Source organism: Pseudorasbora parva, chromosome 19 (assembly GCF_024679245.1).
Source record: "Pseudorasbora parva isolate DD20220531a chromosome 19, ASM2467924v1, whole genome shotgun sequence".
In the NCBI taxonomy this organism is placed as follows: Eukaryota; Metazoa; Chordata; class Actinopteri; order Cypriniformes; family Gobionidae; genus Pseudorasbora; species Pseudorasbora parva.
Window position 1 is genome coordinate 35842102 of NC_090190.1, and position 126602 is coordinate 35968703.

General features: G+C 39.0%; 5 protein-coding genes across 6 annotated transcripts; 1 reads left to right on the forward strand and 4 right to left on the reverse strand.

The window, feature by feature from the left end:
• Positions 1-3175: 3175 nt before the first annotated feature.
• Positions 3176-9815, reverse strand: pdk2b (pyruvate dehydrogenase kinase 2b). The gene is made up of 11 exons (XM_067424947.1): positions 9534-9815; positions 8839-8980; positions 7374-7445; positions 7080-7264; positions 6784-6873; positions 6620-6697; positions 6432-6508; positions 6231-6329; positions 5371-5481; positions 5172-5285; positions 3176-3983 (listed from the first exon to the last, which is right to left on the reverse strand). The coding sequence occupies exons 1-11, from the start codon at positions 9649-9651 to the stop codon at positions 3840-3842; spliced, it is 1230 nt and encodes a 409-aa protein (XP_067281048.1). The 5' UTR covers positions 9652-9815; the 3' UTR covers positions 3176-3839.
• Positions 9816-22162: 12347 nt separating this feature from the next.
• ft1 (alpha(1,3)fucosyltransferase gene 1) lies at positions 22163-27622 on the reverse strand. The gene is made up of 2 exons (XM_067425032.1): positions 27576-27622; positions 22163-23054 (listed from the first exon to the last, which is right to left on the reverse strand). Exons 1-2 carry the CDS (start codon positions 27620-27622, stop codon positions 22163-22165), a joined length of 939 nt encoding a protein of 312 aa, XP_067281133.1.
• An 8783-nt stretch (positions 27623-36405) lies between these two features.
• Positions 36406-44964, forward strand: si:ch211-264f5.2 (uncharacterized protein LOC570749 homolog). Its single transcript, XM_067425891.1, has 7 exons — positions 36406-36524; positions 39917-40234; positions 40321-40653; positions 43198-43543; positions 43655-43746; positions 43921-43970; positions 44164-44964. Exons 1-7 carry the CDS (start codon positions 36479-36481, stop codon positions 44254-44256), a joined length of 1278 nt encoding a protein of 425 aa, XP_067281992.1. The 5' UTR covers positions 36406-36478; the 3' UTR covers positions 44257-44964.
• A 6016-nt stretch (positions 44965-50980) lies between these two features.
• Positions 50981-107089, reverse strand: LOC137047958 (4-galactosyl-N-acetylglucosaminide 3-alpha-L-fucosyltransferase 9-like). Its single transcript, XM_067425899.1, has 4 exons — positions 107044-107089; positions 84237-86546; positions 81191-81361; positions 50981-51087 (listed from the first exon to the last, which is right to left on the reverse strand). The coding sequence occupies exon 2, from the start codon at positions 86541-86543 to the stop codon at positions 85350-85352; it is 1194 nt and encodes a 397-aa protein (XP_067282000.1). The 5' UTR covers positions 86544-86546; positions 107044-107089; the 3' UTR covers positions 50981-51087; positions 81191-81361; positions 84237-85349.
• LOC137047960 (4-galactosyl-N-acetylglucosaminide 3-alpha-L-fucosyltransferase 9-like) lies at positions 50988-65797 on the reverse strand. 2 transcript variants are annotated; one of them, XM_067425901.1, is made up of 3 exons: positions 61160-61741; positions 59758-60887; positions 50988-51087 (listed from the first exon to the last, which is right to left on the reverse strand). In XM_067425901.1, exon 2 carries the CDS (start codon positions 60882-60884, stop codon positions 59778-59780), a length of 1107 nt encoding a protein of 368 aa, XP_067282002.1. In that variant the 5' UTR covers positions 60885-60887; positions 61160-61741; the 3' UTR covers positions 50988-51087; positions 59758-59777. The 2 variants fall into 2 exon arrangements, with proteins under 2 accessions (XP_067282002.1, XP_067282003.1); XM_067425902.1 differs by lacking the exons at positions 50988-51087; positions 61160-61741 and adding an exon at positions 65746-65797 and having other exon boundaries at positions 59599-60887.
• Positions 107090-126602: the final 19513 nt, after the last annotated feature.

Consider the following 126602-nt stretch of genomic DNA (forward strand, 5'->3'; position numbering starts at 1 on the left):
TGTATTCGCCAAACTGAAAAGCCGCTTTGTTTCGGCTCCCATCTTAGTCGCCCCTGATTCCACACGTCAGTTCGTGGTAGAGGTCGACGCGTCAGAGGTGGGGGTAGGAGCGGTTCTTTCACAGCGCTCTCCCTCAGATGACAAGATGCACCCGTGCGCGTTTTTCTCCCATCGTCTTTCTCCTGCCGAACGCAATTATGACATTGGTAACAGAGAGTTGTTGGCCGTCAAGTTAGCGTTGGAGGAGTGGCGTCATTGGCTTGAAGGGTCGGGGGTACCTTTTATTGTATGGACGGATCATAAGAACCTTGAATATATTAGATCTGCTAAAAGACTCAACTCCAGGCAGGCTCGGTGGGCACTTTTTTTCGGACGTTTTGACTTTGTTCTCTCGTACCGCCCCGGGTCTAAAAACATCAAACCCGACTCTTTATCTCGTATTTTTGATGCTTCCGAACGCCCGGTTACTCCCGAGTGTATTTTGCCAGAGAAGATAGTTATCTCTACACTCACATGGGAGATCGAATCGAAGGTCAAGGTGGCCTTAGAAGGGGTAATGCCCCCGCCCGGCGGCCCACCGAGTTGTTTGTTTGTTCCGGAGGGGTTAAGATCCGAGGTCCTCAAATGGGGTCACTGCTCCAACATTGCTTGTCATCCAGGGGTAAACCGCACTGGCAGTTTAATAAAGCAACGATTTTGGTGGCCACTTATGGCTCGCGACATTCGCAGTTTTGTTTTGGCTTGCTCTGTCTGTGCGGTTGGTAAGACATCTAACCAACCTCCCCATGGGTTACTTCAGCCGTTGTCTGTTCCTTCGAGACCCTGGTCCCACATCGCTCTAGATTTTGTTACCGCCCTCCCGCCCTCCCAGGGCAAGACGGTCGTTTTGACCGTCGTGGACCGATTCTCGAAGGCAGCACATTTCATTCCCTTGCCCAAATTACCCTCAGCCAAGGAGACAGCGGTATCTGTAGTAGACCACGTCTTTCGGTTACATGGCCTCCCGATGGACGTGGTCTCCGACAGAGGTTCCCAATTTGTGTCCAAATTTTGGCAGGAGTTTTGTAAATTACTAGGAGCCACGGTTAGTCTGTCTTCGGGTTATCACCCCCAAAGCAACGGTCAGACCGAGAGAGCCAATCAGGATCTGGAAAGAGTGTTGCGATGTTTGGTATCCAAGAATCCTTCATCCTGGAGCCAGCAACTCTCTATGGTTGAGTACGCTCATAACTCGTTACCAGTGTCATCTACGGGCCTTTCGCCATTTGAGTGTAGTATAGGTTACCAGCCACCTATTTTTCCTAGTCTGGATTCCGAGGTCGCGGTCCCCTCTGTTCACGCCTTTATCCAGAGGTGTCATCGCACATGGACCAGAGCCCGTGAGACTCTGCTCCAGGTGGGAGCGCGCACCAAGGCTAAAGCCGATCGCCACCGGTCTAAGCCTCCCGTTTACGTCGTCGGTCAAAAAGTGTGGCTTTCTACCAAGAACATTCCTCTCCGCTCCGTATCTAATAAACTTGCTCCCAAATTTATCGGCCCGTTCACTGTCACCAAGATCATTAGTCCGGTGACAGTCCGCCTCAAACTCCCTCCGGCGTACAGGAGGATTCATCCCGCCTTCCATGTATCCAAAATCAAACCTGTTTTTCACTCCCACCTTAATCCGCCAGTCCCGGTTCCCCCACCGCCGCGACTCGTAGATGGGGAACCAACTTATTCGGTTAATCGCATTCTGGATTCTAGACGGAGGGGACGCGGTTTCCAGTACTTGGTGGACTGGGAAGGTTACGGTCCGGAGGAGAGAAGTTGGGTTCCTGCTAGGGACATTCTGGATCACTCCCTTATTGATGATTACAATCAACAGGTAAGGTCGGCTGGGAGCGTCAGGGGACGCTCCTAGGGGGAGGGGTACTGTCACGGTTCATGGATTCCCTGTCTCACTCTTGGGTGCGTGTTGAATGTAGGTGAGGGCGGAGCCTGGGATTGGCTCATCACGCACCTGTGGCTGATCACCTGCACCAGCTGCAACTCATCACCTTCACCCTATTTAGTCTCTCTGTTTCTCTCTTGTCTTTGTCAGAGCGTTGTTGGATGTTTCCCCTTGTGTCTCCGTGTTGGTTGTCGTTTCCCCGTTCCGTGAAACGCTGGATCCCTTCCCGGATTACCTGTACCGACCTCCCGAGTCACAGCTGCTCACAGCCTGCCCGTGTTGCCAACAGAGCCACTCTCACTGCTCCGTCTTATCCGGACTTCTTCAGTGTTCTGAGTTTTGACTTCTGTGACACTTCTGTCAAAATAAACTGAGTTACTTGCAATTGAATCCTGCCTCTGTGAATCCGTTACAATTTTACTTTATGTGCATTGTGTACATCATGTTCTCGATTACATAACCACATGCAGATATTTCACAAATCACACCTTAATATGCGTCAACTGTTAAGATGACGATACTTAACTCAACGCTATATATTTTCATGCCCTGACAAAACGTACCAATTCACAATATTAACGGAATGCATAGCTGATACAAAAAATTGGATGACTAGTAATTTCCTGAAACTTAATTCAGAAAAAACTGGGGGGAAAAACAGGCACATTGTAATGCTCTTCTGGGTGGTTGCCCTGCTCGCTTAATAAACAAACTCCAGCTGGTCCAAAACGCAGCAGCTCGAGATATTACTAGAACCAGGAAGTACGATCATATTAGCCCGGTTCTTTCAACACTGCACTGGCTCCCTATTAAACATCGCATACATTTTAAAATCTTGCTTATTACTTACAAAGCAAACCAGAGGAGAACTGGTCCCCCGACTGACCTGGTTGGTCCGAAGGTTTTTTTCTCCATTCTGGTCCTGAAGGAGTTTTGGTTCCTTGCCTTCACCTTTGGCTTTTGGTTTGCTCAGTTGGGAACGCTTCAATTTCAACTATATTACTGATCTGCCTGCATTGACACTATATGATAATTGAAATGAGCTGGATAACATCACTGTTTTCTCCAGAGCGGTTGTACAGCCAAATCAAATTCTGTTGCATTATTTTCCTGTTAACACTGTGAAGCTGCTTTGAAACAATTGCCATCGCTAAAAACGCTATATAAATAATGGTGACTTGACTTAATATGTTTTCCCACTGAAATGCTTACAAAATGTTTGGCAATAACAACAGCGAATGCATCTTGATAAGAAATTATCAGATTTATTTAATCAAACAACAAGGGTCCTTTTAACAATGATAAATATTGTGGTCATTCATAATGCAATAAAACACAACAGTACAGTGTTATTAATATGTACTAACATATATGTTTTTCTTAAATATTAAGTGTTATTCACACATCAAGTATGATTTAAAAACTTCAAGCTTCTTTAAAATGAAAAAAACAAACCAACAATTATTTTTAATTGATTCGTCCATTTTCTCTGACCTCTGAAATGTCTCATATCTCACCTATCCTTCTGCATTCCTTCTGCTTTCAGTATTTTACTCCTTTGCAATACGTACACTTCTCTCCATCTGTTTTTAGACTTCTGCCACTTAACTCTCTTTCAGGTTCACATGCATCTAATCCCCTCTCACCCTTTAGGTCTTCACACGTGCATGACTCCTCATGCTTGAGCTCCCACTTCAACAGCACCACAGTAATAACTTGCGTTTAAGGAATCTACTGTCATCTTAAATTCTGGCCACATCCAGTTTAAGTGTTCCCAGACAGCAGTACTCGAAGAATATTAGGAAATGCCGTCATTGGTCCCTAGTTCAGTAGGGAATGCGAGCATTCACAAACGGTGGTCTTTCTTGAAGGCCTTTGTTATATCTTTAAGGTAACCAACTCTTGTGGTTCACTTTGCAACCTTGTACGCAGCTAAGTTCAGTGGCTCCTTGCTCGGGACGCACCAGTCATCAGCTTCCTGGTTGAATTTGTAATGCCGCAAGGCAGTCTTATTAAACACCGGAAGCTTCTCCACTGAATCTGTGGACAGGGCCTGTGGGCAGAAGACCATCATTGCGGATTAATGATTTGAAGAGTGTAATGTAATGTCCAAAGTTAGTGTAAGCAAAACTCTGTTTGCTGTTTGTTTAAAGATTGACCTAAAAATGCAGATTGTGCAAATTACTCATTACTTTTTTTTTCTTTTTTCTTTTTCATGGTAAATAAATCATACGTTGACACTGAGTGGAAATCTGCGGATTATCTCTTTTTGTGTATCGTCACAGGGCAAAAAAATTGCTGTTTTTTTTACAGCAATGCCATATAAGAAGCATTTTTGGTTCCCCAAAGAACATTTCAGTGAACAGGTCTTAAAATAACAGGTCTGAAAAACAAACCCCAAACCACTTTTCTTTCCATTTTTCCGCTATAAAGAACCTTTTGTGCAATGGAAAGTTTCCATAGATGTTAAACATTCTTCATGGAACCATAAATGCCAATAAAGTACTTTTATTTTTAAGAGGTTTGGAACTGCATGAAGATCAGCGAATGAACAAAAATTATATTTCTATCAGGATCACTATCGTCAAAGTGATAGACAATTAGCATAGGTTGGATTGGCGGTATGGTTCTTGTTCTGGGCAAGAACTCCCTCCCTCCCGGCCTAGCATGGATAAGATCAGGGAGAGAAGCGATAAACCCCCTTATAGTAAACAGAACAGAACCAACATAAAGTATTGTAGATATCAATAATGTGGATATTTAAATGTACAACCTAATTTAGGATTTAGTCTGAATCAGGGGGAATAAGAATACCAAATCCTGACTGACGGGTGGACAAGCTGGGGATGGAGGATTGTTATTAGCTCCGGAGAAACGCGATAGTAGCTGATAGTACTTAAGGAGCTTATATACAGTGCCCAATTTTTCAGTTTTTGATTTGTTAAAAAAGTTTGAAATATCCAATACATTTCGTTCCACTTCATGTGTCCCACTTGTTGTTGATTCTTGACAAAAAATTACAGTTTTATATCTTTATGTTTGAAGCCTGAAATGAGGCAAAAGCAAAGTTCAAGGGACGAATACTTTCGCAAGGCACTGTATATGCATGCTGTGATAGGTCCTATAGGTAGACGTGATCAACTGGCAGTCAGCTGATGTGAGCTTGACTAATGTGCCCTGCCAGAACTAACGCTATACACTGGATTTTTATGCGAACTAACCCTTTATTTTATGATCTTACCTTCAGCTGAATTACAGCATCCGTACCATAGCCCTCCATTGGATAAAGCTGGAGATCCCCTTGGAAGTAGCGTGCATACAGGCGGGAGATGGGAAGGCCATAACCAAAGCCAGCCTGAGGGAATAACCGGTAGGTTTGACTCAAGAAACAAGTACATGACTGCCATTATATAGTTTTAGATAGTGTCCTATGCTCTTACCATTGGTGTCCGTTGATGGTCACCGAGAGTAGGTCTGGGCGCTGTCGAATACATGTAGCTAAAAAGTCTATCAATCTTTCTGAAAGGAACGCCACCACCCCTGTCACAGATCTGGAAGAGGAAATAGTGAATGTTTAGACAACAATAATGTGTTTTGTGAGCTGACAAATATGTGTGGATTGCGTCATTAAGACTGAGACTAAAGGCCTGTTCAAACCAAGGAAGATAATTATATTAATGTCCACACCAATGGATGATATCGTTCGGTTTATTCTATAGGCAAGCGTGTTGTTTTAATTGCAAATCAAATCTGATTGGCTGGCAATGTTTTTATCGTTCATCAGCTGAACGTTTTTTTCTGAAAGTGATTCCAACGGTATCGTTTCTCTGTGCTGTTATCGTTATAGCTGTGGTGTGAACTCTGCTATTCATTAATATTGAGAACGATTTTAAGAACTATCTCTTTATCGTTATCTTCCTTTGTGTGAACGGGCCTTTAGACTTAAGGGATGGACTGTTGTATATGTATCACAAGATAAACATAATGTTACAAACACAGATCCACTAAGTAGAATAGGGTTTCAATGTCTGCTTTTGCTGCCCTCTTTATCCACCAAGCAGGGCAAAGGTTGACAGTATCGTTAATACTACTCGAAGCTGAAATGATCTGGTTCATTTGGAGGCTGATCAAGGGTGGTTCAAATATTAATCTTTAGGACAGTTTATATAACGTTATTATCAGTTATCGCTGGATCTAGGGCAGGGTGAGAGGAGTGATTCAACCTCGCACAGGGTACGGTTGAGATAAAAACGATTCTCATTGCCAAATTTCTCTCTAACTTGAACGTTCATTTACGCACCTTGATTGACAGGTCCTCTCCACCTAGAGCAACCATGACTTTGATTGGTGGCAATGTGCTGCTTGTTTCATGGTTCTCAACTGTAGCCCTCATTGCGTTCTAGAACGGGAGAGAAGACATGCAAAATGAAATATTTACGATCTATAACTTTCTTCAATCCATATGAATCTGGAGTAAGCAAAAATAAAGCATGATGTCTACCTTGAAGAGCTCAAAAACCATGTGGTAAAGATGAGAAGGAACGTAGGATATCTCGATAGGTTGGGACTTGTTTTTTGCTGCAACGGAGAACATATTATAAGATACAGAGTAGTTTGCCAACTTTAGGTTACTAGATGGAATGTGATTTAATGAATACATCTGGTCTAGAGAGAATGTCTGTTCCTCACCGTTTATCTCTGTAAGCTCCAGCTCAGGGGACCCGAGGTAATACTGCTCACAGAGCATTCTGGCACACTCGTATGCATCTGAAGCAGAACACAGGACGTTACTACTGAACTTGCACTTGTCGCTAGAGTAATATTTGCATCACTGTATGCACTAAAGCACTCACCCCTGATTACATTTGTGACGTCACAGCAGGAGTCAATGCACCCGATGCTGCTGGGATATCCTGGCTTTGTGCTGCCATCAAAAAGCAGAGCTGGAGATAAAGCAGGAAACAAAAGAGAACAGAGGTGCACTCCATGAGGTAATCATTCATCATATCCAGTGAATAATTAACTTAAACAGGAGCAGGCCGGATTATATCAGGTATTATCTAATGGCCTGTGCATTTTAAGTGCTGAGAAAGCAACTGCTTTAATAGTGCTGATACCGAATCAAAGTATTAGGACAAGATTTACTTACTGTGCTGGTTGATGAGCATGCGAATGGAGATGCGGCTCATGTAAAGGCGGTCCAGAAAGTACTGAATGTTCTGACATGTCACAGGGTCAACCCCAAAAGCATCCCTATATTCAATGACACCCTGGGCCATGGTGGGTACCACATCATTGTGCCTGTTCCTAATGGTCACCAGAGCTTCCACAAATCTACAGGGACAAAAAACAAAACAATTCCATGAATCCCGTTCTTTGTTTTAATGCTTTAATATTCTGATAGACGATCATGTCGGATGTGTATGTAGACTGAAGAACCTACTCTGAAAGAACTCTATGGTCATTGGGACTCTTGCCTTGGAATTCTAGGATGTCAATCAGGCTTTGAACAATCCTGAGAAGGTAGGAGAGAGAAGACAAACATGATGAAATGTTAACTCCAGTTCTCTCCAATTCTCTTGCTGCTTTTGCTTGTCCTGTGTTAAGTCATTCTTCATCATCCGTTTCACCAGAGCTGACTAAACCCATCAGTGTCTTTATACTTTTTATATATTTGTTATTCTTAAATATATTGATATGTGTATACTGGAAGCTTCAATACCAAGGTAAATTCTGTGTGTGTGCAAGCACAGTTGACAATAAAGTCTGAATTATACATAATCATGTTTTATATACCAATGCATTGCCCAGACAGTCACACTTTTTCATCATATATCAATGTCTTCAATATGAACCTCAACCTATACATAATGTGTTCATGCTTGCTTGGTGGCAAGTTTTTACATTTTTAAGCACTCATCAGTGTTATTATTGTTAACTAAAAATTTTTTTTTAAAATAAGGCTCAAATAAAATACAATATAAATGTTAGATTAAAAGCTTGTAATTTTAAGTTGAAATACTTAAATTACTAAACATTAAATAAATTATTTATATATTATATGTATTATATACATTATAACATTGTTGATATTTATTATAATAATTTGCATGATTTCCCCCCTCATTTTCTTTATGTTAACCACTGGCTCATTTCCCTGAATGTCCAGTAGCATACAGTAGAACATACTGTTCTCGAAAACAAGTCTGCACGCCAGAGGCACTCGTCACACCTTCTCAGATTTCACTGTTTCCCAGTATCGTTGCATAAACGATAGTAGCCTACCCTCATACAGTCTAGAAGTAAACAAGTGAGGGGCTGTACTCTGTAATGGTATTTGAACACAAACAACATTCTATATGCTATAACCAGGCGTAAGCAAAGGAACGAGCATTTAAGTTGGGGAAAAACGTTTTCTTAAGAATTTATTAGGCGAAGCATCTGGTCCAGAAAACTATACCGTCGAGGAAAAGTAGGCTAATCAGTTGTATAATGGGGTCATAGTCATGATTCCTATAGATTCAAAGTAATGGAAACAGGATGAAGATCTGCAGTTTAATCTGCTGAGTGGTGTAACGCTTAGAAGATACCTCGAAAACTTCAGGCTGGGGATGGGGAACTAGGGCGAAGTTCATCGTTCAGAGGAAGGGGAAGCGTCGGGCATATTACATAATGCACGCGTGAAAAATAACAGCGTATATTAGAATAGATAATACGTTCACACCATTCATCCGTTTCTTTTTTCTGACTATTCTCAAACTATAAGACATGGGACACTTCAAAAGTTAGTTAATTCGTTTTTTGACACACACACACACACACACACACACACATACACACACACACACACACACACACACACACACACACACATATATAGCTTATGGCGTATAATACAATTAACTTACCAGCTGTGAACTAGCTGAACGGACTGAGTCATTATCAGTTGGTCTGGTAAAAGGTTGATTTCCTTTAAACTGTTACTTAGTCTCACGGGGAGCTCTTGTCTGAGGAAAGCGAAAGATGTTTTCTCGCACGCATTTGTGGATCCTGCAAAGATAATGTGACACAGTCTGACATCAGCGATATAATAAAACAGATATACAAGAGAACAGCATCTAATGAACGAGGTAGAATGTTTATTTTTTTAAATGTAGGCCATTATTATCTCTCAGTAATCTATATTTTAAGGTTTGTTTCGTGCACATAGCCTTTTATATTTGGGCGTCCTTATACGCCATAAGCTAAATATTTTTCAACAATACAGTCCAGCATTTGTTTTCAATAGGCTAAGTGATATGTAGATCTATAACAAAGTTACAAATAATGGCAGTCCAATAACCTTAGGACAGCGCTAGAGCAGTGAACCGTTGCTATGGTTTTCCCATCAATCGAATGCTCAATTCTACTAAAGTTATAAAATTTGTTTTTGGAACGTTTGAGCGCAAAAAACAAACATCTCTTTGGTATATCAAATGTACCAAATGTATGTAAATTAAAAAATAAATAAATAAATACTTCTATTGTGCTATTGTTGCAAATCACATGGCCAAATGGCCAATGTCATCATCACTATTTTGCATTAAAAAAAATTAAAACTCACCGAAATCCAGAAACTGCTTCATTGATAAGGGCGATGGAGAAAATTTTGCGTAGTAATCAATATGTTTCGGTACATTTAACATAGCAGCATTCCTCATTAAAAATCTTACAAACTTCATCTTGGAAAACCTAATAGCCTATCTGAACTTAAAAACAAAATCAAACAAACGTTGATGTCAGTGGACAAAACAAAGAGTCTCTTTCGTCTCTGGAAAAGTTATCAGTAGCCTATATGCGATCCTCGCGTTGATTTCTTTATTCAGTCTGGGTCTGTCTTGAGACCTGTTGTTGACAACTCTTTAAAGTTTGCGTTCTTGCACAGTGACACGCCTACATTAATACGTCGATGTCGATAGTGACCAATCGGAGAGAGGGAACGGGGTACACGCCAACGCTCAAGATCGAAATCAACAACGTGTTTTGCCTTGGACCTTATAGGGTACATCTGCGTAATGATTGTACTAAAACACGGGGTATCACACGACATGACAGCATCACGACAAGGCGCCCCATAAAAAGATGAAACAGCTGGACATTATGAGGTCAAGCTTCACCCATCACCCAGTTGGACCCGAGCCCGAGTGCAGGCTTTCTCATAGAGCAGTGGATGGAGCCTGCAAAAACCCCTGACATTTTTATTATTAGCCTATTATTATTATTAAATACAAATCTTTAAAACATAATAAAATACGGATATGCATCTTATGTGCTATATCTGTGCAATAACTTGATTAACTAGGTAACAGGTCAGAGTCAGTCAGTGTTATTAATAGAGAAGTTAAGAATTTGACGTCCTATGATGAGGTGACTTCATGTGCGTGTAAATGAAAAAGAATCACATGAATGACAAGGTAAATTAGATTATTGAACTTGTTTGTGTGTGTGTGTTTCCACAATGTAATCTAAACAGTACATTTGTAATGTTTTTGAAAGAAGTTTTTTTTCTGCTCATCAAGCCTGCATTTATTTGATCAAAAATACAGATTTTATATATATATATATATATATATATATATATATATATATATATATATATATATATATATATATATATATATATATATATATATATATATATATATATATATATATATATAATAAGCTTCAAAGTTTTGTAAAGTTATTAGACATTTATTTGTATGAAATATCTTTATGAAAATATGAAAATAAAATTGAAGTTGGCCTTGGAACAATCTAGAAATGCACTACATGCTATATGTTCTAAGTTCATTTTTCGAGTTCACCCATTTAATTAAACACAAATAAAACGAAACATTTGTTAATTTTCCTCTTTAAAAAAATTTAATAAACATATATATGGGTGATTCTCCAACTATGGTAGGCCTACTTTTTCTGCTTTTGACAGATATTAAAAAAACTAAAAAACATTTCCACTTTTTTTCTTCTTTCACGCTTACGTGAAAACCCCACCCTAACCCTAACCCTAACCCTTGTGTAGGGAAACCTATACAGGTCCTTCTAAAAAAAATTAGCATATTGTGATAAAGTTCATTATTTTCCATAATGTAATGATAAAAATTAAACTTTCATATATTTTAGATTCATTGCACACCAACTGAAATATTTCAGGTCTTTTATTGTTTTAATACTGATAATTTTGGCATACAGCTCATGAAAACCCAAAATTCCTATCTCAAAAAATGTGCATATCATGAAAAGGGTAAGACAGAGAAATACATTTCTCAACAAATAGGCTGTTCCCAGAGTGCAGTATCAAGGCACCTCAGTGGGAAGTCTGTGGGAAGGAAAAAGTGTGAAACATCGAGAAGAGGTGACCAGGCCCTGGGAAAGATTGTGGAGAAGGACCGATTCCAGACCTTGTGGGACCTGCGGAAGCAGTGGACTGAGTCTGGAGTAGAAACATCCAGAGCCACCGTGCACAGGCGTGTGCAGGAAATGGGCTACAGGTGCCGCATTCCCCAGGTCAAGACACTTTTGGGCTACAGAGAAGCAGCACTGGACTGTTGCTCAGTGGTGCAAAGTACTTTTTTCGGATGAAAGCAAATTTTGCATGTCATTTGGAAATCAAGGTGCCAGAGTCTGGAGGAAGACTGGGGAGAAGGAAAAGCCAAAATGCCTGAAGTCCAGTGTCAAGTACCCACAGTCAGTGATGGTCTGGAGTGCCATGTCAGCTGCTGGTGTTGGTCCACTGTGTTTTATCAAGGGCAGGGTCAATGCAGCTCGCTATCAGGAGATTTTGGAGCACTTCATGCTTCCATCTGCTGAAGCTTCATGGAGATGAAGATTTGGTTTTTCAGCACGACCTGGCACCTGCTCACAGTGCCAAAACCACTGGTAAATTGTTTACTGACCATGGTATTACTGTGCTCAATTGGCCTGCCAACTCTCCTGGCCCGAACCCCATAGAGAATCTGTGGGATATTGTGAAGAGAAAGTTGAGAGACGCAAGACCCAACACTCTGGATGAGCTTAAGGCCGCTATCGAAGCATCCTGGGCCTCCATAACACCTCAGCAGTGCCACAGGCTGATCGCCTCCATGCCACGCCGCACTGAAGCAGTCATTTCTGCAAAAGGATTCCCGGCCAAGTATTGAGTGCATAACTGAACATAATTATTTGAAGGTTGACTTTTTTTGGGACACTAAAATTATGATTAAAGTTATTCAACTAATTATACAAATAAAATGTATGAATTAGGTCTTATTTAATTCTATAAACTATAATACTGATCTGCCAACATTGTAGCTATATGATAAATGAAAATAAGCTGATAACATCACAGTTTTCTCCAGAACGACTGTACAGCCAAATCTAATTTTGTTGCAATATTATCCTGTTTAAAACTGTGAAGCTGCTTTGACACAATTGTGATTGTAAAAGCGATATATAAATAGAGTTGATTGATTGATTGATTGATTGATTGATTGATTGATTGTATTAAAAACACTTTTCTTTTATTGGTTGGATGAAATATGCTAATTTTTTGAGTTTGGGAGAAAAATAATTTTGGGTTTTCATGAGCTGTATATGAAAAATCATCAGTATTAAAAGACCTGAAATATTTCAGTTGGTGTGCAATGAATCTAAAATATATGAAAGTTTATTTTTTATCATTACATTATAAAAAAATAATGAACTTTATCACAATATGCTAATTTTTTGAGAAGGACCTGTATATATATATATATATATATATATATATATATATATATATATATATATATATATATATATATACACGTGTATGTAGCCTAACAAACAACCTATTTATCATAACTTTAAATAACAGTTATCAGATATCCTATCACCTCTGCTGTTGTTTTTAAATGCCAGTGATGATGTTGTGCAATGAGGCCGTTGTCACGTTGCCGGAAATAGTCAGTGTCCCAATGTAGTGAGCCATAGTGTCTTCTTAACAACACCCAAATTAATGTAAATGATATACTGATACACGACCTAGGAAGCTATGGAGCTGACTGAGGCGCTCCCATGGTTTACACAAGCAAGAAACTATAGCTACCATGTTTCAAAACAATGTTTAAACTGGTCATAAATCAGTGTGAAGAAGAAAAACTATTTAAACAATCATCATAACATATAAAATATTTTTACGATGAATACATTTTTAAACTAATATTTGAAACTGCTTATATTAAGATTAAGTAGCCAAAAGCTTCTGCATCTGCTTTCTTATCCCAATGGCTTCTGCAAACACCCAGCATATAGTAGAGAAATTAAAAAAGGGTAAAAAAATAAATAATAGGCTATACTACTTTATAACATTTCAGTGATGAACTATAGGCTAAAATAAAAGAGCAGTTATGTGTGGACTTTTTCTCGGAAGTGAGGACTCAAAAAACAAACAAACAAAAATGTAGCTTCAATTATTTTTGATAAAATTAGGCTATATATGTCTGTATGGCATTTGACTTTTAAATCAGCCAGCCACTGAAGTAACAGAAAAGCAGTAAACTAACACATGTAAAAATTAAACATGACGTCTTACCATAAATGTGAACCTAGCCTATGCCTGAGTCAGTTTACCACTAATGCCAAATGTTTTGCTGGATAAGTTACCGTACACTGACTGATTGAGAATACCTCGCTACTTTTATCTCATGGTTTGTGCACTGAAATGTTTTAGAGTGGATAAAATAGGTGCATATATATAGGCTACTATTAAGAAGAATTAAGATGAGAATGTTTTTATATTTGACAGTGTAAACAGATTATGGCTGAGTTGATTTACAAAAGTTGTCACACAGTTAACTTAGAAATCTAGAGGAACCCTTGTGGCTAATCTGCCGCGAATGTCGTCTAGCAACTATCAATAGAGTTCTGAGCTGGAAAAACCAAACCCTGGTCGGGCCAATCACATCGTGTATAGAGTCGGTGGGCGGGGCTTAACATAATGACGGCCGAGTTGCGTTCGCGTGCTTCTAGTAAACACAGAAGCTGGCGAACGGCGGTCTTTCGAATCAGCTTTGACCGCGACTCTGGAAGACTTGGAGTTAAGGTTTTCTCTGAGAAAAGAACAAAGAACGGCACTGAAGTCATTCTTAAAAGGGGAAGATGTGTTCTGAGTTTTTCCGACCGGATACGGCAAATATTTAATCTATAAACTAGCTCTGCTTCACCTTCGTTGCTCTGGTTGGTTGTAGCGCTATCCTATCGCGTGCAGAGGGAGTTTGAAAGACAACCGTTTATCCCGCCTCTCGGATTGAGCTGTCAATGGTGAGTTTCCAGACCAAACATCTTGATGTGGGTCTGGCTTGTCAGGCTATCAAACAGTGTCATCTAATCACAGATTTCAGCAGAGTTGCCTTCTTAGATTCGATTGGCCACCCCATTTTGACATTGAAGAGCGGTGTTAAGGCCGCTGATTGGCTTACATAAGCGGCTGCTTCCGAAAACTGTAAAATTCCTACCTACCTTGAAAATGCACATTTAAAGGTAGGGCATCAAGACGTGTTTAGGAGCCTAAGGGCCCATGAATGTATGGGGCCCCCAGATATTGGTTTTATTAGTAACAGTATAGTAGTAATGAAATATAAATTGTAAATGTATAATCTACCAGAGTAACAAATAAAACAAAATTATGTCTTATTTCTGCATTTCAGGCAAAAAATCTCTCCGCTCATTTACTGCATTTCTGCGTAGCCTACAATCGCTGAGTGAGATCAGATGGTAAACTGTCAAATTAGAGAAGTCTTCGCTCGACAACGAACGGTCATCAAAACCGAGGCTACAGCCATAGTCTATTTAATAGGTTATGTTTTTCACCACTGAAAATAAAAAGAATGTCATTTTGGTTTTTGTAAATGTGACTCCGTGCATTTAACGTCAAATAATCTAAAAAAAAATCAAAAGCACAACGTTCTGTAGGCTTTATGTTCACAGCTGCTGAGCACGAATTCCAGCGCAACGCTTCAGTTAACAGTCACAAAGTGCAAGATGAGATGTGTAAGTTAGCAAACTAAACAGCTGTGTTTCGATAGAAGTTAAACGAGCGACAGAAACAATCAGTTTGCAAAGACTGTATCAACCAAAGCTCAGCTTTGAGAAGGGGAATATGCAGGTCAGGAAGGAGAAGATGATGGAGATGAGAAGCAGCTATTGTGCTATTTAACTACCGGTCAAACGTGTGAGAATGGCAAGATCTTTAAAATGTTTTTGTAAGAATTATCTTCTGCATTTATTTGATCCAAAATACAGCAAAAACAGTATTATTGTGTAATTTTTTTTCTATTTTAATACATTTTAAAATATATTTTATTCCTCATTCCAGTGATCAAAGCTGATTTTATCCTCATTACTCCAGTCTCAAGAGTCACTTAATCCCTCGGAAATCATTCTAATATGAGGATTTGATGATCAACAAACATTTATGATTATCTGTGCTGAAAACAGTTTTCAGGATAAATTAATGAATAGAAAGTTCAAAAGAACAGCATTTATCTGAAATATAAAGCTTTTGCAACATTATAAATGTCTACACTGTAAAAAAAAATTGGTTGGTTTTTGTTGGTTTAACTTAAAAAAGTAAGTAACCTGGTTGCCTTAATTTTGAGTTTATTGAAATTAAAAATTTGAGTTGATACAATGAAGGAAATTTGTTTAATAAATATAAACTCAAAATATGATTGTATCGGAACCACATACAAAATTTGACAAATCATGAAAATAGCACTATTTGGCATGTTTCACTGCGTCATCAAAAATAAAACACACACAATTATCCAATATGCTTACAAAATCTTTTAATAATATTTTTAAAAAGGTTGTCGAATCTCTAAAAATGTTCATTGTATTAACTCAAAATTTTAGTTTCAATGAACTCAAAATTTTAAGGTTTTTAAAAAAACCTTAGCCTATAGCCTATTCATCAAATAATCCTAAAAAAATTATCTTACACAACTGCTTTCAACATTGATAATAATCATAAATGCTTCTTGAGCAGTGAATCCTGAGAGTGAAGGATCATGTGACACTGAAGACTGGAGTAATGATGATAAATCCAGCTTTGATCACAGGAATAAAGGACACTTTACTATATATGTTCACATAGAGAAGTTGCACAGCTGTCTATGTCATCGACTCTAAATGTCCTGTCATCAACTAGATTAATCGCAGAACGCATTTTACACAAAACAATAGTTTAGTCATACATTCAAGAAGAAGGTCCAGACTTCAAAAGTGCGACTATTTCTGCCACAACACCACTGTACTGTGGTGTTACATTGTTGGTGATATGTGTGAACTGAACCCCCTAAACTTTGTTAATGGTTTGATGATCTGTGGTTTAGAGGATTCTGGCTGAACGCTCCCCACTAGATCTCACAGCGATGTTAATTCTGTGGCGAATTCAAACGCTTTCTCACTGGATCTCCCGCGCTGTGTAACGGTGCCTGATCCGGTGTCACCAGATCGGCGTGCGTGCGTGTGTGTGTGGGTGGGTGTGAGCTTGCTATCACCAGACAAAGCTCAATTTAAAACTGAACATTGGTCTGAGGGGCGCAGTTCCGTTCTACTTTCGTTTCGTTGCTCGTTTCTCCTAACAGAAATGGCAGCTCTCGTCATTTGGGCTCATCAATTTAGTCGTACCAGCAGGGGGGAAGAAAGGTGAGCCCAAAATGACAATTTTGGACGCAGTATGGAGCAGGTGGAAGGGCCATTCAGCGTGCAGTTGATCAGGTTTGCCGAGTTACATGACGAGTGAGTCGACAACGCGCGCAGCAGTTTCACCCGTCTTCATCCAGAATGCTCCCTAACCTACAAAACGTATAATTTAATATACGCGTTCATTTTCATTTAATGTCTTCCTAAATGTTAGCACTTTTTGCGTTAATTTGCCTCACAATGAATCGCTTCCAGTAGGCTATTCCTCATTTGTAAGTCGCTTTGGACAAGCGTCTGCCGTAATGAATACATGTAAATGTAATGTAAATGTGAGCACAAAGAAGATTGACATATAGTATTTTTTCCTGCTATGGAAATCACCGTCAACTGTCTGATTACTTTGGTTATTTTGTGTTGAACAGAAGAAAGGATTGAACCAACTTGAGGCTAGTCTAAATGATGACAGAATTTTATTTTTGTGGTAATACCCTTTAAAGAATTTTTCATTGAAAAAACCTAAGCTCTTTTCTTTTTCAAGATTAACTTTTCAACAATAGTGATTTAAAATCAACATCATATTGTAACATTGATCAAACAATATTACCAAAGATTATCTTTGTTCATTTCAGTGTTGATTCAACATCAGTGATGTAGAATCAGTCATAGTGATGTTGATATCAATGACATCTCACCATTGTTTCAACAGTAACTGAGGGTGCAAAAGTAATACTGAACCAACATCACGGTTTAACATTAAATGTATGCAATTAGTGTTGATGCATCAACATTGATTCAACATTCAGTACGTTTGCATGGATAAAAATACTCTGATATTAACCTGATTTATACTCTGATAAAGAGCCTACCATGTACACAGTGATTTCTAAATACCTTAATCCGGCTCAATTCATACTCAAAGTAAACACAAATCGAATTAAGTATTCCTCGTGGAGGACGACGTGACGTGGAGTATTCTTATTTTAGTTGCATTATCAAAGTGTTTTAGACATTGAACACCTTAATCACACTATTAATGTTGTGTAGGAGTTTTTCTCTGCATTTTGCGACAGGACACACACACACACACACACACACACACACACACACACACACACACACACACACACACACACACACACACACACACACACACACACACACAGCAGTGGTCAGCCATTTGATGGCAAACAAAAGAGCATGATTTGGCTTCAAGTAACTCCGGTCCGGTCATCAGTACCTCAGAGGTTGTCGCTGTGGCAGAGGCCTGTTGCTGGAGAATTTGTATCTGCTGTCCATGACAAATAATTGCACAAGCTGTTGTAAAATTAAAAAAATCAAACACCCAAACCTGTATGCTGATAAGTGAAATTGGAGGGAACGTTGGACTGCATGGCATGGGGATGTTGACATTAATCGGTTTATGTTTTATAAAACGGGAACATGGAATATTCTAAAAGCAACTCATGTGAATCACCGTAATCAGAATATTATTCATGCAGTCCTATTCAGATTAAGGTCAATAATTAGATTACTGCAGTGTCAGTGTTTCAACGATTGCTTGCTATCTAAGTCAGTCTGCTTGTTAACAGCAGGTGTTTGTCACTAATGACAGCAAACTTGATGGCTGAATCCGAAAATTGCTCCCTAAACCCTCAATCACTATTCCCTATGTTAGTCCACTAATACAGCTCACTTGAAGGATTGAATGAAAACTAATAATGACAGTCGTTGAGAGCTACATCGGCTCGTCATTGTGGTGCAATGTGGGATTGAATGAGCGCACTTGATAATGACAGAAAATTCAGGACCCACTTTTGGAACGTTTAGTCCAAACTTTTTTTTAACTTATTCACCGTATTCCCCAGAGTTAGATAAGCTAGCCTATTTAGCACAAAGACTGGAGGTAAACGGCTCCATCTAGCCTATTGCTTCATAAGTGAGAAAATAACGCCAACATTTTCCAATTTATTTGTTGTGATATGTATAGTTATATCGTATACTAAGACCGATGGAAAATGAAAATTTGCGATTTTCTAGACCGATATGGCTAGGCTCTCATTCCTGCGTAATAATCCAGGATCTTTGCTGCCGTACCATGGGTGCAGCGGTGCAATGATATTACATATCCGTCAACATAACCAACAGCAGCAGTTATTTTATCAGTTATTGAGCAGTCGGCTAGATAGAGCCGTTTACCTCCAGTCTTTGTGCTAGGCTAGTTTATCTAATTCAGATACAGTGAATAAGCTGAAGTCCCAAAAGGTCGGGACTAAACATTCCTTTAAGCCCACCTAATATTAAGTGAATTCCTCTGTCGTTATCAAGTGCACTCATTTAATCCCAAATTGCACCACAACAAGGAGCCGATGTAGAGCTCAACAGTTGTCATTATTCGCTCACTTGTTGTCATTGACTCCTTCAAGAGAACTTTGAACTTTTTCCAGGCTTTGTGCTAAGCTAGGCTAGCAATGAGAATAGTATGTATGGACTTATCTAACTCTGGGGGATACGGTGAATAAGCTGAAGTCCCTTACACCTAGCCTTACCCATACCACCACACCTGTCCCTAACTTTACCCCCCACCTCAATATCATTAGAAGTGTTTTGCAAAACAATATAAACACAATAAGTACATTGTACTTGGGGGTATAGGTGAAATTTCAGACTCTGTCTCTGAGCGTGTCTCTGAATTTACAGTAGGCTACTTTACAAATATTGCCTATAATGCAGTTTTCTACAGAATGGAAAAAGAATTTAGCTGTTTTTTATTTTATTTTTTATTTACAGAAATTAGTTTACAGTGAAATAGATTTCATGGAGGTATTTTATGCAATTTACAGTAAAATACAGTTAAATGTACAGTATTTTTGGAAGGAAACATAATAAATCATCTTATAATTTATAATTTATAAGTAAAAAAGCAGTAAAAAGTCCCGGCTGAAAAATCCTCCCTCACATCTCCCCCTCCCCCCTATTGACAGAAATGAGAGAGGGAGGGGGAGATGTGAGGGAGGATTTTTCAGCCGGGACTCGGTTTTTCAGTCGAAGTATTTTTTAAAAGTGCTGTTACGCCATATTTTATAGTTCTCCTTTTTAATCTGCTTAGAAAAGCACCACATTTTATTTTATGTCACCATACTAGGTCATTCTCAACTATTCGTGCAACTGTATTTAAATAGGGAAACCGTGGAGGTGTTTACCATAGTGAATGAACTGGGCTTAGTGTGCTAAGCTAAATGCTATCAGATCGTCACCACGCGTCAGAGCGATTAAGTGCACACACTCAGATGAGAGAGGGATGTATCAACTCATTTTAGTTAAGGGAATAACATAGTTTAATATGAAAAAGCGGTGAAGTATCCCTTTAAAGATTAAATTGTTGTTGTGCATAAAAAAAATATACACACACTCTTACACAACTCTTACACATTAGTAACCCTTTACCATTTAAAAAAAAATATTATGGAAAAACAGGCTTTTAATTATAAGTTATAAGGAATACTATTCCCTAAAACAATCAAAGCAACATCTCCAGTGTGCTACTCACATGCCCTAACTTATCTACTATACCAACTAAATAAACACACATAAACTCAAAGCAGGTAGCAGCACTCCTAAACTAATGAAATACGTCAAAAGCGAGATGTATTGTGACATATCATAATCTGCTCTCTCTTCTCAGTCTTACCAACAGGTAAGCAAAAAGCATGGACCACATCACATCACACACTATACTCAACCAAAAATTCAAATCTAAATTCATGGGGTAGGACAAAGAATAAAGCATGGTAACAGTAACATTTCATTACAAAAATGAATATGACATCGCCTTTTATACTTCAGGTGGGCATCAATGGAGACACCAGAAGAATGCCTGATGGGTGACAGAAGGGGAAACCAATCAATTTTAATTCAATTTAATTAATTACATTTATATAGCGCTTTTCTAGGCACTCAAAGCGCTTTACACAGAAGGGTGAATCTCCTCAACCACCTCCAATGTGCAGCATCCACTTGAATGATGCGATGGCAGCCATATTGCGCCAGAACGCTCACCACACACCAGCTGATTGGTGGAGAGGAGACCGAGTGATGAAGCCAATCAGGATATGGGGATTATTTTAGGAGGCCATGATGGACAGGGGCCAATGGGCAAATTTGGCCAGGATGCCGGGGTTACACCCCTAGTCTTTATCGAAGGACATCCTGGGATTTTTAACAACCACAGAGAGTCAGGACCTCGGTTTAACGTCTCATCCGTAAGACGGTTCTCTTGGACAGCATAGTGTCCCCATCACTATACTGGGGTGTTAGGACCCACACAGACCACAGGGTGAGCGCCCCCTGCTGGCCTCACTAACACCTTTACCAGCAGCATTATGGTTTTCCCAGTTGGTCTCCCATCCAGGTACTGACCAGGCTCAGCCCAGGGAAACCAGTCTTGGGCTACAGGGTGATATGGCTGCTGGCAATCAAGATCTATAGTGGAAGACAATAACAAAGAATATAAACATACCTGACCGTAGCATTGTGGAAAGCTGACAAAAAAACAAAAAGCAAAAAACATTCATGTTTTAGTACTTTAGTGCGATGGAATATTAACATTATATCGGTAAATGAAATATAAAATTTGTACCATAAATTAATGTCCTGTCAAATCTAAAATGTTGTATAGTATATTTAAAGCTACACTGTGTAACTTTTTAAGTTTATTCTTAGCTAAAAACACTTAGTTCTTTCAAAAATATATGTGCTTATTAAAGTACATTTACTTCTTTCAATTAATAATGTATTCTCGTAAATGTATAATATGCCATTAAAAATACATACGGGTGAGGGGTTTGAATGCCGGTCACCATGTTGCCCCTCCATCTTGAAAGTACAGTAGCCAAAGAGGGACATACCCATAAATTCAAGCTTTGCCTTTCGCGTTTTAACACTCGATGGCGAATAGGGGGACTGCCATGTTATCTTGGACTAAATCGGCCACCGTAGGAGTTAAAACCAAATCAGAATTGAGAGGAACAGAAACGAATATTCACTGGAAGGTCATATACATTTTCACCGCTAGATGGGGGAAAATATCACACAGTGTAGCTTTAATGGTAAAGTAGTGGCAACCAAATAGCTGTTTTTTTTATTACAGTGCCAATAATTCACTCACAATTAAGCCGTCTATCAATATCTCTCCAATAATTGCATTAGCTCTAAAATTGCCATTTGGAATTAGTAATGGAAGCTTGGAATGAGATTATTAAGAAATGATTACACACAAAAGCATTTTAAGGACAAAAACCTCTCAAATGTCTTGAAATAAAACATCCTGACATGGTAACTGTAGTGTAAATGGAATATTTATTACATTATGCAGAAAAAAACCTGTAAAAATAACAAATTAGATTTTGTTCTTTGAACCGTTGTAATCCCTGCCCCTAACAGATATAAAATAACAATTTTCCATAAATTTATAATGGTTTATAAATGTAAAGTTTATATACTCATGACTTACCACCGTTTTGAAATGCCCCTCTAATCCCAGTACCAGCTGTCGAGATCTTTGAACACTCTGTAGTGTTTATTCTTTCTAATATGATCACAAATCCGACAGGCATGTGCAGGACCGAATGGTACACCCTTTGAAACAAAATGTTCTCTCCATCTGAAGTATTGCTTGTACTCGTCCTCGTTTTTGTCCAAGAATTTCAGATGATCGGCCAGTTCTTTTGGGGATGGGAAGTCATCCACATGGATGAAGGCTTTACTTGGTATGAACTGCTCATAGTTCGCTCTTGGTGGGCCAAGAACAACAGGAACGGTACCAAGCGCTAGAGGGGTGAACACCTTCTCAGTCATGTAGTCTCTATGAATGGAATTCTCAAAAGACAAGTAGAATTTGCACCTGAGCATCAAATTTAAATATTCTTCATTATTAATTTGTTTGTTGAAGTGTCTTCCATAGGCTTCCACGTTAATGTGTTTCGCTAACTCAGTAAAGTATTGTGAACGCTTAAAGTCTGGAGAATAGTTACTTACTATCCAGCAAACTAATGTATCCTTCTTTGGGATAGTATATTTTTTCTCTTCCTCTGTGGCCTCTGAGATATGACCGTAAGGTACTGGAACATCTGAATCCTTGCGGTAACTTGAAGTCAGATTAAACTGATCCTTCAGCAGGGGAATTCGAACTGAATTAGTTGGAGACTCCATATTCCACCATATCCACTTCTGGAAAACTGGTCTTGGAAGTTTCGGCATGTTGGATAAATCCCCACTGATCTCCCTATGATGAAACATAACTCCATGTGCTTGGTTAAACAGATTTCTGTCGTCTGTTAAACGACAGCCATGGATATTAAAAGCTGAACTGCAGGATCCAAGGTTAAAAGGAACATTAAAAGGCCACATCCAGATCAACAGAATGGTGTCTGGTTCTTCTTTCTCAGCTGTTTCTGCGCTGATGTTATTGATCTGGTTTTTAGCAGCAGGGCATTTGAACAAGTTTATGTTTGAAAATTTAAATCCTGGTGGTATGAGATAGTACAAATATAATGTAAAACACACCAATAAGAACAGGGCAATTATTATGATCCGAGTTGTTTTGGAAGGAGTTGTTGACATCATTTTATATGTCGGCATTCACTAATGTAGGGGAAAAGATAAAATAGGATTAAAAAATACATAAATGGTCAAGATCAAGATTTGTATGGTAACATGTACATACTGATTTCACCCTGTGCTACAAGATACACTCATCGTGCAGCTCTTCTGTCAGAAGTCGATTCTAAATGGAGCTCGCGCGTTTATAATGTTCACTTCTGCCCGGTGTGAGATCCCTAAATACGGCGCCGAGCTTCAGTCCGGTGTGCGACCCCCTTTAGGCACAATCGGCTTAAGAACGTGCATATAAACGCACAAAGTGTTCTTTTCCTCTCTAGGCAAGTATTTTTTTTAGGTTTATTTATCAAAATGTTCTTTTATATATTTGTGTGATGTTCTGTGTTTCGATCGCGGCTTTTAAATGTTATGAGAAAGCGGTTAATTTACGAATGCGTAGTGTAGCCTAGTTTTGATCACTTTATTAAAAGTGGTGGCTGTGTGCCGTGTGTAAAGTAAAATAAAAATAGTCTTAGCCTCCTGCTGACTATTGTCCTGCCCTTCCCAACCCGTTTGTACCGTTTATTTTTTCCCGGTCTATGCTTTACACACACATAGATGATTCGACTATCGGTCGACCATAGAGAGATTAGAAAATTCTGATTCGAATGTGTAAATCCTTAGTCGGGGACACCCCTAGTTATTAAATATCCGAGTAACGTCAGTGACTGACAAATGGGGGTTTCGCTTAGAAGCCAATCATCTTCGAGATCTTAGAAAATGCCCCCAATGGCAGTGCCAGTGCAATGGGCATGCAGAATTGGCATGGGTAACTCTGCCTACCCCTGTGGGTATATAAGAAAGTACGCTGGCATGATCCCATTATGTTACCGCTTCGCATCTCTGAGCCCCAGAGAGAGGTGACAGTTGAGTTGCGTCACCTCAGGACCATGCCACTCTCATCCCTCTCTGTTGCCAGCCTCCTCTCAGAGCAGACCCCAGTGGAACGTGCGTCCTTCCCTGGTCTCCTCTGTCAGGATGCAGCTGCTGATTGTGCCCCCACACCGGGACGCTATGCCTCTGACGTCCGGGCCAATCACGCTGCCTCGCTGCTCCACCCGGGGTATGTCTGTGGTTCAAATGACCCCGCTGGTGCAGTTCCTGGGAGTCTGGCAACAGCTTCCACCACAGGTTGGGGTGTCATGTGCAATGGACAAGCTGCTGCGGGCCCCCAGCGCTGCCTGCATGTCAATTGCCTCAAGTTGCTGACTGTACGGTTCGCCCTGCACCGCTTCGGAGCGTTGCTGAGGGGTACATGTAGTATTCCGGTCAGATAACACAGCCGTTGTAGCATACATCAACCTCCAGGGCGGTTTACACTCCTGCCATATATCTCAACTTGCCCGTCATCTTGTCTTATGGAATCAGAAGCATCTGAGGTCCCTTCATGCTGTCCATATCCAGGGTATCCTGAACCGTGCAGTCGACGAGCGCTCACAGGTTCAGCCACTCCCTGGAGAATGGCGACTCCATCCCCAGAAGGTCCAGCTGATTTGGGAACAGTTCGGCGACGTTCAGGTAGACCTGTTACCTCCCCCGACTCTTCCCACTGCAGCCTGTACTATTCCCTGACCGAGGGCACGCTTGACACGGATGCACTGGCACACAGCTGGCCTCTGGGCCTGCGCAAATATGCGTTCGCTCCAGTCAGCCTTCTTGCACAGGTTCTGTGCTAGGTCAAGGAGGACAAGGAGCAGGTCATTTTGGTCGCCCCATACTGGCACGGATGGATCGGATTCCCTGGCCGATTCCTCTGAGACAGAAATCTGAGATGGGGCATACTTTGGAACCTCCATTTGTGGCTCCTGGATGGGACGCAGCAGGTTTGAGTACCCTACCAACTCCGGTGGTGGCTACCATCACTTCCGCTAGGGCAGAGTCTACGAGACACACCTTTGCGTTGAAGTGGAAGCTCTTTGTCACCTGTTGTTCTTCTCGCCAAAAAGACTCCTGGAAATGCCTGATCAGGTCTGTGCTCTCGTTCCTCCAGGAAGGGTTGGATCAAAGGCTGTCTCCTTCCACCCTCAAGGTGTATGTGGCCGCAATATCTGTCTACCACGACCTCTTGGAGAACAAACCGGTAAGTCAGCACAACCTGATCATCAGGTTCCTGAGGGGAGTGAGGAGACTACATCCTTCTTGCGCTCCCCTCATGCCCTCTATGGACCTCTCAGTAGTTTTAGATGTTCTGCAGAGGGCTCCCTTTGAGCCTTTGCGGTCAGTCAATATTAAGTTCTTGTCTATGAAGACAGCACTCCTGACCACATTGGCCTCCATCAAGAGGGTAGGGGACCTGCAGGCATTTTCGGTTGACAAAGTCTGCCTGAAATTAGATCTGGATATGTGCCCAAGGTTCCCACCACACCGTTCAGAGACCAGGGGGTGAACCTGCAAACGCTGCCATTTGAGGAGGCAGACCTAGCCTTGGCACTGTTCTGTCAAGTACGCGCTCTCCATGCTTACGTAGACAGGACGCAGTGTTAAGGACCTCAGACCAGCTCTTTGTCTGTTATTGTTAGAAGCTGAAAGGGCAGGCTCTCTCAAAACAGAGGGTGTCTCACTGGATAGTGGGTGCCATTGTTTTGGCTTTTCCATGCCAACTTGGAGTCAGGGCACACTCTACTCGGAGTGTAGCCTCCTCTTGGACTTTAGCGCATGGCACTTTGCTGACAGACATCTGCAGAGCTGTAGGCTGGGCGACACCTAATACATTCGCAAAATTCTACAATCTCAGAGTGGAGCCTGTGTCCGTCTTGTAATCGCCTCCACTAGTGGCCAGGAATGGATCAGGCTCAAGTGTCTTCCCTTGCTTGCCATTCCCCTCTATGGACTGGACACGGCGATATTTCCTCAGGTGAGCTTTCTGGAAGCCCTGAGCTCCTCCAGCACTGTCGACACCGACACCACTAAGTCTGCCCTATGTAGCCCAGACCCTCGTGTCCGGCCAGGTGCCTCCATGTGCATGGTTCCCCCACCAGGTGACCCCCACATTTGTATTTCCACCGTAAGCCTCCTTGAGCAGGTCTCTTCCTTTGGCAAGCTTGCTGCCTCTGGGGTTAAAAGTCCACCTTCGGATGGTTCCCCAGAGTTCTTCCATATGCAGCCCTTAGATAGTCATATGTGTACTCTCTAAATCCTCCCTAGGCATATTAGCATATCTCCACCTGAAATATGCTTCCCAGTGTACCTTGGGTTGCACTGACTAGTCGACTAATCGACTAGTCGACCTTAATGCTCTTTCATGACGCTTTAAGCTTGACGTCTACTAGTCGCTGGCCTATAGAGGGCGCAACAGGATAAACAATTTCCTGACAAGCAGGCTCTGTTTTGAACAGTTAAAAATGACAAATTAATGCATACTCCGAGAGCTCTCCACAAGACACATTTGATTATACCATCTGGATGCTCAAAATTGATCAGGAGAATGCAGGCTTATTGTACTCGTAAGTTAATTATCGCGCTAAACTAATGCATGCTGCATTGGAACACACACACACATAGCCGATCGCACATCAAGTGGAGATCGCGTGCCTCACAAAACCATTCAGTAGTGCAGAAATCTATCAACACTGTTCTGTGATCTATCAGTAAAAAAGCTTCGAAACTGAAAAGTTCTAGCATATATTTCTTGATAACTAAAACTCACAGCTTCACTATTCTTGTGCGTTAAGACATTCTTGTGCATTATAATGGACAGAGGAATTCTGTGAAAAAGGTTTTGTCTTACTGTCTTGAACTGAAGTAAACTTGAAAAGAGTAAACTTCCCCACGGACCCCTTTGCCCCCCTTGGACTTATAATAGAGTGTAATTTTCTCACTCAAACCACTGCTGTTACTGATTGCTTTTAGAGGGAGACACTGCACATAACTGCTGTTCTAGGATCTGTTTTCTTGGTAATAATAGCATAATATCAGCAAAAAAAGAGTTGGCCTATAGCCTCCTTGTTAGAGCGTCCAACTCTCATGCCGGCGGACCTGGGTCCGAGTCCCGGTCCGAACAGAAGGGGTTGCATTGGTGCCATGACCCGGATGGGAGTGAGGTTTAGGGGAGTGAGTGTAACAGAGGCTAGCTAGTAGTAGTTGCTTTATGAGTAAACCTCACTCCTCTGACCTCAAGACGACTGCGACTGACGCTAGAGGTTGCAGCCTTTAGCCTCCTTGTTAGAGCGTCCAACTCTCATGCCGGCGGACCGGGGTTCGAGTCCCGGTCCGAACAGAAGGGGTTACATATATACATATAGACAGATAGATCGATAGCCATTTTTGTACGCATTTTTTAAGTTAATATGATTCTTTAGAGTCTAAATTAAAACTTTTAAGAATTCTCATTAGCATTGTAAGAAAACTAATCTGAAAGCAAAACAGCTCAGTTTTCAGCAGGCCATTTCAGTGCATGCGACTTTAAATGATAATGAGCTTTGCTCACCCCGCCCCTCTGTTCTGTGGCTTTGAGTGTTGCCTAGACAACAGTTCAAGTTGGGTATATTTTGAAGAAAAAATGTCAAAGGGAGTCAGGGGCGTAGAAATTTTTGGCCCTATGAAAGATTATGAGCTTGGGCCCCCTATCTTACCAAACATACAGGCCAACCTATGATTTTTAAAATGTTTTTAAAGAAGTCTCTTCTGGTCACCAAGGCTGCATTTATGTAATTAAAATACAAAAAAAGCTGTAATATTGTGAAATATTATTCAAATGTAAAATAACTTCTCTATGTGAATATATATAGTAAAGTGTCATTTATTCCTGTGATCAAAGCTGGATTTATCATCATTACTCCAGTCTTGTGTCACATGATCCTTCACTCTCATATGAGGATTCACTGCTCAAGAAGCATTTATGATTATTATCAATGTTGAAAGCAGTTGTGTGAAACATTTTTTAGAATTATTTGATGAATAAGTTTTTTTTATTCTTTTTGAGAAAGAACTTAAATTAATACATAATTTATTCAGCAAGGATGCATTAAATTGTTCAAGTGACAGTATAGACAATTACTGTATAATGTTTATTGCAGATAGCCTAAATGCTGTTCTTTTGCGTTTTCTTTTCATTAAATTATCCTGAGAAGAGAGATTATTTCAACACAAATAATCATAAATGTTTGTTGATCATCAAATCCTCATATTAGAATGATTTCTGAAGGATTAAGTGACTCTTGAGACTGGAGTAATGAGGATAAATTTAGCTTTGTTCACAGGAATGAGGAATAAAATATATATTTTAAATGTATTCAAATAGAAAAAAAAAATTACATTGTAAAAATATTACAGAATAATACTGTTTTTGCTGTATGTTGGATTAAATAAATGTAGCCTTGGTGAGCAGAAGATACTTCTTACAAAAACATTTTAAAGATCTTCCCATTCTCACACGTTTGACCGGTAGTTAAATAGCACAATAGCTGCTTCTCATCTTCATCTCCATCATCTTCTCCTTCCTGACCTGCATATTCCCCTTCTGTTGATACAGTCTTTGCAAACTGATTGTTTCTGTCGCTCGTTTAACTTCTATCGAAACACAGCTGTTTAGTTTGCTAACTTACACATCTCATCTTGCACTCTGTGACTGTTAACTGAAGCGTTGCGCTGGAATTCGCACTCTGCAGCTGTGAACATAAAGCCTACAGAATGTTGTGTGCTTTTTTTTTTTTTTTAGATTATTCATTACTCATATAATTTTTTAGATTATATGAGTCACATTTACAAAAAACAAAATGACATTCTTTTTATTTTCAGTGGTGAAAAACATAACCTATTAAATAGACTATCAGTGTAGCCTCGGTTTTGATGACCGTTCGTTGTCGAGCAAACACTTCTCTAATTTGACAGTTTACCATCTGATCTCACTCAGCGATTGTAGGCTACGCAGAACAGGACGGAACCATGCAGTAAATGAGCGGAGAGATTTTTTGCCTGAAATGCAGAAATAAGATAGCCTGACAAGCCAGACCCACATCAAGATGTTTGGTCTGGAAAATCACCATTATCAGGGCGCTATCCAAGAGGCGGGATAAACGGTTGTCTTTCAAACTCCCTCTGCACGCGATAGGATAGCGCTACACCAACCAGAGCAACGACGGTGAAGGGGAGCTCGCTGACTGATTAAACATTCGCCGTATCCGGTCGGCTAAACTCCGAACACATCTTCCCTTTTTAAGAATGACTTCAGTGCCGCTCTTTGTTCTTTTCTCAGAGGAAAGCTTAACTCCAAGTCTTCCGGAGGCGCGGGCAGAGCTGATTCGAAAGACCGCCGCCGTTCGCCAGTTTCTGTGTTTACTAGAAGACTGTGTTACTAGAAGCACGCAAACGCAACTCGGCCGTCGTCATTATGGCCCCGCCCGCCGACTCTATAGCCTACCTACACGATGTGATTGGGCCGTCCAGATTATGAGGAATACAGCTCAGATAGGAATTGAGAGTTGCTAGACCACACTTGCGGGCAAATTAAATTTGCTGCCGCTAGGGTGCGTCTAGATTTCTAGGCTAAAAAAAAGACATAATTTTGTTTTATTTGTTACTCTGGTAGATTATACATTTACAATTTATATTTCATTACTACTAGTACTCTAATAAAACCAATCTCTGGTGGCCCAAATATTTCATGGGCCCTTAGAATCGTCCTAACTTTCTCCCCATTAGCTACACCCCTGACGGGAGTCTCTGAGGACACATCTGTGCAACCATATCAATTTGAACCGGAGTTGGATCTGGAAAAAAAACGATGCCCCAACGAAATTCGACAATTAAGGCATGAATAGGACGTTTCTAAATGGTTGGTTAATGTAATGTCACTTTTACCTATCTTTGTATGTATGTTACTGGCAGGGAAACATTAGCGTAGTGAGATACGAATGCTATGTGTTTACTTATGAATATGTTAGTTCATTGACAGATTGATGTTACAGCTAATTCCAAGAAAAATTTGTATCTGTAAATGTATAGGCTTTTCAGTGATGCATAACGTTATGCAGTGAAATAACTGTTACAACACGTTTTTTTTTACAGTAACAGACACTGTTATAAACCATCTACAAAAGTAAGCTTAGTGTAGTGTTACCACATTAACTTTATCACCACATACACAGTTTGTTATAACACAATAACCATAACGCGTCGTTCATATGAACGTGGGATTATGAATTATATTGACAACATCATACATAGAAAGCATACCATAAATTAACCCTGTAAACTTTGGCCGCATTCATCATAAAGCGTAAAGTGATTCAAACTACACTCACTTCTTCTGGAGGTGCAGCAAGAACACGAATAGTTGATATTGTCCACTATTGACAATATCAGTAGTTGAAAATATACGAACAATATACTAATAAACAACAAATTCAACAAATTAAAATATATATTTTTGTTACTTTATTTGTACTGAAGTACTAAATATATACCGGTAGGCTGATTGTAGGGAACATCACAAAGTCTAATAAAAAATGAAAACATCTGATTAAACTTCACAACAAATTAAATTTAAACCATGTCTGTGCTTTGTTTGTTATGAGATGATTTATAGATAATGGGAAGATCTGCGTAAAACTTAAACTTGCACTAAAATTCATTCAGCGTTTTGAGACTGTATAAAACATGTTTTAATCGATACTGAGAGGATTCTGGTAAATTAAACATATGATTGGTCATTATTTTCATCAGAAATACCCATGATTGGCTACAATACTCAACGCTGTAAAATCCTGTTGTACTCTTGTGGCCCAAATAAAATAACCAGATCACTCAAGAAAAAGATTAACGTTGTCTCTTCTTCATCTCTCCCCAGAATAAAATTACACTGTAAAGCCTAGTCAAATTCGATGAACATATTGTAAACATTTGCCAGAAATAGGTAAAACTGCTGTCTATCCTGCTTAATCCTATTCAAACAGATTGACAGGCCAGAGTTGTTTGGAACTATTGAAAGCTCTATGGCTCTGGTCAGCACAATATGGCCGTTATCTGATTGGCTTAAGTAGACGGTGGGTGGAGGAGTCTACCTATTTGTGGATTTGAGTTTACACTAGAAATGTTTCAAAATCCACGCGCTGTGCTGCGATTTTAAAATGTGCAAGAAGTGATCCACTAATGCAGAGGAAACCATCAACAAATACACAGGAAGCGATTTACAAATGAATGTGCTTGTGACGTAAAAACATGTGTGTATAAGTAACCTAGTTACAATAGGCTACATCTGAAATTAATTATTTAATGTATAAACTTGGTCAAAAGCTACATCACAATTAGTTTTGTACATATCATTCTTAATTTTAAATAATTCATAAGTATATGTCTGATTAGTAGCCTATATTTAAAAGGATATGAAAGATGGTAGTAACTAAATTGTTTTTTTAAATTAAAAGATAGTATGATGAAAACACATTTAAAGCACATTTTGTGCAACATTTATATTCATGGTTTGTAAGATAAGTTATAAACCTGATTGAAATGACAGCAATGTTCTGATGTAGACTATAAATAATAATAAATAAAAAATGCTGGTCTCATGTTTCTCTGTCATTATGATAAATATGCACTGTAAAAAAAATCAGGTCTTCAATTGAACATTTTCTAGTGACTGATCACATCTAAATGTTTCAGCTGGCCGAATTTCATTTCTGTGAATTAAATTGCATCAATTCACAGAATTTCATTTCGGCCAACTGAAAAATGTATATGTAATCAGTCACTAGAAAATGTTCAATTCGAGACAATTTTTTTTTTTACACTGTGCATATGTCGAAAGAAACACATTTATTTTTTAGACATTTGCATTGTAATTTTAAAGTCCACTGCAAAACATGTTTGCTATAATATACTTGACAACATCCATTTTATTTCTAAATACTTTTTTACACTTATCCACATACATCCATATTATATCTACCTATCAATCGATCAACCGGAAAAAAAATACATGTTGACTTACCTGTATAAGAAAACTTAAGAGTATCAAAATGATACGTGATTTGTCAGGTGCTTCTTGAAGAATAACCTATTGCACTGGTCAGGTAAAATGCTAATATCATGAAGCTTTGCATATTCAAATACTGAGCAGATCATTGGCAAAGCTGTCAATGTTGTGCCCTTTGAGTATTGTTGTTTTTGTCAGAGGAACTATTGTCACAGAGTGTGAACAGAGGACTCAGAAGCAGAAGATACGTGAACAGTGAGTTTATTGACTTTAAAGCACAACATTATCTACTGACAACAAGGGGCAGAAACCACAGCAGATATTATAAGAGTTCACGCTACAGGTGAGGGAAATCAGCTTGTGATCTGTGTGCACCCACACTGATTATGGAAAGTCAAGCTGCCAACATTAAAAAAAGCAAAAATAAATAAATAAATATATAAATATACATAGACTATTCCAATTTTATAAAAATCCAATAATTATTTGTATTTTTTTAACATATTTATTTACTTATTTACATATTTAATTACATATATTTGTATTTATTCTTTTATTTATTTATATATTTATTCATTTCTAATTTATTAATAAATTTTAACCAAAGCATAGTGATCAAATATTGAAGCTAATAGGCTATTTCAAAAATCTAATTATTTTATTATCTGTATAGCCCAAAAACAGTTATACACACACACACACACACACACACACACACACACACACACACACACACACACACACACACACACACACACACACACACACACACACACACACACACACACACACACACACACACACACACACATATATATGCTAGTATATGCTATATTCTAGTAAGCTACATAACTTTTACATTATTATTATTTACACATCTAGGCTTTATAGGGCACAGGCGTTATATTCCCTATACAGCATGAAGTTCATTATCAATACAATGGGTGAGAAAAACTTACGGCCCCGAAAAATAGCCTATCATCAATTATGTTGTTCCCCGAACATGACCCCTTCTCTGCCAACTTTTTGAACATTTGGTCATGACAGTATTTTTATTTATTTTTTTATTTTTATTTTTAATAACACACAGGCCTAAATAGAAATGATCCGAAACAAATCTACAGCTGAACCGCAACACGTCATGTTGTTTTTTATTTGTGCATTTTAAGGATTGAACTCACTCATTCGAGACTACGGATGGCGCTAGAGAACCTTCTGCCAGCAGATGTGAGCGAACGCTTTAAATATCAGATCTTGAGTGATTATCCAAAGCTAGAATAGGCCCTACTAGTAGCAGATTCCTACTGTAATTCTGTGCGGCCCTATACAGATACTATGCAGGCTCTTGTGAAGATCTGTGGTCAACTCCGCAGGCTTGTTCTGCGGAACATCTCTGAAGTACTAGAAGGCCCCAATCTCAAGCCAGGTGACGTTAAAGCTTTCAAGTTCTTCGCCCTTCGTGTATGCTCTTTAGTGAGTATGTTGGGGCAGGGGGGAGCAGCTGAATTGGAATGCGGTTCATACGTGTCCAGACTCCAAGGCAAGCTTTCCCACAAGCCAGATCAGCTTTAAGAGATATGTTCACTCATCTAGGATCACAGTCCCCACCCTTCTCGACTTTATAGACTGGCTTGAGTACAAGCTCCAGGTCCAAGATGACAACGGCAAGTCAGTTTCGTATGCTCCACCCATCCTGCTGGGCGCAGATAAGCCTGCTGCAGAAATCGAACAGAGAGTGTCCATTCCAGAATCCAGGCCCAGTTCTGCTACAGAGATAAGTCGCACCTACTGCCCTTATTGCGACAATGCGCACATTTCCTTAATGGATACCTCAACTTCAAAGAGCTGACTAAAGAACAGAAAGAAGCCTGGATTCATAAGAATAAGGTCTCTCTCTGCCTGCTGTGTTTCGCTAGCCTGACGTGGTCATACTTAATTCTAGTCAGAATATGAGTCTGAAACTGCTCCATTGGGCTGTGATTATGGGGCGTGTTTCAACCGAACCAGGAAAGACCTCAATTGGATAGACCTACAATCAATCAGAGCAACGAAGCGACGCACTGTGTTGCCAAGTCCGAGTCCGCGCCTAGTTCCTCAAATGTTGTGGGCGGGGCTGAGTTCGGCTGGCATCCAGGCTAGTGTTTCGCACCCCTTTATGTTAATATTCATACACTTCGCCGAACCCAATCGATTCACCTAGAGTTATAAATGGATATGTAAAACATTTTTTTTGTGCATTTCTATGGCACCTTTAAAGCGCGGACAATTAGGACCACACCAAGACAATGATCAGTCACTGACTTTTTTTCACCACGTTTTTTTCGGTTTATTCCGCAACGTTGGCTCTAGACGGACACCATCTGGGTTTTTGGGCAGATCAGCATGTAGAATCAACAGTCTCTGTTTATCACATTGACGCTTGTTAAGTTACCATCGCATCACTTTTTAACGCACAGGGTTCCCTTTAGCGCCATTTTCCGGCGCACAAGGTAAGTTACTCCATTGATTTCAGTTGTTTGCCCAATGCATCAGCTCAAGAGGCATTTAATTCTTTGCATTTTTAAAAGTAGAAATTATTTAATGAATATTTTAAGGCTACCATTATATTTTGGGTCAACTAACTTTACTCCTAAACCTACCCACTTCTAAACAATATAAAACACGTAACAGGCCAATAAAAGAGTCACAGGTATTGATGCAAAAACTGACCAAATACAGTATGAAATTACAGTATTAACACATTTTGTATTCCAAGTCTTCTGAAGTCATACGATATCTTTATGTGAAGTACAGTTGATCTTAATGTTTTTATTGCTGAAATGATGACCCAAACCGTCACTCCATGAACACACACTCCACTCTTATCTCATTCAAATGATACATCCGACTCTTCAGCATGAAGCGATCGGTCACGAGAGAGGCTACATGAGAGCCAGTGGTATTTTACAGTCAAAACTGACGTAACGATGCAATGGGTCAGGAGACATACGACAGCTGACGTAACATTTCTTCCGACGGCAATTTTTGAAATTAGTTGAGTTTATGACTGTTGACGGATGGCCACACTGAAAGCTTTTGGGGATTTTTTTGGCGCTTGGCCTCGGAACACCAAGAATATTTGTACTTTTTGAATGCGCGTCAGAAAAATATGCTAAAGCGGTAACCTGTGCTTTGACAGTGAAGGAATCTGACCGAGCGTCAATATGTGCCGAATTGGACTGAGAACGTATTGGTAGAATCAGTGCTGGGCTGCCTGTGTGTGAGAGAGAACTCTGATTGACTGTTTAATTTAGTGAATCAGTCAGTGCAAAAGAACAATATCAAAACAGCGAGCAAAGAAGCCAGAGTGGTAAAGACAGATGGCTGTTCTAATTTTGCGTTATCTTACCGTACAAATATTTTAATATTAACATGAGCGGAGAGGGAGTAACATCCCAGAGACTAATACCGAACACCTGAGATAATCAAAGATGAGTTGTTCAAGAAACTGGATCTGTTTACTAAAATTCCCAACAACGGCTCTGTGAAACTTAGGGAACTAGGAGATCTCCTCATGGACATCTTATCGATGAAGCAAGCATTTTTGGATACCACTCGAGCCGAGGCATCAGTCCTATATTAGTAGCAAATCTCTTACACTTTCTTCAAGAAAAATGTGCAGCCCAAGGAAGGTCCAATGCAGAACACAGTGGGCTTTCCCCCACTTTCTCAATCTTTGCTGAGTTTATCTGAAATGAGGCACGCATCAGGAACAATCCTAGTTTTTCCTTTTCTCATTCCAGTGGTATCCTTTCCACAGAATTTTTTTTTTGCCAAATTAACACAGAAATACTCTATCAAACGTCCAACATTAGTTTTTGAAACTTTGTCTATGTTTAGGATGGGAATCCAAGTCTTTAACAGTGTAAAAAGATCAGTATGCACGAAACAGCATTTCACCCCCCCTTTAATGCAATGAATGGAATCACTAGAGAAGTGGAATTGTACCTGTGGGTGTCGCTGTTGGACAGTGTTAGGCCTACTTTATAAACATGAGTGACTTAAACTTTTAATGACCCATTTTGTAATTTTTGTAATATTGATTACTTTCTCATGCAGCTTTCTCCCTGAAGGTTTCAGCCCTGTGTTGGTGAGCAATGAGGAAAGAAGGAAATGAGACTGCAGGAAGTGTTGAAATCCACAGTGTATAAAAGGAAGTATAATTCAAATGGTTAAGATGCTAGTCGAAGATACAAGCGAGGAGGGTTTATCATTTTTGTAAAATCACGGTTTAAATCATGGCTTTTTTGCTGACTACCTTAGTGCTGCTATTAGGAGTCCAAGGTAAGTCCTTAGGAAAAAATAATCCAATGCTGTAACCTGTGTTGGTTCTTTAAATAATTCAAGGGAATAGGATTTGTTAAAAACACTATTTCTGCTTTGTCAGTCATAAAAATGTTTTTTGTGATTTAATATTAAACATCTCATATGTTGCATATTATAGACTACAATGACAAATGTGACCATCGATTATGTACTTCATCAGTAGTTATTGTAAAAACAACAACTATAATTCACTTTTAACAAATATATTGAAAATATACTATAGCCTTATAAATATATATAAGTAGCCTATATGAGTTTTAGGTAGGCCTATGTGGATTTCTTTTGACATAATACAACACAATGTATATATTACAATTTGGGCTATGCAAGAACAGCTTTAACAATAAAAAATATATATTTTATTATGTTTACAAGAAGCTCTATGCTTTAGTAATAAAGATAATACACAGTTCAACGTCAATCAATTCACTGACGTCAAAACAGATTTTTAAGTAATCATGCTGGCCTGACATTGCAACAGAAAAGAATTTTTGATGTTCCATCTCCCCAGACATCCTCTTTTTTTTCTAAAGTGTATTCACTCAGAAATATGGAAGCTTGTTTTCACCAGGGAATAAAGAATGAAGTCAATTGGGACTTTTCCCCTCAGAATTGGGAGATATAAACAAACAATTGTGAAGGGCCCAGCAGGCTTCCATGAGCTCCACCAAGGAGAGTGGCTGTATGAAAATAAGTTTTAATAAATAAGTAATTATTTAATATATGTGAGTTTACAGGAGTGACAACCACATTCTATCACCAAACTCACACCCATATAACAGTCCATTGCATATTTTTGTACATCCTTTAAAAGCAGACCAAGGATTAATGAAATGGCGTCAATGCAAAAACATTCACTATCTGTATAGCATATTAAACACAAAGCGGTGTCCACAGGTTCTCATCCATGCAATGCAGAAGGGGAAAAAGTAATCTAAGGTCCCTGGGTTACAGCAGCAGATGTGTTCACATTTAGCTGTCCTATTAAAATGGCACACTGTAAACTGTGCAGTTATTAAATATTGAAGTACACAAGTTCTTAATTTCACTGAACAGTTTTATTAATACCTCATCATCAGTTCTTTGAATCAATGCAGCTGGAACCCGCCTAAAGGCCGGAAAAGGTTTCTAATGTAGATGTGCATCTGTGAATTTTTGACTAGTCACTGTTCAGTTTGCATAGCATTTAAGCCATTGTGTGTGAAATTCATGGGGGTAATGGATTTAGCAACCCTTGTAGATATCAGCACCTGTTTACATCAGAGAAACATACTTTCTAAAATATTAAAAAATATATGTTTAGACATCACCAGAGTGAATCTGGGTAACATTAAAGAGTTAGATCACCCCAAAATGAAAATTCTGTTACGAATTACTCACCCTCGTGTCGTTCGACACCCGTAAGACTTCCGTTCATCTTCAGAACACAGTTTAAGTTATTTTTGTTGAAATCCGATGCAGGCCTCCATTGACACCAATGTCATTTCCTCTCTCAAGACCCATAAAAGGCACTAAAGACGTCGTTACAACACCCATCTCACTACAGTGGCCCTACAATCATTTTATGAAGCGATGAGAAGTTTTTGTGTGCAAAACCCCCCAAATAACGACGTATACAGCTATGGGCTCATTTCACACGTGTGTTCTGAAGCCTTGAAGCATTATCAATCAGTGTATTTTTTTCATGATTCGGATTGCGGATTCGGATTCAAACTGCTGAAATCACGTGACTATAGGCTTGTTCGAGATCCATAGTCGCTGCGCAGACTGATCAGCATATGACATCAAAGAACCGCGAGAACGATTGTAGAGCAAACTACTCCTTATGCTTTTGAATCTCTCTCACGGTACTTTGATGTCATACACCGTTTGGTCTGCGCAGCGCCAATGGATCTCGAACAAGCCTTTTGATGATCCGAACCGCTGATTCCTATGAATCAGTATTTTCTCACCCTAATGTAATTTCAAAATTTATTTTTATTTTAGTATTTTACCCTTTGAAAAAATTCAGCATTAGATTTTTTTCTGGCCAATTCACACTGCACCTACAAATGGCAACATACGGCAACAGACACTTTGTCAGGTTTTATGGGATCAGTGTGTTACCAGTGTCAGTGTCAAGTTTGCCGCTTCTGTTATAAACTGAAGCCTAATTATCTTGATGGCCCCCAGGTGGTTGGCCCAAGTTTCTGTTGAAGCCAATACAGAAGTGACTTAAACTGAAATTCCTCAACTGGCCACTAGGGACAGGCTCCAGAAGGGAGCAGAATCTCATTGAGCCCCATGTTAAAATTCCCAACTTTACAGCAGAAAAAACATGTTTACAGCCTGGTACAAATTGTGGTTTTATTCTATACGGCTAATTTTGCCTTTCATGGCTACTGTGAGGGGGGTGAATTTATTTATAATTCATTCGTTTACATTATATAAAGCCTTAAAGTTCTGCATAATTAAGTGTGTGACCACTTTGATTGACAGGTGGATAGCCATTTATCCACTCTGTTAGTCATTGCGTCAGCTAAGCTCTGCCCATGTCCTGCCTATTTGCCCATGTTCTGTTATCCTTGCGTATCTATCCAAGATGGCAACGGCCAACTCGTCTCTAGTTTGCGCTTCAAAACTGCACTTCAGAATCCTATGGGTGACATCACGGACACTACATCCATATTTTTTTTACAGTCTATGATTCTAATGGACGCGAGATAAACTAAACAATAAAATTGCACTTCATATATTTTTTCCCCAAGTTGGTTTCATTTAAAACGTTTTTTTTAAATAAGTTTGGTTTTAGTTAATTATTTTATTGGAGGGGAGGGGTGACGTCATGATTGACAGCTAAGATTGAGAGCTTCTCTGAGTGAAGTTGTCACTAAGGCACCAAGGGAGACTTTAGCTTTAATTTATACATTTCCATAACTGCTTATTTCACACCAATTAATTGTTCTGTATGTGCGAGAGTGTGGATGGGCCTTTGATATTGCAGTTTTACTTCCTGGTCTCGACTGCGCAGACTCTGGTCCCGAGGTCACTACTGCACAGACTCTGTCCCAAATCTGCACAAGATTGACATCTCCATATTCTGACCTCTAAAGGCTTGAACGCTTCACTTTTCACGGAAGAGAATGAGGTCGCATCATCCATATTTTTCCAGGCGCCTGTTGGCATCTGACGTGGCTTGTTTTAGCCGATTGAACATGTTTAATCTGCACTTGTCGGGTCGTGGGATGTTTGAGAAGTGACGTACTGTAATCTGGTTGTCAGCGTTGGTCAGCAGCATGTGAATGACTTTCAATGTCTTTGTGTTACAAAGAAAATCTTTCTTGAGTATATAATCATTTTTTGACTCACAGGTACCAACTCTCTATGGACAGTAAATAAGATAACAGCTCAAAGTGGGGGATCTGTCACCATTCCCTGTCACTACAATCTCCAGCTCAAGGACCTTCCTAAATTCTGGTGCAAAGGAAAATACTGGATTCCCTACATGATAATGCGACCTACCAACCAAGAGAAGCAAACAGGCATCAGCTTTTCCAACAGCCCAGATGAACTGGTAACAACCATGACGATGACGAACCTACGCAGCACTGATTCAAATCGTTATTGGTGTGCCGTGAAGAGGCAAGGTTCCTTTGTTAGAACATCTCTAGAACTTATCGTCACTCAGGGTAAAAGTTATTGAGATACTTTAGCACCACTATCAAATATTTGATGGTTCCAAAAGTAATTGATTTTGTCATCTGATTATTTCCAGGTACTCCAGATCTGTCAGTGGCCAGCAACAATGTGTCAGGTGAAGAGGGCAGCAATGTTACCATCCAATGTCTCTACAGTGACAAACTAAAAGATGATGAGAAAAAATGGTGCAGAAGTGGAGATTTGCACTCCTGTCAAACGGCTCAGGATTTAGAGCCATCAGCTGGAGCAGCTGTACAGATAAACGATACATATGATGGTGTGTATAAAGTGACTCTGACAGGACTGAAGACGACAGATGCAGGCTGGTTTTGGTGTATGGCTGGGGATGTGCAGGCTCCTGTTCATATCAAAGTCCATTCAAGGCAACTCATTACAGATGCCAACACAAGTAAGTTTATATCACAGTTGTTCATGTGTTATGTAGTTTACAAATATACTGGATTAATACTGTGTCCTTATCAGATGCGCAGCAACACATGTCTTTACCGAGTCAATTATATTTTTTTCTCCTAACGAAAAAAGATGGCAAGATTCGATGAGCGTCCTGGGATTCTGAAAATGATTTCTCTTTCTGAAACATAAAATAGATTAATTTGAGTTTATACCTATATCGTTTTTTTCATGACTTAATTAGCCATAATGAAAGCAACAATGGACCATTTACCTCAAATAATAACTTAAATTACTACACAGTAAAAAATGAATCATGGGTCTTGTAATTTTCACAAGGTGATAAATAAAAATTGTGTATACATTTTCGTAAGAAAATTGTTGTCCAGTGTTGTATAGAAATAAAACCAAGAGATACACTTTTCAATTTTTTTAAGGAAATGTAAGCAGTTTTGAGACTTGCATTAAGGAACCAATTAAACTGCTAAAAAAAAAATGGTTTATTTTAAGAGAATTTGCTCAATTGTGCAGTTTTATTTAAAGACACCATTGCTAGTTCCCAGCATGCTTTGCATATGGCTGGAAATGGAGATTAATATTTAAATTAATGTATTTTTGAGTGAAGGGAAACATCTGTTAATGTAAAATGTTAATTTTAATAATTTTGATAATGCTATTATTGAGGAAAAATCTGTAATTTAATTAGTTACTAATCATATTGAAAGAAAATTGCTTTGCATTGATAAAGTAATCCAAACTCCATTTATAATGAGTAACTTATTACAGTAAGCAATTACATTTCCAAAGTAACCTTCCTAACACTTAATGTATGTGAGATCAAGGTCAAGTTTATTTATATAGCCCTTTAAAACAACATAAATGCTGACCAAAGTGCTGCACAATATACAAAGCATCCTCATACAATACAATTTAAGCACTAATAATAAAATATCAAAAGAAACCAAACAAAAGTAATACAATTAAGACAAGAACATCATGCAATATAAAACAATATTTAAAATTTTAAAAATTAGTATCAAATTAAACATATGCCTGAGACAAAAAGTATGTTTTGAGAGAAGATTACAATGTAGACAGAGTAGGGGGAAGTCTAATAGACACAGGTAAGGAATTCCAGAGCTTAGGACCATGAATGGAGAAAGCTCTGCCACCTTTAGATTTAAGTCGTGATTTTGGAACATTTAATATCATCTGGGTGGAAGATCTGAGATTCAACACATTCTTTCTGTTGTGTGACTGAGGAATTTCTTTCAATTGTCATGAATTTAATTCCACTTCCTGTCATTCAAATTCAACTTCCTGTGGGGCGGAATCAATTCAATTCCAATTCATGAATTGAATGGAGGCCAGTTCTGAAATTCTGAATTTTGCACAAGCCTGCTTTACATCACCAAGTGCAATGCAAAGCATCGGATACAGCAGTGTAAAGCACACCGCCACTGGACTCTAGAGCAGCGGAGACGTGTTCTCTGGAGAGACAAATCACGCTTTTCTGTCTGGCCATCCGTTGGACGAGGAGGGTTAAAGACATAGGCCAACCAAATGCACTGTGTTGACCAACAGAATCCTACTTGGTTTGAAAATTACTCATTTGTGAGCTGTGCTTCACACTATTGACATTGGACAGTGGACATTTTTTGCAACAAAATGTAACCAAAATGTGTATGATGAGGTCACACCTTAAGTGTGTTATTTCCACACCCCAATGGAATTTTGAAACTTTAAATTACATTTGAAACAGGTTTCTCGAAAACTCTCTCATCAGTCATTGGTCAGCTAAACAGATAGACCTGCCCCAAAATCACACCATTGTTTATGTCAGTGTTGGCATAGGGCCAAACAACATGTTAAAGGGATAGTTCACCCAAAAAGAAAAATTCAGAGTATTTTTTATTCTCTGGAAGTCAATGGCTACTGTCAACTGTCTAATTATCAGCATTCTTTAAAATATTTTCTTTTGTTTTCAACATAGAGGTTTGGAACAACACAAACACACACAATTTTTTTTTTTTTTGGTTGATCTATCCCTTTAATTATTTTGGTGGGAAGTGGAAACAGGAAAGGGGTGAGAATGGGTCCTATAATCCATCATCTTATATCATGACTGTATACAGAGCACTGCGCCACAGTGACTGTGAAAAAAAGTACACTGTAAAAAATTATATGTTCAATAAGTTATGACCACATACGTTTTTACATTGTTTTAACTCATCAAAATAAGTTAAGAAATGTTAAACTTGTTTTAATTAGTTATACAAGATGTAACTCATTTCTTAAAGTCAGTTTAACATAATTTAAGTTGAAATAACTTAAACATCCAAGTCAATTGTACTGCAAAAGTGCAAAATTTGCCTCTTTTTTTTACAGTGTATTTTAACATTTGAGGAATTACACATTACTTCTTCAAAGAAAATGGCAGTGCATACAAAATAAATAATGACTTTCATAATGAGTTTCTAGGTAAAGCAACAAAACAATGCTTAAACTATGTGTCACTGACCTGCTCTTCTTTTATTTACAGGACCCTCCATATATACCACAGCACCATCCTTCACTTCAGCTATGGATGTACACAACCATAATTCGGCCACTACTCTTGTATCCACAAAATCAAAATTACCAGAAAGCACTTTGATTCAGACTGAAAAACCTGACCAGATATCTACTGCATCACCGAAGCAGTTTCATTCTACGATACAGCCCTCGTCCTATCTAACCACAATGGAGAACTCAAAAGAGAACCCATCTCACACCAATGGTACCGTTAGGACTCCACTAACCAGCAGATCAGCAACTCCATATGTTGCTACTAGCTCTACACATACTGTATCATCTATATTTGAACCCACACCCACTTATGAACGCAGGTATGTTCAAAGAAATCTTTAGTAAACCATAAATGCTATTTTACATCTGTTCAATTTGATTTATTAGACGTTTGAGTCTAGCTGAGTATAACAATTTCCTTATTTTTTCAGAGGCTTTATTCAAGTGATTGCACTAGTATGTGGAGCACTGCTTATATTATTTTTGTTATCTGGAATTTCTTGGAAATTATGGTCATGGAATAGTAAGACCTCTATTATTTTTATTTATATTATTGTTATTATTACTAGTATATGATGATGATTATTTTTTAATACACTTATTGAAAAATTAAGCATTCACTTGTCAAACAATATTTATTGTTCTCTTATTCACCTCTTTTTTTTATATATATATTATTTTTTCCTGAACATTTCAGAAAAGGCAATCACAAGAGAGGAAGCAACAGAAATATCAACAGACCTCCATGTAAATAATTCTTTAACAATATAAACAATATTATTTGACAAAATGCTAAATTATTTATTTAGAGAAATTAAGAAAATAAAGTTACCATTATGAGAAAAAAAAAATTATAGTTTATTTAGAAACAAAGAACCAACACAACAGTAAACTTTGGAAAATGTATTTGCTGACAACATTTTTGTTTTATTTTATATAGGCCAACGACAGAGATGATCTACTGGGCAACGAATGGACAAATACATCAGTTGTGCAGTTCAGCACAGACTCAAACACTGTCCTAATAGCATAACCTGTTGTAAAGTTGAGACCTCTGGAACACAAAGAAGGACTAGAGCAGTGGTTTTCAATCCTGGTTCTGGGGAACCCTGCATATTTTGTATGAGCGTGTCTCAATCAGTTCCATAATCATCAGGCGATATCAATCACAATATATTGAACAGACACGTTCAGTTTTTAATTGTAGTGTCTGTTCTCTAACTGAACTGATTTTATGAAGATGAAAGCGGTGGTGAGAAAGTGAAAGTGATTCAGTAGCAGCGGCTTTGGGAATGGCCGCACAAGGCGGCGAAGCATTCTGGGAATTGTTGTCTTTCATCCCCATGAGACAAAAATACATTTTCTGTCTTTTCTCAGTCTAGAAACATTCACATTTCTACTACATTAATGACCCAGTTAAAATACAGATTAATCTTCCCAGTGCTGAAGTACCCCTTTAAATTAAATATGATTATATTCTTAATAATTCAAGCATATTACATTTTTACAGCTCACAATATAGGCAGGCTTGTGCAAATTTGAATTGAATTGACTCCGCCCCACAGGAAGTTGAATTATAATGACAGGAAGTGGAATTAAATTCATGACAATTCAAAGAAATTCCACAGTCACACAACAGAAAGAGTGTGTTGAATCTCACATACATTAACTGTTGGTTACTTTGGAAATGTAATTGCTTACTGTTATAAGTTACTCATTATAAATGTGGTTTGGATTACTTTATCAATGCAAAGCAATTTTCTTTCAATGTGATTAGTAATTAATTGAATTACACATTTGACCTCAGTAATACAACAATTACATCAATTTTGTAATTTAATAACCTTTGAAAAGATTACCCGTCTTTCGGATGAGACGTAAAACCGTGGTCCCGACTCTGTGGTCGTTAAAAATCCAAGGATGCCCTTCGATAAAGAGTAGGGGTGTAACCCCAGCATGCTGGCCAAATTTGCCCATTGGCCCCTGTCCATCATGGGCTCCTAATCTTACCCCTCTCCTGATTAGCTTCATTTCTCGGTCTCCTCTCCACCATAAGCTGTTGTGTGGTGAGCGTTCTGGCGCAATATGGTTGCCGTCACATCATCCAGCTGGGTGCTGCACATTGGTGGTGGTTGAGGAGAGCATCCGCAGCCGCGGCTGATGTCGAACACGCCTAAACGGCTATCCACCTGTCACTCAAAGTGGCTACGCCCTTAATTAGGCAGAACTATAAGGTTTTATATAGGCTAATGTAAACATATGATTTATAATCTCTTATAAGGCCAAAACACATGTCAACATTAAAATATAAGTTGAGGGCTGCAACAACAACTTTTAAATGTCTATTGTTGTCAATGACATAAGTATTTGAAATTAACATGATTTCTTAATGTCTAGTGACATATCAGGGCCATTTTATGATTAATTGAAATACATTTCTTACCTACATGAGAGAGAGAGAGAGAGAGAGAGAGAGAGAGAGAGAGAGAGAGAGAGAGAGAGAGAGAGAGAGAGAGAGAGAGAGAGAGAGAGAGAGAGAGAGAGAGAGAGAGAGAGAGAGAGAGAGAGAGAGAGAGAGAGAGAGAGAGAGAGAGAGAGAGAGAGAGAGAGAGAGAGAGAGAGAGAGAGAGAGAGAGAGAGAGAGAGACCTCTTGAGGCCCAAGCACCTCATGACAAATCCGAATAATACTCAGTTATAACTAAATCCACCGAGTGGCGCTGTGGAGCGTATTGATTAGTTGAGATCTGGTTGATATTTGATAATAAAGACTCGTCTGCCTCGTGATGTTTAAAAGTACGGTAGGTGAAAATTGAAAATTATCTTACAAAAGGGAGTTCATTTTAATCAAATTAACTAATAAAACTATTATCATATCACCACAACGAGAAATCACACGAAATCCAAACACCAGTCCAGTCGAATGAGGAAAGACTGCTGTTCTGCATTCACGACTACTACAGGTAAGCCCAGCTGTACCTCACACGAGCCGAGATGATAACATAATATAGCAAAATGATCTCTAGATGTATGCTTCCTTTAAGTTTCTTCGAATGAGACAGGTTAAAAGAGCTGCTGTTAGAAACGTAACTTAGCTTAGCAAACGTGTCTCTGTCTGTCGACAGCAGCATTCTCACCTAAGCGTGGTGGTATTGTTTTTCCTCAACATGAACATATGAAATATAAACACGATAACCATGGTGTCTCGAGTGTACTTTGTGCACAATAACCGTTGTTTTTACTGTTTAATGCATTGAACTAAAAAAAAATCCTTGAGATAATGTAAGCTTGTCTAATAATCAGTTTGTTTAGAAATGGTAGGCCTACAACTTGATGAATAAAAAATAACGTCTTTCTCATTAAACATCATTTAAATTAACACATTTTCACGTTTTTTTCATGAGCCCAAATATTCACATAGCCTACAATTTTTTTAAAAACAGGCCCATCCCTACTCTTAAAGGGTTAGTTCACCCAAAAATGAAAATTCTGTCATTTGTCATTTGACACCCGCGAGACCTTTGTTCATCTTTGAAACACAAATGAAGATATTTTTGTTGAAATCCGATGGCTCAGAAAGGCCTTCATTTAAAACCAATGTCATTCCTCTCTCAAGACTCATAAAAGGTTCTAAAGACATTGTTACAAAGTCCATCTCACTACAGTTGTTCTACAATAATTTTTTTGAAGCGACTATAGTTTTTGTGCGCAAAAACAAAAAACAAATTAAGACTTATAAAGAGATGGCCGATTTCAAAAGCCTCAGAGCTTAATGAATAAGCATATTGATTTATAATTCGGATTGCGTGTCAAACTGCTGAAATCACGTGACTTTGGCGATCCGAATCATGAATCGATTCGCTGATTTGTTAAGCTCTGAGGCTTCAGGAATCTGTATTTTGGACTCATTTAAAGTATTGTAATCGTCAGGTTTTAGCCAGTTTTCTGTCAAACACAGCATAGGTTATGTCTGTAATTATATCATTAACAATACGCACTTTTGTGGGAAGGGATCAAATATTTAGCAGCCCAAGCTCTATCGTTTATTCATCTGTATTATCTGTTTTTAATTTGTTGAACATTAATACAATTTTTACCCTTAAATGGGTTCAAGAGTTTGTATTTACTAATTTGGGGAATGTATACAGTCTCTATGTGATAACATCTAATGCCAAGTTCACACTGTCCGATTTTTATTCGCCGACAGGTTTTGAAAAAATCGCCGACACATGCCTGAAAATCATAGGCAAAAATCAGTGCTCATGCATGTGAGTGACAATCATGCAGTGTGAATGATCAAAGACGTGATCAGAGAGAATCGCTGAAGAGTCGCCGACACCCGTGAGATACTCGCATGCTAAATATCTGGACCTGTCGGCGATTCAAACTCCTGCTGTGTGAAATGTGTTCTGAAAATTACATTGGCGATGACCGACAGCCAGTGACAGAGTGAGATACAGGGCGGCGGGAGGTTCAGGGAGGAGTTATAGACCACAATATCAGTATTTTAATAGATATATTTACAATTCCATCAAACCGAAACAAGCCCATACATTTACACGTCCACATTACACATTACAAAATGTATTTACCTAAAACTCTCTTTACAAAACAATCCTTGCTCACTCGGTCTCCCCAACAATTTCCTCCGCCATAATCTTTCACAAATCAGGGCACAGACAATTTGGAGCGTAAACTTTCTGCAGTTTATCATTTTTTTTAAATAACAATTCCAAGTCTCGTGCGAGAACTCCGGTCTGATACATGTGTGATCTCCTGGTGTTTACTTGTCACATTGCACGTGTAGTTGGGAAAAGTAGTTTGCACACCAGAGAGAGAGAGAGAGTTGACGGCGATTGTTCCTCCTGTTCAGTCATGCAGTGTGAACCCCTCTGTCGCCGATCCATCGTGTAGTGTGAACACAGCAGAGACTGAATGCAACCCAGTTAGTCATGCAGTGTGAAAAGAGCAGTGACCCGACGAGTTTGAACATCGTGCAGTCTGAACTATGCTTAAGTGAGAGATAAATGTGTTGGGATTTATCTGACTTCTGACAGCTAACAGACGATCAGTTAAGCAGTCTGTCTGCTTCCTGACCTAGGCCCCAGTTGTTAAGGTTCAACTCTAAGACTATGTGCCAGATTACTAGAGAGAAGAGCAGCACTATCCTAGGAAGGATGAATACCATCTCCTTTTAACGTCAAGTCTGCCCCAAAAGTTCTTCCAATTGTCTATTAAGCCTTTCCATTACATTAACAAGCAGTGTATTCTCTAGGCCAGGGGTTTTCAAACTTTTTGTGTGTGTGGACCACTATTTGTAATCAAAAAAAATTGCAGACCACCTCATAACACATAATAAAATATGTCTACACCTGCCTGAATTAATCTGTACCTCTAAATAGGCTTACTAGCACTAAAACTATAACTAGTCATCACATCAGTACAACAGGTTAAAGGAAAGTTTACTGCACAAAACGCCTGCCACATATTTAATTTATTTATTTACTCAAGCGCCCTAATGCTAAACAGCGTTCGCAGTATTTTCTCTTCACCCTCCTTTTCTTTGTTTTTTTTATGTTGAATCTGGCTCATAGATGCATCCGACTCACTGTCAATCTCTTCATTTTTTGTAACTTCTGCCCATCTCTTTTCTCTTCAGGGAACCGGTCGCTAACCACTGATCCATAACGGCACTGAACCTGAACGTGCACGGTCGAGCGCCACTAGGCTATTTTAGTAATCGCACAATAATTTGACAATTTAATACAAATGTTATATCAATATAGGCCTACATATTCTTTTTACTTTTAATTTTTTTATGGGAATTTCCTGGTAAAATGAAGGTAAAAAATATTATTTTATTTTATTTTGCCTTTCCATGGACCACCTGCAGTACCCTCATGGACCACTAGTGGTCCGCGGACCACAGTTTGGGAATGACTGCTCTAGGCTATTTGGATGTACAAATTTCGGTGGGAGTAGGGGGGTCTCGGTACATTTTGTGGTTCAAACTAAGGAACGTGACTTGATGAGCGATTGGGCATTTGGTGGTGCCAGGCAAAAATCATAAGGCGTAGAAGATGCATACTCTCTAATACGGGAGATAATAATCTTTTTCATGGTGGCAGCATTCGTCCTCCTTTGAGACCTCCCTGGATGGCTGGACACTAGGGCTGCCCATCTTCCTCCATTATCCATTCGAATTTAATTCATTCGATTTTTAAATATTCAAATTTGGGGTGTGCGATATTGAAAGAAAATATCTCAATATTTTCTGGGATTTTCTCGATACTAACGATAATTAGACGATATTTTGCTGAGTGTTATATATATATATATATATATATATATATATATATATATATATATATATATATATATATATATATATATATATATATATATATATATATATATATATATATATATATATAATCTTTGTGTTAATTCCATTAATTTAATCAAATTCAATTATAATAATGAGACACAATTTAGGGCTGTTACCAATCAAATTAAAGTATAAAATAAAAGTATCAAGAAAATTCATCTTCGCATTGGAGTGGAAACACAGAAGCTGCATTTAAAGTGGCATACACACAATGTGACAAATAAATAAAAAAAATGTTTCAATGTTTTAAACACATGACGTTGAATACTGATATTTAAAATGATTTAAAACATTAAAACAAGTAAATCAACTAATGGCCAAGACTCACTTTCTCTCGCCCTCAGCTCACGCTCTCTGCACATAACGGTTTAAATTAACAAACTGTGCTGAACAAGAGTTTTGTGCAAGCAATTTAAGGTCACGACTCTTTTCCCAAATATAGCAGGCTTCATTCAGTAATTGAAACAAATATTATTAATATTACTTCAAGTTTTACAGCATATTGAACGCTCTGAGCGACCTGTCCCAAGCATGGAACTTTTCCTCGACATGAAACGGTAAATAATCACACCAGTAGAAGCAGTGCATTTATCCTTTATTCATGCAATATCTCTTCAGTCAGTACAGTAGCCTACGCTTTAGTAATGTTTCTGTTTAACGTTAAATAAAATGAGGCATGGTATGCTAACTGTATCTTGCATAGCTTGCATACAACTTTATCTTCCGGCTCAACAATTTTACCTCCTACCGACTAAAATCTGAAGTACTTCCAGACGTGGCTTTTTAGATTTTGGAGGGTTAAAATCGTTTTCTCTGCCACGGTTGAGTTGGGCTCTGGACTTTCTGTCACTGGGACCAGCCAGGGAAAAAGGAGGATGTTCATAACCTGAGTTGGTATCATGCTGTCTGAAGCGTGGTGCTTGCACAGGCCTAACATACTCTCAGCTGACTGGATGTTCTTTCCACGGTGTGGTGCAGGAATAGGCTGGTTAGAGCATGATTGCTGTGCAAGAACAACGGATGGAAGGGATTGAACAACAGGCCGTTGTTAATCGACCTAAATCTGCTACGTCTGCCACTTAAGTTGACAGAGCATTTGAGCTCATCTGTACAGACTGAAGCATGTTCGTATTTGCATGGCAGAAATTTCTATTTCTTTGCTTAAGTACACTAAAAAAGGCTGGGTTGACAAACTACCATTTCTGGGTTATTTGTCAACCACGCACTGGGTAAATATTAGACAGAAACACATGCTGGGATGTTTTGGGTCAGTCAAATTGATTATTGAAGGTTTTTCATTTTGAATATTAAAAATGCACTCTAAAATCTCTGTTGTGTGTATATAAGACAGGAACAGTTCATACACAATATTTTTTATTTAATGGCAAGTCAGTCTTTTACCATCATAAAACTCTCAAAAGCATTTAGTAAATGTTTTTTGGGATGTGACAGGAGCTGGAACATCAGCCAATGGGAATCTGTGGGAAGAAAACTTGTATCAGTAGGCTGTCCCAGTTAATTAAATGACAATCTGATTATTTTTTTATTTCACCCATCGCCCATTTGTTTGACGGGAGGTGAAACTTCCTGATGGCGCTGATGTGTCTTTCGGCTAGCTTTCCCAGCAAACGTTAACTGTGACTTAAAGGTGGGGTAGGTAGGACTGATTTTAAACACTTTTGGTTAAATTTGTTTAAATTTTCTTTATATGTCAATACATAATTAAAATGTAAGTACTCTGAAAAGGAGAGTATAAAAATCGTGTGACTCTAGATTTTTTAATCTGCAATAAACATCGCTTATTAATTTCATTCGGGACGAAACAAATGATTGGCGTGGGTGACTGTCACTCTCTCTCACTACCATGGCTACCACCCCTTTCGCTACAGGATCACGTGCCCACGTGCGCGCGCCCGTTTGATTTGGGGAGTTGAAGAAGCAGGAAACCTAGGAAGTGCAAAATAATGGCAGAGAAAGATTCAGAATTCACAGCGCCAGGTTTTGCAGTCAGCCAAGGCAAACGATGCAAAAAAAGGAACACGGTACAAGAAAAGGCAAAGCACAAAAAGTATTTGGATAAACAAAGAAACCAAACGAGAGTAAATATCGGCATGACTTTCCAACGGTGGCGAGAACTGAGGGACCTCAAGGGGCTGAAAAGCAACTCTTTGATGGCTGTATTTCTGCTGGACAGGTAATCTTTCATTTTGATTATACATTTTTTTGGTTTATGTTTTCATGGAACAAGTATCACTAGTAATATGGGTTGTAACTTGAAAAACATGCTTTTATGTATGTTTTTGTCGATGGATACACATGTTGGCTCCTCAGGGATAGGCCTAACGTTACAACAACGCTAATAAAAGAAAAACGGGCAAAACGGTCTCTCTTTGTAAACTGTGTTCAATGCATGCGAGTGCTGCCGTATGACCAGTCATTTCGCCACCCGGGTATATTCGCCAGAAGACGCGAATGAGAACTCTCTGCAGTGTGAAGATCTGTCTCTGCTGCACTCATCCGAGAGCGTGCACACGTCTCACAGCGCGCAAATATTGACTTCTCTTTCAAGTCTTGGGCTTGAACGGACAAACTCAGACAAAAAGTATGTCAACATGTCCATCTTGATGAGTATCCAAGCAGACATAGTCTGAATATGGCTTTAGAGAACTTTACACAGTCGAGAAAGACGACACATATCCCTAGGTCTTAAAGGGGCAGCAACCATTACTCTTTTTAATGTCAAAGAAAAGATAAGGACATCACTCACTGCTTTTAATTGAATGGCTTGTGTAAGTTTATTAAGGATTAATATTTATTTAAACAGGTAAATATGCAGTTATTTTACATTTGATTATTTATTCAATTTCTCTACCTAAAAACTAATGTTAGACCTACCTGAAACAGTATTACTGATGTTATTGGAAATATATATAATTTATAAATATAACTAGCTCGTTACCGAATCAAGCAAAAATATATTAAACTTTATCAGTATTGGTATTCTAGCTTGATAGTGAGTACTAAAAGACATCTTATTTGTTAATATTCATACTGATAAAGTTAGATGTTTTCTTACATGTGATTCTGACAGGATGTCATGACATGCACTGCTCATCTGAGGTAAATAAAGCGTCTTCCAGCTGATTGGTCGGTGAGGCTCGTTCATGTATTTTGGGGGCGTGGCTTTAGAAAGAGCCCAGAACGGAAAAGGTGGAGTGAATGGAAATAATGAGCTGTCTTTTCAACAGTCGTGAGAGGTCTACAGACACTGAATTTGTATACTTTTTCTTTCAGAGTACTTACATTTTAATTATGTATTGATATATAAAGAAAGTTTAAACAAATTTCGAAAAAAAAATTTTTTAACCATTTCCTACCTGCCCTACCTTTAAATGTATACAAAAATTGTGAGACTACAGTCCTCTTTGTACAGTAATAATCGGATAGGAATACAATGTAGTACAATATACAAACCTTAATTTCATTCAGGAATTTCTCCTCAGGATGTTTATTCTCAGAACAGAAAACAGAAAATGTCCACTGACAAATCATGTATCCAGTTTTAACACTTCCCAACATTGGGTTGCATTAAGTAAAAACATTAGCCTGGATGCCAGCTGAATTTAGCCCCACCCACAAAATTTGAGGTTGGGCAATTTGTTGTGGACTTGATTGTGTGGGGTTATTATGCCCGAACAGAACATTTTCGGAGCAATCAAATTGTCAGGGCTGGCTTTATACGATGATTGACAGATAACGCAATGTAATCATTTACGTCACCAAAAAGCGCTTGGGTTGAATTCTTTCTAATCCTAAACGGACAGCTTGTGCATGCACTCACCTAAAGGATTATTAAGAACACCTGTTCAATTTCTCATTAAAGGGGGGGTGAAATGCTGTTTCATGCATACTGAGCTTTTTACACTGTTAAAGACTTGGATTCCCATCCTAAACATAGACAAAGTTTCAAAAACTAATTTTGGACGTTTGATGGAGTATTTCTGTGTCAAAAATACTCCTTCCGGTTTCTCACAAGTTTCGGCGAGTTTTTTTCGAGTATGGGTCTACTTGACGTTAATAAGAGCGGAAGGTCCTTGTATGGGCTGTACGGGCTCTTCTCCCGGTAGGGTGCGCATGCGCGTGACTAGAGCACGCTGTAAACAGTCTCTCAGCTGCAGATCCAGTCGTCCGTGAACACTTATGTGGTGCCGCGCTTCTCTTTATTCCTATGGGTGACGTCGAGCGACTTCAACGCTTCAGCACAGCATTCCGGGAAGGCAGCGCTGCATTTGAACAGATTTGAACGCAGAAATGACGGGAAGCTTCAAAACATCGTTTCAGTTGCGTCTCAAAATGGATTTACACACCACTGCTGTCAGGACTTTACCAAATCATACCAAAGAAGTGTGTTTTTGAATGAGCAGTCCCAGCGCTAAAGCTTCGGTCCTGCTTTGGAAGCAGCCGGTGAGTTAACTTAAACTGCCTCAAATGTCTCTGCTTTTGGCTACGGACGCATGTGTAAACATCAGTAAACGACACGATCGCGTGCTTCGTCATTCAAATGCGCTAACTGTTAACGGTTACTCCATTGTTGTTCTCTGTATAACGTTACAGTATTCTGACGTGCAAAACCGTTTTGCTTGCTACTTCTAAGGTCTAGTCGCATACAATAGTCCATAAACCAAAACATGTCCTCATACACTGCGAGTAAACACACAGAAATGTGGAGAGGCCATTAAATACAGTAACTTACATACCACAGAGACGGACGTCCTGATGTTGCCGTTTCTCCTGTTCAATTTATTTCTCCCTCAGATTTGATTGTGGATCATTATCTGTATTAGCTGAGATAGATGGGTTTCTCCACGCTTGAGGACGTCACCGCTTTGCGCGCTTGTCATTCTTTAGCTCCGCCCACACGATACGCCTCCAGGCGCTCGGTTTTTTCCGGAAAGACTCGGTACAGCCTATATTTCTTTTATAAATATGATAAAACTAAAGACTTTTCGGAGATATGAAGGATGCAATACTACTCTATAGGTACTCAAGATTGACATGAGATTGACTGAAACTGAGTGTTTCACCCCCCCTTTAATGCAATTATCTAATCAACCAATCACATGGCATTTGCATCAATGCATTTGGGGTGTGGTCCATGATGGTAGTTTAACAAACTCAGGGATACAGGTAGGCCTGTCGCGATAGTCGATAAATCAACGATGAAAAAAAAATGAGCTCGATAATTTTTCCGGCCACGATAATTGCCATTTGCATGCTTTTTTGTTTTCCTTTTCGCTCTCGTTGACTGCGCGCGTCTCGTCCGTTTGGTGAGGTGTTTATACTCGACGCGCAGACCGGGTGCGGCGTGATGAGACGTCATTCTCGGCCAGCAGATTCGTCTGGAAATTTGACGTGCACAACAGCAAGCGAAATGGGGTCTCGCGCAGTCTGCGTCAACGTCATTTTTGCCGCACACCCTCGCGCTCGAGCGGACTCGTCGTGTATAAACGAGGCTTAAAGCTACACTGAAGTTTGATAAACGCAAGTTAATTCTTCAGTTTAATCTTTGTGTGCTAAAAAGGCACATAAGTTCCTGTAGAGATAGCAATACACATTCTTCTTTTTTTGCCAAATAAATTAAAAGCATGTCATCAATGTCTTCTCTCTTGCTGTATCAGAATATCACTTTCCTCAGAGATGGTCAAGTTCATTTTTTGGATGATTAGGCTATGATATAACAATTATTTTTAATACTGTATCCTAAATTGTGGATAATTGATATATCGTATGCTGTAGTACATTTCTGGATTAAAAGAAAAAAACAACAAAAACCGTACAGAACGGAAAACCGTGACCCTAAAACCGTGATACGAACCGAACCGTGGGTTTTGTGAACCGTGCCGCCCCTAATATGCTCCTAAAACACAATCATCCGTTGCAGTTTTCATCCATTTTATTTATTGTTTTTGGTACTTATTTAAATGCATTTTTAAACAGACTGAGGGTCCATGCTTTTATTGTTTTTGGTTGTTTTGTTCATTTATTGTGGTTATTTAAAATATTTTCCATTTTTAGTGTTAAAAAGTCTTTAGAAATTAAAGTTTATTGATCTTTGAAAAGGTGTACCTGCATTATTATGCCATTATTATTATTTTAGATGAAAATGATCTCAGAACGACAATATTATCGTTTATCGCAATAATTTCTTGGCCAATTTATCGTCCAGCAAAATTTGTTATTGTGACAGCCAGGCCTAGATACAGGATTAGTTTTGAGTTGACAAAACCAAACAATTGTATTAAGGCTTTGTTGGTCCCATGATGCTGATCATCAGCTTTCTCTGTCAACTCAGGCTTTGATCCTGAGTTCAGGAGTTTAGCTTTGACGTCAGTAGTGAACAGCGCTGTGGACCTAAGATTCACTTCTCACGAGACAAGCAGTGAGATTAATTTCTCTCTTCTGCAGAATATTACATGATTGAAAAATATTAAGAATTAAAAAAAAGATGAAATGATGAGAAATGATGTCTATGAAAGAGGACATCTTAAAGAAAAAATAGTATGCAAATAGTATGCAAGTATAAGTTATGAAGTTAGTTTAGTTTATTTATTGATTTTAAAGCTTATTTGTATGACTATGTAGGCTATTTATATTTATTTTTAATAAAGTGCCTATTATTGATTGATTAAACTAAAATTATAAATGTGTAATTGATTAAGGGTATAATAATTACATAAATTATTTAAAATTCTAAATCATTCAAAATATTATAAATAAGCATTGTTAAAAGCCAGACGCTTTAGTCTTTAAATACCATTTGCATTTACATTGCATTTTATGCATTAAGCAGACGGACTCTGCTCTCTCAAACCCAGGATTGACACAAACTAAGCTTGAACAAATCTGGCTAGCCAGCAAAACCAGCTTCATGGCAGGCCCCTGGTCAAGACAATCTCTTAAACCCCAAACTGAATGTCAGAATGGGAAAGAAAGGTGATTTAAGCAATTTTGAGCATGGCATGGTTGTTGGTGCCAGACAGGCCGGTCTGAGTATTTCACAATCTGCTCAGTTACGGGGATTTTCACGCACAACCATTTCTTGGGTTTACAAAGAATAATGTGAAAAGGGAAAAACATCCAGTATGTGGAAGTCCTGTGGGCAAAAATGCCTTGTTGATGCTAGAGGTCAGAGGAGAATGGGCCGACTGAGTCAAGCTGATAGAAGAGCAACTTTGACTGAAATAACCACTTGTTACAACCGAGGTATGCAGCAAAGCATTTTTGAAGCTACAACAGGCATAACCTAGCCTGGATGCCAGCCGAACTTAGCCCCGCCCACACATTTTTTAGGACGGGCAGTTCGGTCTGGCCTTGCTCCATAGAGGAGTAATTATCCAGAAACTGTTCGGACCAATGAGATCATCAGGGCGGGCTTTAGATGATGACAGACAGATGGTCAACAGTAACGTTAGGGATGGGTACCGAAAACCGGTATTAAACGGCCCCGGGGGTGAATTTTGAAAGACCGTTGTATCGATAAGCTCGGACATTATCGGTTCTGCTGTCGGTACTTTTGAAAATACAGAGAGAGAGAGAGAGAGAGAGAGAGAGAGAGAGAGAGAGCGAAAGAGAGAGACGCACGCAAACGACAGCCGAGGACAGAACTAAACATTCAAACATCGCCTGGTTACACTTTAGATCTGTGATAGTCTGATTTTATTTTAGATTTTGGCTTCCAAAGATTATAATAATAATATTTATGTATAGCGCAACTTAATTCCCTTTGCAGCAGTAGCCTACGCTGCCATTTCTCCCTAAAACTCAAACGTGATGACAGAATCAGCATGATCAGTGATTGTTGTAAAAGACAGTCTAGCTACAGTTGGTAAATTGTGGGACGCGTTTAATAATAAAGAGCGATTAAATGCACAAAAATGTGCGCAAGAAATTGTTACCATGTCGGCGCACGCTCTGAAACAGCCGCAACGAGACGAGCAAATTACACTTTCGGTTTCACACTCGCATCTAAACGATCAAATGTACACAAACATCTATGTCAAAATGACCAGCTTGGAGAGTCTCTTATACACAACACAGTTTGTGTCTAAAATGGACGTAGTTATTATGGATATAGTCCGGAGAAAAATATAGTAAATGTAGTAATTATCAGATCTGCACATCTGTCTTAAAGAGGCAACAGTGTAAATAAACATGCTGACAAATTACTGCAAATTAAACAACAAAATGCAAAGAGAAAATCACTCACAGCTCTTGAAGGAATAAGTTCAGCTTTAATAAGCATTATTTTGGCTATTTATGATAAACTATGCAGTGTTATTTTACATTTGATTACTAGAATTCTTCCTGAAATGAAAGCACTGCATGTGTAGGCTGTGTATTTTTGTTAATTGTGTGTGTGTGTGTGTGTGTGTGTGTGTGTGTGTGTGTGTGTGTGTGTGTGTGTGTGTGTGTGTGTGTGTGTGTATGTGTGTGTATGTATATATAATCTCAAAAAGTATCGATAAGAATGCCGTTAAAGTACCGGACCGATAAGCAGTATCGGTAAGAGTAGTAATACCGTTAAAACCTTAACGATACCCATCCCTAAGTAACGTAATCATGCACGTCAAAGGGGCTTGGATTATATTTGTTAAAATCCTAAACGGAGAGCTTGTTTGTATATGCATTCACCTTCACAATTTCTCTCAGAAATGATGATCATGTTGGGTAAGTACTCTGTGTATCATTAAATTATTTAATTTTTTTACAACACCAGCAAAGATCGTGTATTCCAGCCTGATTTCAGCGCGCGTGCAGACAGGGTTGCCAAGTTTTTACAACAAAACCCGCCAACTACTAGCCCTAAACAATAGCTGCTCGGGGGGTTCTCTGGGGGGAAAATGGCTTTTGGGGGGTAAAATGTGTGTTATTTTGGCAAGGTTGCCTGCTAAAATTCGCACTCATGGGTCTATCTATCACATAATAGTCGCTTCAACCCGCGGACATAGAAAACAACCCACGGGCAAAAAAAACGCGGACTTGGCAACACAGTGCAGTTGAACTATGTTGACATTTGACAAAGCGTCGCTTCGTTGCTCTGGTTGGTTGTAGGTCTGTCCAATTGATGTTTTTCCTGGTTCGGTTGAAACACACCCCATAATCAGAGCCCAATGGAGCAGTTTTAGACTCATATTCTGACTAGAATTGAGTATGACCACGTCAGGCTAGGCTTAACCTTGAGGCGGAAGGGCTACAACAGCAGAAGACCCCACCGGGTACCACTCATCTCCACTACAAATGGAAAAGGAGGCTACAATTTGCGCGAGCTCACCAAAATTGGACAGGGTGGTGTAATGGTGTGGGGGATGATTACTTGGCACACTTTAGGCCCCTTAGTGCAAATTGGGCATCGTTTAAATGCCACGGCCTACCTGAGCATTTTTTCTGACCATGTCCATCCCTTTATGACCACTATGTACCCATCCTCTGATGGCTACTTCCAGCAGGATAATGCACCATGTCACAATGCTTGAATCATTTCAAATTGGTTTCAAATTGGTTTCTTGAACATGACAGTGACATCCCACAAATCTCCATCAACTGCAAGATTCTATCCTATCAATTTGGGCCAACATTTCTAAAGAATGCTTTCAGCACCTTGTTGAATCAATTACACGTAGAATTAAGGCAGTTCTGAAGGCGAAAGGGGGACAAACACAGTATTAGTATGGTGTTCCTAATAATCCTTTAAGTGAGTGTGTGTGTGTGTGTGTGTGTGTGTATATATATATATATATATATATATATATATATATATATATATATATATATAAATGGCGTTGGGAAAACTAGATGAGATTCGCCTGCTATGAGTTAAAAATATATATATAAATACTGCTCCGTTTCTCAGAAACCGATCATTTCGTGCTTTAAATAAAATATCGTGCTTGAAATAAAACAACATCTTTAGGTGTGTTATAAGTGGAATATTTATTACATTCTGCAGATTTTTTATTTACTTTTTTACATTTTTTGTTCTTTGAACCTTTGTAATCCCTGCCCAAACAGAAATAAACAAACATAATTTCTATACATTTATAATGGTTTATAAATATACAATTTGCAATGTATAATTACTCATGACTTACCATTGTCTTAAAATGCCCCTCTAACCCCAGTACCAGCTGTCGAGATCTTTGAACACACTGTAGTGTTTATTCTTTCTAATATGATCACAAATCCGACAGGCATGTGCAGCACCGTATGGTACACCCTTTGAAACAAAATGTTCTCTCCATCTGAAGTATTGCTTGTACTCGTCCTCGTTTTTGTCCAAGCGTTTCAGATGATCGGCCAGTTCTTTTGGGGATGGGAAGTCATCCACATGGATGAAGGCTTTACTTGGTATGAACTGCTCATAGTTCGCTCTTGGTGGACCAAGAACAACAGGAACGGTACCAAGCGCTAGAGGGGTGAACACCTTCTCAGTCATGTAGTCTCTATGAATGGAATTCTCAAACGACAAGTAGAATTTGCACCTGAGCATCAATTTTAAATAATCATCATGACTAATTCGTTTGTTGAAGTGTCTTCCATAGGCTTCCACGTTAATGTGTTTCGCTAACTCAGCAAAGTATGGTGAACGCTTATAGTTTGGAGAATAGTTACTTACTACCCAGCAAACTAATGTATCCTTCTTTGGGATAGTATAATTTTTCTCTTCCTCTGTGGCCTCTAAAATCCAACCGTAAGGTACTGGAACATCTGAATCTTTGCGGTAACTTGAAGTCAGATTAAACAGATCCTTCAGCAGGGGAATTCGACCTGAATTAGTTGGAGACTCCATATTCCACCATATCCACTTCTGGAAAACTGGTCGTGGAAGTTTCGGCATGTTGGATAAATCCCCACGGATATCTCTATGATGAAACATAACTCCGTGTGCTTGGTTAAACAGATTTCTGTCGTCTGTTAAACGACAGCCATGGATATTAAAAGCTGAACTGCACATTTCAAGGCTAAAAGGAACACCAAAAGGCCACATCCAGATCAACAGAATGGTGTCTGGTTCTTCTTTCTCAGCTGTTTCTGCGCTGATGTTATTGATCTGGTTTTTAGCAGCAGGGCATTTGAACAAGTTTATGTTTGAAATTTGAAATCCCGGTGGCATGAGGTAGAACAAATATAATGTAAGACACACCAATAAGAACAGGGAAATTATTATGATCCGAGTTGTTTTGGAAGGAGTTGTTGACATCATGTTACATGTTGACATTCACTATAGGAAAGAAGATAGAGAATGCATTAATAATGGTCTTAAATATGATCAAATTGGCTTTAAATATATAAACGGTCATGTAGATGACCACTGTAGTGTGCAAGTACAATGTTTATTAACAGACAAAAGATTTATTATTAAATATATATTTTACTCTTCCTTATATGCCTTTGAAATGTGATTTTGCATCTTGTCTTCATTGTAACTACAGAATTATCAGACGTGTGCATACTTTTAATATATTTGTACTATATTTGTGGAGCTATTTGTACCATTTAAGGGTCCCGTTCTTTGCGATTCCATCCCATCTTCATCTCCACGTGGTAGAGCAACAAGACCACGCCCCCTATTTTGCGTGTTCTTGTGGGCGGAGGGTTCGTCAACAAACGGTTCTAGTGACGTCATTACATCCCTGCACTTCCTGCTGTAGTCCAAACCGGCCGCTCGCTGTAGGCTTTGAAAGGGAACTTCTGTTAAATAAAATATCTCGCTTGGCATTGAACTTTGAGCTTTATAATTTTACAGGTATTATTTATGCTCTAACAGCAACATTACACACTAACTAAAGATTGAAAGATGGAATTGCGAGGAACGGGACCTTTAAAACTGGGATGAATTTCAAACAGCCCGTAGCTTGTCTATTAAAATATATTAAAAGTCTCCCACCACCGATCATTTACAAATTGTGCAGTTTCACAATGTCAACACAAAGTGGCAGTACTCGATTTTACAGCGCGACTCACAAGCTCACAAAATGTGTTTACTTGAGTACTTGCTGAGCATCTCTCCATCACACAACCACTGCACACTGAGAAGTGTTCGAGTTAGAGGTGTCCTAGCCTAGAAATCTAGACGCACCCTAGCGGCAGCAAATTTAATCTGCTCGCGACTGTTGTCTAGCAACTCTCAATACCCTTCTGAGCTGTATTCCCCTAACTCTTGCCGGGCCAATCACATCGTGTTTAGAGTCGGCGGGCGGGGCCATAATGACGTCGGCCGAGTTGCGTTTGCGTGCTTCTAGTAAACACAGAAACTGGCGAACGGCGGTCTTTCGAATCAGCTTTGACCGCGACTCTGGAAGACTTGGAGTTAAGCTTTTCTCTGAGAAAAGAACAAAGAGCGGCACTGAAGTCATTCTTAAAAGGGGAAGATGTGTTCGGAGTTTAGCCGACCGGATACGGTGAATGTTTAATCTTTCAACAAGCTCTGTTTCACCTTCGTTGCTCTGGTTGGTTGTAGCGCTATCCTATCGTGTGCAGAGGGAGTTTGAAAGACAACCGTTTATCCCGCCCCTCGGATTGAGCTGTCAATGGTGAGTTTCCAGACCAAACATCTTTATGTGAGTCTGGCTTGTCAGGCTAGAGGTGTCCAGTACAAGCTGCAAATCTGTCTGTGATTTAAATGAGTTTAAAGCCAGTTGAAATCAACAACACTAACGTACAAATCAGGAGAAGCATCCAGTTAGAATACTTTTAACAATTCACCATCATTTATCTTGGATTTACTGTGGTAACACTACTGTATTTTGTCTGAAATGTAGGTTTATATATAATTTTAGGTTTTTATTTTAATTTTATTTTTTATGTAAAAATGTATTAAATGAGTGATAAAGACCAAATTACACACTAGTTTTATCAGTTAGCAGTTTTGTGCATAAATGTGTTTAAAGACTAAATATCATAAAGCGATTCTAGTGTGGTTACCTGTGGTGATCTAAATAGAGTAGGCTACGTGTTAAATAAGAGTTCTAACTCGGTAATACAATTTCACCCTTTAAAATGAGGTTGTTAAAAGTTTTACAGATATTGTTTTCATATCAAATTTACATCCGTGTCCTAGCTCAAGCTTTTGTCAAATCGGTCATGTTTCCAAGAAACATTTTGGTGAGGTAGTTGTGATGGTAACTGAGCAATGTTTACATTTGAATGTACTGTATTTATGAAATGTAAAGTGACCTTGAGCTACAGAAAGGCGCTATATAAATAAATCTTCTTCTTCTTCTTCTTCTATTAAATAGAGCCTCTTCAGAAAAAATATTGATTGCATAGGCTTTCAATTAATGATAATGATTGCTTCCTCATGGTAACGAAAATGGTTAATTAGCATTATTGTCAACTGAACTCGAGAAAATAATGTTTGTAACTTAAAAGGTTTCATTAAAACAATAAATTAGAATGTTTAACTTGCAGCCATCTACTTAGGTTAGCAAGCACTGCAACACAAGCATTCTGTTTTCAGTTCATTTGGTTTTAGAAAGTTTTTAGGTCAGAATTCTCGTTCTTGGGTAACATCTGACAAAACCTGACTGACAGACAAATTCTACAGTTCAGAAGTCAAGCCGTTTAGTTTGAAACTGTTGTTGAAAGAAACCCCGTTAAGGTTACCGCTTCCTTGTCCAACTGGTTTTTCTTGGGGCTTGCTGATTTGAATTAATAGAATTAACATATGAAAATGTTGTCATCATTTCCTCACCTTCAGTTAGTTCCACACCTGTATGAATTTCTTTCTTCTGCTGAACTCAAAATAAGACATGCATTTTGAAGATTATGGGTAACCAAACAGTTGAAGGACCCTATTGACTTATCTAATCCATGACTACCAACTGTCTGGTTATACAGACATTTTTCAAAATATCTTTTTTGTTTATTTTTCAGTAGAGTAAAGAAATGCATACAGGTTTGGAACAAAATGAGGGTGAGTGAAAGTTAGTTTTGGGGGTAAACTACAATTTTAAGCTGGCTCAAAAGGTTTGGTGAATCTTTCCCTTTTCACTAATTAGTACTAGCTAAAGTGAGTGGTGGTGGTGAGCAGTAGGACCGCCTACTCACCTGTCAATCATGCACTTCAACAAGGGGTTTAAACTTAGACAGTTATGCCTGACTTTAAAAAAATATTTTATTTTAAGTCCACTCACATGCAAAAATACAGATGGAAACGTTTCACGTTTAAAAATGTTTTGTTTTTTTCTTGTCAGAAAAAAAAATCATTTTTATACTTAACAGTTGTCAGAATTATCTTGCTTGGGTAACATCTGAAAAAACCTGATTGACAGAAAAAATACATTTTAGAAGCCATGAGGTTCAGGTTTAGTTTGAAACTATTGTTGAAAGAAGCTCAGGTTAACGCTTCCCTTTCAAACCGGTTTATTCTCACATTTTTACCTTATGAATCATATTACACAACACTACATCCTCACAAATGATCACGAGAAGTATTTAGAGACTGAAGCCACAATTAAAAATATATAAAGGTCTGTGCATTATGCTAGAAAATGACAACAATTAGAAAAAACTGAAGAAGCAGATTTTAAAATATGATGCAATAAGATTTATTGTTTAAAATGAGGGTTAAAAGTTTCACCCATTTTAAAAGCCAGGAGTGTCTATGTTGATTGTTAATGAGATGAACTACACCCATCTTTATTCTGCTAGGACTATGAGCGGAACGGATTTGATACATCCATGAAAAATGACCCTGAGACCAGTTGGCTAAAAAAGTGAGACAATCTTCTGTAAAATAAATCTGCAGCTCGTTTTTGTGTTACACCGTACATTGTCACACTAAAGGACACAAATTGTGGTCGTTTGAATTAAAGAAAGTGAGGGGTATTACATTAAAATAATTTTATTTAACTTTGAATGAGTGAGAATTTTTTTTTCAACAAAATGAACGATGACTCCTTGACAGAGCAAATATATTTAAAACTTTAACATCCCCTAAATTATTTTAAGCAATGAATTTGTTTGTTAAAGAAGAGACAACTTTTAATTTAGTTAAATCATCAACCGTAACATTTTTTAAAAATTATATGGCTGCTCTTTTTAAGGCACAATTTTCTTTTCTATTTCATTTGCGATCTCCTCTCTTCAGTTATCTCTCTATACTCCCGCTTTCTTTCCCTCACACCCATTTCTTAAATGTCACTTATTTTCATGACATTTCATAGCAGTAAAATAATTTAATGTAATTATTACATTTAATAATACTGGAAATGTTCAAAAAAGAATAAAAAGGAGTTGAAAAAATCGTATTTGATTATTTCAAATGCTTTTTAAAGACCTCATATGTAACATCATATGTCAAATGTATTGTCCTCATATGTAACATCTTTGTCACACCACTATTCATTACAAGCTACACTGTCAGTAACAGGACCCTGAATGCATTACACTTCATGGGGTCCTTTAACTAATCAAACTTGTCTGTGGAATTGCCCTATTTAAAATCAGGATATGATTTCACACCAGAGGACGTGGTTTTCTGTAACAAAATGTATCAAAGTCCTGCTTTTAGTAATATGCAGATTTAAAAAAAAAAAAAAAAAACATTACCATATAATAGACACTTATAAAATTATTCCTGAGGTATTAATTAACATTTTTATGCTTTTCTTTTTAATTTATAAAAGTTGAATTGTAATGAACCATGCGTGAGACAGTCACACCATAGGACAATTTTTAAATTTGGCTCAAAAGTTTTAAAAATCAAATATCACAACAGTTTTTATAACAACAGGTCCATGTAAGACAAAGAAATGTTTAACCATTTACTGCATTTTAAATTATGACAATAGTAATTATATTAATTTTTATCTTGTGTGACAGTGAAATGCCATCATGTCAACAACACATGTAAAGATTTTTTATTAAAATATCTAATTCAGGACAGTAGCCTACTTAATAATTAAAAAAACATGCATTTTGTACAATCTCTTATTTAGTTAAAATAATTAACATTTTCACAGATTCTGCGAGAGGTTTACATACTAACATACATAGTATTTGATAATGGTTTGAGGTTTTATTGTTTACTTAATTTTTTGTTTCAAAATGTTTTATGTAGCCTAAATTGAACTTACCTGTATTAGAAGAGAAGAGCAACTCAAAATGACAGCTTGATGATCAGCCGGGTACTTTTAGAGAACTGCAGAACCGGTCAGGTGAGATGAAAATGACGCTTTATACAAATACTGGGTAGGTTAGTCTTTTCTGTCATAACAAATAGTTGAAAGGTTTACTATGCCTTGCTGGGCGGAGCTGAGAGCCACAAGAACACAAATCTCTACAGAGTATTCAAAAAGCAAACCTGCACGTGTTCATTGTTATTCTGATAAGGCATATTATAATTATCATAACAATGTAATTTAGGGGTGCACCGATCCGACTTTTTCAGTCCCGATACCGAAACTGATGTCTGGGCTTTGTGTATCTGTCGATACCCGATACCGATTCAATACTATTGTTAAATTAATAATCTGTGTACCTTCCACCTTATACCTTCCTTGAAGAGACTAAAGGCACCAGACTTTACGAACTAAACATAATAAGACAAAATAACAGATATATGCAAAGTGTTGAGGTTTTAATTTATTTAAAAAAACAATTGTGCATTCAAATCTGAAATAGAATGTAATCAAACTTCTTTAAATAAATAAAGTGTAGCAGTGGAAACAAAACAGTGTATTGGTCAAACATACAATAGTAATCTGACAGTTACCGAAGATTTCCATTGTAAATATGTAAAAAAAAAAAATCTTGCGTTATATAACAATTGTGCATTCAAATCAAATATATAATTTAGGGCTCAACATTAAGCATGCTCATGTGCTTCTCCTTCGAATAAGTAAATCGGTCATTCACTTGTTCGAGTAAAAAATGTGCTTGTCCGGAAAAAAGTTACGATTTGTGTGTGTTGTAAATATAATTTATTCTGAAGCAATATTCTCAGTGTTCAATCAGCTTTGACATATTTTAAATTTGCATATTTGTGATATTTTACCTTTATAAAGGGCATTTCCCCTAATCTTATTAAATATAAGCTATGCTTCAGGTTTCATATTATATTCTTAAATTTGATCTATGCATTAAATTAAAATAAGACACTATAGGGATGTTACCAATAAAATTAAATTATTTACCCAGAAAAATTACTTCTGCATTAAATAATGTTATGAGATTTATATTTTTGAATAAACAAAATAAATGTTGAAAAATATAGGAAACTAAACCACCAGTAGGTGGCAGTAGGTGAGTCTTAATGAGTGAGTCATTGAGTCATTAATTCAAACGATTCATTCAAACAACTGATTCCTTTAAAAAATGAGGCAGTCGTTTACGTACGGGTTATTGAATCTTTAATTCAACCGATTGATTCAAACAATGAATCATTTAGAACACAATATTGCATCTAAAATGTAAGTAACTAATGTTAATTAATTGGTTATGGAGCTGTCATAGGAAATCAGTGACATTTTCAATCGTGATGGTATTCAGGAAAACAGCACATTTGGTTGTGTGATGTTTTTAACTGTATCATATGTTATAAAGATGAAAACGTAACATTTTGAATGTTTACCGCAATTACTATGTGTGAGTGGCGCTTTTTGGATTTCTCCTCAAGATGCGCGTCAAAAGCGTGTTGTGACCGTCAGTTAATTACATTAGCCTTTATCCATATCCACTATCAGTCCCCACTTACACTAAATTAATTGTTTGCATCATGCAAAGTTAGTTGCTGGGCTGTATTGTGGCTGTATTGTCCACTCCTTTAGTTTTGCTGAGCTGCAGGAGTTCAGCGTGCTCCTTAACATGGTGTTTAGATTAAATTGGGTAGTATTGCAGAATGTCAACAAACGAACTAGTTGGCGTGGCAAGCGTAAAATATCTCTGTACAGTGCACACCGGACTCCGCTCGCTCCATGTTGCTTCGAGTATGCGACACACGTGAAGCTGACGAATGATGTAGGTTTTGCTGCGACAAAAAAACGAACACCTGGATCGGCCTGTGGATCTGTTCATTTTTCCGGTCCCCGATCCAGCTTTGTCGTCAGTATCGCGGCCGATATCCGATCCTAATATCGGATCGGTGCACCTGTCCCCTTTTTCCTGCCTAAAAAGCCCTGACCCATCGAGGCATGGACTCCACTAGATCCCTGAAGGTGTGCTTTGGTATCTGGCACCAATATGTTAGCAGCAGATCCTTTATCTTTATCATACTAAGTCCCATGGATTGGACAGATACTCGATTGGATTGAGATCTGGGGAATTTGGAGGACAAATCAACACCTCAAACCACGGCTTCACAGGGCTTATTACTTTTATAAAAAGGTTACTACACAATACAAATATTAAAGCCAAAATATATGTATCAGTGCAACTTGTAAAATCACTAAATCTTTCCTTCCGCTGGTAAAAATAGTTCCTGACTATGAACAACAACAGAAGGTATTATGCCATATAGATTGCTGCGAAGAGAGAGTGTAGCACAGTAGCAAAGACTTTTATATTGAAAGGACTGGGACAACGGGAACAAGACATGCTTTGACTAGCCTCAGTGTTAGGACATGAGAGAACCCCTTTACTGATAAGATATTGCGGGCATTCACATTGATTTTTATTATTATTTCTGTTTCATTAAGTCTGAATGTAGTTAGTACACTTAAAGGTGCACTATGCCACTTTCCGTCCACTGGTGGCGCCTATTCAGAACAAAGGCGTAGTTTGATGACGCCAAGTGTGAGCGCAGCATCTTGGGATATGTGGTCTTCACCTCACAGCCGGTGGAAAATAGGACTTGGGCAGAAATCATGTTCATGGATGCGGTTATTAATGTTACTGTAGTGTAAAGAAGAGCAGGGCAGAGTGTTGTGGAACTGAGCACGGCCACTGGAGCGATTTGTTACACAAACACACGGCTCGCGAGTACCGGGACTTTTATTATGACAGGACGGGACACAGTCGCTGGGCACGTGCACTTCCGCTTTTTCTGGTCATGATTATAGGGTAAAGCAGCTCTGTTTATCATATTAGATACATTTAAGTGTGTTTAAAATGATGTTATGACGTTCCTCTGTGCGTTCGCTTGGCGCTGCTGTGACATGTTCACACTGCTAAGAGTAAAGCGCTTCTGCAGAATAAAACCGAGGGTAACGCAGATATGACACGATTGACAGGCGACTCTCTCAAACGCTATGCTGAAACGTCCCAGTCCTTAGTAAAAATAGCAATTTTCTCACAATTTACAAATAGTTGGAAACATTTGGGATATTGTAAGTACTCAACTGAACAAAATATATAACACTGGCCTGGTGTATTTTGGATATTTTACTGCAAAAATACTACATAGTGCACCTTTAAGACGGGCAATCTCTCTCACACAATAATGCAGTAAGCTTTAATGAACAATATCAGTTACCTTGCTAAGGGTGTTGTGGAGTAATACACAGAGCTGTTGGGTGAAGCAGTCAGCCGTTTTTTATCATAAAACACAGCTACTGACCAATCAGAAGTAAGGAATGGAACTAACCATTTTATAAAGAATAATACAAATGTTATAATGTTTAAATTGTTTAAAATAACACTTCAAAAATTACAGATTTTTTCATTTCAATGAAATGAAATGAATAGTACATTTTAGTTTGATAATAGTTTTTAGTTTATTTAATATTTTGTATTTATTTTGTGGATTTCATGGTACTACTTACATTTATGCAGTAGTTATTATCCATTTATTCACTTTTTAAGCACAGGCAGACTTAAGTTTGATCTCTTTTCAAAGACTTGACAGATTCTTATTTATTTTTTTAAATACGTCTATTATTTTATTATTTATTAGTTTATAATGGACAATTTTTTTTTACAATTCGTATTTATTTTCATATGAAATATTTATTTATTTAAAAATCACATTTTACTGCAAGAAAATCAAAGCCATAAATCATAAAGTTTTGTTGCAGCTTGATGTCTCAATTCACTTTCAGTAAGATTTATTTTGTGCGCAGAACCAAACGTTTCTACTAGATTAAATTTATTTCCCATTTATTTCCAATGCGGCCATTTATTTATTTATTTTTTAAAAATTCAAGGGAGTTTAGTAGTTTGTGGAACACTAAAGAAGATTCACTTACTTAATGACTTTATTTTTCCTCGAAGACGAACACGATTTGAAGAACTGATCTCTGTTGCATCCTTAATACATCAAAGTCCTTACAAATGACACAGACGTTGTTTGAGCTTGTGTTTTTCTTCAGCTTTATTTCAACAGGTGCGGACAGGCTTTAATTATGCATGGAATGGTGAAAATGACAATCCCCCCCTCTCACTCTCACTCTCTCTCTCTCTCTCTCTCTCTCTCTCTCTCTCTCTCTCTCGCTCTCTCTCTCTCTCTCTCTCTCTCTCATTTATCAAAAGTGCGTGCACCAAATTTCCAGCGTACACCTTGCGTACACCCAAACCCACGGTGACTTTGAGATTTATCAATATGGACTTTGGCGTACGGCATGCTCAAATCCTACGCCAGCTCAGGAGGTGGTGTGCGCACGTTTGAGTTAGTGTGAAAATGCGCAGAAAAACTATTCCTAACACCACAAAAGGCACTGACAAAGATATGCTATATTATGACCCACTGTAAAAACAACAACAACAACATAGTAATTATAAACTTCAGTGTTTATTTTTGTCTAATGGACTTCAATGTTTAATTTGTGTGATACCAAGCATTTGATTTGTAGGCATGTGTATTCCTCCAGTTGCGAGCCTGTGCACTTTACCTGACGGTTCAGGGTTAGGCCCGGCAGCTGCACACAGATTGGGACTGAAAATAATTCAGACTGACAAAATAATAAAAATGACATTCTTCTTCTTTTAAATAATAATAATAAAATAAATAATAACAACATTCTTCTTCTAAAAAACAATAAGCGTCATTAATAATAAAAAATCATAATAATAAGGGCCCCACTTTATATTAGATGGCCTTAAGTACGATGTACTTAAATAAAAAAATAAGTACAATGTACTTACTGTGTTCAAATTGTATTGCAAAGCACTTTTGCTGATATTGAGGTGGATACGGGTAGAGTTAGGGGCAGGTGTGGTGGTGTGGGTCAGTTTAGGGTAGGGTTAGGTGTAAGGGAAGTGCCCACTGTGTAATTACAAATGTAACTACAGAAATTAATTACAGACGTAATTACATGCAGGCATTTTTTTAAATGTAAGTACAATATAAAAACATATATGTACACAATAAGTGCATCGTATCAAATGATTAATTACAATGTTAGTACATAGTAGTTAAGGCCACCTAATATAAAGTGGGTCCATAATAAGAAGAATCTTACAAATTGTCATGTAGTTATTAATGTGAATAAATGGTACTCCACATCACATCATCATCATATCCTATACCCCAATACATGCGCCGTGATACAAAATTAAATGCTAATTGTTTCAAAACATAATGCATTGATAATTTCTCATCCAAACAGCTATTTAATCGCACTCTTTAAACTCTCAAATAAAACAATTTTGTTTTTCCCACTTCCCTGGTGATGGTCTCGATGGACGCGTCTCAATCATCTCACTAGTTCAGTAGTCAGAGCACTTATCAGGGAGTCAGCCCATTGACTTATGCCCTAATCAGTGCCCTGACTAGTGGACTAGTGAGATGATTGAGGCACGCCCGATCTCCACATCGGAGAAGTTTCGCTTCTTTGCTGTCTTCCGTGTGTCCATGGTGTAAAATTAGGGCGTGGGGGAGGCAGAGACTTGAGTATATATAGGGGCATGTCATCCTAATGACGATCGTTTTCAGCCACGGCATTTATCAAGGGCAGGTATTGCGTACACCTGGATTGCAGAGGTGCGCACAGCTTCATAAATCAGGTGGTGAGAGGAGTGTAAGCATAATCTTACGCCAACATATACGACCGTTTCTACGCAAGATTGATAAATGAGGGCCAATGTGAGTAATGGGTCCTGCACACTGTGCGATTTTTCAAAATCCTTTGTGAATGTCCCTTGTCAGACTGTACGAACATGATCCCCGATTTAAGCCATGTCACACTGTAAGATCTCAGTTGGCATTAATGTCAGACTGCACGATAGTGAAGGCGCGTTAAAAACAGACGCGCACAAGAAAACGCGTCCGGAGTTTTATATCATCAATGAATGATGCGTTCGGTGACACTGAGCTGCATTACACGCGGGACTGAAATGCTGGCTACAAAGAAATCTCTAGCTCTCGTTTTGGCCAGCATTAAGAGCATCACTGATGACAATAGAAGAGACACTGAATGCCCTGGAGACCCGTCTCTTCCTGATGCTCTCAATGCTTGTTATGCTTGCTTTGGGGTCTTTACACCAGATCAGTCACCTAGCACTAGACTCACTATACCACCTGGTGAGCAGCCAGTGTAACCACAGAGGAGGTTAGGAGGGTCCTACAGAGAGTCAAGTCATGGAAATCTGCAGGCCCAGATAACATTCCAGGTTGGGTCCTGAAAGTCCGTCATTCCTGTGCCTAAGATAACTACAGTGTCATGCTAACTTGGAAATTCAAAGAGCATTTCACGTTAAAGAAAGAGAAGGGAGAACAATATACAGTGGGTACGGAAAGTATTCAGACCCCCTTGTAGTTTTCAGTCTTTTATATTACAGCCGGTTTCTAAAATCATTCAGTTCATTTTTTTCTCATTAATGTACACATAGCACCCTGTATTGACAGAAAAACACAGAATTGTTGACATTTCTGCAGATTTGTTAAAAAAGAAAAACTGAAATATCACATGGTCCAAAGTATTCAGACCCTTTGATCAGTATTTAGTAGAAGCCCCCTTTTGATCTAATACAACTAGGGATGGCTCAATACCACAATTTTGGCTTCGGTACGGTACCACAATCTAATACCAAAGATAATAGATTGTAAGGGTGGATCGCCTACAGTGGTTCTGACTGCAGGGTTGCCGAACGACTAAAGAAACGTTATCAGCGTGATGGTAGAAAACTGTACATTTCTTGTCTATAACCACCCACTGCAACTTATACCAACGACGGAAATAAGCGCAGTTACAATAGCAAAATATGTGGGAGAGCGTTGCTTTAATGTGACTATATTGTATTGCAATAGGTAGCACTTCAAAGTCAATACCAAACCAAAACTAGTTAGCAAATCATTTATAATTGAAAGAATTTAATGAAAAAATCTGGTTATGGTTACACTTAAAATAGTTACAAAATAGATGAATGAGATGATAAAACTTATACCATTAATCGTACCCAGCATGTGTAGAATGTTACCTGAGAGATAGAGAGATAGAAAGAGAGAAAGAGAGAGCAAAGAGAAGAGCCAAAGAAGGCCCTAGAAGAGACAGCCAGAGAAAAAGACAGCGTCCGAGGAAAAAGACCCCCAGAGAAAAAGACCCCGAGCAAAAGTTGCAATCTTCTTTTATCCATCCCGTGACCATGTGACTGAAACCCTGAGACATTCAAACCGACCAATCAGACCAAACTTCCCCCACTGTACTACAGGTGTGGCACCATTTGGCCTACAGGCCCTCAACATCTCTTTGTCTTTAGGAATCCCAAACAGCCCCACTGATAAGAGAGAGGGGGGTGAAACACAGTAAAACAAATGTCTTTGTTCAAAGAAAAATATAAAATATCTTTGTAAAATAGGTTTGAGGATCCTTTGCCATTCCTCCTTGAAGATCCTCTCCTCTCCAGTTCTGTAGGTAAACGTTGGTGGACAGCCATTTTCAGCAATATCATCCAACTGCGGCCGGTGACGGTTTCCGTTTTCGCAGACTGGAACTCCCCCTTCCTCTTCTTCTTCTTCACCTCTTCTGCTGAACTACTAGCTGTCAATATCCTGATTAACATGTTCAACATTCGCCGTTAGTTCGTTTTTCTCAAACAGAAGCTTCAAAATAAATTATTCAAAATAGCATCTATAAACATGACATCATGACTTTGCATAAACATACACGTCACTTTCTAAAGCCAAGTAGCGTGTTATCTGTACACATTTTGAGCTATCCGTGTGTATGTCTACGCTGAATTGAACCATTATGTGTGTGTGTGATTCTGCATATATGTCTACGCCGAAATGAACCATTATGTGTGTGTGTGTGTCCACAATGTAAATGGATTAATAATTTTTTTATTTTAAAACGCAGAATGTTTCTTGTGGTGGCTAGGTTTAGGGATCAGGGTTGGGTGTAGGCAATCGTTATTGTGATTGACATGGCCAAATTAAATGTTTATAATTGGTTGCAGGGCATTTCCGCTGAACTGGTTTGGGGAGGAAAAATCACGCATATATGACATCATACCCATGTGCCTTGAGAAACTCATCGCGATTGGTCAATGAGACGGTACCAGGTTGCATGATGGGAACGGCCAAGCTGCAGCTGGACCCTTTTTATTTTCAGGTTTCTCCAGAGATGCTCAATTGGGTTTAAGTAAGAGCTCTGGCTGGGCCGTTCAAGAACAATCACGGAGTTGTTGTGAAGCCACTCCTTTGTTATTGTAGCTGTGTGCTTAGGGTCATTGTCTAGTTGGAAGGTGAACCTTCGGCCCAGTCTGAGATCTTGAGCACTCTGGAGAAGGTTTTCATCCAGGATATCCCTGTACTTGGCTGCATTCATCTTTCCCTTGATTGCAACAAGTCATCCTGTCCCTGAAGCTGAAAAACACCCCCACAACATGATGCTGCCACCACCATGCTTCACTGTTGATACTGTATTGGACAGGTGATGAGCAGTGCCTGGTTTTCTCCACACATACCGCTTAGAATTCAGGCCAAAAAGTTCTACAGGTCCTTCTCAAAAAATGTGCATATGTGATAAAAGTTCATTATTTTCCATAATGTAATGATAAAAATTAAACCTTCATCTAAAAAAAATAGCATATTTCATCTGACCAATAAAAGAAAAGTGTTTTTAATACAAAAAAAAGTCAACCTTCAAATAATTATGTTCAGTTATGCACTCAATACTTGGTCGGGAATCCTTTTGCAGAAATGACTGCTTCAGTGCGGCGTGGCATGGAGGCGATCAGCCTGTGGCACTGCTGAGGTGTTATGGAGGCCCAGGATGCTTCGATAGCGGCCTTAAGCTCATCCAGAGTGTTGGGTCTTGCATCTCTAAACTTTCTCTTCACAATATCCCACAGATTCTCTATGGGGTTCAGGTCAGGAGAGTTGGCAGGCCAATTGAGCACAGTAATACCATGGTCAGTAAACCATTTACCAGTGGTTTTGGCACTGTGAGCAAATGCCAGGTCGTGCTGAAAAACCAAATCTTCATCTCCATAAAGCTTCAGCAGATGGAAGCATGAAGTGCTCCAAAATCTCCTGATAGCTAGCTGCATTGACCCTGCCCTTGATAAAACACAGTGGACCAACACCAGCAGCTGACATGGCACCCCAGACCATCACTGACTGTGGGTACTTGACACTGGACTTCAGGCATTTTGGCATTTCCTTCTCCCCAGTCTTCCTCCAGACTCTGGCACCTTGATTTCCGAATGACATGCAAAATTTGCTTTCATCCAAAAAAAGTACTTTGGACCACTGAGCAACAGTGCTGCTTCTCTGTAGCCCAAAAGTGGCTTGACCTGGGGAATGCGGCACCTGTAGCCCATTTCCTGCACACGCCTGTGCACGGTGGCTCTGGATGTTTCTACTCCAGACTCAGTCCACTGCTTCCGCAGGTCCCCCAAGGTCTGGAATCGGTCCTTCTCCACCTCTTCTCGTTGTGCAGCGTTTTTTGCCACACTTTTTCCTTCCCACAGACTTCCCACTGAGGTGTCTTGATACAGCACTCTGGGATCAGCCTACAGAAATGTCTTTCTGTGTCTTTCCCTCTCGCTTGAGGGTGTCAATGATGGCCTTCTGGACAGCAGTCAGGTCGGCAGTCTTACCCATGATTGCGGTTTTGAGTAATGAACCAGGCTGGGAGTTTTTAAAAGCCTAAGGAATCTTTTGCAGGTGTTTAGAGTTAATTAGTTGATTCAGATGATTAGGTGAATAGCTCGTTTAGAGAAACTTTTCATGATAGGCTAATTTTTTGAGATAGGAATTTGGGGTTTTCATGAGCTGTATGCCAAAATCATCAGTATTAAAACAATAAAAGATCTGAAATATTTCAGTTGGTGTGCAATGAATCTAAAATATATGAAAGTTAAATTTTTATCATTACATTATGGAAAATAATGAACTTTTATCACATAAAACATGCACATTTTTTGAGAAGGACCTGTATCTTGGGCTCATCAGACGAGAGAATCTTATTTCTCACCATCTTAAAGTCCTTCATGTGTTTGTTTTTTTAGCAAACTCCATGCAGGCTTTCATGTGTCTTGAGGAGAAGCTTCAGTCTGGCCACTCTGCTATAAAGCCCCGACTGGTGATCGTTGACTTTTTACAACTTTCTCCCATCTCCTGACTGCCTCTCTGGAGCTCAGCCACAGTGGTCTTTGGGTTCTTCTTTACCTCTCTCACCAAGCTCATCTCCCTCAATAGTTCAGTTTGGCTGGACGGACAGCTCTAGGAAGGGTTCTGGTCATCCCCAAATGTATTCTATTTAAGGATTATGGAGGCCACTGGGCTCTTGGGAACCTTTTTTTGTAAATGTGGCCAGATCTGTGCTTTGTCACAATTCTGTCTCTGAGCTCTTCAAGGAAGATCCTTTGACCTAATGATTTTTTTCCTTTGACTTAATTTGCTCTGGCATGCACTGTGAGCTGTAAGGTCTTATATAGACAGGTGTGTGGCTTTCCTAATCAAGTCCAATCAGTATAATCAAACACAGCTGGACTCAATTCAAAAGGGTAGAAGCATCTCAAGGACAGCACCTGAGCACACAGCACACTTCCATACCCACTGCATGTAAGACATGTAATGTAAATTTTTATGGATTTTAGTTGTGCTTTTAATACAATCATTCCGCATGCACTGATACTGTACATAAACTGGAGACTCTAGGACTCAGTTATTCATTGTTCAACTGGGTACTGGACCTTTTAACAAATAGAAGACACTCTGTAAAGATCCATGACAATTTCTCCCACCATTGTTGTCAACACTGGCTTGCTGCAGGGATGTGTCCTGAGCCCGCTGCTGTACACTGCTGACATATGAGTCCTCCAGACATCCGAGTAACCCTATTGTTAAGTTTGCAGATGATACTGTGTTGTAACTCATTTCTCAGGAAAACGAATCAGCTTACAGACTAGAGGTGAAAGAAATGGTGGCCTGATGCAGGGATAACGATCTTTGCATAAATGTGGAAAAAACTAAAGAAATTATTGTGTACTTCAGGGCTTAAGCTTGGGAACTGTAGACCTTACATCTTTTCTTTTTAGGTGTGTGATGGAGAGCATTCTCACCTTGTGTGTTACAGTGTGGTATGGGAACTCCATGCAATGCCATGCAATATGTGGTTAAGTCGGCAGAGAAAATTGTTGCATGCAGTCTCAATGACATGTACATCAACAGATGCAGGATAGATAGAAGTTTATTTGTCCTTATAAATGTACAAGTACACTGCAATGAAATGTGGTTTGGAGCAAGCCTCCGGGCCGCAGCTATTGGACTAGGGCTGCCAGCATTATGAAAGACTTCTCCCACCCTGCCAATAGACTATTTGTCCCTCTCTTCCCATTAGGCTGTGCAGCATTAGAACAACAACTAGGTTAAAGAACAGTTTCTTTCCAGATGTTGTTAGACTTGTCAACTCTGCCACTACACAACTGAAACACTGAACTTTTTGTGTCTTAAAAGCAGTGATGGGAATAACGTCGTCATAGATAAACGGCGTTACTAACGCCGTTATTATTTTCAGTAACGAGTAATAAAACAAATTACTGTTTCCCCCGTTGCTACGCCGTTACCGTTACTGAGAAAAAAAATGCGGGCGTTACTATAATTGAGCTCACTGAAGCGGTTTTCATCTGAACAGGCGTGCGCTCAGTCAGCAGAACTGCAGCTCTATGTGTGTGTGACACACTGGCGCGCATGCAGTCAGGAGTCAGAGCGATGGCTTGTCCAATGACTTCAAAGGTAGCTTTTGCAAACTGGAAGTATAAGCGCTACATTTCCCCGCGTTGAGGTGAATGGTAGAATGTTGTAACGTGCAACTTATGCCCAGAAGAGTCTCTCCTCGTCGGTGAACGCAAAAGACAACGTGAGCTCCGCTACCAAATGATTAGACAGACCCACGACATTAAAGACACCAAAACTAGGTTTTTCTCACGAGAAAGTGGATAAGCCCGCCATACAAACAAGACTTGAGAGCACTTCACTTCTTGTTAAACTATTTACTTTTGTGAGGAAGAAAATACTTCAAACAGGATACAGTATGTCTACCAGTTGTGTGACAGTTTTAGAATTTTAATGTGCACTACAAAGAGTCTATGTAAATTAGGCTAATATATTTATTATTATTTTCTTCTTTTTTTTGTATACTTTTCTTAAGGAGCATAATTTATTTTTAGATTTATTTGATGGCCAGTTGGGGTCTGTGCAATAAATATTACAGTTCTAAAAAAGCTATTTTGTTTTATTGTTCCACTATATTTACAATAATGTATTGAATTTGATAGGTCTTTCACATTGTCCCACAGCAACATTAAAATAGTGTAGATTAGTATACAATATTTTATAATAATAATTGTTTATATTTAGTGTCCATTTCATTCATTTAACATTTAATATTGGGGGCATCCAAGTTATTTTACATATTTGAAAATTTAAAAGTTATAAACACTTGTCTGTTCTACTCATTTCAACTGACTTGTGAAAACTGGTTAAAAAAAATTATATGACTTTTTTTTTTTACAGTAACGCAAATAGTTACTTTTCCTGGTAATGAGTTACTAACTCAGTTACTTTTTGGAACAAGTAGTGAGTAACTATAACTTATTACTTTTTTAAAGTAACGTTCCCAACACTGGACCTGTAGGCTATGGCTTCGATCTTTATTTTGTTTATTTCATTTTGAGTCACGTTCACATCCTGAATATATCCCTCGAATGCATATTGCAGACCTTTCTGTCTGAAATCCCCATGTAATTTTTCCAGAAATTGTTCACTATTTCCCCAAGGAGTGCAAGAATTGACAATGGGAGCACCATGGCTGGCATCGAAAGCTTGTCGGACATATAGCAACAGTAACTAAAGGGGGTGGGTCTTCGCAAAGGGTGAATTGCAACTAATTCAACATTGAATACTGATAAATGATCTGTTTTTCTTTTTTTGACGATACTCTGATATTTTGGAATAAATACAGATGCTTCAGTTTGCCTGAGATTTGATCTTTTTACCCAATTCCAAAAAAATTGGGACACTGTACAGATTGTGAATAAAAACAGAATACAGTGATGTGGAAGTTTCAAATATCAATATTGTATTCAGAATACAACATAGATGACAGTTCACAGGGTAAAACTGAACTACCTATATAAGTAGTTCTACTATAAGCAGCAACACTGTTCCTGTAAAGCTGGGTTTACCTCTCTGTTCACTATTACAATCATTAAAAGTTATTACATCATATTCAGTATGTTATCCTAGCTAGTGTAAGCTAACAACCATAACATTACTCAAGTCATTGGTCTTATCTATACCTGGACCTCTGAAAAAGCCCAAATTATTAGCAGTATGACAGCCCTGTCCTCCACAAGCCTGCCACAAGAGTGGCATAAGCCAAGAGACAGAAAAATAACACGGCAGCCCGTAACAGCTGGTGTGGTGGCGAAGGCAAACCAATAAAAAGGAAACCCATCTTCTGTCACAACAGCAATGACAGGTGAGTTGTTTTTTCATTCTTTGTAAATAAGGATATAAATAGCAAATATGATAAATCATGCAAATTATTGTGGCATAAATTACTGTACCAGTAAGCTAGACTTCTATGACAGAAGTAGACATGAAGTTTGTATATTGCAGAGCCTTGTCTGAAATGACAGATGAGGATTTGGAGTTACTGAAAGGAATTATAGGGACACCTATGAGCAGGGCCATTTCTAGCCTTTCTGGCACCCTAGGCAAGATTCATATCTTGCAACCCCCCACCCCCCTTGGGGCTTGAAAATTTTGATTACTATGATGTATTTTAAGATGTTCTGAAGGCCAAAAAATTAGATAACAATAGCTTGAAAACCATGTCACTCGGCGCTGCTGCGGATTGAAGAACACCGTGACACAAAGACTAAAGACGGGACAAAGGCCGTAGCCGAAGCCTCTCGCCAGTTTCATATGTTTTTATCACATATTTTTTTAGCGGGGGCTGAGGCATAAGTTCATAGGGCCTAGTGACGCCCATGGTTATGACAGTATTACTTGATCAATTTACAATAAACAGCTATCTCTGATGTAATGTGTTTTTTTTTCGTTCAAATTAACTATGCTATAATGTTCTGCACCTTAAATAAATGAGCATGGCTTCTGGTCCGTCCAGTACTAATATTCAGTGTAATGTTTTGCTCAACGTTATGATAGCGACCAGCTAAGTAGAGAACAAGTAACCAATAAGTACACTAACATAACTGTATATTTCGCTTTCTTTTTTCTTTTTCCTCTTTTTTCTTTTTACGATATTGAGCCCCTGATGGCTTTGACCTTTTCATGATGATGAAACTAAAGCACGGATGACGACGTTCCCTGCCGCCCTCTACATGATCTCATTTAATTACAGCAGCGCCACCATGGCGACTTCACTCCAATAATCACAACTAATCATAATGCCTCGAAATACCAAAAGTATGAAATATTAATAATAAAATATATATGAAATAACTAAAAAATATTGTTGGGGCGGGGGCTCACTGGCGCCCCCCCAGGTGTTGGCGCCCTAGGCGACCGCCTAGTTTGCCTATGCCTAGAAACGGCACTGCCTTTAAGCTACATAGCAAACAGACCACCTATAGTGTAGAACAGTTCCTTATAGGAACTGTAGCAGTAGGTCAGGAAAAGCACCCTCTTGGAAGTGGTTTGAGTTACCAGGTAAAGCAGTGATACAGATTAAAACCTGATACAGTTTAGGATTAATTTATCATCATTTGCGGGCAGATACAGTTTATTACAAAAGAAACACATTCACAATAACACAAGAACTTTAAAGGTTAAGAATGGTGTACAAAATGCAAATTCATTATAATAACTTGTGTGACAGGCAGAGAGAAATCATGGCAATATGATTGGGTATATAGCTCACCCATTAAAAAAAGAAAATTCTGACCATTTGTGGTTTCCTTAGCAGCCTATGCTTGAATGATGTGTGGAAATTAGACAACATACACACTACAAACCATATTTGATTTATATTTTCTAACATGGAATTAGGGATCCTACCATATAAGATCTCTTTTTTTACTTTGGCTATTGCTCTTTCTTATGTGCACTCTGTGTTTGGGAATTTTCTCAATTATCTCAATAATCGGGACTGGCATTTGAAGGTTTGATTTTGCGAAGGAATGTTTAGTTTAAGGCCAAGCTCCTTCACATCTTTCTCAATAGATAAATACCTGTTTTAAGCATTGTCTGGCATGCTGTGAACTCATGCTCTTTTCCTAGGTGGCACTGCTACTGTTCGCAACTTTGGCGGATGTCTCGCAGGTGTATCGTTCCTACAGTCATGTGTCAGTGCGAGCAGAGGATCAGGGTGAGCGGGTGTCGGCCCGGCCGTCATAGAAGTGCTGGAGTTTAATGACAAGGAATGGGATTTAAGTCATTCTAAATTACCTCTTAAGTATGTTAAAAGGAAATTCATACAGTACAGGACAGAGGGCAGAAATGTCAGGCAAAACTGATTGTATGTAATGTAAAAAATTACGTTAGTGTATTATGCGTGGTGGTTTGTTTATCGGACAAATGGCAGATAGCTGCGGGGGCGGACAGTTTCAGCGTTGTGATTGGTCAGGTCACCTGTCAATCAAACTCGCCGGGAAGGGTGAATTCTCCACGCTTTACAGTGGGTTGAGGAAATTAACATTGAGATTGCAGTTATATGTACTATTCTATGGCAGCTCTGATAATCTCAGATAATCTGGCAAAGAATGTAGATATTCATATTGATATCAGTAAATCAGAAGCAAAAGCATGTATTCGTAAGGTTCCTATTGAAACATATAGCAACACAGCAAAAAGTAGGCTATTCCTCTTATGTTGGACCGTATTCGTAAGGTGGCATATGACCAGTGTTGTGCAAGTTACTTCCAAACTGTAATATATTATAGATTACTTATTACTGCTATTTAAAAGTAATTCTTTACATTACAATATTACTGTCTCATAATTATAATGCGTTACATTACTCCTGTATTACTTTTGAGTTACTTTCACCAAAATAACGACAGAAGTAGCTCTTAACATTCTAAAATGTAGGCAGAGAGCATTTTACATCCAGTAGAAGGCGATATGATGAAGCATAATGACTGTGGGCTATCCAGGCTAATAATAAAGCAAAGTGAATGCTCAAGACAATGCAAGAAATAATGAGGATCCAATTCTGTTATAAGTATTGTAGAGGTAAAGTGATTATCTGGCAATATCTGGGAATAGCTTAGGTCTCATAGACACAACAGAACTGTGTGTAAAGTCTTATGACAATATACACATTTGTTATTTTTTTATTGTGCGACATCGATAGTTATTTCGGTTTTAGACAAAGGTTGCATTTGACTGCATTTGCATTTGACTAGCTACGATCTTGTCCTTATCTCTGATAAAGCAATGCGCATCCATCTCGCAAATGTACAGTAGGGATGAGCCGGTGTGGACATTTTCCCACCGGTTAGTCAAAGTGATTTGACAACACCAGTAGGCTATCTGGAATTCAAATCACTAATTCTATCTAACCGAAAGGAACATGAGCACCGCCGCTTGGGCATTAATAACGGGAGCAGATGCAAAGCGAGTGCTTTCAATGAATTCCTATAAAAGTTAAAGGGGGGGTGAAACACTCAGTTTCAGTCAATCTCATGTCAATCTTGAGTACCTATAGAGTAGTATTGCATCCTTCATATCTCCGAAAAGTCTTTAGTTTTATTATATTTATAAAAGAAATATGGGCTGTACCGAGTCTTTCCGGAATCGTGTGGAGGCGTATCGTGTGGGCGGAGCTAAAGAATGACGAGTGCGCACAAAGCGGTGACGTCCTCAAGCGTGGAGAAACCCATGGCTATCTCAGCTAATACAGATAATGATCCACAATCAAATCTGAGGCAGAAATAAATTGAACAGGAAAAACAGCAGCATCAGGACGTCTGTCTCTGTGGTATGTACTGTATTTAGTGGCCTTTATGTGTCTTTACTCGCATTTTATGAGGACATGATTCGGTTTATGGACTATTGTATACGACTAGACCTTAGAGGTAGCAAGCAAAACGGTTTTGCACGTCAGACTAGTGTAACGTTATACAACAGAGAACAGCAATGGAGTAACCGTTAGCGCATTTGAATGATGAAGCACGCGATCGTGTCGTTTACTGGTGTTTACTCATGCGACGATAGCCAACAGCACAGACATTTGAAGCCGTTTTACTCACCAGCTGCTTCCAAAGCAGGACCGAACCTTTATCACTGGGACCGCTCCGTCAAAAACACTTGTTTGGTATGATTTGGTGAAGTCCTGTGACAGCAGTGGCGTGTAAATCCACTTTGAGACGCGACTGAAACGATGTTGTGAAGCTTCCCGTCATTTCTGCGTTCAAATCGGTTCAAATGCACAAAAAAAACTCTCCGAAACTTGTGAGAAACCGGAAGGAGTATTTTTGACACAGAAATACTCTATCAAACGTCCAACATTAGTTTTTGAAACTTTGTCTATGTTTAGGATGGGAATCTTAAACAGTGTAAAAAGCTCAGAATGCATGAAACAGCATTTCACCCCCCCCTTTAAGCTTCCATATGAACTGAAAACACGCCAGTGAATGACAGCTTGTCAGTAAATGCGCGCTCTGTGCGACCAAGCAGATAGTTTCGGTTTCGGTAGAATTAGCCTATTGTTCTTAATGAAATACATAACACAATGACAAACTCCCTTTAATGGGCGCTTTTACATTTCACTTTGAAACCAAATCTTCCGCGATCATCTGTCGGATCATGCTTAGCAGGCCTTCCAACAGACCTTCAGTTTTACAGGCCTAGTCTTATTCTGTCATCTTCACCCAAATACTTTAGTTTGGCTCGATCAGCAGCGCGCGCCTCGTCTCTCGTCCGTTCTTCGACGCGCTTGCCGTTGTGCTATTCTTTGAAACGGCAGAGCCTTTAAATCTTCTTTTGCCGCTTTTCCACTGGCCAGCGCGAGCACAGAGGCTGTAAAATCTGCACTAAACACGCGGCTATTGAATGACCACGAACAGGTAGCCTAATAACGTGCATTTTTCATTTGTTAATGTATCGCGCTTTTTGTTTTATTTTCCTTTTTCGTTTTATTGTATTGTAAGGGGGGGGGGGTGTAACGCAACCGTTACTGAAAATTTACCGAGTAAAATATTACTGAAAATTGATTAGTAATGCCTTACACTACTGCGTTACAGCAAAAAGTAATAAGTTACTGTAATGTATTACCTTGTAATGCGTTACTCCCAACACTGCATATGACATCTGGCAGAAGCATTGGGAAAGAGAGATCAAGGGGCAACATCTGTATCAGATTCAGAAAAAAGTATGAAAAGGAGTTTGGAATTCAGTAGAAGGAAAGAATCATCATTCATTTATAGACTTTGCATAGGACACACTTTACATAAAATCAATAAACCTCCTACAGGGAAGTGCAATAATTGTAATGAACCAGAAACAGTTGAACAAGTTCTTATAATTTGTATATCATACAAATAAAAGACATGAGGTAAAAGATAAGATGAAGGAAATGGAGCATAATATAATGTCATTATAAAATATTCTGGGGGGGAAAAGTGGATGTTTTTTTAGGACCACAAATTCCTATGTGGACGGTTTTTTAAAGAAAACAGAAAACAACTGATTTAAGAATTTTTTATGTTTTTATTTCCCTCTCATTTCCCATTGATGTTTCACACTCCAGTTCGGTTGGTGGCGGTAATGCACCGAAAGCTGTTCTGCCAACCACCAATAAAGCAAGAAGTCCCTTGGTTTGGTCCGGTTTGGTTTCGTTTTGAGTAGGATTCACTTTTGTGGTTCCCCTTAGTCGCCTTTCTTGTCTCCGGCAATTGTTGCATGTCTTCATCGTTTCTCTCCTGATTCTCTGTTTCTCCATCACCTTTCTTGTCTGCAGTTTTTCTCCATCCCCAAGTCTCCCTCTTTCCCTGTGGCGTGTGCTCCAGCTTCCAGCTCGCTTCTCCGCCATCCACAACCTCCTCATTCATCTTCAATGATAAAGACTGTCAGTATTCCTATTCACAGTTCATCTACTTTACATCTTCTGTGATATTCTCACCATCCAGTCTGCATATAGTTCTGCTGTCAATCTAAATATCCTCGTTGTTGTAAGTCTCTAATGCGTAATTGAATGTATTTAATTTAAATAGTTTTGTCTTTGTTATCAGTTATTGACAATTTGGTTGTTAAAAAAATTAAAACATTGCATTCTGCAGAAAAAGAAAAAAAAACATTAAAAACTTGGTTTTGTTCATTGAACCATTGTAATCTCTGCCCCAAACACATATAAACAAACATAATTTTTATAGATGTATAAATGCCCCTCTAACCCCAGTACCAGCTGTTGAGATCTTTGACCACTCTGTAGTGTTTATTCTTTCTAATATAATCACAAATCCGACAGGCATTTTCAGGGCCGAATTCTGTGTCCTTTGAAACAAAATGTTCTCTCCATCTGAAGTATTGCTTGTACTGGTCCTCGTTTTTGTCCAAGAATTTCAGATGATCGGCCAGTTCTCTTGGGGATGGGAAGTCATCCACATGGATGAAGGCTTTACTTGGTATGAACTGCTCATAGTTCTCTCTTGGTGGGCCAAGAACAACAGGAACGGTACCAAGCGCTAGAGGGGTGAACACCTTCTCAGTCATGTAGTCTCTATGAATGGAATTCTCAAACGACAAGTAGAATTTGCACCTGAGCATCAATTTTAAATATTCTTCACGACTAATTAGTTTGTTGAAGTGTTTTCCATAGGCTTCCACGTTAATGTGTTTCGCTAACTCAGCAAAGTATTGTGAACGCTTTAAGTCTGGAGAATAGTTACTTACTACCCAGCAAACTAATGTATCCTTCTTTGGGATAGTATATTTTTTTTCTTCCTCTGTGGCCTCTGAGATATGACCGTAAGGTACTGGAACATCTGAATCCTGGCGGTAACTTGAAGTCAGATTAAACAGATCCTTCAGCAGGGCATTAGGTGGAGCTTCTGGATTAGAAGGAGGCTCCATATTCCACCATATCCACTTCTGGAAAACTGGTCGTGGACTTTTTGGCATGTTGGTTAAATCCCTATGGATATTATAATGATGAAACAGAACCCCGTGTGCTCGGTTAAACAGACTTTTGTCGTCTGTTAAACGACAGCCATGGATATTGAAAGCTGAACTGCACATTTCAAGGCTAAAATTAACTCTAAAAGGCCACATCCAGATCAACAGAATGGTGTCTGGTTCTTCTTTCTCAGCTGAAGTCGAGGGTTTTTTTCTAGATGCTGCCATCTGTAATTCATCCATCTTCACAGCGCAGGTGTAGTTCTGTGTCTTAAGAACACTGAGGCAAGTTTCTGCGCGGATGTTATTGATCTGGTTTTTAGCAGCAGGGGATTTGAACAAGTTTATGGGTGAAATTGTAAATCCTGGTGGCATCGGGATTAATGTAAAAGACACCAATAAAAACAGGGCAATTATTATGATCCGAGTTGTTGTGGAAGTTGTTGACATCATTTTATATGTTGACATTCACTATAGGGGAGAAGATAGATAATGCATTAATAAGGCTCTCAAATATGAACAAATTGGCTTTAAGTATATAAACAGTCATGTATATGACCATGATATTCTGCAAGTACAATGTTTATTAACAGACAAAATATTTAATATTAAATATTAGGGGTGTAATGGTACACAAATATGACTGTTCGGTACGTACTGTTCGGAACGATTTTGGTACAGCAGTTTAACAAAATTGCTTTTTATTTATTTATATTCAACAGTGGTATATATACTAAAAATGTATATCTATAAAAAATGTGTCTGTCCTTAAATTAATTCAATTATAACTAAAAGTTCCCAATCAGTTGGTCACTCTCGACTCCACGTCGACGAATAGGAATCTCGCTAGCGAGAGCAAGTACTTCGAGTGTAACTAAACGAGCCAGTGCACATTGGAATGCAAATGATTGCACCAGCTGCTCATGCCACACAGCACGGGTATAAATGAGGCACAGGTGCTTGCATCAAATTAGCCTTTTGGTGAATGTGGTGAATGGATGGTCCTGAAATCACTCTCTGCAAGCGTGTGTTAACATAACGAGTCAAGCTCTTTGGGTGGATCTCTCTTCGTTTGGTGTTGGAGTGACAGCATTGCAGCCGGGTGGAATTCTCTCTTCTCTTTCTATTTTGTTTTATTGAGCAAAAACAAAAGGCTGTTCTCACAGCTGGTTCGGTGCGCTGTTTAGTGCGCTAAAAAGCCGTTTTTAGAGCTGGTAAGAGATCGCCTTCTATGAGAAAGTGAACGCGCACGACAGGCTGCACACATTCCCAGTCTGTGTCGCCGCGACTATCCCCTGTGTGCTTCGGCACCCCAGAGAGCATTTTCCCTAAAAGAGCTACACAGATAGAGCTTGCGTCTTTATAAAGATGACAATCTACCTATGTGTTTCTGGTTGAGGTTGTTCCCTGTCCTCACTGACGGCCACGAGCACTGTTTCACATGTCTGTGCAGCATGCTGAGACTGCTTTCGTGGGTGGCTCATGTTTTCTTATGAGAACATGACCACGTCGGCACGCCGGTCGTGACTCTACTTTATCCGGGAAGCTTGAGTCCCCTTTGTTGTTGGCCAGCCGCGGCTCATGTTGAAAGCACAGCCGTGGGTCTGCTCGACACTCTGGGAGACCGTGGAGATCAGCGAGAGCTTTTGCGGGGGAAACCCGGACGGTCCTCTCGCTTCTCTGCGTGTTGTGTGCCGTTGAGCGGCTAAGCTGCAGCGCGCGTTGTCACGGCTAAATTCTGTTCTGCCGCTCGTCACAACCAGTGGTACCCAAATTCTCAAATTAAAATAATAGAGCAGTTCCTCTATCTCTGGGTCCTCAGGGGGCTTGGAGAGTTGTGGCCGGTCAAACGCTGGACCACACTCATCCTCCTCCTCTTTCGCCAGCGGGCAGCAGCGGATGACGCAGGGATGCACCACAGCCTCCTTGCGGACCCTCTGCCCTCCGTGGAATCAGGTATGTGTTGCACAGCAAATTCACACCCCACTGTGGGCCGCCTCCACGAGACAGCCGCCACAGGCCAGTGCCTGTACTTTGTGTTCGAGGGGCAAGCATATCAGTACAAAGTCCTGCCCTTCGGGCTGGCCCTGTCCCCCCGTGTCTTTACGAAAGTCGTGGAGGGGACCCTTGTGCCCATGAGAGAACAGGGCGTTCGCATTCTCAACTATCTCGCGACTGGCTCATACTAGCACAGTCCTGGGAACAGTTGTGCGAACAAAGGGACCTGGTGCTCAGACACCGCAGCCAGTTGGGTCTTCGGGTTAACTGAGAAAAGAGCAAACTCGCCCCAGTGCAGAGGATCTCTTCTCTCGGTATGGAGTTGGATTTGGTCGGGCGGACAGCGCCCCTCACAGAGGAGCGCATCCAGTTGATGCTGAACTGCTTGAACATGTTTCAAGGCAGGATGGCGGTTCCACTGAAAAAATTTCAGAGGCTCCTGGGGCATATGGTGGCCATGGCGGCAGTAGCACCGCTCGGCGTGCTTCATATGAGACTGCTTCAGCATTGGCTTCTCGGCCGAGTCCTGAGATGGGTGTGGCAACGCGGCACTCATTGGGTGAGGATCACCCGGCCTGCCGCCATACCTTCAGCCCGTGGTCGGACCCCTCGTTCCTGTGGGCCGGAGTGCCTCTGGAAAAGGTGTTCAGGCATGCTGTGGTCTTCACAGATGCTTCGACCATGGGCTGGGGTGCCACGTACAACGGGCATGCAGTGTCAGGTGTTTGGACGGGCCCGCACCTATATTGGCACATCAATTGCCTCGAGGTGCTAGCAGTACATCATGCACTGAGCCACATCAAAGGTCGGTTACGGGGCAAAGATGTATTGGTCCATACGGACAACACTGCGACCGTTGCGTACATCAACCGCCAAGGTGGTCTATGCTCCGGTCGCATGTCAGAAGTGTCTGAGGTGCTTCAGGCCATTCATGTCCCTGGTGGGCCAACCGTGTGGCCAACGAGCTGTCATGAGCTGCGCTCACGGGAGAGTGGCGACTCCACCCCCAGGGGGTCCAGCTGATTGGGTTCAGTTCGTGTGGCACAGGTCAACCTGGTTGCCTCCCCAGAAACGTCCCACTGCCAGTGGTTTTATTCGCTGACCGAGGGTACACTCGGCATGGATGCACTTGCGGACAGCTGGCTCTGGGCCTGCGCAAAAATGCATTTTCCCCCAGTGAGCCTACTGGCACAAACAACTGTGCAAGGGCAGGGAGGATGAGGAGCAGGCCCTTTTGGTGGCCTTGTATTGGCCCCACTGGACCTGGTTCCCAGAATTCATGCACCTCACGACAGCCCCTCCTTGACCAATTCCTCTGAGGAAAGATCTTCTAACTCAGAGATGGGGCACCCTCTGGCAACCGCGTCCAGACCTCTGGAAACTTCATGACTGGTCCCTGGATGGGACGCAGAGGTTCTAGGTGACCTACCCCAAGAGGTAGTTAACACCATCACTTCGGCTAGAGCACAGTCTACAAGACAGGCCTATACCTTGAAGTGGAACCTGTTCATCGATTGGTGTTCTTGACAAGAGATCCCCGAAGGTGTTCGAACACGTCAGTGCTTTACTTCCTGTAAGCAGGGGTTGGAGCATAGGCTGTCGCCCTCCTCCCTCGGTTACGTTGCTGTCATTTCCACTGTCACGCATGTAAGTCGGTTGGGAAGCACGACCTGGTCGTCAGGTTCCTTAGGGGGGCAGGACAGTTAAATGCTCCTCGACCTCCCTCCATACTCTCTTGGGATCTTGCTGGTGCTCTGAGCACTTCAGATTGTCCTATTTGAGCCCTTGCAGTCAGCAGAGCTTAAGATTATGTCCATTAGGACTTTGCTGTTGGCTGGATTGGCCTCCATCAAGAGGGTAGGGGACCTGCAGGCACTTCGGTCGACGAATTGTGCCAGGAGTTCAGGCCGGGTGATGCCCACGTGGTACTGAGACCCTGGCCTGGCTATGTGCCCAAGGTTCCCACCACTCCCTTCAGGGATCAGGTGGTGAACCTGCAAGTGCTGCCCCTGGAGGAGGCAGACCCAGCCCTAGCTTTTGCTCTGTCCCATCCACTCTGTGGACCTACGTGGACAGAACTCAAAGCTTCACAACCTCAGATCAGCTCTTTGTCTGTCACGGAGGCCAGCAGAAGGGGAAGGCTGTCTCCAAGCAGAGGATGGCCCACTGGATAGTGGATGCCATCACCTTGGCTTACCAAACACAAGGTGTGCCCTGTCCGCTCAGGTTGCGAGCAACCTCTACTACAAGTGTTGCATCCTCCTGGGCACTTGCACGTGGCACCTCGCTGTCAGACATCTGTAGAACTGTAGGCTGGGCGACACAACACGTTCGCTAGGTTCTATAGCCTCCTCCTGTGTTCTCACCTCAAAAGGGTAGAAGCACTGAGAGGCCCCGGCTTCTGTCGGCTTGCTGCGCCTCGGCGCTTACATTCTTCAGAGATGAAAGTCTGTGACTCCTCCACCGCCCTCGGTGCCAGGCGTGGCGGAGCGTCCGGCCTCTTGTGGCTGAATCCTTGAGAACCGGTATTTGGCTTTGGCCATGTGAGCGACCCTGTGGAGATCCCACATATTTGTCCACGGTTGCTCCTCCCAGAAGCCTGTCTTTCACTTGGGAGAGCCCTCCCTTATTAGGGATGGAGCCTCCTCACGGCAGCAGGCTAAGGCTCAGCTCTGTCTCCACATATCTCCTCTCGGTATGATGTGGTTCCGCAGCGCCCCCCCCCCATTTGGACGCTTCCCAGTGTTATCCAATACCTCATCAGGTAAGAGAGTTCAGAAGGCTCACACAGGGCACTGGAAGGGGCACAAGCCATGGCGCTTTGGTAGGGATTCCTATTCGTCGGTACTCCGACATGGTGTCGAGAGTGACCGATTGAATTGGAACGTCTTGGTTACGTATGTAACCCTCGTTCCCTGAAGGAGGGAACGGAGACACCACGTCCCTTTCGCCATGTCCTTTGTACCCTGCTGGGGTGCCAATTCACCTACTCGGCTCCTCAGCAAAAGACTAATTTGATGCAAGCACCTGTGCCTCATTTATACCCGCGCTGCGTGGCATGAGCAGCTGGTGCAATCATTGCATGCCAATGTGCATTGACTCGTTTAGTTACACTCGAAGTAGATTGGCTCTCGCTAGCGAGATTCCTTTTCGTCGGTACTCCAATGTGGCGTCTCCAAGGAACGAGGGTTACATACGTAACCGAGACGTTTCTTAAAGATAATGCTGTAAACTAGGAGTCCTTACTTAGGCTACACATTGTAATATTAAAGGTTAACAACAGAGCCCAACTATTAGCCTCAATTCAGTTATTTATTTTTAGATATTATAAACAACACTCACAAGCTTCACATGAGGCAGTTTTGCATTATATATATATATATATATATGTTTTCGTTAAAATATAATCATTTATACACAGCTGTCAAATCATGACAGATTTATTTAAACATGCATTAAATAAACAAGACATCACTAACAGGTTAAGTAGAATATAATGAATATATAGCCTAATATAGTGAACTAACAGCTGTGGGGTGGACACTGAATGACTTGCCTGAGGTAAATGTGATGGGGACATTTATCAAGCTGTCGTCTTTTCGCGATTGAAACACTGATTGAGCAATTACAAGACATACACATTTCAGTAAGTTTTAATGTATCCTCAACATACCATAAGACATATTAATTCATGTTTATTCTTTAGGAAGAGAGGATTGCGTTCACTCGCGCGCCGCCGCCGTTTGACCTGGCGGGTACTATACTGTGATCAGTCATATCACATTAAAGAGCGCCAAAACAGCTTTTATCGTTTGAATTTTGTGATGAAATGGACTGAATACCTAATATGTTCGCGTGGGGACTCGGATTGAAGTATGTTCCGCGCTTAAAACAAGCCAACTGTTAACTGTTAAAGATTGCATTCGTACAGTTCGGTACACGCGTGCACTGAACCGAAAGCCCTGTACTGAAATGGTTCGGTACAAATACGTGTACCTTTACACAAATATATATTTTACTCTTCCTTATATATGGAATGTCAAAGCTGCCAATATAGCAACAATAATTAAATACATAAATAAATAGATATACAAAGAAATGTCAAAGAAGCAAAAATAAATGTATAAATAAATATATAAATAAATACACGTAGAAAAGCAAAAAAAAAAAAGAATAATTATTTATACATTTATACCCGTATTTATTTATACATTTATTTATGCATTTATTTATGTCTACATTTATTTGTGCCTAAGTTAATTAGGAGGGTGTGGTTTACCTCAGACATAGCAATTGAGCTCCGAGTAGGCGAGAGCGAATCATTGAGGCCAAAGTGATACATTGTGGTGTGGCTGAAATACAGTACGATTGTACAAAAAAAGTATAGCCTACTAGCCTGACAAGCCAGACCCACATCAAGTTAATTGGTCTGGAAACTCACCATTGACAGGGCTCAATCCGAGGGAGGGATAAATGGTTGTCTCTCAAACTCCCTCTGCATGCAATTGGATAGCGCTACAACCAACCAGAGCAACGTGAAGCGGAGCTAGTTGATAGATTAAACTTTAGCCGTATCCGGTCGGCAAAACTCCGAACACATCTTCCCTTTTTAAGAATGACTTCAGTGCCGTTCTTTGTTCTTTTCTCCGAGAAAAGCTTAACTCCAAGCCTTCCAGAGTCGTGGTCAAAGCTGATTCAGGCTAGCTAGAGCCTAGTTCACACTGCCGAATTTTAGCCCCAATTTTGACTAGTTGACAGGTTTTGCGAAATTGCAGACAAATGCCGAACTCATAGGCAAATCGGTGCTCGTGCACGTGAGCGACAATCACGCAGTGTGAATGATCAAAGACGCGATCAGAGAAAATCGCAGACGAGTCGCTGATGCCCGCGAGATATTTAGCACGCTAAATATTTGAACTTGAAAAGCGATTCATAATCCTTCTCTGGGAAATGTGTTCTGACTGAAAATTACATCGGCGATGACCGTCAGGTTAATAGAGACGAGTTATAGACAGAATTAGGGCTGAACAATATGGACAAAATTTCATATCTCGATTTTCATGCCAAATATCTCGATATCGATACAATACGATATGACTACGTGTTCGGTGAAAACCAAGCATTTCTCAGAAAAATGTAAAGATTTAAGACTACATTTCACAAATTTGTGTCAGAAAATGTATTGTTTTTAAGCCTTTCGCAAGTACGATCACACAGGTGTAATCAGAGACTGGTGTCTGGAGCGTATGATCAAGTGCATCACGCTCAACTGCTAAATCCAAATGTTGAATTTAGCCGGAGACAGGCGCGCTCAGAGATGTTATATATCACAACTTTTCAGTGTTTTCAACTACATACTGTTTATTTTAGGTTGCAAACATATAAATTCACATAAGAAAAATTCATACAAAAAAAACAATACATTTAGAGTTTGTAAAATACACACTGATGTCTATGGAAGAGGCAATAATAATCCTTTCCATTATAATTCGACACGTTTTATTCATATCAGATACACATTGTGTAACTTCAAGGTTAACTCTATTCTATTCCCAATTCACCAGCCATTTACTTTTAAGTATTTCAGGAAAAGTGGATGAATTCACGTGTTGTAAACATAGAGGTTGTAAATCCAACAGATCCGATTCTCTGAACTGCGTGGACTTCACTGTAGCCTATATGTGCGCTGCTTCCTTTCCGTGAGTTCTGACCGGTAATGGAAAATATCAAGCGCTTCCATTTCAGAGTCCCTGTTATCAGATCTCTTGAAGATGCTGTTCATGTTTGTTAGCCCAGGACATTTTGCAACATAGTAGGCTACAGTTAGGGTGATATGACTTAAGCCGTGATATAAGATTTTGGCCATATACCTATCCAAATCCTTCATCACAAACAGTATCAACATCAGTAGGCTATACTTATTGTATTTCGGCCACACCACAAGGTGTCACTGTGGCCTCAACACATTTGGAGCTCAATTGCTATGTCTGAGGTAAACACCGCCCTCATCATTACCTTACACACAAATAAATGTAGAAATAAATAAATGCAGAAATGAATAAATGTAGAAATAAATATATAAAATAATAAATATATATATATATATGGAAATAAATGTATAAATAATGATTAATTTTTTACCTTTCTATGTTTATTTATTTATTTATTTTTGCTTTTGTTATATTTCTTTGTATATTTATGAATTTCTTTATTTTTCATATTGGCACCGTTGACATTCCATACGTATATGCCTGTGAAATGTTATTTTGCATCTTAATATATGGTTTTTGTCTTCATTGTAAATCTACAGAATTATCTATTAGACATCTGCACTCTTTTAATATAATTATCAAAAATCGAATTTGCCTTAATCTTTTGACATAAAAGAACTATTTGTACCATTTAAACATCCTGCAAGTTTCATAGCTTAAAACTGGGATGAATTTCAAATGGCCCGCAGCTGGTCTATTAAAACATATTATACAGTCATACAAATTTGAATATCATCAAAAAGTGAAACTTGTGTATTGCATTAATTCATTACACACAGACTGATATATGTCAAATGTTTATTTATTTTAATTTTGATGATTATTACTGACAACTAAGAAAAATCCCAAATTCAGTATCTTAGGCCTAGCCACACGGACACGGGTATTTTTATAACCGGAGTTTTTCCTCCTGCGTTTAAAAAAAAATCCCGTCCACACATGCTCGGTTTTAAAGAAATCTCCGTCTACATGAAAACACAAAAACCCGCTATCAAGCGTTGTCAAGAGCATGCCACACCAGCAGGCGGCGATATCACCCTAATCGTAAAGGCATGTTGGCCAATGAGAAGCCTAGAATTTCATTCTGACGCCTCTGTTCCGCAATGTAATAATATACCTGAGCATGTATCTGTGTACATGATACAAGCAGCCCTGTTAGCACATTTACTATCAGCAATATGTGGGCTACGTCCGCCATTGCACAGAATCGTCAACCATAGGGTTGTCAACAGAGCAGTCAGCGGCGAACAATCTGACGTCAAACACAGCAGATAACAGTGCACACTCTGACGTCGCAAGGCAAAAACACCGGTTTCACTGTCCACGAGACAACGCTGCAACAGGTGTTTCTGAAAATTCTCACCCTGGCAGGGGTTTTCAAAAATGTTCGGTTTCAGTGACCTGATACTGCGTTTCCGTATGGACGAACGACCAAACCGTGTAAAAAAAAGTCACGGTTATAAAATAAACGTTTTCGTGTGAACAAGGCCTCAGAAAATTAGATGATTATGAAAAGGTTCAATATTGAGACACTTGGTGCAACTCAATTAATTAACTCTAAACACCTACAAAGGCCTTTAAATGGTCTCTCAGTCTAGTTCTGTAGGTTACACCATCATGGGGAAGACTGCTGACTTGACAGTGTCCCAAAAGACGACCATTGACACCTTGCACAAGGAGGACAAGACACAAAAGGTCTTTGCAAAAGACGCTGGCTGTTCACAGAGCTCTGTGTCCAAGGACATTAATAGGGAGGCGAAGGGAAGGAAAAGATATGGTAGAAAAGTGTACAAGCAATAGGGATAACCTCACCCTGGAGAGGATTGTGAAACAAAACCCATTCACAAATGTGGGGGAGATTCACAAAGAGTGGACTGCAGCTGGAGTCAGTGCTTCAAAAACCACTACGCACAGATGTATGCAAGACATGGGTTTCAGCTGTCGCATTTCCTGTGTCAGGCCACTCTTGAACAACAGACAGCGCCAGAAGCGTGTTGCCTTGGCTAAAGACATAAAGGACTGGACTGTTGTTGAGTGGTCCAAAGTTATGTTCTCTGATGAAAGTAAATGTTGCATTTCCTTTGGAAATCTGGGTCCCACAGTCTGGAGGAAGAGAAGAGAGGCACACAATCCACGTTGCTTGAGGTTCAGTGTAAAGTTCCCACAGTCAGTGATGGTTTGGGCTGCCATGTCATCTGCTAGTGTGGGTCCACTGTGTTTTCTGAGGTCCAAGGTCAACGCAGCCATTTACCAGGAAGTTTTAGAACACTTCATGCTTCCGGCTGCTGACCAACTTTATGGAGATGCAGATTTCATTTTCCAACAGGACTTGGCACCTGCACACAGTTCTAAAGCAACCAGCACCTGGCTTAAGGACCATGGTATCCCTGTTCTTAATTGGCCAGCAAACTCGCCTGACCTTAACCCCATAGAAAATCTGGAGTATTGTGAAGAGGAAGATTCGATATGCCAGACCTAACAATGCAGAAGAGCTAAAGGCCACTATCATCACACTCATAACTCTTGAGCAGTGCCACAGACTGATCGACTCCATGCCACGCCGCATTGCTGCAGTAATTCAGGCAAAAGGAGCTCCAACTAAGTATTGAGTGCTGTACATACTCATACTTTTCATGTTCATACTTTTTCAGTTGGTCAAGATTTCACTGCATTGGTATCAAGTCAATTTTCTAAGATACTGAATTTAGGATTTTTCTTAATTGTTATAATCATCAAAATTAAAAGAAATAAACATTTGAAATAGATCTGTCTGTGTGTAATGAATGAATACAATATACATCTTTCACTTTTTGAATGCAATTGGTTAAATAAATCAACTTTTTGATGATATTCTAATTATATGACCAGCACCTGTATGTGGTCCACCACAAATAATTTACAAATCGTGCAGTTTCACAATGTCAACACAAGGTGGTACTCGATTTTAATGCGTGACTCACAAGCTCACAAAATGTGTTTACTTGAGTACTTGCTGAGCGTCTCTCCATCACACGACCACTGCACAGTGAGAAGTGTTCGAGTTCAGCGTAACATTAGAGGTGTCCAGTACAAGTTGCAAATCTGTCTGTGATCTAATTGAGTTTAAAGCCAGTTGAAATCAACACCACTAACGTACAAATCAGGAGAAGCATTGAGCCGATCCAGTTAGAATACTTTTAACCAACAATCCACCAAAATGAACTGACTGATATTCTATTACATGCTAAAGATGAGGGATGGATTTAAAAAAAATGAGTGTTATTTTCTCTCTTGTAAAAATCCTAGGATTCCCACCTTACCTTTTATATGCTTCCAAAAATACATACAAATCTTGAAAATCCACCAGGGAGACCTATAATTAGTGGAAATGAATCTATTACAGAGCCAGTTTCAAAATTGGTGGACACTTTTATTAGCTTAACCATTAGTTAGTAAACTTCATTCATTTATTCAGAATACAATCCATGTTGAATACCATCAAAAAAAAATGAACACTACTGAATCCTCCATATTAGTGACTATGGACGTTGAATCACAAAAAAAAACATAGACCATAAGGATGGGTTGGAACCCTTATCATACTATTTGGATATGAGATCATCTACTGAAAGGACACCTGCATGTTTTATTGTGCAATTAGCAGAATGGACATTGAATAACAACATTTTCTTGTTTCAAGATGAATTCTATAAACAAATTAAAGGTACAGCTATGGGTGCCTGCTTTGCCCCAAATTATGCACATTTATTTTTGGGAAAAGAAATTAGTATTTTCTGACTTAAATCCATATTTAAAGTATGTGAAATGGTTGGGTAGATATATAGATGACATTATATTGAAATTATTTAGCTGAGGAACACAGCTAAAAGCCAAACCACTTTAATGGTACCTAAAACCCAGGACTGGCACAAACTAAGCTTAAACAAATCAGGCTAGCAAGCTAAACAAGCTTCATGGTACAGGCCCCAAATGCCCTGGACTACTTTGGCTTCTGAACATAATTATCTGTACAGCACTTCTTGCATTCCTTCTTGGATTTACTGTGGTAACAATAATTCTAACTGTGGTATTTTGAGCGAAATGTAGGATAATATATAATTGTATGTATTTTTTTATGTAGACATGTATTCATTGAGTAATAACGTTTACTAGTTTTATCATAAACTTGCAGTTTTGCACATTTGTATTTATATTAAATGTGTTTATAGTCTAAATGCCATGAAGATATTCTAGATATAGGCCTACAGTAGAAACAATGTTTTTATGTTTAACCATGTAGTGAAGTGCCATGCAAGGTTATTATAGTTTTGCTTTTTTAAATTAGTTTTTATTTTATTATCGTTTTCAATTTTGCTACAAATTTCAGTTTAGTTTTAGTTAGTTTTACAAATGGTTTTGCTAGTTTTAGTTTAGTTTTTATTTTGCAAATACATTTCTATTTAGTTTTTATTTATTTAGTTTCAGTTTTAGTTTTAGTAATTATAGTTTAGCAGAGTTACCATAATGAAGTGTAGAGACCAAATCAAGGTTTTTAATTTCAGCAAAGTTTAATTAACAGATTAGAGTTTAATCTTATGTTATCATAGCTATCAAAATCCAGTGTTCGGCACTTTGCGGACGTGAGTTTTTGTTGTAGATGTCTGTCTTTAAAAAAAAAAAAAAAAAAGTGTTGTGTATTGTGCTAATTAATTGAGATTTCTTACAGCTCTTACAGGTTTTTGGCCTTGTCTGTTCCGTTGCTTCTATTACTCTCCCCTTTTTTGTAAGTCGCTTTGGATAAAAGCGTCTGCTAAATGATTAAATGTAAATGTAAAATGTAAATCTTACTAAACATCCTTAAGTGAAATAACTTGATAAACGAGCATTATTGTTTAAACCCAGGACGGTCTTACAAAACATGCAGTAAAGTTGGGTCTTCACCTTTGAGCAAAAAAGCTTGAGTCAAACTATGACCTATACAGGATCTATCTTAAAGAACAAAATAGATGCAACGTAAAATATAAAAGTAAAAATTATAAATTCCAGACAAACTCACTCATAACAGATGAAATATTGTTAAACAATTAAAAGCTTATTTTAATTTCTTCAGTAGTACAATGTAGGCTAGCAGTGTCTACACACTGTTTTGCTCTGTGTGTGTGTGTGTGTGTGTGTGTGTGTGTGTGTGTGTGTGTGTGTGTGTGTGTGTGTGTGTGTGTACATGTTTTTCTAGCCTGGTGAGGACTTCAAACTGAATGCACACACTCATGGGGACTCGTGTCACCTTGGGGACCTAAATTGAGGTCCCCATGGGTACAAAAGCTTATAAATCATACATAATGAGTTCTTTTGAAAATGTAAAAATGTAGAAAGTTTCCTGTGATGGGTAGGTTTAGGGGCAGGGGCAGTGTAGGGGGATAGAATATATGGTTTGTATGGTATAAAAACCATTACGTCTATATGGCAAGTCCCCACAAAGATAGCGCACCAGACATGTGTGTGTGTGTGTGTGTGTGTGTGTTTGTTGTGCTATAATTGTAAAGGGGACCAATGTCCTCACTTATCTAGTAAAATATTATGATAACTGACTAGTAAGGACATTTGACTGGTCCTCACTAGTTAAAAAGGCTTATAAATCAGCCAAAATATGTTTTTATTTAAATCTATTGTTTTGCACGTTCTTGGGATGGGTAGGTTTAGGGATAGGAATTGAGTTAGGGGATATAAAATATCATTAACCTGATATAAAATCAATGGAAGTCCATGCAATGTCCTCACTTATATAGTGAAACAAACCTGTGTGTGTGTCCTGGCATTCCCTACTTTGTGGGGAAATGTCTCCACACAGATAATAATATTATTAGTAGTAAATGATTATGAATACACCTTTGAGCCTGTCAATATTATGCAAACATGAAATCTCAAACGCACAGTAGGCTAGTAACGTTATTTGCTAATATAGTTGCTGACTTTTGCGCCTGCGTCTCTCGTCACGTAAGAAACGGCATTCTAAAACAGTGAGCTTAAAAGAAGTTCAACGTGCATCTCATTACCTTGTGTTATTTCCCCTTTCACTGCCACGGACGCATTGATTCTTTGTGAACTCCCGTTTAGGACTGGCGATGTGTTGCCTGTCTGCGCGCGTCCGTCACAGGACAGCGGTTAATCTCCTCAGCTCACTTGACGCGCAGTAGCGCAATAGACACTCCCTCAACCGCCACAGTCAGATTTTCCACCACATTAAAGAGAGCTTATTAACAACGAAAACGAATATTTATTTTTGCTAATTATTATTTTATTTCAGTTAGTTTTTTAGTAAGAGTAGTTAGTTTCGTTTAGTTTTAGTTTTTTATTTATTCAGATTTTTAAATTTTATTTCAGTTTACGAAAATGTTTTTTGACCAATAGTTTTAGTCTTAGTTTCAGTTTTCGTTTACGAAAATAACCTTGGTGCCATGTGTGGTTTTTACCTGTGGTGATCTAAATAGGGTAGACTACTCGTTAATTTAAATAAGAATAGAGTTTTAACTCAGGAATAATTTACATTTCACCCTTTAAAGCAAGGTTGTTAAAAGTTTTACAGATATTGTTTTCATATTAAATTTACATCTGTGTCCTATCTAAAGAAACTTTACTGTCAACTCAAACTTTTGTCAAATCAGTCATGTCTCCAAGAAACATTTAGGTGATTGTAATGGTAATTGAGCGAAGTTTACATATGAATAAAACGCATTCAATTCTGTCATCATATAAAGTCATCTCTTCAGGAAAAAAATGCTTACTCATGGTATCAAAAATGGTTAATGTAATGATTAACATTATTGTCAACTGAATTTAAGAAAATAATGTTCGCAACTTAAAAGGTTTCATTAAATCAATACATTTGAATTGTTTTACTTGCAGCCATCTACTTAAGTTGTAACAAGCACTGCAACACAAGCATTCTGTTTTCAATAAATTTGTTTTAGAAAGTTTTTAGTTAAGAATTCTCTTGCTTGGGTAACATCTGACAAAACCTGACTGACAGAAAAAAATATAGTTTAGAAGCCATGCGGTTTAGGTTAAGTAAGAAAATGTTGTTGAAAGAAGCTCAACAATAGAACTCCCTTGTCACACAGGTTTATTCGCTCATGTTTACCTCATGAATCATATTACACAATGCTACATCACAAATGATCACAAGAAGTATTTAGAGACTGAAGCCACAATTAAAAATATATAAAGGTCTGTGTATTATACTAGAAAAATATATAACTTTTCAGTAATAAGTAATACATTTGTTTAAAATGAGGGTTAAAAAGTCTGGTTCCACCTCTTTTAAAAACAAGGAGTGTCCATGTTGATTGTTAATGAGATGAACAACACCCATTGTGTAAATATGAGAGGAGCTGTTTTAAAACATCCATGAAAAATGACCACTCTAAGAGCAATGAAAGTCACCACCCATTCCATTGGCCAGGCGATGTCCACTTTGGTGGTCCAGGAGTGATATCTCTGGCTCAACCTGGCCAACATGAGGGAGACCGATAAGTATAGTTCCTGGACTCCCCCGTCTCCAAGGGCTTAGGCATGGAGCCAGCTGTGGGAAGGACGTCCAGCCCACTCAGGCCAGGTGGCAAGCACTGCCATAAGATATCCTGAGATAGGCCACCCTGAGATGGAAGAGACTGCTCTTCAGGAGATGGCTGCAGCACCAATCCTTCCCCCATAGGAGGGCCGAGGAAAATTCTTTGTTCTCATTTTGTTTCTGTTCATCCACTGGCCCCAGAGCGTGCTTAGCGGTGTTCAACGCTCCAATGCCTTGTCGCCAGCAGGGGGGGCTGGCTGTGTTTGGGACGCACACAAAGGGCCTCCCCACACTCACGCATCCCCTCAGCGGAAGCAGGTAAGTGTTGGCCAGCATACCCAGACCCTGCTTCGGGTTCAGAGGCGTTCATTTCATCTCCGTGTCGAAAGAGGGTGCACCTGTGCTCCAGGCGGAGATCACAGTCTGACTGGTGAAGGAACTGATAGAGCTGGTCCCTCCAGCCGATATGAAGACCAACTTTTACAGCCTGTACTTCATTGTACCCAATAACAGGCGGCGGGTTACGGCTGATCTTGGATCTGCAATTCTTGAACGATCCCTTCATGGGCTGCCGTTTTGAATGCTAACGCACTCACTGGCCCCCCACCGTCCGGACCTCTGGAAACTCCATGTCTGGTCCCTGAACAGGATACAAAGGTTCTAGGTAGAGTACTACAGGCTATGGTGGACACCATTACTTCTGCTAGAGCTCCCTCTATGAGGATGTTTGATCATTTCTGTGCTTTCCTTCCTACAAGACAGGTTGGAGCAAAGGCTGTCTCCCCCCTTAAAGTTTATGTTTCCGCTATCACTGCTAATAATGATTTGGTAGGTGGAAAGTCCTTAGGGAAGCACAATCTGATCGTTAGGTTCCTGAGGAGGGCGAGGTGATTGAATCTGCATGGGACCTGTCTCTTGTGCTGATCGTAGTGCAGAGACCTCCCTTTGAGCCTTTGCAGTCAGCAGAGTTAAAAAATTATATCTCTGAAGACAGTACTCCTGATTGCATTGGCCTCCATCAAGAGGGTAGGGGACCTGCAGGTATTTTCAGTCGACGAATCATGCCTGGCATTCGGAGCAGGTAACTGATGTAAACCTGAGACCCCGGCCTGGATATGTGCACAAGGTCCCCACCACTCCCTTCCGGGATCAGATGGTGAGCCTGCAAGCGCTGCCTTCGGAGGAGGCAACCCCAGCCCTAGCTTTTCTCTGTCCTGTTCGTGCCCTGTGGAACGCAAAGCTTCAGGACCTCAGGACTTCAGGACCTCTTCGTCTGTTACGGAAGTCAGCAGAAGGTAAAGGCTATCTCCAAGCAGAGGATGGCCCACTGGATAGTGGATGCCATCATTTTGGCATATGAATCCCAAGACGTGCCTTGCCTGCTCGGGGTTAGAGCTCACTCCACTAGGGGTGTGGCCTCTTCCTGGGCGTTGGCTAGTGGCGCCTCGCTTACAAATATTTGTAGTGCTGCAGGCTGGGCGACACCCAACACGTTCACTAAAGTCAATAGCCTATGCGTAGAGCCGGTATCTTCCTGTGTGCTCACTTCCCATAATCAGTAACACCGAAGTGCCCTTTCTAAGTGTCGGCTTGCTGCGCCATTCCCTTCCCCATGTAATGGATATGTCCGCCTATATGACTTCAGAGCGGCGAACCCTGTCGAGTCCTCCGCAGCCCATGGCAGTAAGACATGGTGGAGCGTCCGACGCCAGGTCTATCACTCGTATGCATTGGTGGAACTTTTGTTAGGCTGGGTTCCATATGTTGTGACGTCCTTGGCGGTCCCATATGTGTTTTCTTCCTCTGTACGGCTCCCTTCGGCGAGCCTGTGTCTTTTCCTCTCAGTTTGGTGTTGCTCCCCAACCTACAATGGCCAGGGCCACCCATACGAATCCGTAAGTTGCACTCCCCACGGCCATTACAACATGTATTTTGCACATGGTAACTCCATGCATGATATGGCTTCCGCAGCAGCCCCCCTGGGCATGCTTTCACAGCATTATTCCAATAGTCTGCTGAGTGGGCCTTGTGGAACACAGCGTCTCCCATTGTGAACTTCCCCGCCCAAAACAGATGGGGTCTGAGGGGCTCTCACGAATGGAAGAGGGAAACGGAAGGGAAAGGAAACGTCTCAGTTACGAAAGGAAACCCTTGTTCCCTGAAGGAGGGAACGGAGAGGTACGTCCTATCGCCACAGTTGCTGTACCATCATTGCTGGCCGAGTCACTAGCTGGGCTCCTCAGTGAAAAACAACAGTGCTTTTCAATCACTTCCGCTTTATACTCGCGCTGCGGGGCGGGGTGCGATACGCAAATCTCACACGCCAATGTTAATTGTCCTGTTCTCTATATCTTGAAGCGGATAGGGGCTCTTTGAAGTGATCCCAATTTGTCTGTGACATCTGGCGTACATCTCCATTCCTTCCTTCAGGGAAAGAGGGTTACTATACGTAATTGAGACGTTATTTTAAGATAAAAACAAATTTGCGGATCGTTTGTGTGTCACACTGTAGGATGTTGCCACACTAAAGGACATAAATGGTGGTGATTACATTAAAGTATTTTATTTAACTTTGAATGAGTCAAAGAAGATAAATCAACATCAAAATGTTTTTTTTTAATCAACAAACTAAACGGTGACTCCATGACAGAGCAAATATGTGATGCGATCTGGGAAAAACCGTCGGATGTCGCGCTTGAACGTTTTCAGCTAGGTCAAAAAATAGGTTGAAAGTCAATATTTTGTCAAAATTGGGTTTCCATTAAATTATTATACTATAACATCTTGTCTATCATTTCTAAAATATTTTGGCAAAATTCACTTGTTTAGTGCAGAAAAAATGCAATTTATAGCGGCAAGCTGAAAAGAAAATGCTTTCTCTAATGTTTACACACGCTCAGCGGCTGAGGTGCAAAAAAAAAAAAAAAACGGCCATAGTTTTCACTCTTTTAACACCACAAAGACAGTTCACAAATCAAAATAAACCCCATTACATGAACAATAAAGGTGTATCAAAGTACAATATTTCCAGATAAAAAGTTCTGAAAACTGTATAAAGTATAAAGGAAATTTTTTTTGCCATTTGTGATGCAGCAGTGAGCTATAATGAACCTGTTCTTTTTTATATTTATTAGAGGTTGAATTCAAATACTGCCAAACTGCCTATACTACTTCTGAATAGGATGTGTACTTTATAAAATGTATATGAAAATTATAGAAATAAATTATTTAGATCACTCAAACCATATGGAAATGGAGGCATTCTTATATGGTCAGTAGAGCTTGGGTGTCATCTAGTGAAAAAGATTGGTACTGCGCCCAAACAAAATCTCACTGAAAGCTAATCTTTTGCTATATCAACCTAGCCTGGATGCCAGCCGAACTTACATTTTTAGGTCAGGCGGTTTGGTCTGGCCTTGATCCATAGAGGAGTAATTATCTCCAAACAGAAACTGTTCGGACCAATGAAATCATCAGGCCGGGCTTTAGACGATGACGGACAGATGATCAACGGTAACGTAATCATTACGTCATCAAAGGGGCTTGGATTATATTTGTTCGAATACGGAGAGCATGTTTGTATATGCATTCACCTTCACAATTTCTCTCAGAAATGATGATCATGTTGGGTAAGTACTCTGTGTATCATTAAATTATTTAATTTTTTTACAACACCGGCAAAGATTTTGTTTATTTCAGTGCGCGTTCAGACAGGGTTGCCAAGTTTTTACAACAAAATCTGCCAACTACTAGCCCTAAACAATAGCTTCTCGGGGGGTTCTTCGGAACAAAATTGTGTTTGGGGGGTAAAATGTGTGTTATTTTGGCAAGGTTGCCTGCTAAAATTCGCACTCATGGGTCTATATATCACATAATAGTCGCTTCAACCCGCGGACATAGAAAACAACTCGCAGAAAAAAACGCGGACTTGGCAACACAGTGCAGTTGAACTCTGTTGACATTTGACAAAGCGTCGCTTCGTTGCTCTGATTGGTTGTAGGTCTATCCAATTGAGGTCTTTCCTGGTTCAGTTGAAACACGCCCCATAATCACAGCCCAGTGGAGCAGTTTCAGACTCCAGCAGTTAGACCACGTCAGGCTAATATCAACCTAAAACTTTTAGGAAAACAATTTGTTCATATTTCTGGCATTAATTGTCTTGTGGTTTTAGAGTAAAGCATGTTTTGTAAAATACATTATTATAAAATATTATTATAAAATATAGTTATTTAGACATGTTTTCCTCAAAAATCTGTTCCTAAAAATCATAGCGACCACCCGACTTCAGATAACCATAACTTTTGTTTCAGACAGGACATATATAGGAAATAAATTCTATATTTGAAAAGGACTTGACCCCAGCTTTCATATGTTATCAAACACTGTAAAGGTAAAATTTCACCATGTGATGGGTTTAAGTAGATCACATCACATATATTTGAAACTTTCACCCCAAAATCTTTTTAATGCAATTTATTTGTTTGTTAAAGAAGAAATAACTTTTAATTTGGTTAATTTGTCAACCTTAAATACATTTTAAGTATATGGCTGCTCTTTTCAAGGCATTATTTCTATTTAGAGTGCAATCTCCTCTGATCTGTATCTCTATACTTCCTTGTTCTCTCCCTCACACCCATTTATCTTCCTCAAAAACAAATGTCACATTGTTTAATTATTTTCAAGAAACTTCATAACAGTAAAAGTATTCTGCCAAACATCACTTTTTTTGTTTTTTGTTTAATATAATTATTGCATTTATGAACACTGAAAATGTTCAAAAAAAAAAAAAAAAGGAGTTGAACACATTTATTTAATTATTTCAAATGCTTTTTAAAGAGACCTTTGTGTCACACCAGTGGATAATATCTGTCACACCACTATTCATTACAAGCTAACATGTCATTAATAGTTAGCAAGACAAATTTGGATAATTTTCCATGAGTTTGTAGTTTAAAAAAAAAAAAATTGTAAAAAAATTAAATTTAGGACTGTCACACCAAAGGAATTGCCCGATTAAAAATCTGGATATATGGTGTCACACCAGAAGATGTGGTTTTCTGTAACAAAATGTATCAAGATCCTGTGCTTTGAGAAATATACGGATGAAAAGAAGATTACCATTTACTAAAATATACACTTGTAAAATTATGCCTGAACTATTTATTAACATTTTTATGCTTTTCTTTTTAATTAAATTTTTTTTGTAATTTATTAAACCATGCTTGAGACAGTCACACCATAGGACAATTTTGAGATTTGTCTCAAAAGTTTTAAAAATCTAATAACACAGCAGTTTTTATAACAACAGGTCCGTGTAAGACAAAGAAATGTTTAACCATTTACTGCATTTTAAATGATGACAATACTAATTATATTCATTTTTATCTTGTGTGACAGTGAAAATGCCATCACATCAACACATGTAAACATCTTAGATAATTCAGGACAGTAGCCTACTTAATAAAAATTTAAAACAAAACATGCATTTTGTAGAATTTCTTATTTAGTTAAAATAATTAACATTTTCACAGATTCTGCGAGAGGTTTACAGACTTTTTCTTGCAACAGTACATGGTATTTGATAAGCGTTTAGTTTTTTTTTTTTACTTAATTTTTTGTTTCAAAATGTTTATGGAGCATAAATTGAACTTACCTGTATTAGAGGAGTAGAGCAACTCAAAATGACAGTTGATGATCAGCCAGGTGCCTTTAGAGAACTGCAGAACCGGTCAGGTGAGATGATAATGACGCTTTATGCAAATATGGGTAGGTTAGTCTTTTCTCCCAGGTGGAAAAGGCACGGTATTTAATGTATCAAAAATATACTTGAAATGCCGGTAGTATGCTTATAATACATTTGTATTTCCAACATGCTTATTTGAAGTGCATTAAAAATATACTGAATTGCATTTTAATATATTAAAAAAAAAGTATATTAAAAGTACATTTGTAATAAATATATGCTTAAATATACTTTTAAGAAATATGTTAAACACAAGCACACTTTTATTATATTTCTAAAAAGTATACTGAAGTACATTGGTAATAAATATATGCTTAATTATACTTTTAAGAAAATATGCAAAACACATGCACATTTTTATTATATTTCTAGAAATACATTGGTAATTAATATTTGCTTAAATATACTTTTAAGAAATATGCTAAACACAAGTGCACTTTTATTATATTTCTTAAATGATATGCGGTTTTGTGCATACTGAGCTTTTTACACTGTGCTTTTTGTTAAAGATTTGGATTCCAATCCTAAACATAGACAAAGTTTCAAAAACTAATGTTGGACGTTTGATAGAGTATTTCTGTGTCAAAAATACTCCTTCCGGTTTCTCACAAGTTTCGGAGAGTTTTTTTCTAGTATGGGTCGGCTTGACGTTAATAGACCGGAAGGTCCTTGTATGGGCCGTACGGGCTCTTCTACGTACGGACGCGAAGGGTGTGCGCGTGTGACTAGAGCGAGAGAGGAAATGCACAGCACCCATGTTTTTTAAAACTTTGTCTATGTTTAGGATGGGAATCCAAGTCTTTAACAGTGTAAAAAGCTCAGTATGCATGAAACAGCATTTCACCCCCCCTTTAAGTACATTTTGATTGAAGTATTGTACTTCGCTACATTTTAAACCACATCCGTTACTGAGTAAAAATAAAACATTAATGCAAAAGGGAGGGGAAAAAACGCGATCCGGAATCGACTATATTTAATAGAGGACACATGAGTGTGCAAATATCAGATGGAGATGAACAAGACAGACGTCAGTGACACAGACCCAGGTGAAAGCAAAAACACCATTTTGAACCTCTGGCTAGTATGTAAAAACTTTGGATATAGAAAAAAATAACGTGGTGTTGTCCTGGAGGATATCGAATTTGCACAAAATGTGGATGCAAATGAAGAAACACATAGAACATGTACGGGAACACTTCCCTCTGTGCAGATAAAGGTAGGCTATGTTTATAACTTAGGCTGAATGATTTCTGTGATGCAGAGGGAATCCCGGTATCCAGTCATGAACGTTAACTTTACATTATAACGTAGAATTCACGTAATACACACAAACTGATGGATGAACAAATAACTTGAAAGTAGAGCTGTAGGCCTAGAATAAATCAAATTGCGACATGGTCTGTGAATATTAAAGGTCCCATTCTTTGCGATTCCATCTTTCAAACTTTAGTTAGTGTGAAATGTTGCTGTTAGAGCATAAATAATACCTGTAAAATTATAACGCTCAAAGTTCAATGCCAAGCGAGATATTTTATTTAACAGAAGTTCCCTTTCAAAGCCTACAGCGAACGGCCGGTGTCATGATAAATCCTGTCCGCCTAAGTAATCGTGTCCGCTGGTAGCGGTTTTAAATGCCTGATCAAAAGTTGTTATACATGGTTCTGGACAAGCAATTGTTTAAAAATAAACTATGAATTCATTGCCATACTAAGTACACACAGACACACGCAAAACATTTATTTGAAATATGTAATTGATTGCTATGGGAGCAAAACTCTGAATTGTTCTGAATTATTTTGACTGATAAACTAAGTACCAATACAAAATCATGACATAGTAATGTACCTGTAATGTAAATAATAAAGAATTACATTTTTAATAAAAAAAACAGCAATATACAGAACAGGTGCACAAAATAAATAGATTATATACGAGATATGCTTGTATATATCTTATATAATTATATAAGCACTTATAGCTTCAGTTATATACTACTACTAATATATGAAACATATGCCTTGTAAGACATTAAAGACTATTTTAACACAATTTAAACAGCAAAAATTAAAACGCGATTTTGTAAGAATTGTAATCAGGCTCTGAACAGACTACCTATTAAATTGCCAATAGAATCGCTCTAGGGGTCCTTGCTGACACAATTTCATAGCGGACAGGAGGTGTTTCTCAATGTCAAGGATGCTTCCTTGGAAGGACGGATCCTTCAAAGTCACTTCCTTCAGAGGCTGGGCGAGGCTCCTCTTTAGCATTCGGAGAACACTTAAATGGAACAGGCTAGCAAGTGCACGTCATTGCGTCATTACGTCAGTGAAAAGGTCCGTTGGCCATCAATAACGTTATGTGTAACGTTATTTTTATTTTTTTAATATCAATACAGTAGTAATTTGTACCGGTATTTAAATGTTAAACTTTACTTATATTTACTACGGTTATAACAAATGTTTGGTAATGTAAATAAAAGCATTGTGGCAAGCAGCGAGGTGAGGGTCCGTGGAGTGATAATGAGCGGCAGCTGATCGCCGCCACACCGGTCTCGGCTCACGGCAGTGACGGGAGTATAATTGGAGGAGCATGGAAGACGAGAGAGGACTAGGCCTGGACTTTATGTTATGGTTTGTTTATGTTTTATTATGTGAGTGCTGGCAGTTGCCCGTGAGGGGGCTATTATAAAGTTTGTTGAACGTTTGCCGGTTCCCGCCTCCTTCCTTCCCATCTGCAAACCCCGATACAAGCATATTTGCCCCGTTCACGCTCCAAGTCCGACTCCGGGAACGTCTGATAGCAAAGCTGCGCGCATAGGATTGTGGGTGATTTGAGAGCGCGAAGGCTACTCATATGCATCCTTTCCTGTATATGACATATTTTTCGAACGAAGGACTCAGTCCTTGGTTGAATTACGAGGATCCTCAACATTGGAACAGTCCTTCGTTGGATGTCGATGACGTAGCATCCTTAGAATTCTGGCTTCCGAGGATCCTTCCTTGACATTGAGAATCGCCTAGGGTTTGTCATGAAACCGGTTTGGACTACACCCCTGCACTTCCTTGCTTGAATGACGTCACTAGAACCATTTGATGACTAACCCTCCGCCCACAAGAACACGCAAAATAGGGGGCGTGGTCTTGTTGCTCTCTCACGTGGAGAAGAGCGCGCATTCCGCGCTTGCATCTCCCCGTTATGGTAAGAGGCGGGACCTTTCCGGGCAAAATGCGCTAAGCTGCTGTCCAATCACAACACGGGAAGCGCTGGCCCAATCAGAACTCGTTACGTGTTTCTGAAGGAGGGACTTCATAGAACAAGGAAATCATCAGGCCGTTTTTAGGACAGAGAAAACAGCGCTGTACAGATAAGTAAATTGTGTGAAAAATACTGTGTTTTATTACACGCGAAACATGAACCCATGTTATATTGCACACTGTAAACATAATCAAAGCTTCGAAAACACGCGAAGAACGGGACCTTTAACTAGTGATGATAACCATATTTTAATAACAGGTACAGTTTATTTATTAAATAATTGTTTAATACCGTGATGTTTTCTGAGATAGTTGTCATATCATGAAAATCTCATTATCACAACCCTACAGGGGAGAGTGCCCACCCCCACTGTTAAAAATGTAACTAAGTAACTTTTACTCTGGGCTAATTTTAAATGAGCTACTTTTAACTTTTACTTGAGTACATTTTTTAGACCAGTAATTTTACTTGTACTTAAGTAAAATGTCATTGACGTAACAGTACTTTTACTTGAGTAGAATATGTTGTTACTCTTTCCACCTCTGCCCTCAAGGTGTTCCAAACCTGTATGATTTCTTTGTTATGTTGAATACATATGAAGACACATTCCTACCATGGAAGTCAAAGGTGCCCCCAAAGCTGCCTGGTTACAAACTTTCTTCAAAATATCTTCTTTTGTGTTCAGCAGAAGAAAGAAACTCATACAGGTTTGGGATATCATAAGGGTGAGTAAATGATGACAGAATCTTAATTTTTGGGTGAGCCATCCCTTTAAAGGCTATTAAAGAGTTCTTTGGGAATAAATAAAATAATCTAAAATAATGTAAAATAATATTAAATGTGTTCTGTTGCAAGTTTACATACTTGATTCCATGTTTTTTGTTGAGCTTTTGTCAATATTGTTAAATTATCACTCATATCACTCTTTAATTGCCAAGTTCATAAATGATTTTCAAAAACTGATTCAAAACTGATTTGAAAAATCAAAACAAAAAACACACAAAACTAAGCACAAACAAAAAAAAAATAGATTATATACGAGATATGCTTGTATATATCTTATATAATTATATAAGCACTTATAGCTTCAGTTATATACTACTACTAATATATGAAACATATGCCTTGTAAGACATTAAAGACTATTTTAACACAATTTAAACAGCAAAAATTAAAACGCGATGTTGTAAGAATTGTAATCAGGCTCTGAACAGACTACCTATTAAATTGCCAATAGAATCGCTCTAGGGGTCCTTGCTGACACAATTTCATAGCGGACAGGGTTTGTCATGAAACCGGTTTGGACTACACCCCTGCACTTCTTTGCTTGAATGACTAGAAGCATTTGATGACTAACCCTCCGCCCACAAGTACACGCAAAATAGGGGGCGTGGTCTTGTTGAATAAAAATGTATAAGAGGTAAAAAAAAATAAAAAAAAAATCCAGTCCACAGTCCATTTTGTGTGTGGCGTTTCTTTCCAAATCAGTTTTGAAAATCATTTATGAACTTAGCAATTAAAGAGTATTTTGTTTTATTATTATTTTGGTACTGGTTAATTTGAACTGAAGAGCCTTCAAATTAAATTAACGTATTAATAAATTAAATTAAAACTAAATTAATAGATGTCCCCACCAAAGCTGAGACCAAACCTACGCCCTTGTCCTCTTTACTCATAAATGGACATGCACCACCATATCTACAGGAACTCATCAGTCTGAAATCCTCCACCTGCACTCTCAGATCTTCAGACAACCTGCTTCTTCAGGTCCCCAGCACCAGGCTTCGTACCATGGGAGATCGAGCTTTCTGTTCGACTACACCTCGGCTTTGGAACCGCCTTCCCAGTGAGCTGAGAACAGTACAGAGCCGGGACACTTTTAAAGCAGAACTGAGGACTTTTCTATTCAGAAAGGCTTTTTTGTGTTCATTGTTTTTATTATCATCTGTAGTTAACTTGTTTTTAGTAATTTTCCCATGTAGCACTTTGAGATTCTTCAAAATGACAAGTGTGTTATAAATAAAATCTATTATTATTATTATTACGTTATTATGCCATTTAAATTGCTACAAAGACTTTCAAAGATTGAAAGGACTGTGAACATGGGAACAAGACACAACTGACAAATGCTTTGACTAGCCTCAGTGTTAGAACACAGGAAAACCCCTTTACTGATAAGATATTGCGGACATTCAAATAGATTTAGATGACCTGAAGGAAAATGCTACATCTACAGTTAGTACATTCAAGTCACGCAATCTCTCTCACACAATAATGCAGTAAGCTTTAATGAACAATATCAGTTACCTTGCTAAGGGTGTTGTGGAGTGATACACAGAGCCAGGGGCGTAGCCATCTTTTCAGAAGTGAGGGGGACAGAAATGTCGTAATCCCCCCCCCCCCCCCCCTTTTTTTGTTTTGGACCAATATAATTTATCACATCTCTTGCTTTTAATTGGGCAAGATATCAAATACACTGCTGAACAATAACCACTAATTAATATCTATAATATTATTCTCCTATTTTTATGCCAATTTTATGATTGGTTTATATACTACAAACAATTGTGCATTAAGATTCCATAGATTTTATGCAATGTAAAAAAATATAGATATATTCTGATGTAAACCATGCTGTTCTCCATGTGAAGATATAGTAAAGTGTCATTTATTCCTGTGATCAAAGCTGAATTTATCATCATTACTCCAGTCTTCAGTGTCACATGATCCTTCACTAATCATTCTCAGATGAGGATCTGATGATCAACACACATTTATGATTATTATCAGTTTTGCTGCTCAAGGTGCTGCTTAATTTTTGTGGAAACCATCTAAACATTTGTGGTAAAATTAAAAAAGAGAGAAATTATTACTTTTATTGATCAGGCATGCATTAAATTGATCACAAGTGATATTTTTTATATTAAAAAAGATAATGTATTTAATAAATGCAAATAAATGCTGTCCATTGAACTTTCTATTCATTAAAGAATCCTGAAAAATAACATGTAGGCTATCGTGGTTTCCACAACATTTTTAAGCAGCACAACTGTTTTCAACACAGATAATAATTATAAATGTTTCTTGATTATAAAATAATTTTTTATATCTTATATCTTGATTATATCTTGATTATTATATCTTGATTATAACGATTAGTGAAGGATCTTGTGACACTGAAGACTGGAGTAATGATTATAAATTCAGCTTTGATCACAGGAATAAATTACTATATATATTCACATAGAAAAAAGCTGTTTTAATTTGAAATAATATTTCAAAATAGTACTGTTTTAACAATTTTTGATTACATAAATCCAGCCTTGGTGAGCAGAAGATACTAAACATTAAAAGCTGCATTATTCATATAGCTTGTCAATAAATAGCCTACATTGAGATGACTTGAAAAACACACATAAAGCATATATTGTCGCAATCGTCTGATTGTCGTCGTCACGTTTCATCGCTCAGCTATAGCTGAGGTATACAGCTCCAGAGGTATTACCTCTACGAATCCGCTTTTGGACTTTCTGTGAGAGAGCGCCCTCCTCATATTTAGATTCGAATAAAATTACAGGTCCTGCATAGATAATTTTTTGTCTCTGAATTTAAATCTTGATGTATTCACTTTGGTTTCTATGTAAATACATTAGCCCGTGACCTCAAGAAGCGCGCTCTCAAACGAGATTAGAGAAAGCTGTTTTTTAGCGTCCCTGTTAACTTGTCCGCCCTCGCGCAGGTTCGAATCCCGCTCGGAGCGGGTGGACTAGGATCGGTGAGACCCAGTAAAAGTGCGGGGGACGAAAATACATTTTATTAAAAGTGAGGGGGACACGTCCCCCGCGTCCCCCGCGTAATCTACGCCCATGCACAGAGCTGTTGGGTGAAGCAGTCAGTCATGTTTTATCATAAAAGTAAGAAGTAAGGACTGGAACTAACCATTTTATAAAGATTAATAAAATCATATAACGCAAATTAGATCATTTAAATTCGGTAAAATATTTACATTCATTAGTCAAAGTGTCATCTGAAATAAGACTTTCAATGAAATTAATACTATATTTTAGTTTGAGTTTTTAGTTTATTTAATATTTTATTAATTTAAGGTATTCATTTATCGTACCTTGTATCTTTGCAGTAGTTATAATCAATATATTCTCTTTTGTAAACAGACAAACTTAAGTTTGATCTCTTATATGGTCTTTGAAAAGAGATCAAACTTAAGTCTGGTTTTTAATTGGTTCACTTCAGCAATAATCTGCCAACTTGGCAGATTATTGCTGAAGTGAACCAATTAAAAAAAGCGAAGTTAAAAAGTTTAAGTTTATCGTTATGACAATGCACACAAAAAAAACTATTTAGAATTTTTATATGAAATATTTATTTATTTTAAAAAACACTTTATGTGCACACATTTTACTGCAAGACAATCCAAGCCATAAATCATAAAGTTGTGTTGCAGCTTGATATCTCAAAGTTTTTTTTATTATTATTATTTCAGTAAGATTTAGTTTGGGTGCCAAATGTTTCTACTAGATTATATTCATTTCCCATTAATTTCCAATGTGGTCACTTTTTTTTCTTCTAAAATTTAAAAAACAAAACGTAAACTTTTTTTTGGTCAGAAATTAGTCGTCATAAGTTGTCTACATCTATTATAGACAAATATACGCAAAGTCAGTTTAGTAGTTTGTGGAACACTAAAGAAGATTCACATACTCCATATACTCCAGCAATTTAGCTCTAAAAAATTATTTGTAAAAAAACAACCCAAATGTTGGGTCAAATATGGACTAACCCAGCAGTTGTGTTGTTTTAACCCAGCGATTGGGTTGTTTTAAGCAAATATTTAACCCAACTGCAGTATTAGAACAACCCAATCGCTGGGTTAAAACAACCCAATTGCTGGGTTAGTCCATATTTGACCCAACATTGGGTTAAAACAACCCAACATTTTTTAGAGTGTATGGTTTTGTATCAGTAGAAACCCAGGAGTATATTCGAATGATCGTGCTACCCCCTGAATTCTTATGAAAGTTAAAGGAGTACTTCAGCGCTAGGAAGATGAATCTGTATTTAAACTAGGTCATTAATGTTGTAGAAATGTAAATTATTTTTGAATTTGGTGCTTTCTAGACTGAGAAAAGACAGAAAATGTATTTTTGTCTCATGGGGATGAAAGACAACAAATCCCAGAATGCTTCGCTGCCCTGTGAGGCCACTCCCAAAGCCACCGCTACTGGATTACTGAATCACTTTCCCTTTCCCACCACTGCGTTCATCTTCATAAAATCAGTTCAGTTAGAGAACAGACACTACAATTAAAAACTGAACGTGTCTGTTCAATATATTGTGATGTAGCTGCTGAGGAAGTGTCAGCACACACGCAGCAGGAGTTTTACACACATCGTGATGAGCTGAATGAGCTCTCGTGATGAGACCTGAGGTAAACGTGACCACGCTCGCCGCAGTAGTTCTCAGCGAGTGTTCAGTCTGTCGCGTTTTAAGTTCAGGGCTTTGGAAGATTAACTTTCATAGGAATTAACTTGAGAAGATAAAATACTCACTTTGCTCCGGCGGCCGCACCGTTTCCATGAATGCCTGCAGCTGCGAGCTGAACTGTGAGTGCGACCCCATCCCCCATGTGCGAGTTGAAAACATGCGGTAATAGCTCCCTCTGCTGGCTGTAGTCTTTAGCATCTGGCCAAGCATTTTACAGATGACGCAAATTGACGATATTTGCGTCACCGGAGTTATTTTTCCAGAAATAAAATGCATAAATCTCTCGTCTCAGGGGGATATGAGAGGGGGGAGCAAGATCATTCAAATATACTCCAGGGTTTCTACTGATACAAAAGCCATATGCTAATCACTGAAGTAAACCTTTAAGCTTCCAAAGGCATGAACTGAAAACACACCAGACTGAACATGCGCTGTTAATGACTGCCACGGACGCATTTACCTCAGGTCTCATCACGAGAGCTCATTCAGCTCATTCATCACGATGAATGTAATCTGACTCCTGCTGCGTTTGTGCCGTGACACTTCCTCGGCTCTCTCACACCTTCAGTTTTTAATTGTAGTGTCTGTTCTCTAACTGAACTGATTTTATGAAAATGAACGCGGTGGGAAAGTGATCCAGTAATCCAGTAGGCTTTAGGAGTGGACTCATAAGGCTGTGAAGCAAGTTGTTGTCTTTCATCCCCATGAGACAAAAATACATTTTCTGTCTTTTCTCAGTCTAGAAGGCACCAAATTCAAAAATAATTTCACATTTATACTACATTAATGACCCAGTTTAAATACAAAACCCAAAGCTAAATCACTGAAGTAACCTGTAAAAATTACACATTTTACCTCTTCCCAACAGGGAAAACCACCAACAATCAAGAATGCATGATTATATGGTGTCATGACTTTGCAATCAAAAAATGTGGTTATAATGGAAGTCAATGGGGCAAAAACAGCCACGAACAGTAAATGAGGGAGAAAAAAAATCTGATCATGTACAAAAACAATGCATCAAATCTAAAGTTGTTACTAATATTTGACATGCCCAATGCTGTGGTAAAAGGTAAAAAATCTAGTCCACAATCACTTTTTATATTGAAAATAAGTGAGTGTGTGTGTGTGTGTGTGTGTGTGTGTGTGTGTGTGTGTTTTGAAAATCATTTGTGAACTTGATAATTAAAGAGTATTTTGTTCTATTATTTTGGTACTGGATCATTTGAACTGAAGAGCCTCATAAATGAATAGATGTATTCATTCCTAAACGATGGTGCATTCCATACTCAGTAATAGTCCCCACCAAAGCTGAGACCAAACCTATGGCCTTGCATTACTCAGATTGAGAGAGAGAGAGGATTGTCATTGTCACCATTCCATTCATAATTAAAGCCTGTCCACGCCCGTTGAAATAAAGCTGAAGAAAAACATGTGGTCTAACAATGTCTGTCATTTGTAAGGACTTTGATGTTGATAACCAGGTGGCACCATTAAACCTTTAGATAGAAAGATAGAAAGGATAAAAAAAAGAAGTTAGTTTCAGGCTTTTGTATAGAGTATAATAACTGCATATATGAGGTAGAAAAAAAGGTAAATCTGATGCTGGACAAAAACTAACAAGGCATCAAAGTCATTTTTGTTACTAATCTTTGAAATGCCCAAGGCTGTGATAAAAGGTCAATAAATATCCAGTCCACAATCACTTTTTATATTGAAAATAAGTTATTTTGTGTTTTTTTTAAATATGTTTTGAATCAGTTTTTGAAAATGATTTATGAACTTGGCAATTAAAGAGTGATATAAGTGATAAGAGTGACAATTAAACAATGACAACAACTCAACAATAAACATGGAATCAAGTATGTAAACTTGCAACAGAACACATTTAATATTATTTGACATTTTACATCTTTTTCTAAAGAACTCTTTAGTAGCCTATATTGGTGCACTTTAAAGGGATGGTTCACCCAAAAATGAAAATTGTCATCATTTACTCACCCTTATTAGCCTAGAAATCTAGACCCACCCTAGCGGCAAATCTAATCTGCCCGCGAGTGGCATCTAGCAACTCTCAATACCCATCCTACACTACGCGATTTTCGTCCGATTTCGAGCTGAATTCTGACTCGTGCGACTCTTTTTTGGGTTGCGACGATTTTCTGGTTTATCATGCATCGTTTGTCGTTCATGCAGTGTACAGGGGGAAACGAGAGGCGACAAACCTCTCCCGATCGGAAATCAGATGGTCGGATGAATTTCTGGCGTGTCAGAAGTTCTGGTCGCCCATCGTGAGGTTATTGCAGCTGAATCAGAGCTGTTGCCCTAAGTTGCCTCACTGCGCCTGCGCAAAAGCAGAAGTTTAACCATTTAATTTTTAAAAGCATCTTAACCATCAAACAAGTGTTGCATCATATAACTGTCGGGGCTGCGAGTTGCCATCACTGCTGGAGATGGGGCTCTACGTATGGTGGTGGATAACCTGCTACAAAAATATGACATTGTATTTCTGCAAGAAACGTTTTTACATAAGCAGGATTTCGGAAAATCAAACTTTTTTAATGACAGTTTTCATGGAGCTGGGGAATCCAGAGGTAGGATAGGATATCAGGGGGTGTGGCTATCCTATGGCACAAGAAGCTGGATTCAGTTAGCCTGACAAGCCAGACCCACATCAAGATGTTTGGTCTGGAAACTCACAGGGCTCAATCTGAGGGGCGGGATAAATGCTTGTCTTTCAAACTCCCTCTGCACGCAATTGGATAGCGCTACAACCAACCAGAGCAATGAAGGTGAAACAGAGCTTGTTGATAGATTAAACTTTCAGCGTATCCGGTCGGCAAAACTCAGAACACATCTTCCCTTCTTAAAAATGACTTCAGTGCCGTTCTTTGTTCTTTTCTTATAAAGCTTAACTCCAAGTATTCCAGAGCCGCGGTCAAAGCTGATTCGAAAGACCGCCGTTCGCCAGCTTCTGTGTTTACTAGAAGCTTGCAAGCGTAACTCGGCCGTCATTTTGTTAAGCCCCGCCCACCGACTCTATACATGATTGGCTTGACCAGAGTTTGGTTCTTCCAACTCAGAACTGTATTGAGAGTTGCTAGACGACACTTGCGGCAGATTAGATTTGCTGCCACTAGGGTGCGTCTAGATTTCTAGTCTAGGGATAGATGAATGAGTCTTCAGAACTGGAGTTGACTGGTGCATTGCGGTACAATTGAAGTTTAAAAATAAAGAACTTCTCAATGTAACCTTATGAGTGTTCCCAGAATGAAGATTTGTATTTAAATAGGCTTGCCTTTATAAATTATTTTATTCATGAGAATCATAATCAGAGAATCACAATCAGTGCACAAGTGTTTGTGTTATAGGGGATATAAATGCAGACCTTATAGACAGCCAGTCTCTGTTTGCTAGACATTTAGTGCAGTTTTGTGAGGATAATAACCTCATATTGTTCAGCCAACTGCTTCTTCCAGCAGATAGCTATTCCGTGAAGCCTGGCACACAACATCATGGCTTGACCACTGCATTTCCACTGCTGATGCCCATGCAATTTTGCAGTCTATAGAAATTCTTTATGGGTCATTCATGTCAGACCATGTGCCGTTTGCTATGAAGCTTGATGTGGAATGTCTTCCTGAGTTGACACGGGGTAAATGTTAGCTGCAAGATTAAAATGGATTGGGCTAAATTTACAAATTATGAACTATTGACATACTGTATGAAAACGGTTGAAGATTTTCTCAGTAATATTTGTTACCTAAAAATGCTATTATGTGCTTGGATGTGAATTGTATTGATGTCTCTCACCGTGAAACCCTCTCTGCCATGTATGACAGTATTGTAGGTGCAATGTATGAGGCTAGACCTTACCTTAGATTGCCTGTAAAAAGAACCAACATTAAGACAGGCTGGAACAGGCTCATCATGCTGAAGGGTAGAATTTAAGTTGAGGCAGGCAGGCCTAGAAATGATCAGATCCTAGAGTATAAAAAGCTTACCAGCACTTGGCTTAAATATGCCATTCGTTACATTGGTAAACATGAAGAGGCTATCAGAGCTAACTCTATGGCTGAGAAACCTAGGGGTACGGATGTCAATGGCTTTTAGAAGGAGGTGAGAGCTCTGAACAGGGCCAACACATTACTTCCATGTGCCATGGAGGGAGTGTCTGGAGGTGATAATATTGCCAAATTGTGGAGGAAACACTATTTTGCCTTATTTAACTGTGTTAAAAGTGAACTCTACAGAGTGACAAATATTGTTAACAGTAGTCTAGAGTTAATCGCTAGTGAAGTTTGCCAGGCAGTAGCACAGCTATCTGATAAGAAAGCAAGTGGCTTAGACAGCACAATCTCATGGTAATGTGTATAAATAGTGCAATCTCTCGGAATGGATACGCCAGAATGAGTTTTGGCGTGCAAATGTTATGTAGTTTTTCACGTGCATATGACATGCTCTTGGGTAGGATTAGGGAGGTGGGGTGGGGGGTTCGTACGTATAATACGCCATAAAGTGCGTCTCATTTGCACGCGAAAAACCGCGTACCATATGCATTCCACAAGATTGCACACTCGTACTATTTATACACATTTTTTGTGAGATCGGGCTCGGTTAGACCACATTACAGCAGAGCACCTTAAGCTTGCTAGCCCTAAGGTGGCAGTGTTGCTTGCCATTTGCTTTTCTGGATTCATGACCCATGGTCTGTTACCTGAATCTATGTTGTCTGTTACTCTTGTACCGGTCATTAAGGACAAGGCTGGCAAGGTTATGAGTTTGGACAATTATAGACCAATAGCACTAGCTAGTGTGTTATCTAAAGTACTGGAAAGGATTTTGCTTGATCGTTTAGGTCCTTTTATAGGAACCACTGATAATCAATTTGGCTTTAAAGCTAAGTGTGGGACTGATTTGTGTATCTATGCTTTGAAGGAGGTAACACATGGGTACATAAGGCAGAATTCTTCCATGATAATTGGGTTTATTGATGCTTCTAAGGCCTTTGATAGAGTTAATCATCTTAAGTTATTTGAAAAACTAAGCCAAAGGGGTGCCCCTGACAGCATCCTGGCTTACTGGTATGCCAACCAGAGTATGGAGGTCAAATGGGGTAATACAGTATCCGCCTCCTTTGGGGTGAGTAATGGGGTACGTCAGGGAAGGCTGCTATCACCGGCTCTCTTTAACTTTTTTAACTTTTTTATTTTTTTTAATTCTTTTTTTATTAATTTTTTCAGGTCCATTCAATACAGTCAGTGATGATACCTGTCATGCTTCTCATTAAGCCATCAGCATATGTATATTAATAATCCATAAAAACAGGACAAGCATCACAGGTTCGATAAACAGTATCAAAGTAAGCAGGGACCTATTAGGCCTTCATTCTACATTACATTCACATAACCATTTTTTTTAGACATAGTAAAATCCGACCTAGAACTAAAACAAACATAATGTGGTAAACCTCAATGCCTCATAAAGCCCTCTACTGAGGGGAAATAGGGAGAAGAAGAAAAGAGAGAGAGAGAGAGAGAGAGAGAGAGAGAGAGAGAGAGAGAGAGAGAGAGAGAGAGAGAGAGAGAGAGAGAGAGAGAGAGAGAGAGAGAGAGAGAAATTCCACTTTAAACAAATGATGGGCGTAATGGGGTGATATACGTTATCCACCTTTCCCATCTTTTCAAAAAAGTTCCCTGTTGCAGTCTCAAAGCAAAAGTAATCCTTTCCATCTTAAAAATATCATAGATAATGTCAATCCGTTCCTCAACGGTAGGTTTTCCTGGTTTTAACCACTTTCTAGTAATAGCTTTTCTACTAGCAGCACTTAGGATCTGAAATAAGTATTTGACATGAGAAGAAACATTTTCTGTTGTTAAGGCCCCTAAATATAAAGACTCAAATTTAAATTGAATGTCCACCTGAAAAATACTTTGCAAGACTTTATACACCTCCTACCAAAATGGAATCAATAATGTACAGGACCAGAAAATGTGGAAATGATTTGCTTTGTGGCACCCACATTGTCGCCAACATGCCGAAGAATTGGTGTAGTGCTTCTTTTGAGTTGGAGTAATGAAAAACCTTACAAGGTTTTTCCAGCAAAACTCTCGCCATAACGACGAACTGGAAGTTTTCCACTGTATCTCACATAATTTCTCCCAATCTTCTTCCTTTAGAACAAAGTTTCCTTCCTGTTCCCATTTTTGCTTTATATACAATGAACTACCTTTTCTTTGTTGTAGCCCCTTGTATATTCTTGAGATGAGCTTCCGGTTAGAGCCAGCAAGATAGCCTCTATAAACACTTTTAACAGAATGTCATCCCAGCCTACTATTGTACACCTCTTCTGTATTTGGTCAATATAATGCCAGACCTGAAGGAATCTATAATCTATCCACTGTCTTGAAACACACTGTAACCTAAGTTTTTGTTTTAAATATTCGGGTTGTAGTGGGTAAATGTCCGAACTTGTCGGGAGCACGTTCCCTAAGCTGCCATCTTCTGGTTCGTCAAACCGGAAGTCCCTCTTTAACATTTACATGGATGAGTTAATAACTTTGGTTAATAATTTTATGTATGTGATGATTTGGCCATTTTTTCACCCAGCAGTGCTGGATTTCAGCAGAACTGAATATCTGCTCTGAATATGGGGTGAAATATGATGTGTTGTGCAACACCAAAAAGAGTGCTGTAATTAATATAGGACAAAAGAGGACAAAGATCTTTGTTTTCCAGACTTTTATCTGTCTGGACAATTGATGAGTGTCTGTAGTAAAATTAAATATCTGGGTCATTACATTACTGATTAGATGTCTGATGATGAGGATATATGTATGCAGGGTCGCATAGATTCCACATGTGCACAGATGATGTCAAAATGATACTGTTTAAAGCATATTGTACTCCTATGTACACTGCATCTTTATGGATAAGTTTATGGCAAGTATGCAGAAGCTTAAGGTTGCTTATAATGATTGTATGAGGCTGTTGCTCAATAAACCCAGGTACTCTAGTGCAAGTGACCTGTTTTGTAATGCAGGGGTCAGTACCTTTGTTGAGGAGGCTCGTCTACAAATTCATTTGTCGCCTGAATATCTCCCAGAACAGCATTGTTATGCTGTTAGTTAATCTGGGGTTTAGTGCCATACGATACCAATCACTGCTGTGGAATTTTGGTATGTGTCTTTGTAGTGTTTTTTTTTTTTTTTTGTATTATTTTTATTATTTAAAATTCTCTTTTGTAATGTATGCTGCTTATGTCTTTGTCTCTAAATGGACCATGTCTGAAATAAAAGTTGATGATGATGATGCCTCCTGTAAAATGGATAATTAGTAGGCCTATTCTAAACCACGATTGCCTGTCCAGCTGATCCAGTGCCTCTTATTCATTTAGCTAGTTAATCATTAATTTAGGCCTAGTTGTTTTACTTTCACACTTTATTTATTTATTAACTTTTATTTATTATTAATGCCTAATATTTAGCCTACCTACCTAATTTTATTATGGCAGGAAACCGTTGTCCATCATTTGACATCATTAGCCTGTGCCCTATTTGATTTAATTTATTTTTTCGTTTTAATTAATGACCGCGACGCGAGTTAGTGGATATCATGCAATGTGCAAACTGAAATGTGCAAACGCAGTCTCAAACCCAATTATACAGAAAGTAAAAGTAAAATCTGGCTAGCTTTCGGCGCATATATTCTCAGAGACAACGAGTGATAAATCGACTTCAAATGATAACGTAAAGCCTATTTTAATTTATTTTCTTACTATTTCCCTTTGGTCCATATTTTGAGAAAAAAATAGAAGAGAATAAGTCCTCTTTTGTGTTAAACACTTTGTTTTAGATAAAGCTGCTCTTACTTTTCATTGAGACTGATATTATTGCAGTGTTCTGACATAGCTTACAGACTGATAATCATTTAATTATAGCCTACCTATAATTCCTTGTTTAATCGTGCTAAATTTTTTGGGAACCCGATCACACATAAATGCGTATAAATAGTACGAGTGTGCAATGTCGTGGAATGTATGCCAAAACTCATTTTGGCGTGCATATGATACGCTGTTTTTCGCGTGCATATGATACGCACTTTATGGCGTATATATGACATGCGCTTGGGTAGGTTTAGGGTGGTGGGGTGGGGGGTTCGTATGTATAATACGCCATAAAATGCATGTCAGTGTGTCGCGATAATGGCTGCGTCCGAAACCTGGAAAATGCTGCCTTCGGAGGACACATTTGAAGGCAGGAAGGCATCAAGCTGCGTCCGAATCTAATGTTTGCTTCACTTCCTGTCTCCTGAGATACCTTCATATGATCAATTTTTGAAGGCAGTGTACATGTGTCCTTTGATATCCCACAATCCTGTGCTTTCCATTCAGAGACTATATGGGGAAAAAGATGGCGTCCAGAAGTTGCGTCTGCGGGTCAGTTTGTGTGTAAGTGTACGATTTTTACCAACATATTACACATCTGATGTCATTTCTAGCGAGAAATCACTACTGTAGTAATTGTTTAGCTGAACTAAATATGTTTAATGTGCATGTTTAAGCATGTTTAATGTGTTTAGTTCTCACCAAAACTCTCTCTATTTTGCTGTAGATCATTAAGCTGTCACACTGCCTTAGAAGTCTGTCTGAAATTAGTTTCATGAGATGCCTGCACAAAACGCTGCATTACAAGTCATTGTCTGATGAGGAAGCGAGGCAACGAGTCAGCAGCCTACACTCTAAAAACTCCAATTAATAAAATGTTGGAAGAGCAAAAAAATATATGTTGAACTAATTTTCTTACTTGTGCTTAGTTAAGAAGACATATTATATTAAGTCTGCAGAAATATATTTGAAAAAAATTAAATGAATTGATATTTTCAAATCCAGTTAACATTTAGAATTGCAAATGTTGACTGGACTAAAAAACATGGTCAACATTTTATAAAAGTAGGCTATGGCCAACACAATATTTTACACACACAATATTTTACTATGGTAAATAGATTTTTGTTTGTGCTGTTGAAATGGGCTGTTAGAATTAGATGTTACATCTAATCTAAGATGAAATTAGATGTATTTTCGATGTTTTGTTTATGATGGTATCTGCATTATGATGAGAAGATGGATCCTACAACATATTACATATTTAATATACATATATAATTCATGAACATATGTAGTTAATTGTGGCATTTAATCTGCCTAATTTTAATGAATACGTCCAAGAGTTTGGCTACGCGGAAGGATCTGTATTGCTCGTTTGATTTCGCGGAAGGATACAGATCAAAGGACTTCGCGAGTTTCACCAGAGAGGTAGCAGCAATTTTGAGGGTGCAGTTCACGCAGGTAGGCCTAACTGTTAATGATTAAATTGCAGACAAATATGTCGAAGATATTAGGCTTGTGTGGGTATTTAAGGTCAGAAGTGAAGTAAGAAGTAAATTAGAAGTAAATATATTCCAGGGAAATTATTTAGACCTAAGTGATGTCTACTTCAAGTTCACTCTCATCAAATAAATGATTTACGTTACATTAATGTGGTCTGTAACCATGTAATAATACATAATTTTTAAACTATAATACTATATAATGTATTTTAGATTTAATCTCAGCGTGTTGTGTGCTATTTTTGTGTCAGACAAAGTTTCTCTCATTAGCTATAGGCCAAGGTGTCGTGGTGATTTTTATACGAGCATTTACTCAAACATGTCAAACGTGTAACTTAATGTAGGCCAAATAATGTACGCTATTTAGGGTTATGGTTGTATTGTGTTGAACATGATTTTTCGTGTTCCAACTTTTGAAATTGTCCCGTAAAGTTAAAGCCCCACTTGGCTACTTTTGCTCTCGGGGTCCCCCTACAGTTTGGAAAAAATAATGTCCTCAACTACTGTCGTAAGCTCAGTCATCCTACAACAGGGGATGCCATCGCACGTGCATTTGTTGACATGACAACCCTGATAGCCCTGAACTAGTGATGCGTGGGTCGTCTCATAACCCGCGGACCCCGTATGTCTATTTAATGGTCGCGGGTGCGCGGCGTGTTGTAAAAATATATACAGTGGTGCGGTGCGGGCCAAATAACTTCATAAAAGCATCCCGCGGGTCGGTGCAGCACTAACAGTTCCCCTGAACAGTTCTTCTGGCGGCGCGTGTGAAATGTCTTCATCCCAGGTAACGTTACAGTCAGTGGCATATATTTCAGCATGTCATATGAATATAATTTCATGGGTTTTATTTTTTTCAAACGCCAAATAATCACGATGCTCACGTTTACAAGCCAGCGTCATTATAGTAGTCTATTGGTTACCGTTTTACAGAATCTATATGATACTTCAGTTCAATGTTTGAGTGGTAGCTCACCGTAACAAGCATGACAGCATCGGTCGGGCACGCCTCCTTCAGCTCACGCCGACGAGCAAACCCTGGTCACATGTTGATCCTCGTCCTGCCTTTAATCACATTACTTTTTCATTTCCTCTTATTGCTTTCCTCCAACAAAACCTTTTCTTTCTTATTTGTCTCTGCTGCTTCGGACATGACTATATTATCCGACGAACAAAGTTGGGCTCGCACGTCCGAATGTAAGGAAGTGTGTGTGTTGGTGGAAGTGACGTATATGCCGTAAAGCAGTCGAATTTTGTAGTTCTTTTCTTTTTCTCGGGTTACTACCCGAAACCCGAAGTTTAAAAGTAAGATTAAAAACGAT

What these genes read in the sequence shown, in the direction of transcription:
- pdk2b (XM_067424947.1), bottom strand. Translation starts at nt 9,651, where the DNA reads ATGAAGTTTGTAAGATTTTTAATGAGGAATGCTGCTATGTTAAATGTA. An exon ending in GAAGCAGTTTCTGGATTTCG is followed by an intron (nt 8,981 to 9,533) that starts GTGAGTTTTAAT and finishes TTATCTTTGCAG; the next exon opens with GATCCACAAATGCGTGCGAG. An exon ending in TGGTTTTTGAGCTCTTCAAG is followed by an intron (nt 6,330 to 6,431) that starts GTAGACATCATG and finishes CTCCCGTTCTAG; the next exon opens with AACGCAATGAGGGCTACAGT.
- ft1 (XM_067425032.1), bottom strand. Translation starts at nt 27,622, where the DNA reads ATGCTAATGAGAATTCTTAAAAGTTTTAATTTAGACTCTAAAGAATC. An exon ending in AATTTAGACTCTAAAGAATC is followed by an intron (nt 23,055 to 27,575) that starts ATATTAACTTAA and finishes AGAACCAGACAC; the next exon opens with CATTCTGTTGATCTGGATGT.
- si:ch211-264f5.2 (XM_067425891.1), top strand. Translation starts at nt 36,479, where the DNA reads ATGGCTTTTTTGCTGACTACCTTAGTGCTGCTATTAGGAGTCCAAG. An exon ending in AGAACTTATCGTCACTCAGG is followed by an intron (nt 40,235 to 40,320) that starts GTAAAAGTTATT and finishes GATTATTTCCAG; the next exon opens with GTACTCCAGATCTGTCAGTG. An exon ending in ACACCCACTTATGAACGCAG is followed by an intron (nt 43,544 to 43,654) that starts GTATGTTCAAAG and finishes TTATTTTTTCAG; the next exon opens with AGGCTTTATTCAAGTGATTG.
- LOC137047960 (XM_067425901.1), bottom strand. Translation starts at nt 60,884, where the DNA reads ATGTCAACATGTAACATGATGTCAACAACTCCTTCCAAAACAACTCGG.
- LOC137047958 (XM_067425899.1), bottom strand. Translation starts at nt 86,543, where the DNA reads ATGTCAACATATAAAATGATGTCAACAACTTCCACAACAACTCGGATC.